Source organism: Oncorhynchus mykiss, chromosome 12, assembly GCF_057628025.1.
Source record: "Oncorhynchus mykiss isolate SJ-2025 chromosome 12, ASM5762802v1, whole genome shotgun sequence".
Taxonomy (NCBI): Eukaryota; Metazoa; Chordata; class Actinopteri; order Salmoniformes; family Salmonidae; genus Oncorhynchus; species Oncorhynchus mykiss.
Window position 1 is genome coordinate 26,843,162 of NC_143033.1, and position 144,179 is coordinate 26,987,340.

Sequence of the window (144,179 nt, forward strand, 5' to 3'; positions counted from 1 at the left end):
CATGATTATTTGTCTCTCTGAAATGAAACCATCAAGTGATAGATTTTAAACAAATACATGTCTGTCATCGAACAACCCCATGCCATGATTAGATGGTGAAAACACAACAATCTCTTTCATAAGTTATCTAAACAATAAAAACTAATTTACCAACATTTCTGAAAATGTATATATAGTGTTTTGGAATGAAACTCTTCATCTATTGTTCCTTCCGTAACTGTTTTGAAACCTTTTCAAAACAACTGGACCAGATTCTGCTTTTGTCACCAATTTTCCAGAAGGTTGACTGCATGGTGATCGACCAAACCGTGTAATAATAACAGTACATGCACAGTGCAGAACAGTTTCATAAACATCCAGAAACTGCATGTTGACAGATACTCCGTGCCCTTAAATTATTCCTTAAAGACTAATGTGTTCACTCACATATAAACATGAACATGAGAAGGAGTTATATGCTGAAAAATATTTTGACTGTGTGTGATATTTACAAAAGCTTCAAGCTGCCTATGTATATGGAAAGACAGATTTCTTCTGAGAAAAACTGAAACACAAATGGCCTTCCAGACACAGGACATGACTGGTTCAGCTCAAAGGGAATGACAAGTGAATTAGTTATTTCAAACAAACCCAAGCAGAACTAAATAAAGAAAAGAAATATAACCCCATCCAGAAAAGTATTGTGATCATGACCGGTCAACATAGTAAAATGATGAATAGCATTTCAGGTCATGCTATTAGTAATTTTGAAAAATAAAACATATAATCTACAGTATTATTCCAAGTGATTCCATATTTGACAAACAACTTAATTTCAAATAAAAAAGAAACATTCATACTGACCTTATTATTCAAGAGAGAGAGAGGGGGGGGGGGGGGGGAGAGAGAGCGGGGGGGAGAGAGAGGGAAAGAGAGAGAGGGAGAGAGAGAGAGGGGGGAGAGAGAGGGAGAGAGAGAGGGGGGAGAGAGAGGGGGAGAGACAAGGAGGGAGAGAGAGAGTGAGTGGGAGAGAGGGAAAGATGGAGAGAGGGACGGGAAAGAGGGAGAGAGGGGGAGAGGGAGAGAGAGGGAGAGAGAGGGGGAGAGGGAGATAGACGGAGAGAGTGAGGGAGAGGGTGAGAGAGAGAGAAATATAGAGAGAAGGAGGGATAGAGAGGGAGAGAGAGAGAGAGAAGGAGGGAGAGAGAGAGGGGGAGAGAGAGGGAGAGGGAGAGGGAGGGAGAGAGAGAGAGAGAGAGATAGAGTGAGGGAGAGGGTGAGAGAGAGAGAGAAAGATAGAGAGAAGGAGGGATAGAGAGGGAGAGAGAGAGAGAGAGGGTGAGAGAGAGAGAAATATAGAGAGAAGGAGGGATAGAGAGGGAGAGAGAGAGAGAGAGAGAGATAGAGGGAGACAGAGAGAGAGAGAGAGAGGGAGGGAGAGAGAGAGAGAGAGAGAGAAGGAGGGAGAGGGAGAGAGAGAGAGAGAGAGAGATAGAGGGAGACAGAGAGGGAGAGGGATTTGCCTATAGATCAATCATTTGCTTTAACCAGTGCACATTCTAACAGAGAAATGTTTTTGTTTCAGCTATAAATGTTAATTTCATCAGACAACTGCCACACATTGTATTTCTATATTGTTTTCAAAAAACGTTTACAGTATGTACCTATGTTGTCTAACTAACAGACAGTTCTTTCAGTGGAGACATGACTGACTCCTGTCAACCTTGGTTTCTCAAGCATGTCATGACCAGGGAAACCAAGTTATTATCTATAAATGCACAATTCTAAAAGTAAAGTCTAATGTATTTATTTCTTCAAACAACTCCTCCCTTTCTTAATGCTAAGACACGTTGGGTGCATATTTGTCCATCATCACCTCCGAAGGTCATAGTCATCATTGCTCTGTGGAAGGAATCTTCCATTAAGAGATAACAGGCAGCGGTTAATATCATTACACCAGGTCATCCCACTATTATAAGGGAGGGTGGGGCTTATCAGCTCAGTAGTAGCCTGAAGGGGCGGGCCTGGCCCAGGCTGAGGGCAGATACTTTAGTACTGTACATGATGTCATCTCTGGAGTAGGTGGGCATCCTCATCTCCTATTGGTTGATATGTGATAGGTGGTGGTGATGGTTGCAGAGGAAGAGTAGAGTGGGAGGAGCCTCCCCCAGGCCATAAGTGGATATGCTGGTAGAGGGGTGGGTCGTGGCTTGACAAACAGGTTGGTAGGCCTGCCACTTCAGGAGTGGCTGGCCGGGGGGGCATCCCCGAGGCGGATGCTCCCCAAGAAGGTGGTGTGGTTGGTCATGCTGATGGAGGTGTCCTCGTACACCATCTTGATGGAGATCTTCTGCCGGGCACGCAACAGACACACCCCAGCCGTGTAGCAGGTGTTGAACTTGCGCTGTCCCGTCTCAATGCTCCGCGTACAGCGCAGGAACGGCGTCTTGTCCACCATCACCTCATAGCTAGCAATGTCAGTGAAGTTGAGGTAGTAAACCTGGTAGGCAAAGTTATGTGTGGACAAACATGCCATAAATATTTTTTGAAATTCTGAGGAAATAACACAAATATTAGAATACAGATAATTAACTACTAGACTACTTATTTAACTGAATTTATTTCCAATCATGAGATATAGCAGGCAAATGGGGCAAAAATTAGCACAACATATGATTCACTTTGTACAATGTGGCTCAGTTTGAAGGGCATGCAATACATTCACTTCACTCATCCAGACATTTCCCTCTGCAGCCAAAAGCACAGTTAAAATCAACCATGTGTGTTCTGAGAAATGTAGCCTATAGTAATCCAGATAATTGCTATTTAATACAAGTAATTTCATGGGGAAATCTAATTTGGATTTCTGTCAATAATAAAGCTTAGACTCAATGCTCAAGGATTCATTATAAATTATGCCTAGTATAGTCAGCCTTACCATAGCCAATTTAGATTTTTTGACCTTACTAACCTTTGAGATATCATAATTCACTGGGACTGCAGAAAGAAAGGATGAGTGACATGCAGGCAACAGGAAGAGTTAGGCCCAAGACCGTACTCACTTCTACCTGACTATAGATGAAGTAGGTGCCATCTACCAACACCTCCAGCTCCCCAGATCTCGAGTGCATCTTGAACACCTTGTGATGCATGGATATCATTTTCCAGTTTCTCAGTACGCCTTCTGAAAGATCTCAGCGTGAGAAAAGGGCAGTCACTCAACATCCGTCATTGCCATACAATTATAGACAGGCAAAAAATAAACTGCAGTAAATACAATGTGTATGTGTATGTCTCCTGCAGCGAATTAATGTCTTAACTTATTCCGATCTATTCTTAGAAAAACTAATAACAAATAATAGACTTCTTGAAAAGTATTTCTGACTGTAAATGTGCGTTTAATGCGTTTAATTCAGTGATGTGAGGACGAGAGGATCTAAAATTTAACTCTTACCTTCCTTGACCTGTATTGTTGTTTCCTGGCCTTGGAGATGTACCACAGCCGGCTGTAACAAAACAAGAAAGAATACATTTGTGGAAAAGTGGACATACATAAAAAAAAAACATAAAAAAATGAAAAGAGTAACACACCTGGCTATCTCTGACTCTGCCCCCTGTAGATTAGAAAACAATTACTGTGTCAGTTTTTTGAATGAAAGATTGAACAACACAAATAAATCAGGATTTGGGCCAAATGGAATGAAAGTGAGGGGGTACCTGAGGGTCCTTGAAGACCAGGGGGTCCCTGTGGCCCTGGGGGTCCAGCAGGGCCTGGAGGTCCGGGTGGTCCTGAGGGGCCCATGGCGTTGTTCCCAGGGATGCCTGGAATGCCAGGAATACCAGGTGGCCCCTGTGGCCCTGGAGGGCCTAGGGGGCCAGGTGCACCCGGAGGGCCCTTCTTACCTAAAAAGTAAAATCTGAATTAGTGGGTACTATGACATGAAAGAAAATACAAATAACCTCATCAGCACTGCACCATCACCTGTAGCAATGGAAGCGTTCACTTAAAGGAAAAATCCACCCAAAACCACTCATTCCTTTAATTTACAGGGTTAAATAACACTAATAAACTCAGCAAAAAAAGAAATGTCCTCTCACTGTCAACTGCGTTTATTTTCATCAAACTTAACATGTGTAAATATTTGTATGAACATAACAAGATTCAATAACTGAGACATAAACTGAACAAGTTCCACAGACGTGACTAACAGAAATGGAATAATGTGTCCCTGGACAAAGGGGGGTCAAAATTAAAAGTAACAGTCAGTATCTGGTGTGTTTGGACCATGATAGTTTGTTGGTGATGTAGACACCAAGGAAATTGAAGCTCTCAACCTGCTCCACTACAGCCCCGTCGATGAGAATGGGGGTGGGCTCGGTCCTCCTTTTTCTGTAGTCCACAGTCATCTCCTTTGTCTTGATCACGTTGAAGGAGAGATTGTTATCCTGGCACCACACTGCCAGGTCTCTGACCTCCTCCCTGTATGCTGTCTCATTATTGTTGGTGATCAGTCCTACCACTGTTGTGTCGTCGGCAAACTTAATTATGATGTTGGAGTCGTGCTTGACCATGCAGTGATGGGTGAACAAGAAGTACAGGAAGGGTCTGAGCACGCACCCCTGAAGGGCCCCCATGTTGAGGATCAGCGTGGCAGATGTGTTGTTACCTACACTTACCACACTGGCTGCCCGTCAGGAAGTCCAGAATCCAGTTGTAAAGTGAGGTGTTAAGTCCCAGGGTCCTTAGCTTAGTGATGAGCTTTAGTGTTGTAATCTGTAATCAATGAATAACATTCTCCCATAGGTGTTCCTTTTGTCCATGTGGGAAAGGGCAGTGTGGAGTGCAATAGAGATTGCATCATCTGTGGATCTGTTGGGGTGGTATGAAAATTGGAGTGTGTCTAGGGTTTCTGGGATAATGGTGTTGATGTGAGCCATGGCCAGCCTTTCAAAGCACTTCATGGCTACAGATGTGAGTACTACGGGTCGGTAGTCATTTAGGCAGTTTAGCTTGGTGTTCTTGGGCACAGGAAGTATTGTGGTCTGCTTGAAACATGTTGGTATTACAGACTCGGTCAGGGAGAGGTTGAAAATGACAGTGAAGACACTTGCCAGTTGGTCAGCGCATGCTGGGAGTACAGGTCCTGGTAATCCTTCTGACCCTGCAGCCTTGTGAATGTTGGCCTGTTTAAACATCTTACTCACATCAGCTACGGAGAGCGTGATCACACAATCGTCCGGAACAGCTGATGCTTGCATGCATGCTTCAGTGTTGCTTGCCTCAAAGCGAAAATAGAAGTAATTTAGCTCATCTCGTAGGCTCGTTTCACTGGGCAGCTCGCGTCACTGGGCAGCTCGCGGCTGTGCTTCCCTTTGTAGTCCGTAATAGTTTGCAAGCCCTGCCACATCCGATGAGTGTTGGAGCCTGTGTAGTACGATTCAATCTTAGTCCTGTACTGACGCTTTGCCTGTTTGATGGTTTGTCGGAGGGATTTCTTAAAAGCATCCCGCTCATTGAAAGCGGCAGCTCTCCCCTTTAGCTCATAGCGGATGTTGCCTGTAATCCATGGCTGGTTGGGGTATGTACGTACGGTCACTGTGGGGACGATGTCCTCGATGCACTTATTGATGAAGCCAGTGACTCAATGCCATCGGAAGAATCCCGGAACATATTCCAGTCTGTGCTAGCAAAACAATCCTATAGCTTAGCATCTGCGTCATCTGACCACTTCCTTATTGAGCGAGTCACTGGTACTTCCTGCTTTAGTCATAGCTTGTAAGCAGGAATCAGGAGGATAGATTTATGGTCAGATTTGCGAAATGGAGGGCGAGGGACAGCTTTGTACGTGTCTCTGTGTGTGGTATAAAGGTGGTGTAAAGTTTTTTTCCCCTCTGGTTGCACATTTGACATGCTGGTAGAAATGAGGTAAAACGGATTTAAGTTTGCCTGCATTAAAGTCCCCGCCCACTAGGAGCGCCGCCTCTGGATGAGCATTTTCTTGTTTGCTTATGGCCTTTTACAGCTCGTTGAGTGTGGTCTTAGTGCCAGAGTCAGTTTGTGGTGGTAAATAGAAGGCTACGAAAAATATAGATGAAAACTCTGTTTATAAATAGTGTGGTCTACAGCTCATTATGAGATACTCTACCTCAGGCGAGCAAAACCTCAAGACTTCCTTAATATTAGATTTCGTACACCAGCTGTTATTTACAAATAGACATTGACCACCACCCCTTGTCTGTTCTATCTTGCAGATGGACCGAAAACCCAGACAGCTGTATGTTATCCATGTCGTCGTTCAGCCACGACTCAGTGAAACATAAGATATTACAGTTTTAATGTCCCTTTGGTAGGATAGTCTTGATCAGTGCTCATCCATTTTGTTGTCCAATGATTGCACGTTGGCTAATAGGACTGATGGTAGAGGGGGATTACTCACTCGCCGTTCAGATCCTTACAAGGCACCTCAACCCATGTCCCCGATATCTCCGTCTCTTCTTCATGCGAATGACGGGGATTTGGGCCTTATTGGGTGTCTGAAGTAAATCTTTCACGTCAGACTAGTTAAAGAAAAAAATATTTGTCCAGTACGAGGTAAGCAATCGCTGTCCTGATATCCAGAAGCTCTTTTTGGTCATAAGAGACGGTGTCGGAAACATTATGTACAAAATAAGTTACAAATAACTCTTCCGAGATGTGAGATAATTAACTTGCTCTCTGTAATATCGTACAGTTTTGGATTCGTTACATTATGTACTTTAGAGGACAATAGTCACATTTCTCGACATATACACTAACTTTGAGAAGAGATTGCATGACGATTAGCTTAGCAATCGCATGACGCAGCATGACAGCACAATTTTAAAGATACAATTCTCGTTAATCCAGACACAGTGTCTGATTTGAAAAAGGCTTTACAGCGAAAGCTCCACAAACGATTATGTTAGGTCACCACCAAGTCATAGAAAAACACAGCAATTTTCCAGCCAAAGAGAGTTAGATTTTTCCAGCCAAAGAGAGTTAGCAGAAATATAGATACAATTAATCACTAACCTTTGATGATCTTCATCAGATGATACTCATAGGACTTCATGTTACACAATACATGTATGTTTTGTTCGATAAAGTTAATATTTATATCCAAAAATCTCATTTTACATTGGCGTGTTATGTTCAGTAGTTCCAAAACATGTAGTGATTTTGCAGAGAGCCACATCAATTCACAGAAATACGCATAATAACCATTGATAATAGATACAACTATTATATATGGAACTTTAGATAAACTTCTCCTTAATGCAACCGCTGTGTCAGATTTAAAAAAAACTTTTACGGAAAAAGCATAATCTGAGTACGGAGCTCAAGCCAAACAGATATCCACCATGTTGGAGTCAACATTAGTCAGAAATAGCATTATAAATATTAACTTACCTTTGATGATCTTCATCAGAATACACTCCCAGGAATCCCAGTTCCACAATGAATGTTTGATTTGTTCGATAAAGTTCATAATTTATGTCCAAACACCTCCTTTTGTTCGCGCGTTTAGTAAACAAATTGAAACTCACGAGGAGCGGGCAATTCCAGAGGAAATGTTGGACGAAAATTCAAAAAAGTTATATTACTGGTCGTAGAAACATATCAAACGATGTATAGAATCAATCTTTAGGATGTTTTTTATCATAAATGTTCAATAATGTCCCAACCGGAGAATTCCATTGTCTGTAGAAAAGCAATGGAACGAGAGGTAACTTTCTCATGACCGCGCGTCACGAGGCCGTGGCTCTCTGCCAGACCTCTGACTCATTCCCCTCTCATTCAGCCCCCCTTCATAGTAGAAGCATCAAACAACGTTCTAAAGACTGTTGACATCTAGTGGAAGCCTTAGGAAGTGCAAGATTACCAATATCCCACTGTATCTTCAATAGGGGATGAGTTGAAAAACCACAAGCCTCAGATTTCCCACTTCCTGTTTGGATTTTTTCTCAGGTTTTTGCCTGCCATATGAGTTCTGTTATACTCACATACATCATTCAAACAGTTTTAGAAATGTCAGTGCTTTCTATCCAATACTACTAATAATATGCATATATTAGCATCTGGGACTGAGTAGGAGGCAGTTTACTCTGGGCACGCTTTTCATCCAAAAGTGAAAATGTTGCCCCCTAGCCCAAACAGGTTTTAACTTCCAGTGTATTGAGAGCGACTATATCACAGTGCTACATCATACTGGCCGGATTTCTGCCTGCTTGAAAGCCAATAACTTAGATACACATGAAAACATGAAATGACACAGTGAATGGATAGAACATCACTCAGAGATACACAAAAAGCAATATAACATTCAAAATGGGTGAACCTTTCCTTTAAGGATAGATGTAGGAATGTATTTATTTTACTGTACCTTTTTTCCTTTCTTTTCGTTTGTTTCCATGTGATTCTGATGTGATTCCATCCATGTGAAAGAGAGAGAACATACAGATAAAGAGAGTCAAACAAGAATAGGGGGATGCAGATGCAGGACATTACAGCTTAAAACACTCCACCCCTGGCACAAGATGTATGCCACTTCTGATCAGTTCTCAAAGCTATGTATTTACGGTTTTCCATCTCGTCTTTCCCCTAGTCTGGATTGCAGAATTACAGATAACCCATGAGTCATATAATAGTGCAGAAGCATGTGGAGTAAATGATTGGAGTTAGTTTGAGGATGTTTGTGGCTAACACAAGCTGAACCCAAATGCTATGAAAAGAATCAGCATGCTATTGACCTGAATTCAATAAACTCAACAAATATGATTTTAAAATAGTCAGTTCATGAAATTAGAGGGCTTAGTTTTGAGAGGACACACAGTATGTCTAACCCTTGTAGATGTATCAAGATAATGTCTCGGGACATATACAGATTTTCTCATTTTGGACATTTTGTGAATGCACAAACGTTTGTAATTCCCACTTTAAAATGTTTCTCTTTAATAAGTGATATAAAATCTGGAACACATTAAGAGTGAAACATCTGAAATGCCAAACCCTTTGTGAAAAGTCTAGAGCAGGAGGTGGTCTGGGAGTAATTATCATTTAAAGACTCAGGAATTTTACTGATTTGAGGAAAATGTCTCTGAAGGTCGTTTTCATTGTTTATACTGCTGTATGTTGCAGTAGCTTTGGCTATGTCAAACAACACAAACAGAGAGTTTGAGTTGACCATTGCTTGAGAAGCTTCTCTCCCAAATGTTGACATGGAATGAAAAGAAGCTAAGAGCATTGTGTGTTGCATGAGTCATAAGAACAACTTTTAAGAAAGCAAAACTGGGGAAATCTCACATTCCAAAAGTTACATAAATATTTATTTCAGAGATGTTAAAAAATCCCAATCACTGTGTCCATGAAAGCCATGAGGGCCCTGAGCTGAAACACTTGTTATCAGTGAGAGATGGTGTGGCGCTGTGCCCACTGCTGTGCTCTGTGCTCTATTTGGACCCATTTCTTTGTATAAAGTGTGTTAGGGTTTCCTGAAAACAACTTCCTTAACCACAGCTTTCTGCCAGGTACTGCAAGCATGAGACTTGCTGAGCACAATGTAATTAATGTCAGGACTCCAAAAACAACAAGACTTGGATATTACTGGACCCGAGTCAGAGTCTGGGATGGACATTGAAAGTAAAATTCCCTGTAATGAGTGCACAGCACATGTCATTTATTTGAGTTGAATTGCATGAATGGACCCATCCAAAGCGCTACAATTATACAATTGGAAAATAATATCCTAACATCCTTGTTCCACTCAATAAACAACATCTGTACAGCAAAAAAAGTGAAAATACGTAAGAAGACTGTCAATCACACTGTAAGACCTGTGATATGCACTTTTGTATGTCTGTTTGAATTGGCTTAGAAGTTGTTTTCTCAATAAATGTCATCATTTTGCTGTTTTAATTACCATTGTTTCTTAATGTTTTCTGGTTGTCTTCTCACGCAACATATATATTTTTCTCAAAACATAAGAGATCAAAAGTAAGAAGAACAATTTGCTTAAGACGCTAGATTAAATGTTGTATTTATTCCAGATGACTTTCATTTCAAATGAGTTAAATAGTTTCTTTGATGTGCAAAGTAAACATGTATTGCATGGCTAACTATGGATCTGAATGGTGAACAACTTTACATTGAAGATGGAAAGATGAGTCTGAGAGCACATGAAACAGACTCCAAAACATTCCAATTCACTGGATCTTCCTTCGTTTTGTCAATGTGCATACAGGACCAACTGTGCTAAAATGTGAAAGACTTTACATGCAGGAACTATATTGTATAAACAAGATAGAAGTGCTCCTCAAATTAAAGGAAACTGTCCACCTACAACAACACCCACTCACTAATCAATCTGTCTAGCAGAGAATCTTGGAATCTGTCATAGCCAGAAAACAGCCAAAGGGAGCATTACTCATTAAACAACTTACTAATCGGTTGGATAAGTGATAACAACACTTTTCACTTTGTTTTCATTGGCAGACGTCTAGGAACAGACTGTTTTACCGGAAAGAAGAATTGAAAGCTAGATGTAGGATCTTAAATTTGATCACTCTTTCATTGCGGAAGGCTTCTTAAGTTTGTAATTTCCACTTTAAAATGTCATACTTGATTTGCCCTAACGCAAAATGTATCAACCCCTAAGAAAAATGTCAATTCATTATAATACACATAATATTTCACATTTCCTGTTGCTGCAGGATTATTTTTCTGCTGTAGCAATCTGGCTCAAATTAAGATCTCTCATCTGTAATAGATCAAAATGCCTTCAGCAAACTCTCTGCATACAAATAGTTTGGAAAACAAACCCCATGTCGCTTAATCATCAATCAGATATAAGATTCAAAAGATTAGAAAAGAATAAGACTTATTTGTACTTTGTATTTTTATATAATTACCAAAGCATCCATGTCCATATGTTAAAAATAACAAAATTATTGATCTTTTCACTGAGGAGTTCTGTGTATTTACACATTGTAATGTGTGTATAATTTATGAGTTAACACTCCTTTGCTCTGTTTGGATGAAACATGCAATGGTTGGAGAGTGAGACAGAATCATTGAAGTCTCCATTTCTGACTTAACCGAATAAACACTTGTCTGAGATAGTTATGATGACATTGCGCCTTGAACAAATCCAGTTTGACAAGAGATTTGTACAGATATAACAAACATTTAAACACACTCTCCCCTCCATCCCAAGTGTGTCTGCTTACTCTCATGGCCGTACTGTATCAGTCAACATGGACAGCTTTGTTACCAGTAGATAGATAGTTACGGTAATGCATAAGCCCTTCTACTCTGCAGCCATAAGTATGTTTTATGTTCAGGTTGTCAGTCACAAAATGTTGGCACCAAAGGTCAGCATGTCCACAGCCTTGGACACACCCTGCCTGCCTTGACAATAGACGAGAGGTACATGTTGATGGGGAAACCGTGGTCATTTCTCCATCATACATTTTCCCCAGCAACAAGCATATTCTTGTTGAGTGAAAATAAGAACATGATGACAAAAAAAAAAATATATATATATATATATATATATACAGTGCCGTGCGAAAGTATTCGGCCCCCTTGAACTTTGCGACCTTTTGCCACATTTCAGGCTTCAAACATAAAGATATAAAACTGTATTTTTTTGTGAAGAATCAACAACAAGTGGGACACAATCATGAAGTGGAACGACATTTATTGGATATTTCAAACTCTTTTAACAAATCAAAATCTGAAAAATTGGGCGTGCAAAATTATTCAGCCCCCTTAAGTTAATACTTTGTAGCGCCACCTTTTGCTGCGATTACAGTTGTAAGTCGCTTGGGGTATGTCTCTATCAGTTTTGCACATCGAGAGACTGACATTTTTTCCCATTCCTCCTTGCAAAACAGCTCGAGCTCAGTGAGGTTGGATGGAGAGCATTTGTGAACAGCAGTTTTCAGTTCTTTCCACAGATTCTCGATTGGATTCAGGTCTGGACTTTGACTTGGCCATTCTAACACCTGGATATGTTTATTTTTGAACCATTCCATTGTAGATTTTGCTTTATGTTTTGGATCATTGTCTTGTTGGAAGACAAATCTCTGTCCCAGTCTCAGGTCTTTTGCAGACTCCATCAGGTTTTCTTCCAGAATGGTCCTGTATTTGGCTCCATCCATCTTCCCATCAATTTTAACCATCTTCCCTGTCCCTGCTGAAGAAAAGCAGGCCCAAACCATGATGCTGCCACCACCATGTTTGACAGTGGGGATGGTGTGTTCAGCTGTGTTGCTTTTACGCCAAACATAACGTTTTGCATTGTTGCCAAAAAGTTACATTTTGGTTTCATCTGACCAGAGCACCTTCTTCCACATGTTTGGTGTGTCTCCCAGGTGGCTTGTGGCAAACTTTAAACGACACTTTTTATGGATATCTTTAAGAAATGGCTTTCTTCTTGCCACTCTTCCATAAAGGCCAGATTTGTGCAATATACAACTGATTGTTGTCCTATGGACAGAGTCTCCCACCTCAGCTGTAGATCTCTGCAGTTCATCCAGAGTGATCATGGGCCTCTTGGCTGCATCTCTGATCAGTCTTCTCCTTGTATGAGCTGAAAGTTTAGAGGGACGGCCAGGTCTTGGTAGATTTGCAGTGGTCTGATACTCCTTCCATTTCAATATTATCGCTTGCACAGTGCTCCTTGGGATGTTTAAAGCTTGGGAAATATTTTTGTATCCAAATCCGGCTTTAAACTTCTTCACAACAGTATCTCGGACCTGCCTGGTGTGTTCCTTGTTCTTCATGATGCTCTCTGCGCCTTTGACGGACCTCTGAGACTATCACAGTGCAGGTGCATTTATACGGAGACTTGATTACACACAAGTGGATTGTATTTATCATCATTAGTCATTTAGGTCAACATTGGATCATTCAGAGATCCTCACTGAACTTCTGGAGAGAGTTTGCTGCACTGAAAGTAAAGGGGCTGAATAATTTTGCACGCCCAATTTTTCAGTTTTTGATTTGTTAAAAAAGTTTGAAATATCCAATAAATGTCGTTCCACTTCATGATTGTGTCCCACTTGTTGTTGATTCTTCACAAAAAAATACAGTTTTATATCTTTATGTTTGAAGCCTGAAATGTGGCAAAAGGTCGCAAAGTTCAAGGGGGCCGAATACTTTCGCAAGGCACTGTATATATATATATATACAGTGGGGCAAAACAGTATTTAGTCAGCCACCAATTGTGCAAATATATATATATTATTGTCACATACACCAGACATATTTTTACAGGGTCAGCCATAGTAGCACTGCACCCCTTAAGCAAATTAGGGTTAAATGCCTTGCTCAAGGGTACATCAACAGAGTTTTCACCTTGTCGGCTCCTGTATTCAAACCAGTGACCTTTCGGTTACTGGCCCAATGCTCTAACCACTCATTCCAACTAGCAAGGTCAGTCCTCCTCCAACCCAGGTCCTGGCCCAGATGAGCTCCATTACACACACACGCACGTACACACACACACACACACACACACACACACACACACACACACACACACACACACACACACACACACACACACACACACACACACACACACACACACACACACACACACACACACACACACACACACACAATGCTCATTACTCAGCTGTTTTTACAAGAGGTGTCCCCACTTAGGCACATGGCTCAGCACAGCCTCCAGAGGTGCACCAGGAATTTAATGGTTGGGGATATGGTTAATAAATACTGGTAAATGTTTTATGGAGAGGCAGGGGAACAGAACAACAACAAGAGAGAACAAGGCTGTCCCCAGTGTGACACAGCTCTAACAGCCGTACACTCATGATAATTGATTTCTGAAAATAATCCCCCATATTCCATCTATAAACAGATTGTGACAAATAAAGTGGTACAATGCTTTAATGAATGGAACAAATTAGCATCAAAGAGGACCAACATTGAAAACACATTTTCACAACACGTACTACAAAAACACATCTGCTGTGAAATGGCTTGCAAAGGCAAACTGCATATTTATGAAGGCAAAGTGCATCTGACATGAAAGAGAAATTATTATTTTGGCAAATGCTTCAGTACCAGCTCCTTTGGCTTGATAGTGCAGAGGGCTCTTTTAAGTCCTCTCCCAGGGCCAGCTGATATACTTCCATCATTAACACATCCAGTCATGGCTCAACAGCTGAGGACTCTGTTGTATCCCACACTTTAGTGTTAACTGTTAACAGTCAAAAGATTACAGATGGTCCCTCGGTCGGTCTACCATTTGGAATCAATACAAAACATTTGCACTGGGGTAACCTCTGTTATTTTGGATACATGTGACAAACACTGTTCTACATAGCACTGTGCACAGTCTGGCATATGTCAGACATCAAGTCATACTGCCGAAAGCATACTTAGCTATGATGTTTGTTAGCATGTGTTAAACAAACAAATTGCAATACATTAAATTATAGATACATACCAGTCTCTCTGTCATTCAATCACTTTGTCATTAGTGAATTGAAATCTAGCAGTGAGGGAACAGAATCCAGATATTATGGCGATCAAACGGAGAACATAAAGGGAGTCAATGTGTGAAAACACTCAGTGTGTCAAACACTTTGGGTTGGGAGTGTTCATTCCTGCTCAAAGCCACTTCTGCAAAATAGCCTGATTTAAAAACAAGGATACTTAATCTCTTGCATTGGATAGAACTTTGAGAAAACATTTCTGCTTTGTTTCTTCTGTACTAACTGAAAGTACATACATGTACTACCACATGGCAACATGCCTATTACCCCAAAAAATCGAATAAAAAAGGCACAACGCAAACCTAAAATATCTGACTGTCAAGAAGCCCTCACCAGTTGTCCAAATGGAATAGGATCTGCTTTGTGTAACCTCATACTGCATCGGTCCTGCACAGTGCAGCTCTAACCCCTGAGCGCAGACTGTGATTCATGGCAGGGGATTATAATACATGGTCTTTTTTTATTTTAATCAAAATAAAAGGACAGACCTGCCAAGAAGCAGGTGGGGGAAATTGTTAACATGCATTCCTTAGGCCTGAGAATGTCGCTATTTGCTTTAAAGCTCAGCCTTAATTGAATAAGCTTGTAATGTCGAGCTAAACTCACATATCCAGTTTCTAATTCAACCATACTCAGCTTGTTCGATAACATCATTTGTCTTTTTAGCTAATTTGGAAAGACCTTTAGACCAGGGCTGCTTGGTCTTTAAAAGTAATGGACAAGAAATGTTTAAATCAAAATGAATTATAAAAACAAACAGCTGTTATTCTAGAGCCAATGGTCACATCTGAAAATTTGCTCTCCTCTCTCCTGCTCTACTTGAAGGGGAAAAACATCATTATATAATCCAATGAGCTGGTGCTCCCAGTCCTGCCAAAGGCCTTGTCATGTTATGCTGTCTGAGAAGAGGAGTGGCCCAGGGGAACCTAACACAAGCAGAGAGAGGATGGGTGGGGGTAACAAGAAGATGAGCCAATTGGCCAATCTGTCGTCTCTCTGGCTAATTTGATTTAAAAAGAGTGAAGTTAGCCAGCAGCTTCATTGTTGCAATTTGAACAAGTCTCACAGTAGGAGGCCGGATCAGTTGCGACCCATTAACAAGCAGTATTGAAATGACACTGCCTTAGTTCCTTGAATACTTTTAAAGATATGTCTTTGTAATTGACCTTTGCGGATTTGTGAGGCACGATATGTACTCCGCACATGATATATTGTATGTGCAGCAGTCTTATGGCTCGGGAGTAGAAGCTGTTAAGGAGCCTTTTGGATCTAGACTTAGTGCTCCGGTACTGCTTGACGTGTGGTAACAGAGACAACAGTCTATGACTTTTGGGCCTATATCTGACACTGACTAGTATACTCCAGGCTGCATCACATCCGGCCATGATTGGAAGTCTCATAGGGCTGCGCACAATAGGCCCAGCGTCGCCCGGGGTAGGCCGTCATTGTAAATAAGAATTTGTTCTTAACTGGCTTGCCTAGTTAAATGAAGGTTCAATCAAATAAATAAAATATAGGTCTTGGATGGCAGGAAGCTTGACCCCAGTGATGTACAGGTCAGGATGCTATGAGGATTATGAGGATCTGGGCCAAATCTTTTCAGTCTCCTGAGGGGGAAAAGGCTCTTCACGACTTTGTTGGTGTTTTTGGACCATGATAGTTTGTTGGTGATGTGGACACCAAGGAACTTAAAACTCTCAACCCGCTCCACTACAGCCCAGTCGATGGTAATGGGGGTGTGTTCGGCCTTCATTTTCATGTAATCCACGATCATCTCCTTTGTCTTGCTCAGGTTGAGGGAGAGGTTGTTGTCAGTCTCTGACCTCCCTATATGCTGTCTCATCATTGTCGGTGATCAGGCCTACCACCGTTGTGTCGTCAGCAAAGTTAATGCTGATGTTGGAGTTGTGCTTGATTACACATTCGTGGGTGAAAAGGGAGAAAGGAGGGGACTAAGCACGCACCCCTGAAGGGCCCCCGTGTTGAGGATCAGTGTGGCAGATGTGTTGTTGCCTACACTTACCACCTGGGGGCAGCCCGTCAGGAAGACCAGAATCCAGTTGCAGAGGGAGGTGTTTAGTCCCAGGGTCCTTAGCTTAATGTTGAGCTTTGTGGGCACTATGGTGTTGAATGCTGAGCTGTGGTCAATGAACAGCATTCTCACATAGGTGCTCCTTTTGTCCAGGTGGGAAAGGCCAGTGTGGAGTGCAATTGAGACTGCATCATCTGTGGATCTGTTGGGGCAGTATGCGAATTGGAGTGGGTCTAGGGTTTCCGCGAAGATGGTGTTGATTTGAGCCATGACCAACCTTTCAAAGCACTTCATGGCTACCAATGTGAGGGCTATGGGGCGATAGTCATTTAGACAGGTTACATTCACTTTCTTGGCCACAGGGACTGTGGTGGTCTGCTTGAAACATGTAGGTATTACAGACTCGGTCAGGGAGAGGTTGAAAATGTCAGACACTTGCCAGTTGGTCCACCCATGCTCCGAGTACACGTCCTGGTAATCCGTCTGGCCCCGCAGCCTTGTGAATGTTGACCTCTTTAAAGGTCTTGCTCACATCAGCCACGGAGAGTGTGATCACACAGTCTTCCAGAACGGCTGGTGCTCTTGTGCATGATTCAGTGTTGCTTGCCTCAAAGCGAGCATAAAGGCATTTAACCCGTCTGGTAGGCCTGCGTCACTGGGCAGCTCGCAGCTGGGTTTGCAAGCCCTGCCACATCCGATGAGCGTCAAAGCCGGTGTAGTAGGATTCAATCTTAGTCCTGAACAGACGCTTTGCCTGTTTGATGGTTTGTCTGAGGGCATAGAGGGATTTCTTATAAGCGGCCGGAGTAGTGTCTAGCCTTTAGAGCGATGCGGATGTTGCCTGTAATCCATGGCTTCTGTTTGGGATATGTACATATGGTCACTGTGGGGACAAAGTTGTCGACGCACTTATTGACAAAGCCGGTGACTGAGGTGGTATGCTCCTCAATGCCATTGGATGAATCCCGGAACATATTCTCATCTGTGCTAGCAAAACAGTCCTGTAGCGTTTCATCCGCGTCATCTGAACACTTCCGTATTGAGAGAGTCACTGATACTTCCTGCTTTAGTTTTTACTTGTAAGGAGGAATCAGGAGGATAGAATTATGGTCAATTTTATTTAAATAGAGGGCGAGAGAGAGCTTTGGACGTGTCTTTATGTGTGGATTAAAGGTGGTCTAGATTTTTTTTGCCTTTGGTTGCACATGTGACATGCTGGTAGAAATTAGGTAAAACAGATTTAAGTTTGCCTGCATTGAAGTCCGCGGCCACTATGAGTGCCACTTCTGGATGAACATTTTGTTGTTTGCTTATGGCCTTATACAGCTCGTTGAGTGCTGTCTTAGTGCCAGATTCAGTTTGTTGTGGTAAATAGAAGGCTATGAAAAATATAGATGAAAACTCTTTTGGGAGATAGTGTGGTCTACAGCTTATCATGAGGTACTCTACCTCAGGTGAGCAATACCTCGAGACTACCTTAATAGGGCCCATGAGTGGTTCAGCAGTCTAAGGCACTGCATCTCAATGATAGAGGCGTCACTACAGATCCTGGTTCGATTCCAGGCTGTATCACAACCGGCCGTGAATAGGTGTCCCATAGGGCGGCGCACAATGTATGTATTTGTATTTGTATTTGATGTATTTGATTCGTGTTTACTTTGTTTCATTAAACATGGATCGCAATAGCCACGCCGCATTTTGGTCTGACTCTCTTTCAACCGAAAAAAAACGTTACACTAATAGAATGGATACTAGAGGCGGGTTACACACTCACTGACAAATTCTCACAAGGCACCCTGATCTCCGCCCCCTGTATTTCATTATTTTCTTCATTAAAATGATTTGGGTCTTGTCTGAGAGCAACATTGTATCCTTTGTGTCCATCTCATTAAATAAAAAATATTTGTCCAGTTCGAGGTGAGTAATCTCTGTTCTGATAACCAGAAGCTCTTTTCGGTCATAAGAGACGGTAGCGTCAACATTTATGTACAAAATAAATGAGAAACAATGTGAAAAAACACACAAAATAGCACAATTGGTTAAAGAGCCCGTAAAACGGCAGCCATCCCCTCCGGTACCATTCTTCCATATAACAGTAGAACTATGACTGCACCAAAACAGACAAAGAATTATTTGACATAATAAGCCTCTGATTTAGTAAGGCTGCAGTCTTTCCCCTTAGATCCATGAAACTCTGTACCTGTCCGTGTTTAAAGATATCCCCTATAAAACTGACAAATCCATTTTGCGGTGAGACAGAGAAGAGGCATATCCAGGGTACGAAGCATATGCAGGGCTAACAAACTCTGAGGACTCACATATGTATGTATACATATGTCATTCTGATAGTCCCCATGCTGAGTGTTCCAGTTTACACTATGGCACACAGAGCATACAAGGACAAGGCTTTCATGACTCACTCTCACAATCCATTTCCAATGCAACCACAAACTCTACACTCCAGAAAGAATGAATAAATACCTTGGAATAAAGATTCTGTTCAACTGGATTAGATTCGAGTGTGAAGCAAAGACAGATGGGTTTTGCGGTGTGAACACATCTCTGTGAATAAATTCAGTGACACATGTAGGTCATAAGAAGGAGGAACTTCATGACAGGTGAACATAAAGCTCTTCCTTTCAACAGCAGCAGTCGTCTGTGTCAGGGCATGTCTCACAGCGATCCCACTTCTACCGGTTACAACACTGACCCCGTACTCTTTGACAGATGAAAAATCACAATCATTTTGTGCTTGTAAAGATTAACGCCACCCTCAATACATTGTTAAATCTCCCCAGGGAGGAAGTACAGAAGGAGTAGGTTCCCTCCCTTCCTCCTACATTGTCTCCTAAACCCAAGGTGGTAGAGATCAAAACAGATAAGGTGTCACAGAAGGTTTGTTCACCGCACAAGCGTATCGTCTGGTTCTAAGGCTAGCGGAAGTGCCCTAAGCCTGAGCAGTGTGATCATACACGAACCGTCTAGTGTATTTTCAGTCCAGTGAAAATATACATTTGCAGTTGCTGTTGCCCTCCATATTGCCTATTCTTGTCACATTCTTTTGGGGGCTCTTTTGGAGAGGCCTTTCCTTCCATATAGTACCTGTTCCCTTTCCAATACTTTTTCTTTGGATGTTTGTAGGGGAGTCACTCTTCAATGCTGATCTTGGGAATGCGTGTAGTTCAAAACCAGGCAGGCATTTCTGAGGCAGCCAAAGACCCGGTAATTTCTGGGCTCTGCCAACACCTCTCTTGCAATACTCTGTGCTCTGGCACACTTCACATGGCATGCAGCACCTTTGTGCTTGTGTGGATCTTTATCACCAGTGGAAACCTTTCCTGGCACCAATCTAACATACTACTTTCTAACTCCTAATATCCTATTCCCTAATTGTTCTTGGTGACTGACACCTCATCAGTGACCATCAGGGGAGATCCTCAGCATTAAAGGAAAGAGTCACCCATTTTTATGTTATATATACACTGAACAAAAATATAATCGCAACATGCAAGAATGTCAAAGATATATGATCCCACAGGTGAAGAAGCCGGATGTGGAGGGCCTAGGCTGGTGTGGTTACACGTGGTCTGCAGTTGTGAGGCCAGTTGGACGTACTGCCAAATTCTCTAAAACAACATTGGAGGCAGCTTATGGTAAGAAATTAACATTAAATTATCTGGAAACAGCTCTGGTGGACATTCCTGCAGTCAGCATGCCAATTGCACGCTCCCTCAAAACTTGAGACATCCGTGGCATTGTGTTGTGTGACAAAACTGCACATTTTAAAGTGGTGCACTTGTGTAATGATCATGCTGTTTAATCAGCTTCTTGATATGTAACATCTGTCAGGTGGATGGATTATCTTGGCAAAGGATAAATATTCACTATCAGTAATGTAAACAAATTTGTGCACACAATTTGATAGAAATAAGCTTTTGGTGCCTATGGAACATATGTGGGATTTTTTATTTCAGCTCATGAAACATGGGACCTTTACATGTTGCATTTATATTTTCGTTCAGTGTAGTTTTTGTGCATCTCTTACATGCATATTTTATCTCAGAGATAAGACAAAAATACAGTAACATTCAAAATGGGTGAATCCTTCCTTTAAGCCAAAAGAGCAGCTCTCCAGCTGGGATCACAGCACCACTTCTTCCCTACAGTACCTCTCCAATGAAAACACTGGACCTGCACCATATTTACATGTAAATACATCCTCAGAGCAGAAAGCAGCAGCGTCCAAAACACATGTCAATCATCTCCTCAGCCTCCTGGAGGTAATCCGAGGAAAGGAACAATGCCTCACCAGATCCTGATTCTGGCAGGATCATACCAACCTTATTGTGTGAAGCTGAAATATGTAGACTCACTTCAACTGATATCTAAGCAGCAGCAGTAGCCCACAATGGAAAGAGAGAGCGAGGGAGAGAGAGAGACTTAAACCCTCTAATGACAGAGCGCCCAAACAAATTACTGCATTGTAAATGTTCCAATGCAATGCATGTCAGGCTTTGAACTGAATACCACATCAAAAATCCAGTGCTCGCTCCTTTCAAACCAAGAAATCAGGAGAACAGCCGCAAAAATGTAATTACTTATATTCTGGTTTTATACCAACAACATAGAAGTGGGGAACAGCGTCTCCCTCCCAAAGTGCATAGATCCAGCCTCTGTAAATGCAACTAAACGGCCCGCCCAGTGAAGGAAAGGGGCCCTGTGTAATTTTTTAAACAGGAGAAAGAGTGACATGTACTCTGAATGACCTAAAATGATAAACCCAATTGTGATGATCGTCCAAATAATCTCTTTCACAACCTAAAGACATGCCATATATAAGTAACCAGACATTTGAAACACTTTAAGGGTTTATGAGAATGCACATTAATTTATTGAATGTAATATGTGTTTAGCCATGTCCTTCAGTACTGCCGATGTTTGCCTGTAATGAGAGAGAAATGCATGTTAGAGTTCACGCCAACATTAATTTGGTTTTGGAACGCCAGCCATTTGTTTGTAGTGCTGTGTTACTCAGTCTTAGTATGCTTCAAGTGCACATGTTTTGGTGATGAAATCGCTAGGTTAAAAGTAAAAAATTGTTTGCAAACATACCGGTAATCCTCGTTGAATGAAGAGGTGAATCCTTTGTTCCTGCTGCATCAGGAGGTGTCTCAAACACAGCTGTGTTCAGGAGCGCTACTTATCCTGTGTTACTGAGATCTGTAATGTGGTTGAATTCGAAGGGAGGACAAATGTTACCCTGCCTGCTTTATGCAGGGTCCTACACCATTGACTGATGTGTGAATATATTTAGTAATATATTGATTATTGTCAGAATATGTTTATTGTTAATTCATGCCTGTATTTGAACATGCTTTCGACATGCTTTCGGGGCCAAGGCTTTCGACCCTGTCAATCACATTATCCTTATCGACAGACTCAGCAGCCTTGGTTTCTCAAATGACTGCCTCGCCTGGTTCACCAACTACTTCGCAAACAGAGTTCAGTGTGTCAAATCGGAGAGCCTGTTGTCCGGATCTCTGGCAGTCTCTATGGGGGTACCACAGGGTTCAATTCTCGGGCCAACTCTTTTCTCTGCATATATCAACGATGTTGCTTATGCTACGAGTGATTCCCTGATCCACCTCTACGCAGACGACACCATTCTGTATACATCATCTGGCTTTTCTTTGGACACTGTGCTAACTATCCTCCAAACAAGCTTCAACGCCATACTACACTCCTTCCGTGGCCTCCAACTGCTCTTAAACGCTAGTAAAACCAAATGCATGCTTTTCAACCTTTTCGCTGCCCGCACCCGCCCGCCCGACTAGCATGACTACTCTGGACGGTTCTGACTTAGAATATGTGGACAACTACAAATACCTAGGTGGTTGGCTAGACTGTAAACTCTCCTTCCAGACTCATATTAAACATCTCCAATCAAAAATGTAATCTAGAATCGGCTTCCTATTTCGCAACAAAGTCTCCTTCACTCACGCCGCCAAACATACCTTCGTAAAACTGACTATCCTACCGATCCTCAACTTCGGCGATGTCATTTACAAAATAGCTTCCAATACTCTACTCAGCAATCTGGATGCAGTCTATCACAGTGCCATCCGTTTTGTCACCAAAGCCCCTTATACCACCCACCACTGCGACCTGTATGCTCAAGTCGGCTGGCCCTCGCTACATATTCGTCGCCAGACCCACTGGCTCCAGGTCATCTATAAGTCTATGCTAGGTAAAGCTTACTGGTCACGATAACAACACGCGTTCCAGCAGGTATATCTCACTGGTCGTCCCCAAAGCCAACACCTCCTTTGGCCGCCTTTCCTTCCAGTTCTCTGCTGCCAATGACTGGAATGAATTGCAAAAATCACTGAAGCTGGAGACTTATATTTCCCTCACTAACATTAAACATCAGCTATCTGAGCAGCTAACCGATCGCTGCAGCTGTACATAGCCCATCTGTAAATAGCCCACCCAATCTACCTACCTCATCCCCATAATGTTTTTATTTACTTTTCTGCTCTTTTGCACACCAGTATTTCTACTTGCACATCATCATCTGCTCATCTATCACTCCAGTGTTAATTTGCTAAACTGTAATTACCTAGATACTATGGCCTATTTATTGCCTTACCTCCTCAAGCCATTTGCATACACTGTATAAAGACTTTATTTTTTTCTATTGTGTTATTGACTGTACGCTTGTTTATTCCATGTGTACCTCTGTGTTGTTGTTTGTGTCGCACTGCTTTGCTTTATCTTGGCCAAGTCGCAGTTGTAAATGGGAACTTGTTCTCAACTAGCTTACCTGGTTAAATAAAGGTGAAATAAAAAAATAAAAATGCTAATTGATGATTGGTTAATAATGGTTTGGTCCATATTGAAACTGATACTTGATGATTGGTTAATAATGGTACGGTCCATAGTGAAGGTTCCAGGTAGGCTATTTTAGCCTTGTAATTTCTGTCTAGGCCAGGCAAGGGACTGGTTGTGGACGGGTATTATTAAGGTCGGAGTTGTTTGAGTGCAACTGTTTTGGGAGTTATCCCCAGTTTATGTTCCTGTTTCAACTTCCATCTTTGTTACTTTCTTTTGTAAATAATTGTAAAGTTTTTGGTGGCTTATTTTCCTGTTTGCTAGTAAAAGCCTCACCCGGGAAAGAAAAGTAAAGAACTGCTGTTGCCTCCTCACTGTAAAATCCTACCGCATGGTCTCTCACTCATCTTGGTATAGTAGGTCTACTATTGAAATACATAAATTAAGCTGTCAACTGTGTCAGAAATTCATAGGTTTCAGATTTCTTCCAAATGTTTTCAGGTTTTCGCTCTCACCATTTTTAAAAAATAGAAAAGCAACAAAATTGGATATTCTAAGTCCAAATCAGGAAATTTAGATTTTTGAGTGTAGTTACCCTTTAATTCAAGTGCACAGGCACTAGCACTGTTGTTGGTTAGTGGTGTTTCTGTATTGCACATGAGATGGAGTTTGCAAAACCAATGTCCACTGGATTGATGCAAATAATCAGGATATCTTTCTGCCAGGTAGGCATAGGCTACTTTATAGCTAGTTAACATTTAATTGAGAAGGATTTTGGGAAAGCCTTTCCATCTAGGCTACCAGAAGACGATAGGCCGATCATTAGCATCACTATATTTTTCCTGTTCCTTAATTGTTTGAAACCTGGATGTTTTACTTCATATTATGAGGCATGTCTTACCTTTGTTCAAAATAGCCACACCAAAAACTGAACATTGAAATAAATATTTTATAAACAGTTCCTCATATGCAGTCTCCTGTTCTCTTGGCTTTCAAATCAACTTTCTTTCAATGTCTAGGAGGTCAAAGGCATTATGCTAGTCATATGTGGCTTGTTCTATCATAATCAGTCACATTGACCCCTAAACACATTTGAAGTTATATACACTGTTGGAAAGAGGAGATTTTAAGCTTCAAAACAATGTATAATTTGAGTATTAACTGTTCCAATAGAGCGCAGCATAGCTAGTTACAACGGAGGTCTCCCTGATGAACTATTTAAAGAAAACCACCCTCAAAGTTTGTAGAAGACTTATATTGTTATTTAACATCACTTGAAACTGGCTGGCTACTAATTTAACAGTTTGACAAGAAAATATGCTAGCTAGCTGGTTAATATTATTAAAATGAGTTTGTGGGTATGCTAGCCAGATAAACAGCTAGTTAGTTAGCTTGTCAGTAGACTAGACTGTTAGCTAGCCATTGACTCGTTTTGATAGATGGTTGTTCTTATCATGTTACATTTAAACGTGTACTTAATCTATGATTTAGGAAATTTAAATTAATTAGGTTGGCTAGAAAACATGTTCTAGTGAATTCTCTTTTAGGCCTACCACTGTGTGCACATTCCTTGCTGCTCTTAAAATGTGAAGAAATAATAGTTTATCAACATTTTAAGCTAAACATTATGATATATTTCATCAGCCTTATTAATTGATACGGCTTAAAACTCCACTACACTACTTTGATACGCATCAGTGGGGATTAAGAAGTGAATATACGCAATGTACACTGAAAAGAAACAGGGTTACGGTGTATACCTGCGTATAGTTTCCACTATACCACTGCCCACCATGAACCATACAGCATACTGGGTTCAGGCCTGCTCTATCCCTGCTGTCTTGAGTCTTTTACCTGGAGGTAAAACTTTGACGTATACCCATCCGTCCAGTCATTTAACAAATTAGAACATGAAAGTTTAAGGCATTCTTTGAATGTAATGAAATTGTTGTTCCAAGAAAGAATCCATACCTGAATCAAGTCGTTTATTCTGCTGGCTCCTTTTGGTGCGATGGACAGCATTGTCTCTGTCTTCTTTGAGGTGAGAGCTTTCGTCACTGTTCCCCAGAGGCAACCTATTCTGTTGGTCAGTGAAGGATACAAGGAAAAGTGTTATAAAATTGAAATAGAACTGTTGTTTGCATTGGGAGTCTTTATCATTTCAACTAGCAAGTCATGAGAACTTGCATAAAATATACGAAATGTGTTCATATTATCTCATAACATTCATGGAAATCACAGGCAATGTGTGCAAAAGAAGTAAAAGTTTATGTTCTTTCAAATTCTATTTCAAATCAGGACGGATTAGATTTGTCTGTTTTTTTGGTGTTTGTTGACACAGGATTGAATTACTTGGCTTTGTTCACTTTGAGTATTTATGAGACCTGCACTTATGGAACATAAATTAGACCAAACTGCAACGCGATAAGCAGAGTTCCTCTCCACAGATACTAAGAAGAGGGGATAGGAAGAATGGGAGAGGGAGAAAGTGTGCAAGAGATGAACATTTCAGATGCATGCCCAACTCCAGGGGAAACCATGTGAAAACATGATTCCATTGACGGAAGGCATTAGGCTTGGGTACAAGATGCAGAAAACCAAACCCAGGCAGTCTCTGTCTGTTGGATAGTAGACAATCCTATGTTGAGCTCATAACGCTGCCCTTGGCAGAGCAGGCCGCTCGTTGCCGAGGATCCTACTTGAGATGTGGTATTGATTACTCATTGAAAATAGCACATTTTATGACAATAGAAAGCAGCAGCCATCAATTCCAAAAGTCCACCAATAACCTTAGGGCAGGAAAATAAATGTTACTCTTGACTGGGTTTAAACATGGGTTGTCTGCATTCCACAAGATTGTGTTAGCCTGCTTATATAAAGCCTGGCTGAACAGTTATAGTGAGTTTTGCCCCAATACATTATAGGACACTAATAGCTCATTTTCACTAGTTCCGTATTCCATAAACGTGTCTTCAAACTACTGTTTCAAAAGCCCTACATAAATGAGTGACGCTGATTAAGGCAATAACGTACATGTGCAAGAGAGACTAGGGCTTGCCAAACGTGAACAATGAGCATTACCCATCCGTCACATGACTCCCAGCCAAAAGTTTAATTTTATGGCCCCTCTGCATTCCTTTGGGGTGATAGTCCCCTTCCACCAACTATCATTCAAATCTTCAGAGTTGAGTCTCATATGCTGGTGTACGCGTGTCAGCGTTTATAGAGTAGTCTCAGTTCTATATGGATATTGCACTGATATTAGGGTACTTACTACCTACATGACATACTTTACTCTAAAACATTGGAGTTCAGGACAGGAATGTTACACGAGAACTGTAACCAAAGGACTACATTCCTTGTACCTCAAATACAATGTAACAACAATGGATTTATTCAGCAGTACTGAGGATGTACGGTCATACTGTAGCTGAGTGATACCAACAACAGGCATGCTTCTGTGGATGCTTTGCTCGCTGCATGCCGGCTTAAAAATGCTAGAGTTTGTGCTTAACTCTGCACCTGGCCAACATTAAAACCGGGCAGGACAATAAAGGGTGAAAGCAGTGCTGGGAGTTTATTTTGTTTATCAGCGGGGCCTTTGATATCCCAGCCAGCCCGTAAAGGGAGAGGACAGCCAAAAAGTTACCCTGACAGGCACTCATTATAGTCTGTAGAGCCTGAGACAAGACCTATGAACCGCAGCTTTGTGTCAACTTGACTCTCACCAAGTACTTTTCCATTGAGGTATTATAACAACCAAATAGATGTAGTTTATACAGTATGCTGTTGCTTACCTTTATGATACAAATGCTATCTAATTACAAAAAGTTATAAATATGAAGAGTAAATGTGTACCTTACAATCTAACAAGAGGCTTCCATCCAATTATTACAGAGGAGATCCTCAGTCCCAAAAAAATGACAAGTATGGGATGACAAACACTATGATGTAATCTCATTTGATTCACCCCAACAGAAGATCACTACATCCTGACAATTACTGAGCATGTCAATCAAATATATGCTGAATGAAACAAGATATCTGCAAACACAGCCTATAGCGAAAAAGAACACAATGTTGTTGGACAAAATAATAACAATTATTTTATTTTATTTTATTTTTCAATTATTGAACAACCAAACAATACAACACAGCAAGAGTAAGTACTACAAAAAAAGCTTATTCAGCCTTCCCCACCCCTCCCCCAATTTTTTTATTTTTATTAAAACAATTACAAATTACAAAAAAATAATATAAATAATAATACTAATAATGACTAAATAAGGCAAAAGACAAGAGAGACCAACACATTCACAAAGCAATATAAACAGTACATTACGGAGAGACAATATTAACATCTACAAGCACATATAACCAACCCCAATGGAAGTATTTCCATATAGTCCAGGAAGGGTTGCCATACAAAGTAGTAGTTTAATTTATTTCTTAAAGCATAGGTCATCTTCTTAATAGGAATACACTTATTCATTTCAGAGAGCCATCTTGGAATTTGGAGAGGGGAATTTGATTTCCATGTCAATGCAACACATTTTCTTGCGATTTCTGTAAATTTGATATTGAAGTTATTCCTCAAACTCACATTTAAAGTTACCCAGAAAAGTTAAAGTTACCCAGAAGGCATATTTCAGGGTCAAGTGGGAAAGGGACCTCCATAATTATATAGTACACTGCCAAGTAGAATGCAAAAAATGCCTTCTGTTGTTCCACATCTGAAACACATTTCTGATATTTCAGGGTTATATCTATGTAGCCTCTGAGGTGTCAGATAGAGTTGGTGGAGGAAAGTGTAATGTATAAGTCTGTATCTAGAGTTGATTGTCACTGACACACTATCTTGGCATAGGTCCGACCATAGCCCCTCATCAATTGTAATATTCAAATCAGATTCCCATTGCTCTCTTGACTTATGTACATCTGGTTTTGGTCATTGTTGCATTAGCAATGAGTACACTCTGGATATAAATCTATATGAGTCACAGTTATTATGGAGTAGTTGTTCAATACTTGATAGATGTATAAAAGTAATGTCTTCAAGACTGCTTCCGAGAAAGTTTCATAACTGTAAATAACGAAATAAACTAATATTAGATAACTGGTATATATACTTTCAGGTCAAATGACATAAGCACCACATCTACAGTGTGTGTGGGGGGGGGGGGGGGGGGAGTATTTAGTCAGCCACCAACTGTGCAAGTTCTTCCACTTAAAAAGATGAGAGAGGCCTGTAATTTTCATCATAGGTACACTTCAACTATGACAGACAAAATGAGAAAAAAAAATCCAGAAAATCACATTGTAGGATTTTTAATGAATTTATTTGCAAATTATGGTGGAAAATAAGTATTTGGTCACCTACAAACAAGCAAGATTTCTGGCTCTCACAGACCTGTAACTTCTTCTTTAAGAGGCTCCTCTGTCGTCCACTCGTTACCTGTATTAATGGCACCTGTTTGAACTTCTTATCAGTATAAAATACACCTGTCCACAATCTCAAACAGTCACACTCCAAACTCCACTATGGCCAAGACCAAAGAGCTGTCAAAGGACACCAGAAACAAAATTGTAGACCTGCACCAGGCTGGGAAGACTGAATCTGCAATAGGTAAGCAGCTTGGTTTGAAGAAATCAACTGTGGGAGCAATTATTAGGAAATGGAAGACATACAAGACCACTGATAATCTCCCTCGATCTGGGGCTCCACGCAAGATCTCACCCCGTGGGGTCAAAATGATCACAAGAACGGTGAGCAAAAATCCCAGAACCACACGGGGGGACCTAGTGAATGACCTGCAGAGAGCTGGGACCAAAGTAACAAAGCCTACCATCAGTAACACACTACACCGCCAGGGACTCAAATCCTGCAGTGCCAGACGTGTCCCGCTGCTTAAGCCAGTACATATCCAGGCCTGTCTGAAGTTTGCTAGAGAGCATTTGGATGATCCAGAAGTAGATTGGGAGAATGTCATATGGTCAGATGAAACCAAAATATAACTTTTTGGTAAAAACTCAACTCGTCGTGTTTGGAGGAGAAAGAATGCTGAGTTGCATCCAAAGAACACCATACCTACTGTGAAGCATGGGGGTGGAAACATCATGCTTTGGGGCTGTTTTTCTGCAAAGGGACCAGGATGACTGATGGGGCCATGTATCGTGAGATTTTGAGTGAAAACCTCCTTCCATCAGCAAGGGCATTGAAAATGAAACGTGGCTGGGTCTTTCAGCATGACAATGATCCCAAACACACCGCCCGGGCAACGAAGGAGTGGCTTCGTAAGAAGCATTTCAAGGTCCTGGAGTGGCCTAGCCAGTCTCCAGATCTCAACCCCATAGAAAATCTTTGGAGAGAGTTGAAAGTCCGTGTTGCCCAGCAACAGCCCCAAAACATCACTGCTCTAGAGGAGATCTGCATGGAGGAATGGGCCAAAATACCAGCAACAGTGAGTGAAAACCTTGTGAAGACTTACAGAGAACGTTTGACCTCTGTCATTGCCAACTAAGGGTATATAACAAAGTATTGAGATAAACTTTTGTTATTGACCAAATACGTATTTTCCACTTCCCTCTCCTTCTCAGTGGCTGACGTGAGAAAAACTTTTAAACATGTTAACCCTTGCAAGGCTGCTGGCCCAGACGGCATCCCTAGCCACGTCCTCAGAGCATGCGCAGACCAGCTGGCTGGTGTGTTTACGGACATATTTAATCGCCCCCTATCCCAGTCTGTTGTCCCCAGATGCTTCAAGATGGCTAACATTGTTTCTGTACCCAAGAAGGCAAAGATAACTGAACTAAATTACTACTGCCCGTAAGCACTCACTTATGTCATCATGAAGTGCTTTGAGATAATAGTCAAGGATCATAGCACCTCAACCTTACCGGCCACCCTAGACCCACTTCAGTTTGCATTCCGCCCCAACAGGTCCACAGATGACGCAATCACCATTGCACTGCACCTATCCCATCTGGACAAAAATATTACCTATTGAAGAATGCTGTTCATTGACTACAGCTCAGCATTCAACACCATAGTACCCTCCAAGCTCATCATCACGCTGGAGGCCCTGGGTCTCAACCCCTCCCTGTGCAACTGGGTCCTGAACTTTTTGACAGGCCGCCCCCAGGTGGTGAAGGTAGAAAACAACATCTCCACTTCACTGACCCTCAACACTGGGGCCACATAAGGGTGTGTGCTCAGCCCTCTCCTGTACCCCGTGTTCACCCACGACTGTGTGGCCATGCACACCTCCAACTCAATCATCAAGTTTGCAGATGACATAAGAGTAGTGGGCTTGATCACCAATAACGACGAGACAGCCTACAGGGAGGAGGTAAGGGCACTCGGAGTGTGGTGTCAGGAAAATAACCTCTCACTCAACTTCAATAAAACAAAGGAGATGATCGTGGACTTCAGGAAACAGCAGAGGGAGCACCCCCCTATCCACACCCCCTAGCCACATCGAAAGGTCAGCAGTGGAGAAGGTGGAAAGTTTTAAGTTCCTCGGCGTACACATCACGGACAAACTGAAATGGTGAAGAAGGCCCAACAGCGCTTCTTCAACCTCAAGAGGCCGAAGAAATTTGGCTTGTCACCCAAAACCCTGAGAAAATTGTACAGATGCACAATTGAGAGCATCCTGTTGGGCTGTATCACAGCCTTGTACGGCAACTGCACCACCCTCAACCGCAAGGCTCTCCAGAGGGTGGTGCGGTCTTCACAACGCATCACCGGGGGCAAACTACCTGCCCTCCATGACACCTACAGCACCCGATGTCACAGGAACTACAAAACGATCATCAAGGACAACAACCCCCCCAAGCCACTGCCTGTTCACACCGCTATCATCCAGAAGGCAAGGTCAGTACAGGTGCATCAAAGCTGGGACCGAGAGATTGACAAACAACTTCTATTTCAAGGCCATCAGACTGCTAAACTGCAATCACTAACTCAGAGAGGCTGCTGCCCACATTGAGACACGATCACTGGACACTTTAATAAATGGATCACGAGTCACTTTAAACAATGCCACGTTAAATAATTCCACTTTAATAAGGTTTACATATCTTACATTACTCATGTCACATGTATATACTGTATTTTATACCATCTACTGCACCTTGCCTATGCCGCTCGGCCATCGCTCATCCATATATTTATATGTACATATTCTCATTCACCCTTGAGATTTGTGAGTATTAGGTAGTTGTTGGGGAATTGTTAGATTACTTGTGAGATTTATGTGTATTAGGTAGTTGTTGGGAATTGTTAGATTATTTGTTAGATATTACTGCACTGTTGGAACTAGAAGCACAAGCATTTCCCTACACTTGCTTTAACATCTGCAAACCATGTGTATGTGACCAAAAACATTTGATTTGATTTGATTTGAATTTGCACTGCCCAGTAATACATGTTGTTAGACAAGATTATTAATGAAAAGTAATTTGAAGTCTTAAAAATGATCACACAAGCATTGTATACATTGAAATTAGAGTAAAACTTCAACCTAAATAAATGGACTTAACTTGACTAATAGGTTGTTACATCAATCTAATTTCAACATAATCATCAGAACTATGTACTGTATACATTGAAATTGTGTTGAAAATTCCACATATTATTATAATTATTTTGATCATCCTATACTCATTGGTGTTAATTAGGTACACCCATGCACCGGGTCAGACACCACTTTGCCTCCAGAACAGCCTGAGTTCTTTGGGGCATGGATTCTACAAGGTGTGGTGTTCAAACATTGCTAAATTGGTGTCAAGGGACCTAACGTGTGCCAGGAAAACATTCCCCACACAATTACACAACCGCCACCAGCCTGTACTGTTGACACCAGGCAGGATGGGGCCATGGACTCATGCTGCTTACGCCAAATCCTGACTCTGCCATCAGCATGACGCAACAGGAACTGGGATTCATTGGACCAAGAAATGTTTTTCCACTCCTCAATTGTCCAGTGTTGGTTGGTGATCGCATGCCCACGGGAGCCGCTTCTTCTTGTTTTTAGCTGATAGGAGTGGAACCCGGTGTGGTCGTCTGCTGCAATAGCCCATCCGCAAGAAGGACCGATGAGTTGTGCATTCTGAGATGCCATTCTGCACACAACTGTTGTAGTGTACCATTATTTGCCTGTTTGTGGTCCACCCAGGGTGAGAATTACAGGGGAGTCAGGTGGGGCACAGCTCCCCTGAATGAGACGTTAGCTCCCCAGTAGCAGCGGGTAAAATCAATGGGGAAAATAACAACCTCTGTCCAGTGAAGTCCACAAAGCATATTGCATGTACAGTAACAGACAGTTTCATGACCTATAGCAGGGTCAAGCAAGTTAATGTTTCCAATATTTTCGGACGACAAAATAACTATTCATTTAGAACCACAGAGAGTTACCGCGAGTCACAAAGAAAACAGGTGCTGCCTCTACTATTCCAGCACCATTTCAACTTTGACATATCAACATCATCAAATCACCTCTGCTTAGTCTAATACACTGACAACTAAAAGATACCAAAAACGATTTAGTCCAATCAATGTAAGCTAAATATGTTGTGGCTGTCCATGGTTCTGATTTCTGTGTGTGTGTGTGTGCGTGCATGTTTGTGCAAGCAGAAAACATATGCTGACTCACCCTACTTGTATAGAAACGCCAATACCATCCTTCTCTCTTTCATGTTGACGAAACTGTCCACCACTCTGTCATACAGTAAACGCTTTTATTTTTTGTTGTCCTAGGCTACTTGGCTAAAAGCCTAACTTCCATTCATGGGAAACGTTAGCTAGGTAACATTAGCCTTATACATCTAGCTACATATTGAACTTCCATCCTTTAATGCCAGGGGCACAACAATGTATGAATTAATGCTTGGATCAGAATCGTCGTTGGCCAATACGGAGAATTAAGTAAAACCCCAAGTCCAAATCCCTATCTCCATCCATGGCTAATTTAGTAAAGGGACAATTTTTGCCAGCTGGCTAGCTAGCCCGCAGAGGACAACAACAAAACCAGATGCAACAATTCAAGTTTTTCTGTCGATGACGTATGCTTACAATGGGATTTGATAGGAGTGAAGCCAAATCCAAGCTGGGTTCCCTTTACACTTTTTTTTGGAGCGCCAGGACCATTCACAGTTGAGCTTGCTCAGTTTAGCTTAATGCTGATTGGCTAATTTTGTACACTTTTTTTTATCAAGGGAGGCCAAATGCTCGCTGGATTCCCTTGCCTTCAATGCTACTGGCGGCGACAATGTCATACTCGTTTGGACCAGACAGCATCAGATAGATGGCCTACACGTAAAGAGACAGAGGGGCGCTGTTTCACTTGCTCAAATTCTTTCTCGTGTGAGATACATTCAGCCACTTGCGAATTTAAGGAAAATTATGAAACACAGAGAGACGAAAGATAAATAATTGTATGTTTTTTTGTTGGTCAATTGTTTTGAGAAGCCTGATTTTCCTTGGCATCCATGAATACACACCACTGTAGCACCCCTAAATGCAACAAAAGTCCAACATTGGGTGGGGGTGGAGGGGGTGTCTAAATAATGCTAATTTAACCATTCTCCTATTTGTTTAAAATGTATTGGAAAATATGTTTTACTGTGGTAAATATGAAAATAAAAGCTTCCATATGAAATTAACACACCCACCTCTCTGTCATGGCTTAAAACATTCATTTATATGTTTCAGTGCTGTCCACTCCAGGCAGGTCACTCGTGATACAAGTCAGTTTTCGACGTCCATCCATGTCTAAGGACGTCAGGAGACGGCATGAAAACCGGCCAGTAGGGACAACAATGAGCACTGTTACCTTCAAGTAGGTTTTGGTTTTCTAGGGCGTTGTGAATGTGGATGGTGGATGGGTGTAAGCATCTGCCTCTGATTCCAGAGGAAAAAGTTGCATGTTCAAATCCAGCAATAGAAATATGTTTTTGTAATGGTTAGCTTTATTGCCTAACCTTAATAATTCTGAGTTAATGCCTAAACTTAACCTTAAACACTTAGAAATTTGACGTTTGGAACTACTTTGATAATTTTTTGAAACATGGATGGGCGTCTAATTCTGAGAGAGACTGTGAGAGCTGGTTGGTCCACTCAGTAGTGCTGAATTTCAGCCTTTTATGTTGCACAATCTGTGAAGATTCCAAGCATTAACTCCTGAATTATGGACAACTCATGAACTAGGGTGTAAAACATGTTTTGATTCAATTAATGTATTATATTGAATGTTGGCTACCTGTAGGCTACCTGTTCTCTGTGTATTCTGCAAAATTGTCTCGGCTGAGAGGGTAAGCTACCGGCAGAGGTGGCCTAGTGTAGGGTAAACGCAAGTAAACACCGTATATCCACCTTTTTATGAAAAAATCCATTGAAAGTATAGGGAGTGTAATTTGTTTTTGCCGCATCAGGCAATCAGAGTTTACCCACCGATTTTCTTACCACCACATCACTGGCTGCCTATTTGAAGTTCATGGTAATACACAATCGCAGCTTAGTCTAGTAAATTCACCATGTGTTAGGGTGACCATCCCGTTTTCAACGGAATAGTTTCAGCCCCTTTTCATGTGTCCCAACTTTTCAGGCTACAAAAAAGATACATTTGTCAGCAAGACATATCAATTAATGTAGGCCTAATCAATGGCAATTGCTGATTGTCATTAAGAACACTTTTTGGTGTTTTGTAACAGATGTCTATTTCCATTCATCAAATGGCACGAGTATACATGCAGTTTGGATGCTGAAATTATTTTGGACTGGACGAACATGCACCGGTAGCCTACTTTTTGAAGTGATTTGTATGACAATCATGACAGGTTGTGTTTATGCCACATTAAAAGGTAAGTAATACATTTTTACCTTTTAAATTACGTCTTTATTATTAGGCTAATAAAAATTGCACACGCTAACCCCCCCAAATGTCACTATGCTTGCCATTCTCCCTCGACCTCTCTCATCAACAAGCTGTTTTCGTCCACAGGACTGCAGCTAACTGGATGTTTTTTGTTTGTCGCACATTTCTCTGTAAACCTTAGACACTGTCATGTGTAAAAAGCCCAAGAAGCCGACCATTTCTGAGATACTGGAACCGGCGCTCCTAGCACCGACTGTCACGCCCTGACCGTAGATTGCTTTGTATGTTTCTATTTTTAGTTTGGTCAGGGTGTGACGTGGGTGGGTATTCTATGTTGTATGTCTAGGTGTTGTGTTTCTATGTTTAGGCCTGGTATGGTTCCCAATCAGAGGCAGCTGGTTATCGTTGTCTCTGATTGAGAACCATACTTAGGCAGCCTGTTTTCCCACTATGGGTGTGGGTAGTTGTTTTCTGTCTCTGTCCCAGACAGGACTATTTTGTTTGTTCTGTTTTGTTATTTTTGTTCTAGTGTTCAGTGTAATTAAAAGATCATGAACACGTACCACGTTGCACCTTGGTCCTCTCCTTCTTTCACCAACGACAGCCGTTACACCGACGATCATACCACGCTCAAAGTCGCTTAGGTCACTCGTTTTGCCCATTCTAATGTTCAATCGAACAATAACTGAATGCCTCGATGCCTGTCTGCCTGCTTTATTTTTTTGTGAAAAAAATGGTTCTCAAACTGGCCACTGAGTGTATATTGGGTTGAATTGTAGGTTTAATTAGACATGTTATTTGACCTTGTTTCAATGTTGATAGTAAAATGTTTGTTTGAATCAACATCATTGTTTCAGTGTCATGCTAACAACCTAAATAAAGAGGTAGATTGAGATAAAATGTGAAGCCACAGCCCAACGACTCTTATTGGTATATGAGGGGTAATGCACTTCAGTGAGAACAAGTCTACTATCCAGATGCCTACCTCTATGTGTGCTGCTTAGCTTTGGAAACAAGTTATTTTTAATTTCAGCTGAGCTATCATGTCAAAAATATTCAGACATTGATCAGCTTCTATACTCATTTGAGTAGACTACCTAAATAACATTGAATAGTTGAAAGTAACTCTAACTTTTCTTAAACAAGCTGTGTGTGAAAGTAAATTCGGAGTGAGGTTGGCTTTATGTAGGCTCTATTAACATCTGATTTGCCCAAAGCACACCATTTCAACGAAGCTAGCTACATACAATATACCCTAATTCGTCTATGGTTGACTGGATCTTTTGAAGTTTAAAAGTAGTTACCTTAAACTCTATAAATAGGATGCCAAATGCATGGTATTAATAACACACTTTTATCTTTGGATATTGTCTTGTATATGATTCAACAGAATTTCATCCACCCAATACATTGAATATAGGATGAGGAATTTTCAACGCAATTTCAACGTATACAGAGTTCTGATGATTATGTTGAAATTAGATTGTCTTAACCTGACAAACAGGTTGTTATGTCAATGTATTTAAATATACGTTTTACCCTAATTTCAATGCTTACAACTCTGGTTGAAATTGGTGAAAACAGTACTGGTTAATTACTTTTTTAAAATCCAATGTATTTTCCCTGTTGATTCCACGTCACAATACATTGACAAATTACACTGAAACAACGTTGATTCCACCAGTGTGTCCAGTGGGAGTGTTCCTTAAAGCATTTTTTAAAGGTATTGCGTTTCATACTTACAGGATTAACAATTAAAGTCTCAACAATTGTCAGGAGAACATGCTCTCCGAGCAGATATTGTCTTTTAGTGGGATGGGTAAAACTAACAATCTGCTAGGTAAACTGTGTTCACAGTACTCTACAGCAGTTGCCATATTTATGGTGCACAAAGACATGTGAAATCTATATGTGATGGCCCATGGCATGACAATTACAAATATGTACTTAGAGTTCTATCATGAAACCCTCCCAGAAGAAATCCACTAGAAAGAATATGCAAAACATGATAATACTGTACTCATAGCAGTGGAGGCTCATCAGAGGAGCAAGGGAAGGACCACCCTCCTCGGTGAATTTCATAAAAATCTAAATAGTGAAAATGTAAAAAAGTGATCCTATTAGATAAAACGATTCTAAATATATTCACATCACCAAATAATTGATTAAAACACAGTTTTGCAATGAAGGTCTACATTAGCCTCAGCAGCACTCTGTAGTGTAGCCCCGTGGTGTAGCCGGAAGACAGCTAGCCTCCTAGCTCCTACCTCTGGGAACATTGACTTCAATACAAAACATAGGAGTCTCATGGTTCTCACCCCTTCCATAGACTTTCACAGTAATTATGACAACTTCCGGAGGATGTCCTCCAACCTATCAGAGCTTGTGCAGTATGTTGTCCACCCAATCAAAGGATTAGATAATTAATTTAGTACTGAAAGCATAAGCTACAGCTAGCTAGCACTGCATAAAATGTGGTGAGTAGTTGCATCAAAGAGGGTGAAAGGCGATGAACAGTTTAAAAAAAAAAATCTTTCAAAATTAAGGAGAAGAGCGAGCTAGCTATATTTGGTTGTATTTTTTTTTAAAACTTTCACTTTCACTTAGCTAGAAAATGCAGCTAGCTAGTTTAGCCTACTCAAACACCCTGCTCAAACAGAGAGGGATGCTAGCTGGCTATGGCTATCCAACACTGGAACTCATCCAAGTCAACGTAAGCTTTTGGTTTTATTAATTTATTGCCACTGGGACACACTGGTGTAACTGCTAAACTGATTTCTGACTGTACAATGTACTGCATGATTGTAGCGGGTTTACTAACGTGTTAGTTCTAGTAGTTCTAGTTGACAACGATGTAGGCTGTGTGTAGCGGTTGGCTGTCATGATATGAAGGTTTGGCCTGGAAAGTTTTTTTTGCCTGGTCACAGACAGCACTCAAGTCCACAAGCGAAGGGTAAAGGTGAGAGGAGGAGAGCGTGTAGATAGTTGGAAGAAGGAATTATATATACATTGAGCAAAGTGATCATGCTGTTTGAATGTGGCTGCTATGAAAGTGAACTGTTTTGCGTGTGATCAGGGGTGAATTGAATATGAATGACAGTCATCCAATATGCTGTAATATAAATAAGGCCATACTCCTAAAAAAAATAATCCTCCCTCATCTTAAACGGCACCGACTGCCACTGACACACAGTGAAACACAAATCTATTGTCTCGTTTTAAATCCCTTTACATTACAATCTATTGTACAGTACTGTACATGTTCCAATATAAGCCTCTACTTTGATTCTACCTTGTAGTATGTCAAATGTGCACACAGGTTGGAAAAGGATCAAATTAGGTAACATCTGCAGCTTGGAGATAACAGTGATTCATTAGACAGGTCAAACAGCATGAGATGTGGGGAGAAGAGAGACTGTGTTTATTTTTTATTTACCCTTTATTTAACTAAGCAAGTCAGTTAAGAACAAATTCTTATTTACAATGACAGCTCTAAGAACAGTGTGTTAATTGCCTTGTTCAGGAGCAGAAGACAGATTTTTACCTTGTCAGCTCAGGGATTTGATTTTGTAACCTTTCGGTTACTGGCCCAACGCTCTAACCACTAGGCTACCTGCCACCCCAGGCGGTGTGTAAAGCAACAAGAGAACAGATACTAAGTAAATCAGACAGGAGACAAGATAGAAGGTAGCAGAGAGAGAGAGAATGAGAGAGAGGTTCCCTGGGGAGCAAGGGGAACACATCCAATATTAGAGGAACCCAGTGGGGGCTGGGGCGGATGGTGGAGTATCACCACTACCGGAACAGATGCTGACCTGCCAAATGCTAACCTAATGCGCCGGGGCTCTGAAAGGCTGGAGAGACGCGCTGTCTAGACTATGCAACATGAGTCTGCCGTGAGACATGGAGCATTTCTATACAGGTGGCGTTTCCAGGTGCGTTTTAAATTGCACCTTTTATACTGATGGCGGACATTGCCATCTCATTCATCACACTGTAATAGGGGAGATCAGAGTACAGACCTTTCACCCTGTTTCTAGTAGTGCAGCTGGGACTGGGACCGGGATGATGTACTCAACTGAACTCCACACAGTCAAGAGACCAGGAAGGTCTATAATGCATGGGCCCTCCCACCAGGCCATTATTGTACACAAAATAACCACTTCCAAAAAAGGTTTGTCACAAATTGTTTATCACAAATCAGACTAATTCAAATCAGGGACACATATGTTGATTAGAATAACATACTTTGTTTAGCACTTGTTTGCATATCATGCCTGATACTGGGACAAGCTCTGTAGGCATGTTTCCAATGTGCTATAACCTCAGTTTTGTGTCTGGCAACATGTAACCTATCAAACAAATGTAGGCCCGCTAAGCATACTTGGGCAAGGAAGACTGCATACATCGTTTCAGTAGAACAATGGTTATAACAACTTTAATTGGTGTGATATTCTTGCCCGCACGAACTGGATTGAAAGACATTGAATTATGCCTCGATCATAAGGTTACAACAAGTCCACATCTGGAGCCTGAGGTCACATCAACATGCACTTGGGTCTGAGGCTTGATTTAAAGGCTCCTATGTCAGATATGTGTTCTGCTTAGGGGCCAAGCCCAAGAGGGAGCCCATAGCCAGTCAAACACACACGCTAACCCCTGAGGGGGCGGGAGAGACAGTGGGTAGAAAAACACAAGAGATTTGACTTATTCCTCATCACTGCTGCAAACAGACCACCCAGTGTCTTGCCCTTGACGAAAGGCCAATGCTGTTCTATTCTGTGTGGAGTTGAGTTTGAAAAATGTCTTTCCTCTCTCTGTCTAAACAGCATGTACTGTTGCTGAGGGGTCAGTCTGAATGATTATGCGACATTGGAGTGGAAGAGTATGTACTGTACATATGCAGTGTTTTCCCTAGGATTTTTTTCAGCAGTGATGGCAAAGGGTAGTGGGGGGAGGGGGTGCATTGCAACTAGTGTTAGTGCAATGCCATACTAGCTGTTCATGTAGACTTCCAGTCATTGAGGAAACAACTATCCATTTAGAACTATATACACTATCGTTCAAAAGTTTTGGGTCACTTAGAAATGTCCTTGTTTTTGAAACAAAAGCAATTGTTTTGTCCATTAAAATAACATCAAATTGATCAGAAATACAGTGTAGACATTTTTAATGTTGTAAATGACTATTGTAGCTGGAAACGGTTGATTTTTTATGGAATATCTACATAGACGTACAGAGGCCCATTATCAACAACCATCACTCCTGTGTTCCAATGGCATGTTGTGTTAACTAATCCAAGTTTATAATTTTAAAGGCTAATTGATCATTAGAAAACCCTTTTGCAATTACGTTAGCACAGCTGAAAACTGTTGTCTGATTAAAGAAGCAATAAAACTGTCATTTAGACTAGCTGAGTATCTGTAGCATCAGCATTTGTGGGTTCGATTACAGGCTCAAAATGGCTAGAAACAAATAACTTTCTTCTGAAACTCGTCAGTCTATTCTTGTTCTGAGAATTGAAGGCTATTCCATGCGAGAAATTGCCAAGAAACTGAAGATCTCGTACAACGCCGTGTACTACTCCCCTCACAGAACAGCTCAAACTGGCTCTAACCAGAATAGAAAGAGGAGTGGGAGGCCCCAGTGCACAATTGAGCAAGAGGACAAGTACATTAGAGTGTCTAGTTTGAGAAAAAGACGGCTCACAAGTCCTCAACTGGCAGCTTCATCATCACCTGCAAAACACCAGTCTCAATGTCAACAGTGAAGAAGTGACTCCGGAATGCTGATCTTTAAGGCAGAGTCCCTCTGTCCAGTGTCTGTGTTATTTTGTCCATTTTAATCTTTTATTTTTATTGGCCAGTCTGAGATATGGCTTTTTCTTTGCAACTCTGCCTAGAAGGCCAGCATCCCGGAGTCGCATCTTAAACTTTTGAATGGTAGTATGTGTGTGTGTATATATATATATATATATATATATATATATATATATATATATATATATGTGTGTGTGTGTGTGTGTGTGTGTGTGTGTGTGTGTGCCAGATCACACACAACACTGCATCAGACTGCGTTAGATTTTTAGCAACGGTGACAACAATTTCGCTGCGATGGGCCCCCGCAGCTAATGAATATAGGGGAAACACTAATATAGGAAAAAACTAAACTCATTCCAAAATCGTCCTAAATTCGGTCCTGCAGTGACATGTCAAGCATTTTTGGCACAGCGGGTAGTGCTATCACTTTTGGGAACGCTTTTGGGAAAGAGGAGCCATGGGTGGAACAGTAGAGCCTGAGGCTACTGCTTTATTGATTCATATTCAGTCTGTGTGCGTGCCATGCTGGTCCACAGATTTTTTGTTATCAGATACATGTTGGATACTAGCTCTACTCATCCATAATACATGGAAATTGAAGACAACTATATTTTGCCAAAGTTACAGTATATGTATGAAAGGTGGTTTGATATTGCTGGAAAAGGATCAAGAAGGATCTCGTTTTCGGCAATGCTGGTGTTTAATCAAATGTTTGGACACCTCAAGATGATTCTGATGAGAGGTATTTGGATAGGTAGAAGGCCTAGCATGTGGTTGGTAGTTTGAGTTAAATTAAAATATGTTTCTGTGGGCACTGTGGCCAATGTGTTTAGGAGTTCTGGATCACTGGGACTGAGAGGGAGAGTGATTACCCTGGATGTGTGGGCATGTTTCACAGTAGCTTCCTCTGCCTTCATATTTATTTGTACTTGTCGTACAAACCCAAGCATGCCTTCATGATGAGTAGTGTTTTTACTTCATGAAAAATGTAGTTAGTCATTATGCTGTGAACAGCCCATAAAAACACCCGCAATGAATGTGTGGAACATTTCATGACCTTCCACAAGAATTATTTAAAGAATAAACACAACTGCTATTGTTTATACTGCACAGAATGTATTGTATATAGAGAGAATATAGGCATAAATTACTGTTGTAAAGAAGGGGAATAAAACATGTCTTGAAGAGCACTGCCTTACATGAACCAGTCAGCAGACACCATTCTCAGAGGCCCATGTTTGAACTGGGCACTGGGTCCATGTTAGACCAAATGTGTGAGTGTTAACAGTATTCAACCTTGTCCAAGTGCTCTCAATCATAGGAACTCATTGCTGGAACACTATTGCTCATGTCATTTCAAACATGTCAAATTAATGGGGGTGAACATAAATCACTTGACATGTTTAGTAGCTACTTGTTAATAGCTAACCGTTAAACTACAACCAATATGTGCAGCAGCCCTATTGGCAAACTACAATTAAAGATCAGAATTGATTCATACATAGTTTTAGCCCATACCTTTGGAGTGTGTGCAGACGTCTGAACACCATGAGGGATGTGTAGGGTGGAGGAGGGGGGAGTGACTCATGAAGGGAGACACATCAGGGGTTTCACTGAGATATATTTGTATTCAGAGACTCACTCATCGTAACCATGACGTTAGTAGCTACAGTACACTGTAGAGGTCAACTGATTATGATTTTTCAATGCCAATACCGATTATTGGAGGACCAAAAAAGCCGATACCTATTAATCGGCCAATTTTTTTATTTATTTATTTGTAATAAGGACAATTACAACAATACTGAATGAACACTTATTTTAACTTATTATAATACATCAATAAAATCAATTTAGCCTCAAGTAAATAATGAAACATGTTCAATTTGGTTTAAATAATGCAAAAACAAAGTGTTGGAGAAGAAAGTAAAAGTGCAATATGTGCCTTGTAAGAAAGCTAACGTTTCAGTTCCTTGCTCAGAAAATGAGAAAATATGAAAGCTGGTGGTTCCTTTTAACATGAGTCTTCAATATTCCCAGGTAAGACGTTTTAGGTTATAGTTATTATAGGACTATTTCCCTCTATACCATTTTGTATTTCATTAACCTTTGACTATTAGATGTTCTTATAGGCACTTTAGTATTGCCAGTGTAACAGTATAGCTTCCGTCCCTCTCCTCGCTCCACCCTGGGCTCGAACCAGACACCATCGAAGCAGCGTTACCCATGCAGAGCAAGGGGAACAACTACTAGAAGGCTCAGAGCGAGTGACGTTTGAAACGCTATTAGCGCACGCTAACTAGCTAGCCATTTCACTTCGGTTACACCAGCCTCATCTCGGGAGTTGATAGGCTTGAAGTCATAAACAGCGCAATGCTTGACGCACAAGGAAGAGCTACTGGCAAAACGCACGAAAGTGCTGTTTGAATGAATGTTTACACGCCTGCTTCTGCCTACCACCGCTCAGTCAGATACTTAGATACTTGTATGCTCAGTCAGATTATATGCAACGCAGGACACGCTAGATAATATCTAGTAATATCATCAACCATGTGTAGTTAACTAGTGGTTATGATTGATTGTTTTTTATAAGATAAGGTTAATGCTAGCTAGCAACTTACCTTGGCTTACTGCCTTCGCGTAACAGGCAGTCTCCTTGTGGAGTGCAACGAGAGAGAGGCAGGTCGTTATTGCGTTGGACTAGTTAACTGTAAGGTTGCAAGATTGGATCCCCCGAGCTGACAAGGTGAAAATCTGCCGTTCTGCCCCTGAACGAGGCAGTTAACCCACCGTTCCTAGGCCGTCATTGAAAATAAGAATGTGTTCTTAACTGACTTGCCTAGTGAAATAAAAACATTTTTTAATAAAAAAAAAAAAGAAATCTGCAAATCGGCGACCAAAAATACCGATTTCCGATTGTTATGAAAACTTGAAATTGGCCCTAATTAATCGGCCATGCCGATTAATCGGTCGACCTCTAGTACACTGCCTCAAAAAGGATTCCCTGGTGTGGAGGGTGCTCATGATGTTTGTAAAGAACACTTCCATGGAGAATGGGGGAGTAAGCCCATCAGTGACTGAGTGAATAAGTGACTGTGGTTGAGGAGATTGCCTCTTTATATATTAATTCCAGGACACAAACCAGTGCAACATATTCTGCTTTTGTGTGTCATTATGTCATTTCAGATCTACAGGCAACCAACCAGATCCACTGATGTGTCAGAAACTGCCATGGTACAGCCCAGACAAGCCTTACTGATTGTCTCTGGCACCAATAAATCAGAATTAAACTCATGTTTACAAGCCTTTTGGAAATTGAACAGTGTAAGCAAAATGAAAAAGTCACACATGCAGAACATTACAGCCTTTGTACGTAGGAGTCAACAGACTTCAGTATTCATTACCTCTTTAGCTATAATATAGGAATGCTGACATCAGAATATAATGAACAATTGTGCTGACTGGAAGCTCAAGTGGGGTCTACCATCTACATTAGTAAAGAGCACTGTTCGCCTCATTTACAGTTTTGCACAAACTGAATACAACAACGTGTTGGGGATTGGGAGCTATACATTGTATAGTACTTTTCACTAGATTGAAGAACGCACAAAGTCAATTGATCCACATTGTATCTTCAAAACAATTCAGACCATCCATAAGGCATCAGTGACAAAGCAATTGAAAAAGTTTGAATTGACAATCAGAGGAGATCTGGCCTTCTCTTTCTTAAAGGGAATTCCCCAGACTACTTTAATCATAAATACTGTCAGAATCTTGCATCACATCAGTGTTATTGTGATACAGGCAGAAGGTAGCCTAGTGGTTAAGAACATTGGGCCAGTACCTGAAAGGTTGCTGGTTTGAATCACAGAGCTAGCTGGGTGAAAATTATGTTGATGTGGCTTTGAGCAAGGTGCTTAACCTTAATTTCAACTGTAAGTCGCTCTGGATAAAAGTGTCTTCTAAATATGTCAAATGTAATGATTCCTTAAATCTGGTCAGATTTACACAGAGATATTGAAAGAAGAGGTTTGGACATTGTCCTCCTCTCATCCAGATCATGCACTGATTTCAGCTATTTTAATAGTATGCAGATTCCTGTTCGCCAAGTTGGGAAAATGCAGCAATAATGATGAGTCCAGGGGACAATGGAGATATATGTGAACAATTATGTGATCATGATGCCACACTTGACATGGTCTAAGAAGATCCTGGCTTCCTTTTTTAACATTATATTCATAATCCACCCTTTAACCTTGAGTGTATGAGAGTTCTTATCCAGCAAATCATATCCATTTCCCAGGGACTAAGAGAAGAGAATCTGGTGGTGGTGTGTGCTCAGAGATGTCATGCTCACAGGGTGCACAGGGCCACGTGCCCCCTCTGGTTAACTAACAAAGTAAAACAAAAAAAAACGGTTAAATTAAAAAATATATAAAACAAATAATTACTAAACTTCATTTTTTGCCCATGTTTTATCATAATTATTTATAAAACATATCTGTCAGCTGTATTTTGAGGAGGGGGCACACTGACTAGACAAGGCAAAGAGTACCTCTGCTATTCTCCCTAGTAAGTGGTTCCTTCTGAGATGCATGGATCCCGTCAGTAGAGGAGATTGTAGAGCAGAGATGGAAGAGGATCCCTATTTTTTTCTGTTTCAATGGAATTCAATGAGCTAAGTAGACCAGACCCAGCTGGTATCGCATTGGTGTCTAACCCCCTTAAGTAGACCGGAGCGGACCATTTTTTTCAATGGTAAACGGCCTGAATCGACTATATTCACTGAGTACCCACCATCTTCAGTTTAGAGGGACACACACGGCGTAGCTGCCGGTTTTGGACAGGACTCACAGGAGGTATGTTTGAAAATGAATTTGATCACCAAGAAGCACTATCAGGCTATCAAGTTTGAGTAGCTAGCTTGTCTATCCTGGCTGGCATCACTGACGTTGCAGAAACCCACGCAGCCCACGCAAGGTGGGGGGGGCCCCACGAGCTCTGCGGGCCAATGCCCTGTCATGTCACACCTACAGTATGTCTAAATTTGATAAATTTTTTAAAGAAATACATTTGACAGGAACTCTCCTTTTTAATTTACACATGTAGCAAGTGAACTATTTGTGTTGTCCAGTCTGCATGGTAGTAGGTGAGAGAGACAGACAATATAGTTGTCATGCATCTAATTACCTATTTCTAAGCGGTGCCAGTGGTAGCAGCCTCAGCCTCCGCACCTAATTGGCTATCAAGTTCAGAAATGTGTGCGTTGTTCAAGATGGATAAACAAAAGGCAAGACAAAGGTGCACAAAAACAACTGATCAAGTGCGTGTCAAATCTCGACCGACGAAACACCTAACAGGTGGAAGCTAGGAGGCCTACTTTTGCAGCAGCTAGCACTAGCAGCCTCCCATTCCTGACAGAGCCCACACTGCTCGGGCCCGGCAATGATAGTGGCCTTGCTCCTCCTCATCTTCCTACCCTTAAGAATAGTGACAGTTCCTCTAGTGAGAGTGCAGGACCTCGTTCTTCTCCTCTCCCAGAAAACCAGCAGTGCTCATGAGAGCGACCCCCCTTCTGTGAACACTGGTAAGCTTACGAGTGATGAGACGGATAGCCCCAACAGCGTGGAGTACGAGTTCCAATGTGTAATATATATTTTACCAGTCAAAAGTTTGGACACACCTACTACTTCTTTATTTGTCCTATTTTCTACATTGTAGAATAATAGTGAAGACATTAACTATGGAATAACACCTATGAACTCATATAGCAACCAAAAAAGTGTTAAACAAATTCAAATATATTTGAGATTCTTCAAATAGCCACCTTTTACTTTCATGACAGCTTTGCACACTCTTGGCATTCTCTCAACCAGCTTCATGAGGTAGTCACCTGGAATGCATTTCAATTAACAGGTGTGCCTTGCTAAAAGTTCATTTGTGGAATTTCTTTCCTTCTTAATGTGTTTGAGCCAATCAGTTGTGTTGTGACAAGGTAGGGGGGGTATACAGAAGATAGCCCTATTTGGTCATAGGACAAGTCCATATTATGGCAAGAACAAGTGCAGTCGCACTTACCATCAAACGCTTTGATGAAACTCGCTCCCATGAGGACCGCCACAGGATAGGAAGACCCAGAGTTACCTCTGCTGCAGAGCATAAGTTCATTAGAGTTAACTGCACCTCAGATTGCAGCCCAAATAAATGCTTCACAGAGTTCAAGTAACAGACACATCAACTGTTCAGAGGAGACTGCGTGAACCAGGCCTTCATGGTCTGCAAAGAAACCTCTACTATAGGACACCAATAATAAGAAGAGACTTGCTTGGGCCAAGAAACATGAGAAATGGACATTAGACTGGCGGAAATCTGTCCTTTGGTCTGATGGGTCCCTATTTGATATTTTTGGTTCCAAAATCTGTGTCTTTGTGAGACGCAGAGTAGGTGAACGGATGATCTCCACATGTGAGGTTCCCACTGTGAAGCATGGAGGAGGAGGTGTGATGGTGTGGGTGTGCTTTGCTGGTGACACTGTCAGTGAGTTATTTAGAACTCAAGCCACACTTAACCAGTATGGCTACCATGGCATTCTGCAGCGATACGCCATCCCATCTGGTTTGCGCTTAGTGGGACTATCAGTGACCCAATACACCTCCAGGGTGTGTAAGGGCTATTTGACCAAGAAGGAGAGTGATGGAGTGTTGCATCAGATGACCTGGCCTCCACAATCACCCGACCTCAACCAAATTGAGATGGTTTGGGATGAGTTCGAACGCAGAGTTAAGGAAAAGCAGCCAACAAGTGCTTAGCATATGTGGGAACTCCTTCAAGACTGTAGGAAAAGTATTCCAGGTGAAGCTTGTTGAGAGAATGCCCAGAGTGTGCAAAGCTGTCATCAAGGCAGAGTGGCTATTTTTAGAATATAAAATACAAAATATTTATTTATTTATTTCATAGTTTTTATGTCTTCACTATTATTCTACAATTTGGAAAATAGTGAAAATAAACCAAAACCCTTGAATGAGTAGGTGTGTCCAAACTTTTGATTGGTACTATATATATATATATTTTGCCGGTAAAAAAAAAATATATATAACCAGCTAAATACTGTATATAGCTAGAAAACTCTAGTAAGCTAATCCCTAGTAAGCTATTGTTTTGACGGAGGACTTATTGTATTATTTGGCATTAATAGACTGGTTTTACACAGCACAAACTTTCCATCCAAGCTGCGAGAGAGCTCGATGACGGCAAAGGTAGGCTATAGGCCTAAAGGACAGTTGTATATTTTGAAAAAATCTATTGGTTACTGTATATTACTTTTACAATCAGCAACATTTTTTAAATTTATTTTTTTATTTAACTAGGCAAGTCAGTTAAGAACAAATTCTTATTTTCAATGACGGCCTAGGAACAGTGGGTTAACTGCCTTGTTCAGGGGCAGAACGGCAGATTTTTACACTGTCAGCTCAGGGATTCAATCTTGCAACCATTCGGTTACTAGTCCAACGCTCTAACCACTAAGCTACCTGCCGTTTGAATTTCCCACTTTAATTACTGAACAAGTAAACACATTATTGACACCATCCAGCATTCTAAATAGCAGGATTGTGACACCGTTGGGTTACAGCTTCGTGAAAAACAACGTTAGGCTTAACATGAGAAAATGTTGACCAAATAAAAAATAATCCATTAAAGCAAAGCTATAGGCTATAGCTATACTACAAGCACTATCACCACATAATCTGATAGGCAGCCGTGTAGACGTCACAATTTCAGAACCATGGACAGCGATCGGTTGTCTATACATTGTGAGTGGCTGACACATTCAAAACATTTTATTTTTTTTGGGAGGGGGGGACAAATCCACCTTAGCAGAGGTCCAGAGAAACTGAGCTTCGCCAGAGGCACGCATGTCTGCTGGCAAGGCTGGTAGACTTTACAAAAGCAAGCAATTACTAAATAACACTCATTGCTTTCAATCTTTTACCCAGATTTTAGCAGAGATGCAAGGAAGCGTATTTAGTTTATTTAAAAAAATAACCATCAGTGAGGAGGATATCGACAGCTCAAGAAGTATGCTTAGATATGCAGAAAAATAGCCACCATTTCACATAGAATTAAGCGTGATGATTATGTCTCTAGCAGGTTCATAGCCCCCCCCCCCCCCGCCAGCCATCATCACCTACTTTATGCCCCTCAGATTTTTGGGGTGCATGACGCCTCAATGTGTTCTGAGTGGCATGATGACGGTGACCCACGCTGGATGAGATGTTACAGCTAGAGCACTTGTCTCGTACCAGACGTGAACATGTTCTCACCTCATAAGCCCAGTGTTAGCCCAGATAAAGTCCAGTGGAGGAAAGAGAGACTTGTCTGTCCACAGAGCTCCAGATGTTGCACCAGTCTGCAGCCCTGGCCAGATGGGACACAGCTGTACTATATTGAAGCAACGCTAGCCTACATCACAGCACTGACACTAGACCTGAACCTGACATAGCAAACCAACCTCACCCATTACATGCAATCTACAGACCTCATACAGACTAACCCACTCCGAACTGCGCTCCTTCTCCTCAACCATTTTCAGAATAACAACAAAGTATTGCCAGCTTTGCCTCTATAAAATACTAATATACAGTAGGAGTAGGAATAGGGTATAAAATACCAATGTCAGAGAACAGTATTCGACAATCCAGAATTGTATGGGACATTACCCATGATGATGATTTATTTTAAAACATCACTCATCATGACAGAGTTGAATGATAGTCAGCCCTGGAGTTCAACGGGGAGGGCAATCCATCTGAACCCATAATCAGGATTGTTTAATACTGCCATCTGTGCAAATAAGTGTGTGTAGTAAAACATTTACAGCTGTACAAGTGTTTTCACCCCAACTACTGCCATCTGGTCGTACACATCAATTTTTGACAGTGTTTTCACTGAAAGATCACAGAACATGAAACATGAAGAATGGTGCGCAACGAGATAAGAAAATGACAACAGAATTAGATATTTATTAATATCTTATTGATATGAAGTAATAGCTGATCAGGCCATCTGTGACACAACAATTCTTAACAAAACGAAGGCCGGTTATATCATCCATCTCTAGTCTATTGAGCAGGTTGACGTTTATTGTCATGAGTTTTGCCCTGGAGACAGAACTGAGTAGTTTACGCTAGATGGGCCAGCTGCAAAGTAAAAATTGGCTATGTTGCAAACATTAATGAGAAAAAACAACAACATTTTTTACATTTAAAGTTGGGGTTAGGCATTAGGGCTAGCAGTGTGGTTACGGTTAAGGTTAGGGTTAGGTTTTATGACTTTGTGGCTGTGCCAGCTAGTGACCACTCTGCAGAGCGGCCTCCAGTACATGAGTCATCTCAACAAACGCCAAATGCGTCAACAGCATGATAGGAGTCTTTTAGGCAATGAACAATGATTGCCCAATAGTCACTCGGTCGGAAACAACAAGAATCAATGAATACATCTTTGTCCTTCACAAACCAAAAAGCTTTGGTAAAAACATGAATTTACTTCAAAAGAGATTCAAAAGTCAAACAATACACTTTGAGTAGTAAACTATCCTACACAAAGAGAATCATGGAGAGCCAAAACGCTCTATGAGTAAACATTTTGGCATTCCTACCCAAAATAACAGCTATTCATCACCAAGGTCTGTGCAACACAGGGTTGGTGGATGGGGTTCAGTACCCTACATTGTATCTTTAGCAGTGTGATAATTCAAAGACTACACTGTCTGCACCGCCGGCCGATGTGGAGGAACTGCACACTCACTTGTCGTCGCAGTAGCAAAAGCCACAGCTTTGAAAAACTCATCTGTATGTGTTTGTGACTCTCTTGCGGATTTGCCCTCTTTACAAGAAACAGGATTTGGTTACACTTAGTAAACACACTTCATGTTGTGCCACGACAAGTTTTGAAAGCGGTCTGTTTTTTTTTCATAGGAAATTAATCTTTGATTAAAAGCATGTGGGGCATTAGCCTGCACTGGGTTGAGACCCAGCTGTGCTTTCTTCAAACCAATATAATTAGCCTTATATGAAATGTAAAAGCTGCAACTAACCATGAGAAAAGCTCAAAAGGGGAGTAAATAGTCTCAACAATTGCATACAAAATTCACTGGATCAAACCTCTGATGAAAATGTTAAAAAACATGAACCAGCTGTTACATATTAGTTTGAGGTCTTCACAGTAACTGAACTACACACTGTAAATATTTTGGATATGGTACATTGTGATTCAGAGTAACAAACAAAATTCACAATGATTCTCAATCTTTTCCGTTCAGTTCGTTATGGCCAGTTTCAAATAGTTTTCATTGGGAAGTCTTAAATTGTGACTTCATGAAAGTTGTGACTAGCCTGGTTATCACTATCCAATCTGTGGCCATCAGATGGAAACCAAAGAACTTGTCAATATAAAATATTTTCACAGTTTTTTTTATTGTTATAATGTAATCTGGTGGAAAGAGAACATCCAGTGCAGCTTTGGGAATCAGTGTTACTATGGAGACAACTCTGGTCATGTCAACACACTCCAAGAAGACTTCAAACAAAGACTGGGCCCTTTCAGCAAGACTTATGAGAAGAAACATCTTTAAGTGCTGGCTTTTCCTCTTTCTGAACACAACAAACAGTATATAGCCTCTTTAAACAATAGCCAAGATGCCTGTCATATGACTCATTGGTTTCTCTCTTTAAACTATAAAAATTAATATTGAAAAAATAGTATTCTTACTACTCCCAAGCTCAAATTGTTCCCACAAAAGGTCAGAAACCAGAAATCCCTTTTTGACTAAGCAATGGAATGAATCTCAAATAACTGAGAGATTGGGAATCAGCTGCACTGTTCTAGAGATGGTTTGATAAGATATTTTAAATGTGTGCTGTAGGACCCATACATATGGGGGAAGTTCATAAAAAACACTCCATAAAGTGGATAAGTAATAAATCGAATCAAATAGACATGCAATACTCTAGGCTGTAGCCAGCCAATTCATGTATTACATGCAAAATCAAATATGAATTAGTACATAAGGCCAGAAATAATAAACTAAGATAGTGTCACTGACTTAAAGAATACATGAAAATACCAGGGGGAAAAGCATGTTCTCTTTCAGCTTTTACCTTGAGGCTCCAAACATACAGTTCAACACCCCCACATTCTTGACCTCTCAGGAGAAAAGCTAATGTAAGTCTGAGGCCCTCAGATTTCTCATTTTCTTCACTAATCGCAAGTCATTTAGTCCTCCTCATGCAGACTCTTAATATGTATTGGCCGTGTGATGGCCGTGGATGTCCACAATGGTATAAGTTCATAGTTACCACTCTTGTCATGGTGAAATAGCATGAAGGGAGAAACATCTGAAGCTGCAGCATTATAGCAACAGGTTGGCAAACTGAATCAATGGTAAAACACGGTCACCGGCTGTAACTTTTTAATAAATCCCAAAATACTGTATAAGAAAAACTCATTTCAGCTGCTATATTACAATCCAACATGCAAGGCACACCTTCATCAGCTACCTGCAAACAGGGAACTGATTTACCATACAATTCTAGAACAATTGTTAGAATGGCATTCGTGTTGAAGGGTAGCCTACATTGGCGATGCATGGTGAGTCAGTTTGAGAAAGATAAAACAGAAAGTAGCATATATTTTTTTATATCTTGTGCCTTTGCTTTTCTTGAAATAAAAACGCTACTTTAACGGAACATCTGTATGTAATATAGAAAATAATCAAATTATTATTGTAGTTAATTCTACATCAATTAGGAAATTCAAGAAATGAAACAGATCATAATTCATATCAAGTCAGATAATTTATCCCAGCACCTCATAAAGCCAGCATCAAACATAGCAAAGTCACAACATTGTGTAATGACGAGGCCACCTTGTTTCAGGGAATACAGAATGTGTGGTCTACAACAATTACAGGACTTGCACGTATGTACAACTACATGCAATTAAATCCAAACAAATCTAGGAACCTTCAAATGATTTACACATACTGCACATGTGTCCATTAATTTGAATGTAGCCACAGGTGCAAATGTAGATTTGATCAAAACTCCCAACAATATCAAAAGTAAATGATTGACAACTGAGAAATGCAGTTCAAAAGATGGCCACTGAATATGCCCTCCACTATGCGAATGCTGTATATGTCTCTCGTACTTTCTTTATCTCTGTCTTTTTCAGCAAAGCCCTTGTACTTCATCCTTCAGAGAATATTACAAATCAAAAAGGGAACCCCCTCATCCCTGTAAGTGAGTTTTATAGCTCTCTAAAATTGGACTAAATCACAAAGAAAGACAAACTGGGATGTGTTCGCTAAAGCATAAGTCATACAAGGCTTTCCAACATTACACATTTTTTTTCCATAAGCCAAGCTGCACTGAAACTGACATCAAACACTTTGCATATCAACAAAGGGCCTGGGACGTTTCACACACGCCTTATCTCATCTAGTCCCAGTAATGTCTCACAGCTGCTTTCAGTAAGGCAGTCACGAAGGCCTTTGGATGTTGCTCTGCGAGAAACTAAGATACTGGAACTTCACAAATGATACAGTCATAATCAGCTGTCTCTATGACATCAAAAGACAAAAGAGGGAAAGAGAGATAAAATTAGTGGAAAACAAACTTTTCTCAAAAGAAGAGATTCATTTATGGATGTTTACTTTTGGGATGTAGAACGTCATGAGACGATTTAACACAGACACTATGCACGTGATGTTGTTGAGTCCTTCATCAACTTTAGTTATTGAAAGAGCAGACAGCTCAGTTATCTGTGCCATTTGGCTTTCCCAAATCACTCTCAACAGATAACCTCGCAGAACACGATTCTGGATATGACACACTCTTCTGAAATATTTTAGGAGACAGTCTAACAGTATATGATAATCTGGTTGTTTCAAAGAAAAGACTGGAATGTTTTAACATCTTTAACACATGATCATGCTTTTTGTTGCCCCAACGTTCTTAGTTAGAGATTTTACAGGGTCCATAAAAAGTAACCCTCCCCCTCCAAAATACACATTCTTTTGAAGGCTTTTAAGGATTAAAAATAGATGTATGAGAGCCTGAAGGACATGGGCTTTCATTTATAAAACAATCATGCTCAAATCTGAGCTTTAAGTGAGCATAGGCCATCATCACACAAGGTTCCAGATTGCTACATTTGAACATGAACTCATGATCAAATCTAAATTCAAAACTCTGCTTGTGCATGATGATCTCCTGTGGTGAACAAGTGGCATTGCTTGACATGATCTCATACCCTATGTACACTATACTACCTTGACAACACAAACTAGGTCCAGGAGAGACACTGTAGAGACGGATACAAATCTCTCTTTAAGAGATGTCTCCCACACTACCTCTGGGGGGAGACATCTACACCATGAGTGGTACAGTGTAAAGACAACAGCTCTCTCACGCCCTGCAAGAATTACCTTAATTACCTTAATACCAGCAGACAACATTTTTGCTCTGTTACCCAAATAAAAAATGTAAGGCTTTTAAAATACAGTACTCAGACCCCTTGACTTTTCCCACATTTTGTTAAGTTACAGCATTTTCTAAACATGTATTTAAAACATGTTTTACTCATCAATCCACACACAATACCCCATAATGACAAAGCGAAAACAGCTTTTAATAGTTTTTTGCAAATGTATTAAAAACCAAAAGTAGGAATACCTTATTTATTCAGACCTTTTGTTATGAGACTTGAAATTGAGCTCAGGTGCATCATGTTTCCATCATCATCACTGTCTTGATTGGAGTCCGCCTGTGGTAAATTCAATTGTTTGGACACGATTTGGAAAAGGCACACACCTTTCTATATAGCTGGCCACCCTGCCAAACTGAGCAATCGGTGGAGAAGGGCCTTGGTCAGGGAGGTGAACAACAACCTGATGGCCACTCTGACAGAGTTCCTCTGTGGAGATGGGAGAACCTTCCAGAAGGACAACCATTTCTGCAGCACTCCACCAATCAGGCCTTTATGTTATAGTGGCCAGACGGAAGCCAATCCACAGTAAAAGACAGACACATGGCTGCCCACTTGGAGTTTGCCAAAAGGCACCTAAAGACTCTCAGACCATGAGAAACAAGATTCTCTGGTGTGATAAAACCAAGATTGTACACTTTGAGTGATCCTTGATTTAAACCTGCTCCAGGACCTCAGACTGGGGTGAAGGTTCACCCTCCAACAGGACAACAACCCTAAGCACATAGCTAAGACAACGCAGGAGTAGCTTTGGGACAAGTCTCTGAATGTCCTTGAGTGGCCCAACCAGAGCCCGGACTTGAATTCGATCGAACATCTCTGGAGAGACCGTCAAATAGCTGTGCAGCACCGCTCCCCATCCAACCTGGCAGAGCATGAGAGGATCTGCAGAGAAGAATGGGAGAAATTCCTCAAATACAGGTGTGCCAAGCTTGTAGCGTCATACCCAAGAAGACTTTGAGGCGGTAATCGCTGACAAAGGTGGTGTAAAGCTCGCCGCCATTGGGCTCTGGAGCAGTGGAAAGGCATTCTCTGGAGTGATGAATCCGTTTCACAATCTGGGAGTCCGACGGACGAATCTGGGTTTGGCGGATGCCAAGAGAACGCTACCTGCCAGAGGGATTAGTGAAACTGTAAAGTTTGGTAGAGGAATAATGGTCTGGGGCTGTTTTTCATGTTTTGGGCTAGGCCCCTTAGTTCCAGTGAAGGAAAATCTTAACGCTACAGCATATAATGACATTCTAGGCAATTGGTTTGTTGAGATCGATGTGGGAGAACTTGACTGGCCTGCAGAGCCCTGACCTCAACCCCATTGATCACCATTGGGATGAATTGGAAGGTCAACTGCAAGCCAGGCCTAATCACGCCCTAATCAGTGCCCAATCTCACTAATGCTCTTGTGGCTGAATGGAAGCATGTTCCATCATCTAGTGGAACGCCTTCCCAGAAGAATGGAGGCTGTTTTAGCAACAAAGGGGGAACCAACTCCATATTAATGCCCATGATTTTGGAATGAGATGTTCGATGAGCTGGTGTCTACATACTTTTTGTCATGTAGTGTATCTACCCATTTGTGTATCATTGCATTAATCTAATGTGGTCTCGAAGCATTTTGTATTATTTTGTATGTAAATCTGAGACACTCCATTTAGTGTGATATGTTACAGTTCATATGGTATGTATTCATTTGTGGATGTTCATCACCCATTTTGCATGATATGTTACGAATTGCAATTCTTTCAACATGTTACAAATTCGCAAAATGTATGATATGTTACGAATTCCAATTTGTTGTGGCTAACATACGGAGCTTCCAGACCGCATTGCCAGATCAAGCATAAATGGTATTTTAGGGAAAGGGTTAGCTAACATGCTACTTGCAAAGTAGCTGAAAAGTAGTAAGTAGAGGCAAAGTTGCTAATTAGATAAAATGCTAAATTTGTCCATGATGAGATTCAAACACGCAACTTTTGGGTTGCTAGACATTTACGTTATACGCAAACCCATCTACCCCGACCAACCAACCACCCTCCTTTCATTTTTGCCTTAAGTAACCTTCCGTCTTATGTAACCATACCAAACGTAACATACTCATTTGCATGTCCTGGATTTACGTTTACTATGTTCGTTATTGTCTATGAGATCAGTCTGATTAATCAAGTCTGCAACACTATATGCAATATGGTTTAGATGAGAAGCTCCTGTATAGTTTGATTTGCTAATAGTTGCACTCACACAAGTTAGGAATGAGGTTTTGGCCACATCACATCCAAGGCCGGTGTAAACAGAAAAGTTGGTAATCTGATGTTAAAGAGAGATAGCTCTTACTAGACCTATTTTACTCATGTAAATCCACCCTAAAGTCTCTATCAGTCAGCTGAGCTAACACAATCATGCTCAGATCAGTACCTATCGTAAATCCCCACAATATGTCCAGCTAGATGCACTGTAGGCCTACATCTCTCTGTACCAAAGTATGCACAGAAACCAATAAATTGACATTGCGTCTAAAAAAACTGTAGCTCTGAACACACAGATTCTTGCAAGGCACGTGAGTGGGTTTAAATAAATCTCAACAAAGAAAATCCCAACAAATATGCCAACAACTTGGTGCTAGACAGTTGTGGAAAAAGTAGTAAATTGTCATACTTGAGTAAAAGTAAAGACACCTTATTAGAAAATGACTCAAGTAAAAGTGAAAGTCATCCAGTAACATACTACTTGAGTAAAAGTAGTCTAAAAGTATTTCATTTTAAAAATACTTAAGTATCATAAGTAAATGGAATTGCTAAAAATGATTTGAAATTCCTTATAATAAGCAAACCAGGCTGCACAATTAGTATTTTTTTAATTGACAGATAGCCAGGGGCACACTCCAACACTCAGACATAATTTACAAACAAAGCATTTGTGTTTAGTGAGTCCGCCAGGTCAGAGGCAGTAGGGATGACCAGGGATGTTCTCTTGATAAGTGTATGAATTGGACAATTTCCCTGTCAAAATGTAACAAGTACTTTTTGGGTGTCAGGGAAAATGTATGGAGTAAAAAGTACATTATGTTCTTTAGGAATGTTGTGAAGTAAAAGGAAAAGTTGCCAAAAATATAAATAGTAAATTACAGATACCCCAAAAAACAACTTAAGTAGTACTTTAAAGTATTTTTACTTAAGTACTTTACACTACTGGTGCTAGGTAGCTAAAATTGCCACATCTTGCTTTGAGTGGCTCTTAGCCAAATTTGGAAAGCTTGTTCAATTCCCCATGCTGGGTTTTCTATTTGAACCTTCTAACCAAGGCTTTGGAGCACCTGTCAGCAATTTGGCAAATATGTTTTTCCACCTGCTACCTCGTTTCCCTCCCTTTGTTCCTCCAAGTGCTCACCCTACCCTTCCTCCTGGCACAGTTTCTGTGTGTTGTGGCTTTAAAACAATTCCAATTTGGGACAGCCAGAAAACCACATGAAACATGTTTCGTAAATGTGGGCCCACATCTGCTCTGCAGCAAGGTTGACAACTTGCTTTCACTTCTCCTCTATTTTTCATAGTCTCTTTCAAAACTCAAACCAATATAGAATGGGAATATGATGACTGGGCTGATACATAGGCCTATATTATTTATTTGATTGATATAATAGCAGTGTTCATGATTACAATTTCTACTTCAGTACATTGTTATTACATGTATGCAAATTATTAATTGAAGATAAACTATTGCAGTATTTGTTGGGCCATTTGATGTTTCCCATTAAATTAACATCAATGGGTAATGCAATTAATACATCAACAGACATTACAGTGTAATTAAGGTTAATATTACATGCTATACAGTGCTGAAGGCTGGCTGTACTGTAGGTCCAGCGATGGGCACAGGAAGTTGCTATGATCACTATCTGAGTGAGGTTTAGGGAGTGTAGAAGGGAAGAAATGCAGGAAGATGTAGGATTCTGAAATTAATTATTTGTGATGGATGAGAACAAATTTGTTTTGATCAATCTCCTCGATATGCTTCTTAGTAATGTTAAGAATTTGGGATGCTCATATACATGAACGTCCAGAAAAATAAGTCCTTGAAGATATATATATTTTTTTACAAGAACAATATTATGCACAATCACTTTCTAAACTCTTTCTGCTCAGACTTTTGTTCAAATTGAATTAGGCACAGACCTCAAGTCAATATGAGGCCATAATTTTATGGGTATTCATTTCTAATGCGCTGTCCTGAGATTATTTTGAAGGATGTGTTCTAGTTAGTAAACAAATTGGTTCACCCACAAAAAAATACAAAATCCAGAATGGCATGTTATGGCTCTTCTAAACTCAAGCAAATGTAATCCTGCCTTTTGTAAAAACTCTCTCATAAAGTGGCTGTGCCGTGGTCTTCCGTCACAGGACAGAGAGACAAAAGTTTCACAAGAATTCCTCTCAAGTAATTGCACAAACTACTTCACCAAAGATGTCTGGGCTTACCCACACAAATTGAACTTCACAGAGAAGAGCAATAATAAAACATCCACGGTTGGTCTGAAAATACAAGTTGAAAAATAAAGGACTAATTGTGGTTAGCCAAAAACCACAAAAATGACTATACTGTTCAACTGTTGATAATATGACAAATTGACAATACATGATTGATAGTTGAATGAGTTACTGTCTTGTTTAGTACTCTTGCTTCCTAAAATGAAATGTAACTCCCTCTTGGCTGGTCTCCCGGCAGGCGCCAAAGCTCATGTAGAATGCGGATACACCTTGGTCTCCAACTGTTCTGAGTCATGGTGGTCCATAGCCCTCCATAGCCTTCCAGGACTACTAGGAAATTAAAGTAAAAAGGCAGAACTGCCTAATACTATCTGAGCTACTATCATGATGAAATTATGAAGCCTGATCTTATGTAACAACTGGGATACTGAGTGAAAAGATCACTGGTGCGTGCAGGCCTCTTTGATAATCTACAATATGGCTCAATTGACATTTAGTATGTTCAATATACACAACTCAAGCTACATGACCTCTACGTTTATATGACAAACGTGTGGAGTCACAGATGATATAACCGGGAATTGAGGCTACTTTGAAGACACATATTTTTGTGAACCTCAAACCAATGCTGTTTTGAGTTTCAGAGTGGAGGCGTAAGAAAAAATTGTGTGATTACTGATCTCTCAGAGTTCTCTTTGAAATAAACCACTCTAAAGTAAGTGAGCACCATATTTCTGCAAAAGCTGACTAAAGACTATATAATAGGTAACATCATATGGACATACAGTACTGTGTGTCAAAGTAACTTCAAAGCAGTGATTAACCTTACAGATTAGTGGTGAAAACAACAATTTTGGCACATAAGTAAATGCATATTGTTAAACTGTTAGTTCACCGCTATACGATTGCTCAATATTTGTCTCCCTCAAAAATAGTTGCATGTGATTTGGAACACACAGTTGGTGAACACGTACAGTACCAGTCAAAAGTTTGGAAAAACGTACTCATTCAAGGGTTTTTCTTTATTTTTACTATTTTCTACATTAAAGAATATTAGTGAAGACATCAACACTATGAAATAACACATATGGAATCATGTAGTAAAAAAAGTGTTAAACAAATCAAAGTATATTGTATATTTGAGATTCTTCAAAGTACCCACCCTTTGCCTTGATGACAGCATTGCACACTCTTGGCGTTCTCTTAACCAGCTTCATGAGGAATACTTTTCCAACAGTCTTGAAGGAGTTCCCACATATGCTGAGCACTTGATGGCTGCCCTTTCCTTCACTCTGCGGTCCAACTCATCCCAAACCATCTCAATTGGGTTGAGGTCGGGTGATTGTGGAGGCCAGTTCATCTGATGCAGCACTCCATCACTCTCCTTGGTCAAATAGCCCTTACACACCCTGGAAGTGTGTTTTGGGTCATTGTCCTATTGAAAAACAAATGATAGTCCCACGAAGCGCAACCAGATGGGATGGAGTATCGCTGCAGAATACTGTGGTAGCCATGCTGTTTAAGTGTACCTTGAACTCTAAATAAATCACTGACAGTGTCACCAACAAAGCACCCCCACACCATCACAGCACCTCCTCCATGCTTCACGGTGGGAACCACACATGCGGAGATCATCCGTTCACCTATTCCGCATCTCACAAAGACACGGCTGTTGGAACAAAAAATCTCAAATTTGGACTCATCAGACCAAAGGACAGATTTCCACCAGTCTAATGTCCGTTACTCGTGTTTCTTGGCCCAAGCAAGTCTCTTCTTCTTATTGGTGTCCTTTAGTAGTGGTTTCTTTGCAGCAATTCGACCATGAAGGCCTGATTCACGCAGTCTTCTCTGAACAGTTGATGTTGAGATGTGTCTGTTACTTGAACTGTGTGAAGCATTTATTTGGGCTGCAATCTGAGGTGCAGTTAACTCTAATGAATGTATGCTCTGCAGCAGAGGTAACTATGGGTCTTCCTTTCCTGTGGTGGTACTAATGAGAGACAGTTTCATCATAGCGCTTGATGGTTTTTGCGACTGCACTTGAAGAAACTTTTAAAGTTCTTGACATTTTCCGGATTGACTGACCTTCACGTCTTAAAGTAATGATGGACTGTCATTTCTCTTTGCTTATTTGAGCTGTTCTTGCCATAATATGGACTTGGTATTTTACCAAATAGGGCTATCTTCTGTATATCACCCCTACCTTGTCACAACACAACTGATTGGCTCAAATGCATTAAGAAGGAAAGAAATTCCACAAATGGACTTTTAACAAGGCACACCTGTTAATTAAAATGCATTACAGCTGTCATCAAGGCAAAGGGTGGATACTTAGAAGAATCTCAAATATATTTGTTTAACACTTTTGTGGTTACTACATGATTCCATGTGTGTTATTTCATAGTTTTCATAGTCTTCACTATTTTTCCACAATGTAGAACATAGTAAAAATAAATAAAAACCCTGGAATTTGTAGGTATGTCCAAACCTTTGACTGGTACTGTACCCTGAGTGTACAAAATGAGAGGAACATTGATATCGATATATCAGAACAGCCTCAATTCGTCGGGGCATGGACTCTAGAAGGTGTCGAAAGCGTTCCACAGGGATGCTGGTTGACTCCGATGTTTCCCACAGTTGTGTTATGTTGGCTGGATGTCCTTTGAGCGGTGGACCATTCTTGAAACTGTTGAGCGTGAAAAACCCAGCAGCGTTGCAGTTCTTGACACACTCAATCCGGTGCGCCTGGCATCTACTACCATACCCCGTTCAAAGGTACTTCAATCTTTTGTCTTGCCCATTCACCCTCTGAATGGCACACATACACAATCCATCTCAATTGTCTGAAGGCTTAAAAATCTTTCTTTAACCCGTCTCCTCCTCTTCATCTACACTGATTTCATTGGATTTTACAGGTGACATCAATAAGGGAGCGATCATAGCTTTCACCTGGATTAACCTGGTCAGTCTATGTCATGAAAAGAGCTTGCGTTAGCTCCCAAAGCTAATGCCATTGCCTAGACAGGTTCTGTTGGCTAACACAATCTTGAGTCGTGACTCAGGTTAGAAACTAATTGGTCACACTAATTAGCTGCTCCAAACAATGAACATGTGTTATTTTGTCCAGTCTCATGCAAGAGGTAAATCCCTTTATGATGTGAAAAGCTTTCACCTTCAAAATAATACTCAACAGGAAACCCTTTTAGGCTTTTTGACGTTGTACTCTTTAGTTAGCAGTAACTGTCCCTCCTCTGTTTTCTAAACATACCGAAAGACATAACATGTTTTGTTTGTATGAATAGCTTCCCATAAGAAAGAGAATAACATCTGTGTAGCCACTAGCTAAACCCTCAAGATAATCTAAAGTGAAGCAGGTGCATATCATGGCAAACATCATCCACAATTAGGGACATTCAAACATTCTTTCCTAACTCCCTTGCAAACATAACAAAATTAGCAACAGTCTTGACACCTGTCCCCAGTAACAAATATGGCCCGAGGCCCACTTGTTCCTTTGAAAGCATTCCAAATAAATCAATTAAAACCTACAGCTAAAGTAAACACATTTTTCTTGACCACACATCTACAGTTCATCATCAGGGGATGATCTAATTGAGGGGAGGGAGGTGGTGTGTCATGTGGTGGTATGTGTGTGTGTGTTAAATGTATGTGTGTTTAAATGTGTGTTTACTTATGTTTTATTAGCTTGAGTGGTGGGTATTACAATAGATTATGTAAAATTACACAGGGCCCATCCCTAACTCTAACCTCTATAACGACAGCCCTCAGATTGAACCCTGACCACATACCCTCTGGATGGTTCTTTGGTTCAGGTTTTTGCTTAAATCTATGGTAATAAGGACTCAATGCAATTGACAATGCAGACAAATACAAACGCAAACAATAAACACATCCATAAACGTAATTCCAAATATGTTGCCTAAATCAACTCTAAAAGGTCTCTCACTTCTTATATATGTCTGCATCTAAATTAACATCTACTGCCATATGTACATTCTCCCACAATGCTCCATTTTAATGGAGTTGAGTAATTGAGTGGATGTAATTACTTGCGTTGCACAACGTTGCTTTTAAGGTAATATCCTGTAAGAAATCTCATACTGCAACAGAGCACAAAGTCTGATTTAATAGTGATGTTGAGGGTTGGAACCGGATATTTGTGTGGAGCTAACTGTGCTAGTTAGAGATTTCACACTGAGCTCTGGAGGCAAGCCACAATGCCTGGGGAAGTTGAAATGACGAAGCAAGGGGCCGTATACCAGCTATAGTTCATTCACAATCTCATTTGGGCTTTTTTAGGTATTTTTCTCAATATAAACCCCTATGAACAAATCATCCATAGGCCTACAACAAACGTAGTGACTGAACTTAAAAGCTAAGGATTTGTTTGATAAGTCTACTAGGGGATTCAAATAGAAAGAAAATTGCACACTATAGCCTCAGACAAGTGGGAGCTCTGTGCCATTATGTCAATTCACAGGCTAAAAGAATAGCTGACAAGAGAACTGTAGCGCCTTTTATGATTTGATTCCAGTAACATCGTCAATGGCCCCAGGTGTTTTCTGCCCTCATGACGAAATTGTAGGCGATTATAATATGCCAACAATGCAGTAAAATGTGTGAGTGGCTTGTTAATACATGGAGGGGATGGGTGTAATCTTACTGTGCCACATGCTGATGGCATGCAGTATTCTCGTAGGTGTCTGCTCGTCTCAACATGCACCACCAGGTCACTCAAACCATACACTCACTTTTCAAATCCTCGCCAAACCACTTTGGAAAAAGTACTTTCACCAAAAGTATTATTAAGCATTATCAATCTCAAGTAACAATAGAGAATTGGGCACCACGACTGTGAAATTATGATTTGTATTACTATAAGCATACTGCCAACCTGCAACGAGACTGTATCATAATCAAAGAAAGCCTAAGTAGTTCTCATTTGAGAACCATGGACCAATATACTATTCTGTCTGATCAAGGACTAATGAAAGGTTCTAACTGACGACAGTCAATAGCCTAATCATCATACACATTCACGATAGACATTGGCAGTTGTTTCAACATCCCACAAGTGAAAAATATGTTAACCATGTGATCATTCCAGGCACTTTATACAAAGCACACCCTGGTAGGAAAATATCTCTGCATGAGGTCCCCCACGTTCTAGACATCATACCGTATATCAACAGTAGGCTAACCATGTATGCGCACCCTGGGGCCAGTTGTTCATCTGGTCAGTTAGGTTAAATATTGAGAATAAGCAACTGAAATGCCTGAAAGGTCTTACAAAGATGTTTAAAGACCAAAAGTGATGTCCATATTGAACTTACAAATACAGTTATTTGTAATAATAAATTATCCATAATCTGTATAAAATAATTTGGTGTATAAGGCTGCACTTTGGTCCCTGATGTGTATTTCAATGCATTCTTACAAAATGTAAATATGTGTTTAGTGTTAAACTATTACAGGGGCGATAATTATCCTACCTGCAGATCAGCTGGGTAGCTGATATCCAACAGCTGGAATACTGGAGAATATCGGTCATTCATATCAGTTGCGGCCGGTGACAGTGTCTCCTCTCTGTTCTTCTGGAGAATCTCGCGTTTCACTTCGGATCTCAGGTCCAAATAACAGAAAAGCGTAACTAGATGCAATGAAAGGGATAAGACGAAGAATCCCAGAAAGATTTTACAGTTCTTACACTGTTTCCTGCAAATGCAGGTAGACTCTTTTAAGTCACTGTCCTCTAAATTTGCTAACTTTTCAGACAGCGATTTGGGTGCCATGTCTAAATACTCTTTCAGTCGTTGCTATTTCAGCATACTCGGCTTTTGTCTATGATGCTATGTCCCTAACCTGAGCTGACTGATATTCAAACGATAGCACAGTGACAGTTATCTCCATCTACATCTAGTCAGGGGGACGGTACGGTAACCCACACACTGATACTGTAAAATAAAGTGATCCCGTTTGTTAGATCCGCCCCTCCGTCTCTCATTGGCTATTACACGCCACTCCGTTGGAAAAAAGGTAATTGCTATGCGTGGTCCTTGAGACGTCCCTACCCCATTGAAGTTGAATTGTAAAATGGTTAAGCCAAGGGTTTAGGATAGGGTTATGGTAAAGATAGGGGTTAAGGTTAGGGTTTAGGGTAGGGACGTCCCAAGGATCCCGGATTGTACTAACTCATTGAAAAACTGGAAGATCAAATTTAAATGATGAATGGTGACCTTGTGCTGTAGCTAGATCAGCCAAAACAGAAGAACATACATCTTTCTACATGCTTCGGAGACAGACATACACACACATGATAAGACAAGCAATCTACACACGTGCACATGGATGTTGTATTGTAAATATGTGGTGGTGGGGGAGTGGTGGCCTGAAGGAACATTCTGAATGTGTTGAGTAAGGTGTTATGAAATGTAATGTTATGTAGTATTTTAAACTATATGTAACTGTCTTATGTTGCTGGACCCTAGGAAGAGTAGCTGCTGCCTTGGCAGCAGTTAATGGGGATCCATAATAAATACAAATATTGAATATAATGTAACCTGTCTTGAATATAATGCAACCTGTTAGAGGTCAATATTCTGGCTTATCTGAGACCACACATAACCTAAGTGTATTTCAGAGACACACATTCATTACAAGTGTCACTATGTACAGTAACCGGGATCTTCTGGACAAAAGCTTTCACCTAAAAATGAGTAAGGGATGCTTTTATACATTTCACATGTCTGCCACTAATTAGGGTCACCTGAGAAACATTAACCAAAATGATGGTTCTTATGCTGGAACACTATTTGGGGGTATCAATAACCTTGGAGTCATGCTATGTAAATTATTTTGGTGACATTTATTTTCTGGGCGCATGCCCACAGCTCCATTGCTTACTCACTGGTCATGCCCCCCAACATTATTACAATATCAATAGCTGAAGACACATGAGGCCTTCTGAAAGCACATAGAGCTGACATCTTTAAAGTGTTAATATAAAAGTCATTATGGCGTTATGGTAACATGTGTAGAGCAATATATTTTCATTCCCTCAAGCCTGTCAGTTAAAAGGACAGGAATTGTGAAATTCACATGTCAAAGAACTTTGAATAAACATACACGCATGATCAAGTTCTGTTTTCTGCTAACAAATTCAGCCATTTTTCCACTATGACTGATGGCCAGTGCCCATTGTCGCATGAAGCACATCCTGTCATCAGCCATGAGAATCTATGACCTAATCCATCTACTAAGACCACCCTATTGGATGGGGATATACATTTTGGTTCTGTGACAGTGTACTGTTTATGTCTCATAATGAGATCATGTGGGATACAGTTGGATATAGTGACGATGATGCATCATGTGAAAATGGCAATGGAAAACCATGATGGCTCCCTATTAATTTCCTCTTCTAAACACGGTCATTTGTGTAAAATACACATTCATATTTTCCTTAGTTACACATTTAAACCCACTATAAACAGATGCGGTGCAGTGTGAGTTTCTTCATGATTTACCAAATCCGCCCATTCAAGTCAACTCAGACATTTTGTTCACAGCTGTTTGGTTATAATTATATGCTGTTTAAACCATGTCTAATGAATCCCTCTCTCTCTCTCACACTCTCTGCCTGTCACACTGTCAGGTCCACAGGAGTATCTCAGTGGGCCTGTGGAGGTGGGGGGGGATTGAACCGGGACTGGTATTCCACTTTCCAGCGCTGAAACCCCTTCCATGTCAGAGCTATCCGTAATCCTCAAAGTGTTAGACTCCCTTTGAAACAGCAGGATCTGTCAGCTCTTGGCATGGGGAGAGAGAGCGGTGCTGCCCAGCTCACTCCTGTCTAGGCATCTGTCACAGAACACTTGGCTGCAAGACTTCAAATATTATGGACGGTGTTTGGCTATAAATTGGAAAAATATGATTAAAACAGGAGAGTGTAATAATTTCCTCATGCCCACTAAAAAGATCAACGTAGTATATTATGGGGCCTCCCTTAAGCCCCACCCCCTCATCCATCTGATGATTTCACAGTGAAAAGCATTAAAGCAAATACAATGGCACAATGACAAGGGCCTCAAGCATACAGTACTGTAGTACCTGGATCCCTTTTTAGTTGTTGTTTGTTTGAAGGATTTGATGAATAGCTGCATACACTACCAGTAACATTTGCCTGTTGATGTCGGACTAGTCACTTCTTATTTGAGTGCCTGAGAGTGCCAGCATTAGAATGACACATTTCCTGAACAAATTCAGTGATATCTGCTAACCAGACATGTCGACCTCTCATTAAGCGATGGTCTTGTATTGCTAAAGAATTCAGATGGCACTCAATGGAAAGGACAGTGTTCAAAATGACAGTCAACCACAAGCTCTTCACATGCACAGTAATGGTCTAAAACATTGGCTGTGACCTACAGTGGGGCAAAAAAGTATTTAGTCAGCCACCAATTGTGCAAGTTCTCCCACTTAAAAAGATGAGAGAGGTCTGTAATTTTCATCATAGGTACACTTCAACTATGACAGACAAAATGAGAAAAAAAATCCAGAAAATCACATTGTAGGATTTTTTATGAATTTATTTGCAAATTATGGTGGAAAATAAGTATTTGGTCAATAACAAAAGTTTATCTCAATACTTTGTTATATACCCTTTGTTGGCAATGACAGAGGTCAAACGTTTTCTGTAAGTCTTCACAAGGTTTTCACACACTGTTGCTGGTATTTTGGCCCATTCCTCCATGCAGATCTCCTCTAGAGCAGTGATGTTTTGGGGCTGTTGCTGGGCAACACGGACTTTCAACTCCCTCCAAAGATTTTCTATGGGGTTGAGATCTGGAGACTGGCTAGGCCACTCCAGGACCTTGAAATGCTTCTTACGAAGCCACTCCTTCGTTGCCCGGGCGGTGTGTTTTGGATCATTGTCATGCTGAAAGACCCAGCCACGTTTCATCTTCAATGCCCTTGCTGATGGAAGGAGGTTTTCACTCAAAATCTCACGATACATGGCCCCATTCATTCTTTCCTTTACACGATCAGTCGTCCTGGTCCCTTTGCAGAAAAACAGCCCCAAAGCATGATGTTTCCACCCCCATGCTTCACAGTAGGTATGGTGTTCTTTGAATGCAACTCAGCATTCTTTGTCCTCCAAACACGACGAGTTGAGTTTTAACCAAAAAGTTATATTTTGGTTTCATCTGACCATATGACATTCTCCCAATCTTCTTCTGGATCATCCAAATGCTCTCTAGCAAACTTCAGACGGGCCTGGACATGTACTGGCTTAAGCAGGGGGACACGTCTGGCACTGCAGGATTTGAGTCCCTGGCGGCGTGGTGTGTTACTGATGGTAGGCTTTGTTACTTTGGTCCCAGCTCTCTGCAGGTCATTCACTAGGTCCCCCCGTGTGGTTCTGGGATTTTTGCTCACCGTTCTTGTGATCATTTTGACCCCACGGGGTGAGATCTTGCGTGGAGCCCCAGATCGAGGGAGATTATCAGTGGTCTTGTATGTCTTCCATTTCCTAATAATTGCTCCCACAGTTGATTTCTTCAAACCAAGCTGCTTACCTATTGCAGATTCAGTCTTCCCAGCCTGGTGCAGGTCTACAATTTTGTTTCTGGTGTCCTTTGACAGCTCTTTGGTCTTGGCCATAGTGGAGTTTGGAGTGTGACTGTTTGAGGTTGTGGACAGGTGTCTTTTATACTGATAACAAGTTCAAACAGGTGCCATTAATACAGGTAACGAGTGGAGGACAGAGGAGCCTCTTAAAGAAGAAGTTACAGGTCTGTGAGAGCCAGAAATCTTGCTTGTTTGTAGGTGACCAAATACTTATTTTCCACCATAATTTTCAAATAAATTCATTAAAAATCCTACAATGTGATTTTCTGATTTTTTTTCTAATTTTGTCTGTCATAGTTGAAGTGTACCTATGATGAAAATTACAGGCCTCTCTCATCTTTTTAAGTGGGAGAACTTGCACAATTGGTGGCTGACTAAATACTTTCCCCCACCCACTGTATATCCTTCCTCGTTGATGTAATCTCTCAGGTCATAAGGTAACATTATGTGTTGACCTTCTGAGTTTATTTGACCAACACATGAACACTGGCCATAGATATATTGTTGGTAAGCCTGGAAAGCTACAGGAAAGCTTTAGGATCTCCTGGTTTCTGTTTTGTCAATGTTTCAGCACAATAGGCAGTAAGTGACTCCATCTGGTTTTCCAAGTCTAGGTCTGTTGTGGATTGGTAGGCAACCCCAGGAGCCTGCAGACACCAAGGCCCCCAAAGGTAAGGAATGCCCATCACTGTCATAAAAGAGTAAAGCAGTGATTCCAGCACTGTTGTTTTTATGCATAGCAGAACAGACATGAACATACATAGAATCCCAGACAACCCCTGTCTATCACCCACTAACATTCAGTGATGATATGTAAATACAGGCAAAACAATCACTGACCCATATTCATTCTTTTCAAGTATGCCCAAGAAAATCTCCAGCATGAACTAGATGATGTTCATGTTTCTACATAGGGATACATGTCTACAGACATGGCAGTGGTGGGTGGGAAGGTCATAGGTAATACATTGACAAAATAAAACAGTTTGTGGGGAACATACCTTAAATCATGGATCCTTTGTCTCCATCCCAGAACCAAGTGGGGCTGTCCCTATATCTTTCATGGGCCATGTCTGTTCCTTAAAGTATTCACTTTAGAAAGGACTCTCTGTAGAAGCACCATTCCAAGAGCAATAAAACAAGCTTCATATAAATATGTATTTTATCACTTTCCAGCATTGGGAATAGATCATGCTTTTAGATGAGCTTTATGAGATCCAATGTTCAGAATGAGATTTGAACATCAATACAACAGAGAACTGGGAAACTGCCCTTTTCTGATGTGAAGATTTGCTGTGATCCATTATTTTTTCTCAACATCTGACAGGCGTCAACAGAACAGCAGATGTATTAGAGAGACCAGGCCCTCATACTGCACTGTATGAAGAGAAATATAACAACATTATTGCAGAAATCAATCAGACACAAGTACTGTCAGAGTGGATATACTGTACACTGTAGTACCACCAAATAATGTTGGAGTCTACCTCAGCAGATAATATGCATAATTCACAAGGACATGAATAGGCCACTCACAAGGTAATCATTTCAAATCATTTCAAAAGGTGTACCATTTATGAAACACTTGACCATGCTAATGTGGTTTCTCACTCCAGTGTTCAAAGAGAAACTAAAATAAGAACATACTTACACACAGAGTAGACTTTTTTTGTTTTCTAAGGCAATTTGCATATCAAGGCATACTGTCACACATCACATTTGAAATGTGATTGTGATAATCCAATGTGCAGTAGTTGGTGTCTATTTGTTGATGTTCCAGGAATTTGACTGATCATATAACAGCAGGAAGTTAAATCATATTGTTTAATAGTAATCAGTATAAAACCTTCTCACTGACATTGATGCAGAAATAGTATGGTGCTGCAGACAGTTCTCACAAATATACAGCATACTGATTTTCTCACACTTCTCACTTAACAATGGCTCTCTCTACTGGTAAAACAGAGTAACACGGACATGACATGATTTAAGTGACCCTTCAACTGATATATTTCTCTGCATGATTATGAAAGTGATGCTCACTTTTAATCTAAAGTTCAGGTTGTATAACAACGCACAGCTCACAAAAAGAGAGGCTGTTGATGAACAATTGTATTACTTTATTGGGCTTTAACAGTGAACAGGCACTGATCTGCCCAAAATACAAATGAAACAGAAAACCGATTTCATATATACAGGTTAGCTAGAAACACAGATATGGGATAATATTTGTTTTTAGAACGGAATTAATTAGCACAGTTTCAAAACAATCTCAGAGAAAAATAAATGTTATTAGAACTAGTGCAAAACGTTCTAAACAATGAAGCACAGTGTATAAAATGGCATAAGAAGTATTTCCCTAACAGAATACAGGCTTAGGACACCATGTATATCCCCTTTTCCCTTCTCTGATAGAGGTACGATTCCTTCATATTCTAGCAGGATGAGCAACAGCCATGACTGATATGAATGAAGGGTACAAGTGGCCTTTTTGGAAATAGGGAGACCAGACAATGTTTCACACGTTAGTCATACAAGGCAGGCAGGATTTTCAATCCCAAGGTATAGTTATCAACATGGTTGTCTCTTTTACAGTGTTTGGTATCTTCAACCAGTTTATAAATCAGCATGTCAACAATGTCTGTTAGATATTCAGTTACACACCACAGTCAGTCGTAAGAAAAATAACTATCTTTTAGCAATATAAACTAAAGAAACTAGCAGTTCGTTAGACACTGACATAAAATTAGCACCTACTAATTCATTGTAGGCATTAAAAGGCTACAGTGATATTATATATTTTATTTAGGATAAATGAAGAATCTCATAAATGTCATACTTTTTTATATCATATTTTCAAATCCAAGTTCAATTCATATACATATACTCTGTAAAAACCTCTACTATGATATAGTTTTTCAATAGTAAAATAGTTACAATAGCTTTGTTAGGACATAAACAGTATGCCTGTGTTGTGGTAGACCAAGGTCACATACAGTATGTGTTTGGGAGGTGAACCCAGGATTACTCTAAAACAATAGTTTTGGCTTAGAATGACTTTGTAAGATACAAATAATGTGTCAAATATATTTGTATTTGTGAATCAATTTGTCACATTGGAAGACATCTTATTTCAGCTTCCCAAAGACAAGCCCAAATGTAAAAAACGTTTTATTTTTAATAATACACAGATTATGCCAGGAAGAGAGAGGTCAGAATAATTTTATGTGATTAATCAGAAACACATGAGAACCATTTATATAGTTATACTCTAGCTCTTCTTTACAAATAACAATACCGTGCCAACAGATGACCTTTATGAAAAAAATCAAGGTGGATCTTTTTCATATCTCTGATATTTAGAATTTAGAAGTAATATATATATATATATATATATATAAACGTTTTGGTTCTTTCCAAATAATCACTCTATTTCACATTGAGGGCATAGACACACCCTAAATCTCTACTGTGACAGAAATTGTTTTTGATGATGCGACGCATTCGCATCTTGAAAATATTTTCTTAAACATTTAGCCGTGATTAAGGGCCTCCTGCTCCAATTAGCCATTCTGGGTCTTTGTTATATGTTATATGTGGTAAATTGTCTGTTTTATGAGTAAGAAATGATTGGTGTAGTTATAATCCAGACAGTCTTCCATGGCACAATCATCTACCTTCTGTAAGCGATTAGACACCCAGGGGGAGTTTCCACTGGTTTCAATCAGCTTTGCATAGACACATGTTCCTCCACAGCATTAATAGTATACCTCTGACATCTATCAAAAACAACATGGTTTACCTTCGGTTAGGATCTGTAATCTAATATTTGCATGAAATTATTCTGCTTGGTATATGACAATGAGGGTAGTGTTACTGAGAATAGTAATAACTATATTTACTGTAAGCCAAACAAAGTATTTCTCGCGAGTATACTATTGGCTTGAAAGATGTAATGATCACCTGATTTCATGTGTTGGGTCATATAAATTAAATTGCTGACTTGTTCACTGCATTCACACACACACACACACACACACACACACACACACACACACACACACACACACACACAAAACTTGTAAAAAGTAGCATACAAGCCTGCAACTCACGCTTTCCCAATTGTGCAATTCACAAACTCAACATCGTACGTAACTCCCCAAAACCATCACTCAAACGTATTAAATAGAGTGGTGATAAGCGAAAAAGGCCATTTGTACCCAAACCCTTCTTAGAAACAGCATTCAGTACCTCTTTCAGCATGATGGGAGACCCGCCTCTTTCACCATGCCCTCTCATGTCCTCCTTACACGTGAGATATGGCTGGCTCTCAGTTCCGAAGCCTTATCTACCTCCATATCCCTCTGTGTTGCGGGAGGGGAGGGCCCGTGCTTCGCCACTCCTCTAGTGTGGTAGAGGGCGAAGAGGTATACCGACCTGTAGCCTTCCCTGGAGTGGTGTATAACCTCCTCATTCCTGATGTCCTGTGGAGGGGACTGGATGGAGAGAGAGGGTTATAAACGCCTCACTCCTCAGGTAGTGGGAAGGAAGGGAGTCTCTGTAGACTGGAAGCCGGGGGGGAACAGTAGAAACTCTTGTTCATCATCAGTCACTCCTCTCGGGCAGAGCTCTCCTCCAGGGGCAGGGGTACCATGGCCTCCAGGCCCACTGCGCCACTGCTCTGGACAGTGGAAAAGGAGACGACAGTGTGCAGCAGGATGAGGACCAGAACACACAGTCTGAGTCTGCTGCTGCACAGTCGCGACGCAGCCGACACAGGTGGGGAGCTGCGCCGCTGCCATGATGATGACCCCGGAAGCTGGGTCAGGGCACACGCCGCCCCCACAGAGGGGTCGCAGCCACTCCATCTGACGTCACAACACTCTGGGTCTGCATTGGTTAAATGGTTTTCTAGTAGCCCTGCATCACACACAGAGAAGAAACAGATTTAAGATCCAGATGATCTTATCAGATGACAAACAAGTTACAGTCCCTGTGAAATTATGGGAGGTGAGCGAAAAATAGCAACACAAACAACAGAATGTCACTCAAGGCCCCAATCATACTGTACCTGCACAGATGAAACTGGATTGTCCTCCATAGACCAAGTCGTCATTGTCTGGTAACACAAAGGGGCACATGGTCTGGACCTCCAGACAATATTGCTTGCAGGGAATCCTGTGTTGACACTGGCTCTGGGTGGCGTTGAAGTATTCTGAGCATAACCAGGCTTTGTAGACTGACTGCAAGAAAAGAGCACAGCGCCTGGCGGCTTTCACACACAGCAGGTTTTTGTCATAGCAGTGCCTGAGGTGATAATGGGTGTAATTGAGGCTAATGGATGGACATTAAAACCATTTCTACAGTATTAGCAGCTATTACAAACATCTACTATCTTCTGCTGAGGTGGCCATAAGTGGACAGATGATACTAATTGGGCTGACTACAGTGCAAGAAAACCTTGTCAAAACAAAGTCAACCCGGTATACACTTCATCAACAGTTTACTCTCAAGGCTATAACCACAGAACCATATAGTGAAACTAACTGAGTCAGCATATGTGATAATGCACACTGAAAATCACTGTAACAAGCACTGTATGGGGCCAGCAAACTGGAGTACAGTACTATGTATCTAAAGGAGATCCAGGGCATATCTTCAACCTACTCAGAAAGCTCTTTACCGGGTCCTGTGTATGATAAAGTAAGAGAGACAAATATAGCTGTTAATATGAGCAAGTTGGCAGCAGCTCGCCATAGACAGATGCACAGGAAGCAGGGCAGCAGTGACGTAGACAGAGGACCACAGCAGTTTCTTCACCTCCGCTCTGCTGTGGAGCCAAGGGCTACTGCTGTCAAGGCAGCAGGATGAGCCAGAGCCTCTTTCACAGTCATTATATTTATCATGTGGTCAACCTCCCATCGGTATAGTACACACAACACTACTACAACCCTCTTTTGCTCTATTCACAAGAGGATTAGATGATGCTTATCCAGTGACACATCAACCCAAGGAGATGGGGGTTAATCTAAAGGACTAAAGTCACCTGCTCCACCTAGAATAAACATGGTAGATCGCTGAAGGAGGAGGATACTCAACATATACTCAATTATTTTCTCGCACAATTAAAACACACTACATTGCACACTATTACACCGTAGCCCAATGTTCAGTATGTCTTCCTCTGCGTGCTTCCTCGGTTAACATTTCAATTACCAACTCCTGACAGACACAGATATGAGAGAGGAATTCCCTGACTACATTTCCATACACGTTAACCTGCAGTATATTGCTGACAGATGGTACGCTGGAATTGTGTTTTGAGAATGACAAAGACCATCTAGGGACTCAGCAACATCCTCAAGAACAAGAACTCAGAACTGAACTCATCTGAATAAATAAGTTCAAACCACAGAAGTTGACTCTGTAACATAAGATGTTATCAAACATTTTTGTACTGTATGGACAACCTATTGCAAAACAATACTAATCCTGTAATAAGAAATAAAATACTTGAGAGATGAGGGGATAAGAACAATAAATGGTATATCTCATCCATTCTTACCATTTTGTTTTTACTGTAGGCCTACATTCTCCCTCTTTGGACAGGTAGAAATCATCAATAATATTCCAACTTTAGTTTCTGACATGTTTAGCATTAAAAGCTACTGAAAAGCACATGATAATAAACCCTAGTGCATGGTGACTGACAGTAGCTGGCAGAGAAAGGAACCAATGACAGGAGGGATAAATAGATTTGAGGTGTAATCAATGAGCCTCCAGCGAGCACTGATTCATTCAATCTCAATCTGGGATTAAGTTCAAAAGCCCTTCATCCTCTTCTTGCGATGCCATGTCTGCAATCTGTACAAAGACTCAATTTTATACGGTTGAACTGGGGACAATTTATCTTCACTGCACACAGCAATCAAAGATGGCGACTATCACATTTGTGCCAAATTCAAACCCTGTTCACGCTTGTGTGTGCCCCACTAAATTATGAAGTTCCCCAATTTTGCTACTGATTTTAAACACGTGACTATGAAATATCAGTTCTGTGTAATTCAAGTGGAGTTCTCTCCTCCAACTGGTGCATTTATTTGGAGTGCATTGTGTTTGTCATGTATTGACACTGCTTTTCCCTATATAGAGTCATGGAACACTGGTCACTTTAATCATTTGTACATACTGTTTTAGCCACGTTATATGTATCCTGAACAAAAATACAAATACCACCATTTGCCTCATGCAGCGCGACACATCTCCTTCGCATAGAGTTGATCAGGATATTGATTGTGGCCTGTGGAATGTTGTCCCACTTCTCTTCAATGGCTGTGCGAAGTTGATGGACATTGGCGGGAACTGGTACACGATGTCATAAACAACGATCCAGAGCGTCCCAAACATGCACAATGGGTGAAATGTCTGGCGTGTATGAATAACTGACATTTTCATCTTCCAGGAATTGTGTACAGATCCTTGCGACATGGGACCGTGCATTATCATGGCAGCGGATGAATGGCACGGCAATGGGCCTCAGGAACTTATCCTGGTATCTCTGTGCATTCAAATTGTAATTGATAACATGAAAATTGTGCTTGTTGTCCGTAGCTTATGCCTGCCCATACCATAACCCCACCGCCACCATGGTTCACAACGTTGACATCAGCAAACCACTCACCCACATGACACCGGTACAGTTGAAACCGGGATTAATTTGAGAAAGGCCTGTGAATATTTTGTTATGATGATAGTCTGCTGTAGCTATTGTAGGCTATAATGTTTGTCTCTGTGTTGGGTAAAAGAAGCTACAAGTTAATTGGTCAAGAGCACCCCTGCTCATTGTGGTTTAGCTCATGACGTGGCACTAGGTATTTCTACCTATTGTAGCTCTACCAGTCTTCTGTAGTGTTATTTGAGAGTGTTGATGTGGTAGGCCACTTTTTTTGCTATGCTCGTAGCGTGATTCTAGGCCAGATCTAGTGTAGATTATTTTAGCTTTGATTTTGATGTCAGAACCTGTCCAAAAAATGTCATTGTTCGTGTATTTTTGTAAGTACTTTCGCTTATTTTGTGGACATTATTATTTATTCTGACCACCGCTACCATCACTACAATTGACTTGTGAATGAAATCAGATGTTTTTCCTTTTCTTATCCTTAGCCTGCCTCCCCAACCGCAACACACGTTTACCTTTTCAAAGTCTGAAAACAGCTGGAGCATTATAGCACTTGGAGATTTTGGATAATGCCTCTGGAAAACTTATATCTAGTAACATTAAGTTGACTTCTCTCTGTAACAATATCAGAATGATGAACGGACACAAAGTAAATGCCACCCCTGAGTTCACTACCAACACTGTCGAGGCCAGCTTGATTGATGCTGACATACAGTTGAAGTCGGAAGTTTACATACACCTTAGCCAAATACATTTAAACTCAGTTCTTCACAATTCCTGACATTTAATCCTAGTAAAACATCCCTGTCTTAGGTCATTTAGGATCACCACTTTATTTTAAGAATGTGAAATGTCAGAATAATAAGTAGAGAGAATGATTAATTTCAGCTTTGATTTCTTTCATCACATTCCCAGTGGGTCAGAAGTTTACATACACTCTATTAGTATTTGGTAGCATTGCCTTTAAATTGTTTCACTTGGGTCAAATGTTTTGGGTAGCCTTCCACAAGCTTCCCACAATAAGTTGGGTGAATGTTGGCCCATTCCTCCTGACACAGCTGCTGTAACTGAGTCAGGTTTGTAGGCCTCCTTGCTCACACACGTTTTTTTCAGTTCTGCCCACACTTTTTCTATGGGATTGAGGTCAGGGCTTTATGATGGCCACTCCAATACCTTGACTTTGTTGTCCTTAAGCCATTTTGTCCCATCTTTGGAAGTATGCTTGGGGTCATTGTCCATTTGGAAGACTCATTTGCGACCAAGATTTAACTTCCTGATTGAGATGTTGCTTCAATATATCAACATAATTTTCACCCCTCATGAAGCCATCTATTTTGTGAAGTGCACCAGTCCCTCCTGCAGCAAAGCACCCCCACAACATGATGCTGCCACCCCCGTGCTTCATGGTTGGGATGGTGTTCTTTGGCTTGCAAGCCTCCCCCTTTTTCCTCCAAACATAACGATGGTCATTATGGCCAAACAATTCTATTTTTGTTTCATCAGACCAGAGGACATTTCTTCAAAAAGTACAATCTTTGCCTTTCAGGTTATGTCGATATAGGACTTGTTTTACTATAGATATAAATATTTTTGTACCTGTTTCCTCCAGTATCTTCACAAGGTCCTTTGCTGTTGTTCTGGGATTGATTTGCACTTTTCGCACCAATGTACATTCATCTCTAGGAGACAGAACGCGTTTCCTTCCTGAGCGGTATGATGTCTGCGTGGTCCCATGGTGTTTATACTTGCATTCTATTGTTTGTACAGATGAACGTGGCACCTTCAAGCGTTTGGAAATTGCTCCCAAGGATGAACCAGACTTGTGGAGGTCTACAATTTATTTTCTGAGGTCTTGGCTGATTTCTTTTGATTTTCCCATGATGTCAAGCAAAGAGGCACTGAGTTTGAAGGTAGGCCTTGAAATACATCCACAGGTACACCTCCTATTGACTCAAATGATGTAAATTAGCCTATGAGAAGCTTCTAAAGCCATGACATTTTCTGGAATTTTCCAAGCTGTTTAAAAGGCACAGTCAATTTAGTGTATGTAAACTTCTGACCCAGTGGAGTTGTGATACAGTGAAATAATCTGTCTGTAAACAATTGTTGGAAAAATTACTTGTGTCATGCACAAAGTAGATGTCCTAACCGACTTGCCAAAACTATAATTTGTTAACAAGAAATGTGTGAAGTGGTTGAAAAACTAGTTTTATTGACTCCAACCTAAGTGTATGTAAACTTCCGACTTTAACTGTAGATCTACAGCACCGACCAACGATACTGTAGGGAAAAAAATGTGGACTCCTCTGGCCAAAGCAAACTGCACAAGTTACAAAAACATAACAGAATCAATGGTTTAAGTTACATTTAGGCCTAAAGTTAACTTTATATGCTGCACACAGTTGGATGAAGTCTACTCTTCAAGCTAATTGGGGGCTGTTTAATGTCTGCTTTTTAACAACCTTTCCATGGATTTTCTCATGACATCAGGGCTTTGTCTGCCTTTTTTATTAGGCCTATTAAAAAAAGTCTGCCCTCGGGTGTATTCATTAGTCGGTTTCTGTTGAAAACATTTAGTCTGTTGCAAAACATTTAGCAACAGAAACCGTTTACCGTTTAATTTATGAACCAAACGGGGAGGGACCTACATTCATTTGTCTAATAGTAACGGTTGTTTTCTTAGTCAACCGTTTACTCCAAACGGAAAACGTTTTACAATGAAAACAACAGTTTCTATTAGTTTCTAGTATAAATTAAAACGGTAAACGGTTTCTGTTGCTAAACATTTTGCAACAGACTGAATGTTTTCAACAGATCCAACTAATGAATACACCCCTGGGCATCCCCAGTCAGTCGACAACACCCTTTTAAAACGAGGCCCGTTTCCACACAGCAATCCTTTGCACAGTTAGAGACCACACAGCATGACATGGGTAGTCAAGACCTATAAAATGTCTGTTTTTATTGTACTTCTTTGGGCATGGCTTTGCACATACTGCTGTATAGTCTACTACAGTCTTTCAGTCAATGCAAAAGTTGCCTGCAGTATTATTTTCACCAGCAGATGTCCTCACTGCTACACTGAAATCCTGTTTGTGTCACTGGGAATCATACAGCATGGTTAACACCCAATGATTCAAAATAATTTCCTATAAAATGTGAAGAATCACAAACCCATAACTTATTTTCCAATCATAATAAAACTACCTTAATTAAACAACCTTTAGTGAGTTTGATGTGAACAGTTTTAACAGTCAGAAAGCAATCAGTAATTTTATAGAGCAGTGTAATTGATTGAGATGGCTTTCAGAGCGACAGCATTTCATTAATGCATTGAATTCCTGTTCAAATAAACTTTGAGTACATTATGAGCCCAAACCCAAATCATGAAATTATGTTCTACATAAAGGTGATAGTCTGCCTGCTAGAAGGGCTAAAAGCTAGCTTGACTTTGATTGTGGTCTTTCACAGACTCAAGGAAAGCAGTGTGCTAACCTGACAACCTGGCTTTGTGTGGGTCTCAGACTGAGGAGTGTTAGCCGCTTGTCTGGCTCTGAATGAGGGCCTGTTAACCTGGCTATCCTTATACAGCCCAATGAGCTGGCTCTATTCCCGGCCCGGCAGACAGATGTACAGCACAGGGCTGCTCTAACAGGCTGGAGACAGTCAACTGCATGAGACCAATGATGTTTCAAGTGCTCAATAGAAAAAGGTAAGAGACACAGTGAAAAGAAGCCTTCTACCACTCCTACAGTGTTTCACATGCTGCTGTAACGCATTTCCATTCCTGTACAGAGTGTAGCTGAAGTGCAGATAAGTGATGTATTTAATGTAAGCTCTTTTAAAATGTGTGACAGACGTCTTGCGAATGCAGCAAGCGTCTAGTATGTAAAGGTGAGGTAGAACGTAATGAGTCATATTCACTGTCTGCTGCAGGTCCTATATTTGGCCAGGACTGAAAGTGATGAGGAAAGCATCCAGAGCAGATTCAATTAAAGCAAAGTACGTCTGCACTGTTTTAATCACCTCGTTAAGCAGGTATCTAATCATGAACCTTCTGGAGTCACTTCTATGGTGGAGCAGATGTGATTTGAACTCTATTTTTCTCCAAGATAAGACCATAACTACCTCAATGTTGGGATGAACAGGCCACAGCGAAACAAGCCCTTTCACATCCAGGTGGCAGAGTGGTCCTCTGTAGCTCAGTAAAGCATGCGTTTGTTACTTTCAAAGCCAGGATAGTGGGTTTGATTCCTGGGACCATGATTACATACAGTCATGCGTGCATAAGTCACTTTGGATAAAAAGCGTCTGTTTAATGGCATATTATATTTATTCAGGACCTCTTAATTTGTTCCATTTATCAATTAGTCAAATCATGAGTTTTTCATCAAACATATGCAGTAGTTATGCTTATTCATTTCACAGAGCAAGAACCAGTGTGAGTGCCTCTCCTCTCCACTCCTGCCACTACACAGGCAAACCTGTCATTATGCACAGCTCAGGAAAAGAGCAGAGAGCAAGTTAAGAGCCTCAAAGGTTCGCTTGGAGTTGCCAAAACAAGTCTAGAAATTCCTAGCATTAGAGTGTGTTGTATTCAATTTACCTACAGCTTATTACAGTATTGCCTACTCAATCTTCTACTATTTTAATTTTCCCTTCTATTCTTTTAGCTAGGATACATTTTTTAATAATTTATACAGTTAAGCCAGTTAAGAACAAATTCATATTTACAATGGCGACCTGTCAAACACATTAAAATGCTCCATGCCCGTGGAGCACCTGGCTTGCTGTTAAATCAATAGGTAGCTTGTTGCTAAGGGGAGGAACCATACAACTACAAATTAATTGTTCCAAGAGAATCCTTTGTGGAGTCTGTATCAGTTCTAACGAATGTGACCTCAGATCGCACTCAGTTAGTACAAAATACAGACCAGTTTTAGTCCAACACATTTGAGACATTGACAAGCGATTCCGTCAGGTATCTTATGTTGCAGTACTAACCAGTGGTATCTTTAGTAGATCGGTTGTCAAGTATTTATGACCTATAGGGAATCTAGAATCCAAATATACTTAGTTACCCCATTTGGCTTCCTTTGGGACAAAAGATAAACTGTATGTTATAGTAATATATTATTGAAGACGATCTTAAGAGCTCTCACTCTCCAAAATAAATTCTCATCGCTAAAGGGGATAGAAAGTCCTGCCTTAAGAGCTCTCTTTCTTTCTGTATCTCTCTCCCAAATCTATTCTCATAGCTAAAGGGGTCAGGTGACAGTGGGCCTACACTGCAGCTCTATGGCAGCTGGGTTCCTTTTCAGTAACAGTGATGTGAAGCAATTATACATGTATAAATTGGGTGGAAATGGCCCAGCATACAGCTGTCATAAACATGTATCCTCTGAATAATCAGAAAGATCAAGTCTCACTGAAGACCTGGATCAAGGAACACCTTATTGTTGGAAAGAGAATACTGGCATGGGTCAGAAAAATGTATCAGGAACATCTGACTTAAATGATCACAAGATCATGTTGTACATTAGAACATTAGTTGATCACTTTTCCCCCTGCATGACTATTCTACTGGAGTTGTATTACAGGATAATGCAGTGCTAAGCACAATGGCACATTAAAACATGATACACAGGAATGTGACACACATGTATCTTAATACTACAGTTCCTGATGGAGGTTTCCAGTCAGCGGCCAGAGTGGAGTTACAGATACGATCAAGAGCAACAGATGCCCTAGTTTTGGCCTGTGTCTTCCATGTTGGTTGCCAATAGATGAGTCACTCTGCTTTCTCTGATGTCTACTTGCAATAGTGCTACTCCCTTTTACAGTGCCTCTAGGAAAATAATATATTCTTCCACGTGTATTGCTTGTAATAAACTGGTAATAGATGTGCTTTAGATATATCTCTCCCAAATATTCCAAAATATCCATTCAGACATTTCCATACACTACATGTACAGTAGCTAGATAGGGAGACCGGTAGGTTTCAGGAAGAGCCCTGATGTTCATAACATGGTGCATCAAGTCCACTAAACATCTGTTGTAGGAAGTTCTTGTTAATCAACGTTCACCGCAATAGCTGGTGTATTAAGACCGGTATAGTACCTCTGCTATGTACTATAAGTAGCATTAAAAGCACAGACAGACCTTTGGAGGTTTTGATCTGTTGGTTGATTGGCGTCTACAGGAGCAGGTGTTTGTGGCATACTAATCTCAGATACCTATGAAGACTAATTTTAGGATTAACTGTGAAGTTTCTGTCAGAAAAAGCTAATTGCTGGAAGAAGAATCTTTATTTGACTGCTCCTGAATATTGTATAATATGTTGGCTACAGATGATATTGCTTCAAACAGTTGTGTTGGCTCAATCCTTTGGATGTCCCTCTGTTTTCTTATCTTAACTGTGAGATGTTTAATATTATTGACTCTACTTTATCTCTGAAGAGTAAAATAAAATGTGTTACACTTCATGGTAGAACTTCAAATGCAATGCACCCTATATTTTCCAGGAATAATTTCAGCTTGAGTGGTGCCCATCTAATCAATGTGACAGTTTATGACAACTCTGGAATTTCTGATAATAACTTGAACAATCCTATCACCATTCACTACTTATCTCATCTGCACATGGCCAAAGTATCTAAATACCTGAGAAGTGACATTACCGGTAAACCCTTCAGAGGCTAGTTTAAATTGAAACATATCCTTTCTAATTGTGATTATTCTCTAAGCCATACAGAGGAAGGTTGCTAGGCACAGACTGTGGTATCTATGGTAACTGTCCCGAGGGAAGGCTAGGAGCTTGTGAACTGCCAACCCTTCATTTGGACACACTCAGCTGCCTGGACAGCTAAATAAAGACAGAGGAAACAGATCATGCAAACAGGGAGTTTCCTCCCACACATCACAGAATATAACACTGACTGACTGCAGCCATTTCATGAACAGAACATACCCAGGACCATACACATGGAGGAGAGCAGCTTAGCACATGCCACACATAGCCTACAGTGATGTGAGAGGTGGGGTGGCAGCACATTATGACCAATAGTAATGGGAGCAACATGTTCATGTCAATTAACACAGCTACAATGTTATATAACCATTGTCAAGATCTTTGGAATATCCTTGTGGAAAAGAAACGACACACACACACACACACACAACCTCAGCGGGGGAACTAGTGGTCTGAATAACAGACAGTTGCTGTTCTGGAGCAAAATATCACAGAATTTCAGATCTGAAGATGCAGTCTAATGTAACTGATGCCCTCTGCCATATGAAGACATTAATGGGTGACAGTTCTACCTGTAATGCTGGAGTGTCCATAGATCTCAAACATCCCCGAATGGATTCATTAAAAATCATTAGAAATCTGGCATTCTGACAAAGGTTATGGTTAATAGATAGTAAATGATGGCAGTCAGTCCATTCCGCTAGATGCCACACAGAATAGTTTCAGCACAGATGTAATAGTATACCGCTTCATGTTACAAATAGTGGCTTCATAAGAATGCAGTGTTACAAGGGATTTTAAGTTGTAGACAAACTGATTGGCTTTGGCAAGAAAATTATGAGGAAACAAAATGATCTGGACAGATGATGGAGCGCTATGTCCCTTAAAGCAAAGGGTGGCTGCATGGGAGACGAGTTGGAGAGTACAGGTCTCCCAGGTGGGCACCAAGACCTTGTGAGGGTTACACCAGCTGTGGACAGAGAAGGCCATTACTATACTACACGTTGTTATCCCAGGTGGCCTAAAACAGAGCAGTACCTCTTACTAAAGGCCTCAACATTTTTTTGATAGTCTCACAATGTCAGCAGTGGTAGAGACCATTGGAGGAAGGGCTATGGTGTGTGAATGGGCAGTTGAAATTATGAAACCTGTGTAATGAACCCCTATTGAAAAATGCTCAGACAAAATAATCAGCAGAGGGATCTCTGGTATACACTGGACAAAGGGAAATTAAGAGCATCCCTGTGTTAACAGAGCTCATAATGGACATGCCAATTCTGGAGTGAGGATGATGATTCATTGAGTCATGGTCCTGGACATCTTGTGCAGGCACAGTTATGGGAAGAGGAACAGAGAAAAAGTGAGGTATCTTAATTTAGTGTGTCTCTGATCCTTCTAGAGAGTCACATCCCCTTCCCCTGATAGGCACCCTGAGATGGAGAGCCGATTAAATACGCAATCCTCTTAGTCTAAACCTCCTCTCAGAACATAAAGTCTGTGGACATGGCTAAATAATGGCTAAGTAAATTAGTTATATCTCACTTTGCTTTGTCTTACTTGACTACCACTTTACTACCAGTACACCAATCTCTCACCATTATTTTTGAAACTGCCCTTAGACTTGGATAATGTGTCATAATTTCATTTGATAAAGTATCTTCACCCCTTTGATAAAGTTATTTGTGGCAAATCTTAAAATAAATGCAGATGGATACAATTGTATTCAATAAAATGCCCTTATGCAACAAATTCAAAAAGTACATTAGTCATCAAGTGTCCTCTGGAGTTTTGAAACTTGGCATCAGAATTTAAAAACTCTTTTAGTGCCTTCAGAAAGAATTCATACCCCTTGACTTATTCCACATTTTGTTGCGTTCTTGCCCTAATTACAAATCTACAAACAATAACCCATAACGACAAAGTGCAAAAAATATGTTGTTTTTCAAAATTGAGTGAAAATGAAATGCAGATATCTAATTTACATAGAGTACCAGTCAAAAGGTTGGACACACCTACTCATTCAAGGTTTTTTCTTTATTTTTTACATTGTAGAATAATAGTGAAGACATCAAAACTACAAAAGAACACATATGGAATCATGTAGTCAGCAAAAATAAAATCTATATATTTATATTTGAGATTCTTCAGTGGCCACCCTTTGCCTTGATGACAGCTTTGCATACTCTCAACCAACTTCATGAGGTAGTCACCTGGAATGCATTACAATTAACAGGTGTGCCTTAATAAAAGTAATTTTGTGGAATTTCTTTGTGACAAGGTAGGGGTGGTATACAAAAGATGGTCTTTTACCAAAAAGGCTAAGTCCATTTTATGGCAAGAACAGCTCAAATAAGCAAGACACGAAGGTCAGTCAATGCAGAACATTTTCAAGTTTCTTCAAGTGCAGTCAGAAAAACCATCAAGCATTATGATGAAACTGGTCTCTCATGAGGACCGCCACAGGAAAGGAAGACTCACGAGTTACCTCTGCTGCAGAGGATAAGTTCATTGGAGTTCACAGCCTCAGAAATTGCAGCCCAAATAAATGCTTCACAGACACATCAATTGTTCAGAGGAGACTGTGTGAATCAGGCCTTCGTGGTCGAATTGCTTCAAAGAAATCACTACTAAAAGGACACCAATAATAAGAAGAGACTTGCTTGGGCCAAGAAACACGAGCAATGGACATTAGACCTGTGGAAATCTGTCCTTTGGTCTGACAAGTTCACATTTGAGACTTTTGGTTCCAACCGCCGTGTCTTCGTGAGATGCAGAGTAGGTGAACGGATGATCTCCGCATGTGTGGTTCCCAGCGTGAAGCATGGAGGAGGTGGTGTGATGGTGTAGGGGTGCTTTGCTGGTGACACTGTCAATGATTTATTTAGAACTCAAGGCACACTTAATCAGCATGGCTACCACAGCATTCTACAGCAATACGCCATTCCATCTGGTTTGCACTTAATGGGACTATCAATTATTTTCCAACAGGACACTTACCCAACACACCTCCAGGCTGTGTAAGGGTTATTTGACCAAGAAGGAGAGTGATGGCGTACTGCATCAGATGACGTGGCCTCCACAATCACCCGACCTCAATGCTATTGAGAAGGTTAGGGATGAGTTGACTGCAGAGTGAAAGAAAAGCAGCCAACAAGTACTCAGCATATGTGGGATCTCCTTCAAGTACTGTTGTAAAAGCATTCCAGGTGAAGCCGTTTGAGAGAATGCTAAGTGTGCAAAGCTGTCAAGGCAAAAGGTGGCTACTTTGAAGAATCTATAATACATTTTGATTTGTTTAACACTTTTTTGGTTACTACATGATTCCATTACATGATATGATTCTACATGATTATTTCATAGTTTTGAAGTCTTCACTGTTATTCTACAATAAAGAAAACTTTTGACAGGTACTGTAAGTATTCACACCCCTTTGCTATTCCACTCGAAATTGAGCTCAGGTGCATCCAATTTCCTTTTATCGTCTTTGAGATGTCACTAACTTCACTGGAGTCCACCTGAAACCAATTACATTTTTTTGGACATGATTTAGAAAGAAACACTCCCGTCTATATAATGGTCCCAGTGCACGGCCGAGCAGAAACTATACCATGAAGTTCAAGGAACTGTCCGTAGATCGACAAGGTAGAATTGTGATGAGGTACAGTGCATTCAGAAAGTTTAAAGACCCCTTCCCTTCTTACACATTGTTACTTTGAATCCATTTTAGAAAAAGGCTTTAATTGAAATGTTTTCCTCATCTATCTACACAAAATACCCCATTATGACAGATTGTGACCCCATTATGACAGGTACTTAGACATTTTTTGAAATCAGAAATACCTTATAAGTATTCAGACCCTTTCCTATGAGACTCTAAATTGAGCTCAGTTGCATACTGTTTCCATTGATCATCCTTGAGATGATTGTACAACTTGATCAGAGTCCACCTGTGGTAAATTCAAAGATGTAATTGATTGGACATGATTTGTATAGACAGGTGTGCCTTTCCAAGGTTCCACAGTTGACAGTGCATGTCAGATCAAAAACCAAACCATGAGGTCAAATTAATTGTCTGTTGAGATCTGAGACGGGATTGTGTCGAGGCACAGATCTGGGGAAGGGTACCACACAATGTCTGCAGCATTGAAGGCCCCCCAAGAACACAGTGGCCTCCATTATTCAATGGATGAAGTTTAGAACCACAATGACTCTTCCTAGAGCTGGCCGCCCGGCCACTATGACAGGAACTCTAGAGCTCTGTGGAGAACCATCCAGAAAGACAATCATCTTTGCAGCACTCAACCAACCAGGCCTTTATGGTAGAGTGGCCAGACGGAAGCCACTCAGTTGAAAGCACATGCCAGCCGCTTGGAGTTTGCCAAAAGGCACCTAACATACTCAGACTATGAGAAACAAGACTCTCTGGTCTGATGAAACCAAGATTGAACTCTTTGGCCTGAATGCCAAGTGTTACGTCTGGAGGAAACCTGGCACCATGCCTACGGTGAAGCATGGAGGTGGCAGCATCATACTGTGGGGATGTTTTTCAGCGGCAAGGACTGGGGTACTAGTCAGGATCAAAGGAAACATGAACGTAGCAAAGTACAGAGATATCCTTGATGAAAACCTGCTCCAATGTGCTCAGGACCTTAGATTGGAGCAAAGGATCCCCTTCCAACAGGACAACGACTCTAAGCACATAGCCAAGACAACACAGGAGTGGCTTTGGGACAAGTCTCTGAATGTCCTTGAGTGGCCCAGGCAGAGCCCGGACTTGAACCCGATCGAACAGCTCTGGAGAGATCTGAAAATAGCTGTGCAGCGGCGCTCCCCTTCCAACCTGACAGAGCTTGAGAGGATCTCCAGAGAAGAATGGGAGAAACTCCCCAAATACAGGTGTGCCAAGCTTGTAGCTTCATACCCAAGAAGACTTGAGGCTGTAAAAGGTGCTTCAACAAAGTACTGAGTAAAGGGTCTGAATACTTAGGTAAATGTGATAGCAAATGTATTAAAAATTAAAACTGAACTAAAACCTGTTTCTGCTTTGTTATTATGGGTTATTGTGTGTAGATTGAAGGAAAAAAAAATAAAAAATTAGAATAAGGCTGTAACGTAACAAAACGTGAAAAAAGTCAAGGGGTCTGAATACTTTCCGAATGCACTGTGTTTATTCCAAAAAGTACATTGGTCTCAATCATTGGGAAATTGAAGAAAATATGGAACAGATTCTGCCTAGAGCTGGCATCCGACCAAACTGAGTAACTGGGCAAGAAAAACTTTGGTCAGGGAGGCGACTAAAAACCCAATGACCACTGACAGAACTACAAAGTTCCTTAGCTGAGATGGGAGAACCTGCCAGAAGGACAACAGTCTCTACAGCACTTCACCAATCCAGGCTTTTTTGGGAGTGTGACCAGACGGAAGACACTCCTGAGAAAAATGCATACGACAGACCAAAATTTTACTCTTTGGCCTGAATGTATAGCGCCATGTCTGGAGAAAACCAGGCACAGCTCATCACCCATCTAACATCTTCCCTACCGTGAAGCACAGTGGTGGCAGAGTCATGCTATGGGGATGCTTTTCAGCTGCAGGGACTGGGAGACTGGTAAGGATAGAATGAATAATGAGTGGAGCAACCAAGGCAAATCCTTGATGAGAACCAGCTTCAGAGTGAAAATGACAGACTGGGGCGACACTGGACTGGCTTCAGAACAGAAATGTGAAAGTCCTTGAGAGGCCCAGCCAAAGCCTAGACTTGAATCACATTGAAAATCTGTGGAAAGCCTCAAAGATTGCTGTTCACCGCCACTCCCCATCTAACTTAACAGCGCTTGAGAAAATCTGCAGGGAAGAAAATCTCTAAATCCAGATGTGCAAAGCTGAAAACATACTCAAGACAACTCAAAGCTGTAAAATCGGTGACCGGAGGGGCTTCTACATACTATAGTATTGACTCAGGGGTGTGAATACTTATGCAATTTAAATACAGTACTTCATTTTCAATAAATTTGCAAACATTTCTAAAACATGTTTTCACTTTGTCATTATGGGGTATTGTGTGTAGATGGGTGAGGGAAAACAAAAATATTTAATCCATTCTGTATTCAGGCTGTAACATGTGGAATAAGTCAAGTTGTATGAATACTTTCTGAAGGCACTGTAAGACATCATCCTATCTAATTATTGAAACTGGTTCATGGAGAGATTGTTTCTGAAAATAAAACTGCCCCAATTCTGCAGTCTTTTAAAAAGGGCCTTTATATGAAGCCCAAGTGTAATAAAAGTAATACAACTTTCATAACTAGCTATATTTACAAATATATTTTCAGGTGGACACCTCAGACTACACTATTAAATAGATGACATATTATGAGGACACAATATGTTGTTGAAAATTGTCACCTTAAATGAGGAAAAATCTTAAACTATTATTCATACATTATTATTTAACCAAATGAAATGGAATAAACTAAATAAATTAAACCAATTGTAATGAATTCTATAAATGCAAAGCCAAAATCATAAAAATACAAACAAACAAGATCAGCTTTTACTTGAAAACCTCCAATGTTAAGCATGGAATTGATTAACTGCATAAAGCAAATATCCATTTGTTTAGGTTTTGTTTACAGTAGAAAACAGTCATTCTCCCTGTGGTGCCACTTTCATCTGTGAGCACATTTATAATATTGCCAACCAGGACAACAGAGGGAGGCCACATTACACAGCTGATGGAGCCCATTCACCAGGGTGATAAGCAGGCAGACAGCATGGCCTTCCGTCAAGGCAAGCACATCAGCAGTAGGACCCTGGAGGGAGTCTTCACTGCTTTCAGGAAGAAGGAATAAAAGATCAGGGCAACGACCTTATCAGCATGTAATTCACAACGTTAAGATTACTATTATTATGACTTCCATTTAGGATAAATGGAATGATTTCCCAAATGCAAGATGTCACTCCTTATACTGCAAGTATTCACAGCACAGATGTGATGCAGTATGCTTGTTCCTCAATGCATGGGGTGAATATGGATGACCACATGCTTATGAAAGAGATGGTCCAGGCTAACACCCTTTTATTGGTCAGATGATGCCAATCAGCAGCCAATGGACTGGACTAATACTGGCGGTGTGGGTATGTGACAACCCTTTCGTAAATCCTTTAGGAAGCTCCAGCTTGCCTCATTGATATTCTAGAATGCTGAGAGTCAGCTGCTTTATACTCTGAGCCAGCTGTGTTACTTCAAAACCCAGCACTCTCTGTTCCAAACTACCATCCTTTACACACTCCTAGGTTAACAGCTGCATATGGGGTCAGATGTGACATCCAACATCATATACACCTGTTTACATAGAAGCAAAATACTCCTAGGTTATGGATGTATATTTGATGATGCAATTAGTAAATACACATTCGCACGAATAACAGAAAGCAATATATTGCTGAAAACGTGTATGAAAATTTGTGTGAAAAGAGATTGATATGGGTAAAGAATGTGAGTGTCAGGGGTAAATATTAATATACAGTACTCATTAAGATTATAACATTTTCTTTACTTCCTGCAATAGGAAATAGATTTCAACGCAGCTTAGTGTGTTGGCTGTACTATCATACCTAAAAGCAGAGTGCACAGCTGCTGCTCCTGTTATTCCGTCGAGAAAGCTAATGTCACATAAGATTAACAGTGATTAAACATTGATTCTGATTTGACACACTGCTAGGGTGTGTTTACTGGCTGCCTTTGTGCAGCAGCAGCAGAAGGGGGATCATAAATAATTGACCATATCATATTTTAAAAATAGTGAGAGCTGGTCCAATACATTAGCAAATATGTAGAATCAAAGCTAACAAATATCCTACACTACTCAGATAATGATATGGTAACAGGAAAGTACTGTGACTGAATATTAGGATAGGCCAACCGGTTAAACCGAACTGGAGAAATGTGCACAATATGTACGGACAGAGCAGTTTTACAGAACACAAAGCAGTAGTAATGTTTTAAGAGTAAATGTGTATGACTCAAGGCAAGAAACAGGTAGGCACAGGGACAATCCCACTCTAATCCACTGCACCTATGAAATGTGTCCATTCATTTATGTAAAGTATTAGCCAGTATACATAACAGCTTAGACTTGACACTCCCATGTTAAAACATAACTGAAAGTTATCTGTAAATGCCCCCACCAAGATGTTGACATCATCCATAACATTTATGCCTGAAGGATTTCAGTGTTCCATCCCCAAAGAAGACTGATCTGTAAGGTCACACTGAGAAAAATAAGAAATTTGTCCTTGGAAAGAGCAATAATTCTGTCAAACGGGAATGCTTTCGGGAATATTGGACAAGGGCCTGGAGAGACAATCTGAAATAACAGCAACTCTAGCCTACATAAGAGGAAAGATAAGGAATTAGACTGTGTGGGCTGTCACCTCCTATCCATCTCTATTTTATTTTACTACTGCAACCAACATAAGTCCAGTGTAGGATCACACAAACAAGAACATCCACAGCAAAGGAGATCAGAGAACTAAACGGAATCTGACAGCAACATCTTCTGACCTAAAATATTTCAGTTCATGGCCCTACTCACATAGACCTTTCTGGTTGTTTACTAATGAAACGCAGAAGCCGTGTGGCTTTCTAGTAAATAAATAGGCTCACTGTACATGTACTGACCAAAAAAACACAACATGCAAACATTAAGATTCTACAGTTCATAAGGAAATCAGTCAATTGAAATAAATTCCTTAGGCCCTAATCTATGGATTTCACATGACTGGGAAGACAGACATGCATCCGTTGGTCAAAAATACATTTTAAAAAAGGTAGGGGCGTGGATCAGAAAATCTGGCAGTATCTAGTGTGACCAACATTTGCCTCATGCAGCAAGACACATGGCCTGTGGAATGTTGGCCCACTCCTCTTCAATGGCTGTGCGAAGTTGCTGGATATTGGCGGGAACTGGAACACTGTCATACACTATAGACCCAGAGCATCCCAAACATGCTCAATGGGTGACATGTCTGGTGGTGTATATAGGCCATGGAAATTTCAAGCTTCTAGGAAATGTGTACAGATTCTTGCGACATGACACGGTACAGCTAAAACCGAGATTCATCTGTGAAGAGCACACTTGTCCAGTGTGCCAGTGACCATTGAAGGTGAGCATTTGCCCAATGAAGTCAGTTACGATGCCGACCTGCAGTCAAATCAAGTCCCTGGGGAGGAAGACGAGCATGCAGATGAGCTTCCTGAGACAGTTTGTGCAGAAATTCTTTGGTTGTGCAAACCTACAGCTTCATCAGCTGTCTGGGTGGCTGGTCTCAGACAATACCGCAGGTAAAGAAGCTGAATATGGAAGTCCTGGGCTAGCGTTGTTACACGTGGTCTGCAGTTGCGAGTCCGGTTGGACGCATTTCCAAATTCTCTAAAATGACATTGGAGTCATTTTATTTGTATTATTTTACCTTTAACTAGGCAAGGCCGTTAAGAACAAATTCTTATTTTCAATGACGGCCTAAGAACAGTGGGTTAACTGCCTTGTTCAGGGGCAGAGTGACAGATTTTTACTTTGTCAGCTCGGGGATTCGATCTTGCAACCGTTCGGTTGCTAGTCCAACGCTCTAACCACTAGGTAGCCGCCCCGGTAGGTAGCCTAGTGGTAGATAAATTATCATTACATTCTCTGGCAACGGCACTGGTGGACATTCCTGCAGTCAGCATGCCAGGTGGAATCACAACTGGCAGTGATTGGGAGTCCCATAGGGCCGCGCACAATTGGCTCAACATCGTCCGGATTTGGCCGTCATTGTAAGTAGGAATTTGTTTTTAACTGACTTGCCTAGTTAAATAAAGGTTCAATTTATATATTTTTTTAACTACACACTCCCTGAACTTGAGACATCTATGTCATAATTAAGAGTGGCCTTTTATTGTCCCCAGCACAAGGTGCACCCGTGTAATAAGCATGTTGTTTAATCTGCTTCTTGATATGTCACACCTAACAGGGATTTACACAAATTTATGCACAACATTTGAGAAATACATTTTTGTGTGTGTATGGAACATTTTAGGGGGGCTTTTATTTCAGCTCATGAAACCAACCCTTTCCGTGTTGTGATTATATATCTGTTCAGTGTACATTCCCTCAAAGCCTAAAGTATTTCCTTTGGTCTTATTAAATTAATTGTTACTAACCAGGCTATTTTAATACAGGAATACACCAAATTATTTTCTATTTCACATTGTTTTTCTGCATTTTGGACAAATGTGATTTGAAAACATAGAATGGAAGGCCTGCTGAGTGAAAGTTGCTGTCCCCTCTAGCTTCTAGCTTCTGCACTGCAGAGACTACTGTTGGGACAGATTGATTTGGTATAATACAATACATTAGGTGCGCTAGAGGCCACATCCATGCTAAAACCACTCAAACCAATCAGCCACCCTGTCAGAAAGCATGAACTCTGTAGTCCCATGGTGCCTCCACTTGTCTGGGATAGCAAATCTGCCATAACACAGGGTGTCAGTAGGGACAACAGGGAGGGGACATGTGTCACCGTGGTACAGTCTAGTGAAAGAGAGGGGGATCTGTTTGGATAGGCTTCCTTAGCTGACAGGCGTTTCTACTAGACGCTCATTAAAAATACAATGTGAGAGTGTGCCACACTTGGAGGGCAACCGATGTGCTCTGCTCTACAAAAGGTGATCTCGATACAAACTTTTAAGACCGTCTTGTTTAAGAGGAAGACACGGTGCCTTGCTTGTTTTTGATATTTATGCCACACAGCTCTTACAACAAAAAAACATGATTAAAATTTGCAGTTTCACATGTGAAATCACATTGTCATATGTGAAATAGATGTTTCCACATGCTGAGCTTAAATTTCACGTGAAACCATATTTTCACATGCACTAATTTTAGAGTTCACATGTTGATAAAATAAGAAACCCGCACACTGCTCTTGCTAATATCACTGCTCTTTATTAAGCTTACCAATCTGCCTCAAGGCATTCATAAGAGCTCTGTGTGCAGGTTTCTTATTTTTTCTCATCTTATTCAGTTGTTACCATGCACCTGCAACAAACGTAGCTCAGATGCACGAGTGCCTTTTGAATAAGGGTTCACATGTTAACACCACCTTTACACATGTGAGAAGAATAACATGTTTGTTTTCACAACTTACATATGAATTGCAGTTGCATATGTGAAGTTTGCAAGTTTCAAATCTTAAACACATTCTCATGTGTAAATCTCACGTTCATATCAGGTATGAAGGTAAGACCCAGATGCAGACAACGTCGAATTAACAATGGTTTAATAATCCAACAGGGTCAGGCAATAGACGGGTAAAGGCAGGCAGGGGTCAGTAGACCAGAGGTGGGGCAAAGGTACAGGTCAGCTGGCAGGCTCAGGGTCAGGCAGAGTGGTCAGGCAGGCAGAGTCAGCACAGGCAAGGGTCAAAACCAGGAGAACGAGAAAAAGAGACTGGGAAAAGCAGGAGCTGATAACAAAAACACTGGTTGACTTGACAAACAAGACGAACAGAGAACACCAGTATAAATACACAGGGGAAAATGGGGAAGATGGGAAACACCTAGAAGGGGGTGGACACAATCACAAAGACAAGTGAAACAGATCAGGGTGTGACAGTAACCCCCCCAGGGCGCCGCCTGGCGTCCTACATGGGCGCATACCTGGTTGACCGGGGTGCCTGCGGTGGAAGTCAGCGATGAGGGCTGGGTCCAGGATGTCTCTAGCGGGGACCCAGCACCTCTCCTCCGGACCATAACCCTCCCAGTCAACCAGGTACTGGAAACCCCTGCCCCGTGGTCGAACACTCAGGAAGCGTCTCGCAGTGTATGCCAGATGGCCATCGAAGACACGGAGGGGTGGGCCTGGAAACAGAAGACAAAGGGCTGTGAGACACAGGCTTAATCCTAGACACATGGAAAGTAGGGTGAATACGGAGGGTACGGGGTAACAAATGACGAACAGCAGTGGGGCTAATGACTCTAGAGATGGGGAACGGGCCGATGAAACGGGGGGAAAGTTTCCGGAACTCCACCCAGAAGGGCAGGTCCCGGGCAGAGAGCCATACCCTCTGCCCGAGCCAATAGCATGGAGCAGGGGTCCGGTGGCAATCTGCTTGTCACCTATACCTGGAAGTGGTCTTCAACAGAGTGGCCAGGGCTCTCTTCCAGATACGGCAACAGCGGCGGATGAACTTCTGGGCAGAGGGATGACCGACTTCCTCATCTTGTTCGTGGAAGAGCGGAGGGTGATATCCCAAGGAACACTCCGCACAAGGGCGAAAGACCCGTAGCAGAGCAAGAAAGGGTGTTGTGGACGTACTCAACCCATACCAGTTGCTGACTCCAGGTGGTACGGTTGGCGGAGACTAGGCAGTCGAAGAGTCGTCTCTAAGTCCTGGTTAGCACGCTCCGACTGGCCATTGGACTGGGGGTGGAATTCGGAGGACAAGCTGGCCGACGACCAAATGAGTGTGCAGAATGCCTTCCAGAACTGGGACGAGAGCTGCGGACCTCAGTCGGAGACCATGTACACCAGGAGTCCGTGGATCCGGAAGACGTGCTGCACCATAAGCTGGGGCATCTCCTTGGCCGAGGGTAGTTTGGGGAGAGGGATGAAGTGGGCGGCTTTGGAAAACCGATCGACAAGTGGCAGCGTTGCCCTCAGAAGGGGGAGACCCGTGGTGAAATCCAGGGATATATGGGACCAGGGACGGTGAGGGACAGGCAGTGGTTGGAGAAGATCAGCCGGAGCTTGCCTAGGAGTTTTGTTCTGTGCGCAGACAGTGCAGGTGGCGACTAATGTGGCAACATACAGAACCATAGTAGGTCACCAAAAGCGTTGTTGCACAAAGGCCAGGGTCCGATGAGAGCCCAGGTGACAGGCAAGCCTGGAGCAATGGGCCCACACCAGGACCACGGAGCGGACAGCATCTGGCACAAACAGACTTATTTTGCCCCCCGGACCCGTTTCCCTATACCCCCAGCTGAGTGCCGCCGCTAGGCACGAGGTGGGAAGGATATTCTCGGTCTCCAGGGTAATAACCGTGGGGTTATACCTAACCGTGCTTCTTCACCTGCATTGCTTGCTGTTTGGGGTTTTAGGCTGGGTTTCTGTACAGCACTTTGAGATATCAGCTGATGTACGAAGGGCTATATAAAATAAATTTGATTGAAATTTGATTATAGCGGCGAGACAGGGCATCCGGCCTGACGTTCTTGGACCCCGGCCGGTAGGAGGGAAAAGTTGAACCGGGTAAACAGCAGGGCCCACCTCACTTGCGTGGAGTTGAGGCGCTTGGCGGAGTGGAGATACTCCAGGTTTGTGTGGTCGGTCCACACAATGAACGGATGTTCCACCCCTTCTAGCCAGCGCCTCCATTCCTCCAACGCCATCTTCACAGCGAGAAGCTCCCGATTGCCCACATTGTAGTTCCTCTCTGTGGCATTGAGGCGGTGGGAGAAGGCGGCGCAGGGATGCAGCTTAAGGTCCAGGGCAGAACATTGGGACAAGACAGCCTTGATATCCGAAGCATCGGCCTCCACCACAAACTGACAGGAAGTGTCAGGATGAACCAGGATAGGAGCAGTGGTGAAGCGGTGTTTAAGAGCCCGGAAACACCCTGTCAGCAGCAGAGGACCTCGTGAACAGAACCTTGGTAGAGGTGAGTGCAGACAGGGGGGAGGCCAGGGTGCTATAAGCCCGGATAAAGTGGCAATAAAAGTTGGAGAGATCATTCAATACCTGTGTCAGAGATCATTCACCAGAGCCTGGAACACGGCAGAGGCGTTGGTGAGGCCAATGGGCATGACCAGATATTCGTAGTGTCCGCTGGCCGTGTTGAAGGCGGTGTTCCACTCGTCCCCCTCTCGTATCCACACCAGGTGTTACACATTTTGTAGATCCAGCTTGGAGAAAACAGTGGCCCCCTGGAGCGGCTCGAAGGCAGAGGAAATGAGTGGTAGTGGATAATGGTTCTTCACAGTAATGTCATTGAGTCCCCGGTAGTCAATGCATGGGAACAGGGTCTTGTTCTTTTTCTCAGCGAATAAGAACCCTGCGCCAGCAGGAGAGGGATGGATAAATCCTGTAGCTAGGGAGTCCCCAATGTCGATCTCCATAGCCTTGGTCTCTGGTCCCAACAGAGAACAGACGTCTCAGGGAAGCGTGGTGCAAGGGAGAAGGTCAATCCCGCAGTCATAGGGGAGGTGCAGTGGAAGGGAAGTGGTCCGGGACTTTCTGAACACCTCCCAGAGGTCCTGGTACTCCATGTGAATGGCAAAGAGGTCCGGAGCAACTTCCGAGCCCACAGGAAGACATCCCACGCCAACTTCAGACAATGGGCGTGGCAGAACTGACTCCAGCCCATGATAGCACCTGTAGACCGGTTGAGAGGATTTTGTCGCTGGAGCCAGGGGAATCCCAAAACTACGGGAATCTGGGGGAACTTGATGAGCAGGAATTGAATGGTCTTGCTGTGATTCCCTGACACACGTAGTTTGATGGGAGTGGTGTTATGGGTGGCCCGACCTATAGAGCGCCCGTCCAGTGCTCTAACATCCATGGGAATGGATAGGGGCTGTTCAGCTCAGAAGCCAGTGTGGCATCCATAAGGCTCTCATCAGCCCCAGAGTCAATGAGGACCCAGAGATATTTGGACTGGTTTCCCCACAGAAGAATGACATGAAAAGGGGTGTGAGTAAGGGAAGCAGAAAAGTTCTCCATATGGCCCACCAGAGTCCTCGCTCCTACCGATGAGCCTGGTCTTTTACCGTGTAAGAAGACACAAAAAGTCCCACAATACAGACAGCTCCTTGTGTTGATCCAGTGTTGCCGTTCCGCTGGCGACACCCCAGCTCTGCCTAGTTGCATAGGCTCGGGAAACAGCGCCTTGGCCATCTTCGGTGACTCCCGAAGAAGGTCGGGGAACCTCGGGTGCTCTCGGCAATTGCACCGTCGGGGACTTCCGGCATGACTCGGAGGCGAGGTGGAATCCTTGGACGTGCGAGCTAAATCAAATTCCCACTCCATCCGTCTTTCCCGCAGTCGCCCATCAATGATGATGGTCAAAGCGCGGAGGGACTCTAGAGCCGTGGGTAACTCCGGAGCAGCAAGCTCGTCCTTAACCTCCTCTGAGATGCCTTGCTGGAACATGTTCGAACAGTGCTTCCTGGTTCCACGTACTGTCTGCTGACAACGTGCGGAAATCCACCGTTTAGTCGGCCACCCTTCGGGCATACTGCCGGAGCTGAATTAGCTTGCGGGCAGCTTCTCTCCCAGAGAACGGGGCCTCACTCACGTACATTGCCGGCTGTTGTTCCCAAACGGCGGTAGCCCAGGTGAGATCCCTCCCAGACATCGTGATGAGATAATCTATTTTGGAGTGATCCAAGGGGAAAAACCACAGCTGGAGCACGAAAATGAGGGCACATTGAGCTAAAAACACCCGACAGGTGCTCAGCTCTCCATTAAAGCATTCCGGGGGAGGTAAACGGGGATAACCGCCGAGTTACTGAGGGGCGGTGGGTTTACCACCGTGGCAGGCTGTCCAACAGCAGCATGTCCAACACCCGGTCATGGCGCTCAGGCAACATTTGGACACCCTCTATAAAGACCACGAAGCAATTCCTCGTGCTTACCAATGGAGGAGATGGAGATGCGCAGCTGGCCCGGGTCTGCTGGGTCAGTCATGGCCAGTTCGTACAAACATCTATAAAGGCAAGTCCCAGATACAGTCGAATTAACAATGGTTTAATAATCCAACAGGAGCAGGCAAAATACAGTTAAAGGTAGGCAGGGGTCAGTAAACCAGAGGTGTGGCAACAGTACCTGGCGGCAGGCAGACTCAGGGTTGGCAGAGGTCAATAATCCAGAGGTGGGGCAAAGGCACAGGTCAGCAGACAGAGGACAGGCAAGGGTCAAAACCGGGAGGGCGAGAAAAAGAGACTGGGAAAAGTAGGAGCTGATAACAAATTGGTTGACTTGACAAACAAGACGAACTGGCAACCGACGAACAGAGAACACCGGTATAAATACACAAGCGAAAATGGGGAAGATGGGCGACAACTGGAGGGGGGGTGGAGACAATCACAAAAACAAGTGAAACAGATCAGGGTGTGACAGTTCACATGTAGAATTGCACGTTCATGTGATATTAAAATAGTGTATTCTCCTCACGTGAAAAGGTGGTGTTAACATCGCACATTAAAACATAGTATAAATATAGAATTCACTGTAGTGTTTTTGTTGACTTAACTGTAATCTTAATTTTATTTGTCACATGCGCCGAATACAACCTTACCGTGAAATGCTCACTTACAAGCCCTTAACCAACAATGCAGTCAAAGAAAAATAAAATATTTACTAAATAAACTTAAGTAAAAAAAATAAATCAGAACGTAACAAGAAAATTACATAACGAGGCTATATACAGGAGGTACCGGTACAGAGTCAATGTGCGTGGGTACCTGTTAGTCAAGGTAATTTGTACATGTGGGTAGGGGTAAAGTGCCTATGCATAGATAATAAGCAGTGAGTAGCAGCAGTGTAAAAACAATGGGGGGGGGGGGGGGGGCTTCTTCTGACACCGCATAGTGTGTGTGATATATATATATATATATATATATATCCTGGATGTCAAGAAGCTTGGCACCAGTGATGTACTGGGCCGTACTCAGTACCCTCTGTAGCGCCTTAAGGTCAAATGCAGAGCAGTTGCCATACCAGTCGGTGATGCAACTGGTCAGGGTGCTCTCGATGGACGCTCTCTGTAGTGTTTTTGCGGACTAAAGTGGATACTGTAGTATACTGTAGAATGTACAGTTAACCTTTTTGGGATAGGGGGCAGCATTTTCACTTTTGGATGAATAGCGTGCCCAGAGTGAACTGCCTCCTACTCTGTCCCAGATACTAATGTATGCATAGAATTATTAATAGTATTGGAGAGAAAACACTGAAGTTTCTAAAAATGTTTGAATGATGTCTGTGAGTATAACAGAACTCATATGGCAGGCGAAAACCTGAGAAAAATTCAACCCGGAAGTGGAAAATCTGAGGTATGTAGTTTTTCAAAGCTTGGCCTACCAAATATTTAGTAAAGTTGCACTTCCTACGGCTTCCACTAGATGTCAACTGTCTTTAGAAACTTGAATGAGGATTCTACTATAAAGGAGGGGCTCATGAGACCTGTTTGAGTCAGTGGTCTGGCAAAGTGTCTCAGGCTCGTGACGCGCGCTCCCGACAGAGTTACCTCTCGTTCCAGTGCTTTTCTTCAGACATAGGAACTCTCCGGTTGGAACATTATTGATGTTTTATGTTAAAAACATCCTAACGATTGATTCCATACATTGTTTGACTTGTTTCTACGACCTGTAACAGAACCTTTTGAATTTTTGTCTGGACGAAGTGCTCGCGCCTCATGAAGATGAATTAGTGGGCTGAACACGCTAACAAAAAGTGGCTATTTGGACATAAATGATGGAATTTATGGAACAAAATCAGTCATTTATTGTCGAACTGGGATTCCTGGGAGTGCTTTCTGATGAAGATCAAAGGTAAGTGAATATTTATGGTGTTATTTCTAACTTCTGTTGACTCCAAAATGGCAGATATTTCTCTGGCTGGATTGGGCTCTGAGCGCCGTTCTCAGATTACGGAAAAAACATAAAGTTTTTTTTGAAATCTGACACAGCGGTTGCATTAAGGAGAAGTCTCTAATTCTGTGAATAACAGTTGTATCTTTTATCAATGTATTTCTGCAAAATCCTCGGATGTTTTGTAATCAAAACATTACTGCACGTAAGGTGCCAACGTAAACAGATTTTTGGATATAAATATACATATTATCGAACAAAACATATATGTATTGTGTAACATGATGTCCTATGAGTGTCATCTGATGAAGATCAAAGGTAATTCATTTTTCTGCTTTTTGTGACTCCTATCTTTGGCTGGAAAATGGCTGTGTGTTCTTTTGACTTGGCTATGACCTAACATAATATGTTGTGCTTTTGCTGTAAGGCATTTATTTTTTTTATTTTTTTAAATCGGACACGATGGGTAGATTAACAAGATGTTTATTGTATATGTTTATATATGTTTATTGTATTGGACTTGTTAATGTGTGAAAGTTACATATTTCAAAAAAATATTTTAGAATTTCGCGCGGAATGTTGTCGAGGGGTTCCGCGAGCGGAACGCCTGCGCTAGAAAGGTTAACTAGGGTATAAATATTGTAGTAAAATAACTGTAGTACATACACACACTATAGTAATTCATGTTTTTGTGGACTGTAGTATTTACTATAGTGTTTTTCTTTTAATATATATTTGACATAGATTTGCAGGCTTTCTCCTGGAGGAAACCTAAATGGAGACATACTAAAAGAGCACATTTTCCAATAACCTGTTGGTAGGTAGGACTGGGGTCTGAACAGATAGATCTGCTCTTTTCTGTAAACTGTAGGGAACCCAATATATGGTCTATACTTGCTTGTTGGTTTCTCACTTATGGGTGGCACAAATTGGGATATGGGCAGGGTACATGCAAATTAAATACTGTAGTATTTACTCACAGCTGGCTAGCTGCTATCCGTGTGACTATCGGCTTTCGTCGATTCCGGAGCAAACATCAATTATTCCGGAGCTTGCCAGCTCCGTCAATCACTCCTGAGTTCCATCAATCACTCCTGGGCTGCAGTCACCTATCCGGACCCGTTTTGTTGCCTACGCGGAGCCCCACCGGACCTTCACAACTGGACTGCCGACGTTATCTACCCGAAGGAGTTATCCGGCTGGCTCCTCCGTCGCGACGTTACCTGAACGCCCATCTGCGGCCTGCTAACCGTTAGCTGTCTTATTGGCTGCTATCTGAATAGACAATCGGACAATTTATTTATTTGTATTATTAATTATTATTATTATTGTTATTATTATTATTATTATTATTATTATTATTATTGTTTTCTTCTTGGGCCTCTATAACTATATCTATTGTCTTTATTTTTGTTGTTGCTGTGTGATTTGGATTAATCCCCTCTACCACACGGAACCTCACTAATCTACTGACGGAACGCAAGAGGTGGCTAATAACAGACCTCCATCCTATGCTAGCTTGCTACCGATGGCCTGGCTAGCTGTCTAAATCGCCGTGACCCCCAACCAACCTCTCCACTCACCGGACCCTTTTGATCACTCGACTAAGCATGCCTCTCCTTAATATCAATATGCCTTGTCCATTGCTGTTCTGGTTAGTGTTTATTGGCTTATTTCACTGTAGAGCCTCTAGTCCTGCTCACTATACCTTATCCAACCTATTAGTTCCACCACCCACACATGCAATGACATCTCCTGGTTTCACTGATGTTTCTAGAGACAATATCTCTCTCTTCATCACTCAATACCTAGGTTTACCTCCACTGTATTCACATCCTACCATACCTTTGTCTGTACATTATGCCTTGATGCTATTTTATCGCCCCCAGAAACCTCCTTTTACTCTCCGTTCCAGACGTTCTAGACAACCAATTCTTATTGCTTTTAGCCGCACCCTTATTCTACTCCTCCTATGTTCCTCTGGCGATGTAGAGGTGAATCCAGGCCCTGCAGTGCCTAGCTCCACTCCTATTCCCCAGGCGCTCTCTTTTGATGACTTCTGTAACCGTAATAGCCTTGGTTTCATGCATGTTAACATTAGAAGCCTCCTCCCTAAGTTTGTTCTATTCACTGCTTTAGCACACTCTGCCAACCCGGATGTTCTAGCTGTGTCTGAATCCTGGCTTAGGAAGACCACCAAAAATTCTGACATTTTAATTCCAAACTACAACATTTTCAGACAAGATAGAACTGCCAAAGGGGGCGATGTTGCAATCTACTACAAAGATAGCCTGTAGAGTTCTGTCCTACTATCCAGGTCTGTACCCAAACAATTTGAACTTCTACTTTTAAAAATACACCTCTCTAAAAACAAGTCTCTCACCGTTGCCGCCTGCTATAGACCACCCTCTGTGCTGTGCTCTCGACACCATATGTGAACTGATTGCCCCCCATCTATCTTCAGAGCTCGTGCTGCTAGGCGACCTAAACTGGAACATGCTTAACACCCATCCTACAATCTAAACTTGATGCCCTCAATCTCACACAAATTATCAATGAACCTACCAGGTACCTCCCCAAAGCCTTAAACACACCCTCATAGATATCATCCTAACCAACTTGCCCTCTAAACACACCTCTGCTGTCTTCAACCAAGATCTCAGCGATCACTGCCTCATTGCCTGCATCCGTAATGGGTCAGCGGTCAAACAACCTCCACTCATCACTGTAAAACGCTCCCTGAAACACTTCAGTGAGCAGGCCTTTCTAATTGACCTGGCCGGGGTATCCTGGAAGGATATTGATCTCATCCCGTCAGTAGAGGATGCCTGGATATTTTTTTTAAATGACATCCTAACCATCTTAAATAAACATGCCCGATTCAAGAAATTTAGAACCAGGAACAGATATAGCCCTTGGTTCTCCCCAGACCTGACTGCCCTTAACCAACACAAAAACATCCTATGGCGTTCTGCATTAGCATCGAACAGCCCCCGTGATATGCAGCTCTTCAGGGAAGCTAGAAACCATTATACACAGGCAGTTAGAAAAGCCAAGGCTAGCTTTTTCAAGCAGAAATTTGCTTCCTGCAACACTAACTCAAAAAAGTTCTGGGACACTGTAAAGTCCATGGAGAATAAGAACACCTCCTCCCAGCTGCCAACTGCACTGAAGATAGGAAACACTGTCACCACTGATAAATCCACCATAATTGAGAATTTCAATAAGCATTTTTCTACGGCTGGCCATGCTTTCCACCTGGCTACTCCTACCCCGGTCAACAGCACTGCACCCCCAACAGCAACTCGCCCAAGCCTTCCCCATTTCTCCTTCTCCCAAATCCGTTCAGCTGATGTTGTGAAAGAGCTGCAAAATCTGGACCCCTACAAATAAGCCGGGCTAGACAATCTGGACCCTTTCTAAAATTATCTGCCGAAATTGTTGCCACCCCTATTACTAGCCTGTTCAACCTCTCTTTCGTGTCATCTGAGATTCCCAAAGATTGAAGAGGGGGATGACCGCAGCTGCTTTCCAAAGGGGGGGACACTCTTGACCCAAACTGCTACAGACCTATATCTATCCTACCATGCCTTTCTAAGGTCTTCGAAAGCCAAGTCAACAAACAGATTACCGACCATTTCGAATCTCACCATACCTTCTCTGCTATGCAATCTGGTTTCAGAGCTGGTCATGGGTGCGCCTCAGCCACGCTCAAGGTCCTAAACGATATCTTAACCGCCATCGATAAGAAACATTTGTGCAGCCATATTCATTGATCTGGCCAAGGCTTTCGACTCTGTCAATCACCACATCGGCAGACTCGACAGCCTTGGTTTCTCAAATGATTGCCTCGCCTGGTTCACCAACTACTTCTCTGATAGAGTTCAGTGTGTCAAATCGGAGGGTCTGCTGTCCGGACCTCTGGCAGTCTCTATGGGGGTGCCACAGGGTTCAATTCTTGGACCGACTCTCTTCTCTGTATACATCAAGGAGATCGCTCTTGCTGCTGGTGAGTCTCTGATCCACCTCTACGCAGACGACACCATTCTGTATACTTCTGGCCCTTCTTTGGACACTGTGTTAACAACCCTCCAGGCAAGCTTCAATGCCATACAACTCTCCTTCTGTGGCCTCCAATTGCTCTTAAATACAAGTAAAACTAAATGCATGCTCTTCAACCGATCGCTACCTGCACCTACCCGCCTGTCCAACATCACTACTCTGGACGGCTCTGACTTAGAATACGTGGACAACTACAAATACCTAGGTGTCTGGTTAGACTGTAAACTCTCCTTCCAGAACCAATATCAAACATCTCCAATCCAAAGTTAAATCTAGAATTGGCTTCCTATTTCTCAACAAAGCATCCTTCACTCATGCTGCCAAACATACCCTTGTAAAACTGACCAATACCAATCCTCGACTTTGGCGATGTCATTTACAAAATAGCCTCCAATACCCTACTCAACAAATTGGATGCAGTCTATCACAATGCAATCCGTTTTGTCACCAAAGCCCCATATACTACCCACCATTGCGACCTGTATGCTCTCGTTGGCTGGCCCTCGCTTCACACTCGTCGCCAAACCCACTGGCTCCATGTCATCTACAAGACCCTGCTAGGTAAAGTCCCCCCTTATCTCAGCTCGCTGGTCACCATAGCATCTCCCACCTGTAGCACACGCTCCAGCAGGTATATCTCTCTAGTCACCCCCAAAACCAATTCTTTCTTTGGCCGCCTCTCCTTCCAGTTCTCTGCTGCCAATGACTGGAACGAACTACAAAAATCTCTGAAACTGGAAACACTTATCTCCCTCACTAGCTTTAAGCACCAACTGTCAGAGCAGCTCACAGATTACTGCACCTGTACATAGCCCACCTATAATTTAGCCCAAACAACTACCTCTTTCCCTACTGTATTTAATTTATTTATTTAGCTCCTTTGCACCCCATTATTTGTATTTCTACTTTGCACATTCTTCCATTGCAAAACTACCATTCCAGTGTTTTACTTGCTAGATTGTATTTACTTTGCCACCATGGCCTTTTTTGCCATTACCTCCCTTCTCACCTCATTTGCTCACATCGTATATAGACTTGTTTATACTGTATTATTGACTGTATGTTTGTTTTACTCCATGTGTAACTCTGTGTTGTTGTATGTGTCGAACTGCTTTGCTTTATCTTGGCCAGGTCGCAATTGTAAATGAGAACTTGTTCTCAACTTGCCTACCTGGTTAAATAAAGGTGAAATAAATAAAAATAGTTCAAGTGTAGTATTTTTTTGGACTGTACTTTTTTGCAGATACTACTGTAGTCTTTACTATAGTATTCTACATAATTCTATAGTAAGTGCTATGATCAAGGGATACTACACAGTGTGTAGTATAGTATTCTACAGAATTAGTACTGTAGTATTTTTCTGTGAGATGTTGCAATACTAATGTTTCCCCATATGGAATTGCAAATTCTGTAACGCTATTCTTAAAAAAAAAAAGACTACCTGAGTATAACAATTCAAGTGCGATAAAAGTGATGATTACTTATTTCCTAGCCTTCCATTCAGTGTTACTGCTGCAGTCGCACACCTCTCTTCTTCATACATTGTTCATTGACCGTTGGAAGAAGCCCAGTGAAAAGAACAGAGAAGCTAGAGCTCCTTATTTAACCTGCTTAACATGTTAAAATTGCACTGTCAGAGTGAAATCAGATAACTTGAGTTAAATTAACGTTCACAACATGTTTTGTTGCATTGCATTCAAAATACACTGAAAATATCCGAAATACAAAATATATACTGCTATAAAACAATGCCATGTCAACAAGTTTACTCTGAGGTTAAAGAAAGTGTGTTCATCAATTTAAAAACATTTTTGTCTTACTGTTACTTTGGACAAAATCAATACTTCAATAGTCTTGTAATGCTTTTTGTATTAAAAAAAATAATCTTAAATTACAGCTCAATTTGAACAAATTATGAATTTGCGATTAATCTTGATTAAATCACAGCAAATCCTGCGATTAACTTAAATTGTTTTGTTTGACAGCCCTAGTTTAACTTAAAAATGTGAAAAAGCAGACGCGAGTCGGTCATGGTTACGCACGGTCACGTAATGAGGTAGTTGACATCAACATTTGCGTTGGCCCTCTTGGTTGAATAGTCAAGACTATTCAAGTGGTGTGGGGGCTGTGCTTTGGCAAAGTGGGTGGGGTTATATCCTTCCTGTTTGGCCCTGTCCGGGGGTGTCCTCGGAGTGGGCCACAGTGTCTCCTGACCCCTCCTGTCTCAGCCTCCAGTATTTATGCTGCAGTAGTTTATGTGTCGGGGGGCTAGGGTCAGTTTGTTATATCTGGAGTACTTCTCCTGTCCTATTCGGTGTCCTGTGTGAATCTAAGTGTGCGTTCTCTAATTCTCTCCTTCTCTCTTTCTCTCTCTCGGAGGACCTGAGCCCTAGGACCATGCCCCAGGACTACCTGACATGATGACTCCTTGCTGTCCCCAGTCCACCTGGCTGTGCTGCTGCTCCAGTTTCATCTGTTCTGCCTTATTATTATTCGACCATGCTGATCATTTATGAACATTTGAACATCTTGGCCATGTTCTGTTATAATCTCCACCCGGCACAGCCAGAAGAGGACTGGCCATCCCACATATGCTCTCTCTAATTCTCTCTTTCTTTCTCTCTCTCTCGGAGGACCTGAGCCCTAGGACCATGCCCCAGGAATACCTGACATGATGACTCCTTGCTGTCCCCTTGCTGTCCCCAGTCCACCTGACTGTGCTGCTGCTCCAGTTTCAACTATTCTGCCTTATTATTATTCGACCATGCTGGTCATTTATGAACATTTGAACATCTTGACCATGTTTTGTTATAATCTCCACCCGGCACAGCCAGAAGAGGACTGGCCACCCCACATAGCCTGGTTCCTCTCTAGGTTTCTTCCTAGGTTTTGGCCTTTCTAGGGAGTTTTTCCTAGCCACCGTGCTTCTTCACCTGCATTGCTTGCCGTTTGGGGTTTTAGGCTGGGTTTCTGTACAGCACTTTGAGATATCAGCTGATGTACGAAGGGCTATATAAAATAAATTTGATTGATTGAAGACATTGGCTTCTGCTGTGGTAACCCCGGATTCTAATCCTGCCAGTTACATGTGAAACCATGTGTCTGAGTCATGTGAAAAATGAACAAGTGAAAAATCCATGTGTACTTCACACGTGTCTGAACATCACGTCCTGTTTTTGTTTGGAATTGGTACTGTATGGCTGCAGTCTTGCAATGTGCCGACCCAACTTCGCTATTTTGTGATTTTTGGTGCACAAAATGTATCCGCTATCATTTCCTTTGATCAGCAAAAACTTTTGAATATCAGATCGACAGTTACTAACCTCAATTCCGGCTTCAACTTCGGATCACTGTTTTCCATCCGGGTTGATGTTGCCCATGCTAGCTTCAAGTGATAGTTATCAAGTGTGTCCGACAGCGTGCAATTTATATTTATTGAAAGCGTATTACGCTAGTGAAGTCAAACGTTATAACATGTTCTAAAACTGCTCTGGTGACAAACATACTTTTTTCCCTTGTCTCCAAGTCTCCAATCATCCACACGGCTGTGCTTTTCTACCACCGAAAACAGTGAAGATTGCCCATTCTTTGTCCTTACAAAAATAAAAAAAAGAAGCAATACATGTTTACATTTTTTTTTTTTTTTAAACATTTATTATTATTAGCTAGCTAGCTATTTGGCAACAGTAGGCCACTTTGTAGGCTAACTTAACACACCGTTTATCTAAGTGAGTTAAATGTTATGTCATGCTAGCTAACTTCCTATTTGCAAGCTATTAAAAACAGCCTCGGAAGAGAGTGAAAGTGTAGCTCCAGCGGTCTGTAAAGGGAGAGTGTAGGATTGGACAGGTAACTTTGTGGGAGGACATGAAAATATTTTTCAGTTCCCCTAGAGGGTGATATTTTATGGACAGAGAGATAATAGCAACATAATATTCAGTGCCGTCTAATTTGAGTATAACAAAGCCTGTTCCTTCATGATGTTTTCTGTCCTCAGATATGAAAAGCTGTGAAAGCCTATTTACAGATGGAGAGCTCCCAAATGAATGTCCGTAGAGACTAAGGGTATACAGTGCATTCGGAAACTATTCAGACCCTTTGAATTTTTCCACATTATGTTACGATACAGCCTTATTCTAAAATGGATCCAAAAGGCGGCCAGCTCTAGTAAGAGTCGGTGGTGGTTCCAAACTTCTTCCATTTAAGAATGAGGCCACTGTGTTCTTGGGGACCTTCAATGCTGCAGAAATTGTTTGGTACCCTTCTCCAGATCTGTGCCTCGACACAATCCAGTCTCGGAGCTCTACGGACAATTTCTTCTTTCTCATGACTTGGTTTTTGCTCAGACATGCACTGTCAACTGTGGGACCTTATATAGACAGGTAAACTTATTTAACTCTCGTCATGTAGAATATGAAATGTCAGTAAATGCTAAATATATTAAACTTCCTATATTTTTAGACATGCATACCCTTTTCACAACAATAATCTGTAGAAATACAGTAATAAAGAAATAACTACATTTACCATTGTTTTATGGATATTTACTTTAGGTTTTACATTCTAAATGCAGAATTATAGTAAAAAATATATTTATAAAACTATGAAAGAGAATTTTAAAAGAATGCTGTCGTCTGACATTGATCACTACATTAAACAAGAACTGTAAAATGATGAGTATTTACAATACCTCAATGAAAGTGAATGCATATCATTTAACAGATAGACTGTTCACAAAAAAAGAGCTGTGACTATGTACAGTAGTCTCAGTTCCATCCTGCTTTTGCCTTGATCCAGCTAGCTGGTTTGTATTCCTACTGACATTTACAATGGAGGTAGATTATGTCCTCATAACTGCTTTGAATAGCTAGCTAGGATTTGTGGGACACTTGAGGGGTGCATCTACCTAGGTAGGCTACTGGTAAAACCACTAGTTAGCAAGGTAGACTAACAAGCAAACTAATGACAATATACTTACATTCATATAGCCAAGACTTTTGCTAAACTCAACTGCTTTAGTTAGCTAACTAGGTTGTGTGGGCACAGTAGACTGGAAAATCATAATCAAAGTTTTGATTTAGCCTATGGTAACCTGGTTCTGACCAGTTTCAACACTACCCTTCCCATTTGCCATTCTGTGGCCCCTTTAACCAGTAGCTGCTAGCTAGAATGTCAACTGCTTACTAGCTACCTAGCCAGTAGGCAGACAGTTGTATTGCATTTATGCTTCTGATCAAGACAGTCATGACAGTACTGATCAGGTTTCAGGAGACCACAACCCTACAGATTATCTCTCAACCCCAACAGGGGAGGAGAGATCTAGGGGTCTGAAGATGTGGGGGTTTTATGACCCCTCCCGCCCCTGGTAAATCTTAGGCCGGAGACAAATTCCTTTTGTGCTGTTAATATGGAGAACCAGCCTCAGAGCATTAAATATGAAATAAAGGGACTTTGGAATAATGGTTTCCGTCAGCCACAATGGTGGTCATGACGATAGATGGAATATGAAAATGTATGTCATTTTTGTTATTAAAAAGGTTAATAGATGACGTTATTACGAAAACATTGCAACGTCAACAATTAACCTAGTATGTGTTTGATGTTTATACATTGTACATTGTATGGAAAATGTCAAAATCAAAGAGAATGTTTTGGTAAAGATGAAATGTGAAGTTAGTGTTCTAAAATTGGGTTTGAGTAAAATCTAGACTTTGCCCATAACTTGGTACGCCCAGAGAATTGCCCTAAAGGCGGTTACACCCACTTCTGACACGAGGGTATAAAACCTGTGAGTAAAGAATTTACAGATAAGACTACGTGACCCAAGCTGCAGTCGAGGTCGAAAAAGTAAACAAACCCAACGCAACACAAGTTTGAAGACAAAAATCTTTTTCTACCCAAGCTACGGATGAGTAGCTGTGTCTAAGCGGGTGAATTCCAGTCAAACCACCTAGCCTCTGTCTCCCATCGAATCGTGGTATCTACACTGTTTCATTCCTACACTGTGAGCTCTGAGCTACAGAGCTGTCTGTCCTCAGAAGAGCCCTTCCAGAACAAGGGTGAGGGAACAGACTCCTAAGCCAAAAGGACACTGACATCGTGAGGACGACCAGAGAGGTGCGCCGGAGAAGTGCGTCATTGAGCAGCCTGGACGGTCCACGCGGATAATCCACAGAGACCTTACCCACGTAATTACATCATTATATTCTGACCCATAAGAGCGGCAGTTGGGGCAAGGCTAGGGTTAGAATAATCATAGCTGACAAATTCCCACAAATGTATATTTCTCTAGTGTACTTTCTCTTTTAAATCTCCATTTTGGGTAACACGCGCCAGTGTGTTGGCCCGTTATACTAAGTTCTAATCAATAGCCTAGAATGTGTATCTTTTATCATCAGCTTTCTAGTAAATAAATACTCAACTAAGATTGGTGTGGTACGAACTCGTTGGTGAGACCCGGGTCCGTGCAGATTCCCGGATTATACAACGTTCAGAACGAGATTGTGGAGGTAACTGATTAATTAGCGGCTGTTGTAAAATCGATATTATATTTTTTGAGTTAATTTGGGAAATAGAAACTCAAAAACATATTTTCCCATGGTGCCCCATGTTAATAATTGCTTGATTCAGTTAATCAAGCAATTAGAAACTTTTAATCATTCGATGAGCAACAGTCGTCACATTACCTAATACAATGTCACGACAGTACGAATCTACCCAGCTAGCTAAATAGAATATTTAAAACTATTTACGTTAAGTATTTAAGGTTTATTGCAATCAAAGTGACCATACAGAGTTGCCTACTTTAACCAGTGTGCGATTGTGCTTACATGTTATGTAATGTAGGTAGACTGCATTCTACCTTGATTCTCAGGTAGAAGACCATGCGATATTGTAATTTACTTATATTAATATCATGCAATTCCATCCTCATCTGAGTATGATTCATTATGATCATTCACTATGATCCAACATTCTCTTCCATATCAGACACTTCCTCCTCTATTTCAAAGTCACCATCCTCTACATCACTCTTCGGAACTATTAAGAAGGTTTGTGTAATTAAAGACTAGTCAATATTTCACGTCGCATTTTTCCATTTGAAACCATTTGACAAATGAATCAGAAACACGGAGGCGTCATTCAAAACACCTGCACACACAACTGGCGTCTATTGAATACAGCAGCTTGGCACATGCATTGCTAGGAGAGCGGATATATATCATCCCAAGTCAAGCTACCACCAAACGTTTGCTTAATTGTTTAACAAAGTTTAAAAAGTTGATGAAATTTCTAGATGTGCAGTTCATTAACTTTGTGTTGTATTTGCTAGCTAATATCGTGGCGTGTGTAGTTGGCTGCTCACACGTTAGCTAGCTAATACTACCCGAGGCGCTAGCTACCAACCAGACCTTGGCTAGCTAGCAGCAAGCCAGCTAAAATAAAAAACTTTGTAACATGTTGATCGTTAACATTTTAATTATGAATATTGATGCATTGACATTCAGCTATTTCACTAGATTGCTAGCTGCATTTCATAACCTAGCTAGCGCGTGCTAATCTTGCTAGCTAGGTAGTTTGCTGTAAGCCAATTCCACCTGATAACATATGTTTCTCTCTCTCTCCTTCAAAAGTTACTTGAATTGGAATTGAGGAAATTCCCTGTAATCCTCAAACTGAAGTAATATTCATAGCTAGTTTAACAAACTGAGTAGCTCAGCAAGGAAGTACAAAGAAATAATCACTGTTGTCCCCTTTTGAAGTCCATTGTCATTGTAATCAAGCAAATCATAAATATACACGTCAGTAGTTAACTGGAACCTAGATTAAGATCTACAAGCTACTTTTAATTCTTTGTTAAATTAAATATAGAGAAATTGGGAACATGTCAGGTCTTCCCAAATTGGCACGTCGTTCCTGTGGCTTCAGTTAAAACGTTACGAGCTTGTGGTTCATCAGTCATTACACCGACATAAAGAAAATTGTTAATATGTATGCTCCATGGTTAGCTGCAAATGTCAGTTTACAAAATATAATCCTTTTAAAAGTCATATGCGTCATCATCATAGTCTGCTGTATCACAATGTGACAAGACGCAAGGGCCGTTTACATGTGAAACTCGTCATTGTCAGAAACAATGCCTTGAGCTGCAGGATCTTCTTGCTCATCTAAGGTCACATTTCAAAAAGATAAAAGGTCAAATGCCCATTCAGACACTGTAGCAAATCCTTTACATTAAAATCCTTTTAACCACCCATATTTCAAGACTGCATAGGTATGCTGCAGCTGCGCATGTGTCCAATTATTCAGTTAATTCAGTGAGTTCTCATGATGATGCTGAAAGTCTGTTCGGTGTAGATCTTATTGATGTGTGACATCAGTCAGTGCTGGATTCTCTTAATACATTGGGTGTGGAAGAGCTGGAAGACATGATGTATCTTCTCTACGTCTTGAGGCCAGTAGACGCAAGGAAGCAGATAGCCCAAGTGAACGCTACATTTAAGTGTCAGTTTGTTACTTAGAAAACTCATGATAACGGTCATTAAAACATGGTATTGTCACTATGTATAATGTGTTAAGCATGATGAGAAAATTAGAACATGGTACACGGCCTGATTCCCAACCTCTTATTCTTATCCAAGGTGAAAAGGATAGTACTGAAAGGAATGACCAAAAACCCAGATGTGTGTCTGGTAGCCCCCAAACACCCCGCAGCAAGGATTGTTCCATTGCTATACATAAGTACATACAAAAATGCTAAACAGGTTATACATTTACTTTTAAATATACACCCAAAACTTACAAATGGGCTCTATGTATGATGATATGATTGACAATAAAGTATTTAAGGTGGGTGTCAAGTCAGGTAATGTCTAAGTCAAATAGTTCAAATCATAACTTTTGGAAAGCTTTGAGCTATACTACCAATGATTTCAATCTACACAGACAGAAAGGTCTAGGCTCAGTTTCTCAGACTCTGTTTAAACCTAGTGTAGCCCTCCTATTCATGGTGTCAAATGTAGTTTTATTGCTTTTATAAAAAGTAGTCATAATCATAATTTAAAAAGCAGACAATTTATAACAAAATGTATATGTTACAATGGGAGTTAAGTTTTGATTAGAAACTCCGTGATAATGTATGTGGCGTCAGGGAGAAAAATGTGGAGTTAAGAGAACCCCAAATGTGTTTCTTGTGCACCTTCACAGTGTAGATACACCACTGAAAGCACAAGCTCACCACTGGCTAGTTCAACCGCATGCTCCAGCCCGAGTAGACGGACAGCAGTGGATAATAACTGGCTCTTCAGTTTTGTAATCCCTTGGAATCGAATGCCATCTGAGGTTACAAGAAAGCTGGAGAACAAGGAGGGTCCAACTGGAAGGGAGAGACAAAGTTATTCACCTGACTAGATGAAATCCTTACAGTTTGTCGAATGCCAGGAAAGAAGCATTGAGTGAAGTAGCCAGAAAGATGGTGCTGACGTATCCAAGATGTTATTGAAGGTGAAATTGTTGTTAAAGGACACAACTCCCTTACTAAGCAGCTGCAGAGCCAAGTTGATAACTTGAAGCGAGGGAACACCCCCCTTTCCCAAAGAAGACAGTCAAGTGAGTCTGAGGATCCACCATCCAAGAGGATATGCCTGGATTCTTACAGCTTTATCAACTGGCGACATCTACCAGCCAATGAAACACACACTAAAGAAGATGTACAAAAACAGAAGCAAAGATAAGTATTGAAAAGAAAATGCCAGCAACCTTCTACTCCCAGAGGAAAGACATCATTTGTGGTATGGAGACCTCTGACATTGCCAAAGAATGGCCATATCTACACAAGACCCCCGGCATCAAGACTCATTTTAGAGAACTTACTGGTGTTGAACTCAATGAAGAGCATGAGAAAGCCATGGCGAGCAAATGTGGGAGAATTGTGTCCTACTTCAAATCTCTCCCTCGTGAGTGGAGGAGCAAGATTGACAGTTTCTATACCTGACAGTGTCTTGGCAAAGAGAAATCAGAAGCCAACCTACCTGGGTCTTTTTTGCTGCTACTTAACTTATTCAATGAAGAAGAGAACAAGATGTTCCTCAACGTTGATGAAACTTGCCTTCCATCGGAAATTGACTGTGCAAAGCTGCCAAGCACACCATGCATTGTTGTTTGTGGAAAGACATGTTTTAACTTTACATACCCAAGTGTATTATTTTGGAACCACAAGTTTTACTTTAGTGCACTGAATAGTATTAAAAGTAATCATATAAACCCATTTATTTTAGTATACTTATAATACAGGATTGGAAATATAATTTTAATACACTTAAAATATATTGCTAGTTTAAACTAATAGCTTATTAAGTGTACCAAAATGGTATTTGTAATCTTGTATTAAAAGTATTGTGACCGGTCCTGCATAACAATAAAGTAGGACAAGCGGGAAAGGAACGAGACAAAAAGAACCAAGGGCAATTTAAAGTGTTTTATATTAAATGAACAAGTCAACTTCTCTGACCATTCAGGGAAATAAAACAAACAGTAAACCAATATGCACTCTAAGGAACAAAAAAGAGACTTAACAGAAGCTATATTTATGAATAGGAGGAGAGGAGTCCGACTCCTGTCAGGGTGTTGTGAGGTCCGAAGCGTCGAACGTCATTAGACACATGGTGTAACTTTGACAACAAGCTGCTGGCTTACTGCATTTAATTGGTAGCTCTTTGAAAACTGAACTGGACATCAGAGCTTGTTTAAAAAATGTTAAAAAAATAAAACTCTTCCCATCTCTACTTACTACGATTTGAATAATATATAGTGTTCTAACATACAACTTAAGTGGTTCCAAAAGAATACAAGTATACAGCTTTTTTTGCTTGGGTAACAATGTGTCAGTCCTGTGTGGGTATGTGTGAGGGAGATAGAACGGGAGTTTGAGGGAGAAGGATGGAGCAGGAGCAAAACAAAAAAAGGAGATGAAGTATGTGAGGTTGCAGGAGGTAAAGAGAGAGATGGGTAAAGAGAGGAAGAGTTTGAATGGAAGATAAGGGGAGAAATGTTTTACCATAGGGAGTTCTCCTCTGACTGCTGGAAACTTAATGGTTTCTGTGGAACAGATCGTCCTGAATGGCATTCTTACTTTCAACGATGCCCTGGTAATGAGGTTTGCGGCATATTATCACCAACATAAATTACCCCTCTGATCTGGCAGAAACATTGGAGTTCCTGCAGAGGTATGAATTCATCCCTTATTACCCACTACAATTTCATTTGAAGTGACTGACTGTATAGTTCTGCCAGGATTTCTTTGTAGCACTTTTGAAAGTGGCGTGTAACATTATATTGCGCACCTATTGCAATAAACATTACTTTCTTTGCAGAAGTTATAACTAACTCTAGTGTTGTCATCTAGGATGCCTTACTGGTAACTACAACTTTCAATTTCAAAATAGAACCACACAAGTCCCTTGTTGGCCAACAGAAATTTAGCATTTCAGGATACACTTCCTATGCACCCAATATACACTGCTCAAAAAAATAAAGGGAACACTAAAATAACACATCCTAGATCTGAATGAATGAAATATTCTTATTAAATACTTTTTTCTTTACATAGTTGAATGTGCTGACAACAAAATCACACAAAAATTATCAATGGAAATCAAATTTATCAACCCATGGAGGTCTGGATTTGGAGTCACACTCAAAATTAAAGTGGAAAACCACACTACAGGCTGATCCAACTGATGTAATGTCCTTAAAACAAGTCAAAATGAGGCTCAGTAGTGTGTGTGGCCTCCACGTGCCTGTATGACTTCCCTACAATGCCTGGGCATGCTCCTGATGAGGTGGCGGATGGTCTCCTGAGGGATCTCCTCCCAGACCTGGACTAAAGCATCTGCCAACTCCTGGACAGTCTGTGGTGCAACGTGGCGTTGGTGGATGGAGCGAGACATGATGTCCCAGATGTGCTCAATTGGATTCAGGTCTGGGGAACGGGCGGGCCAGTCCATAGCATCAATGCCTTCCTCTTGCAGGAACTGCTGACACACTCCAGCCACATGAGGTCTAGCCTTGTCTTGCATTAGGAGGTACCCAGGGGCCAACTGCACCAGCATATGGTCTCACAAGGGGTCTGAGGATCTCATCTTGGTACCTAATGGCAGTCAGGTTACCTCTGGCGAGCACATGGAGGGCTGTGGCCCCCCAAAGAAATGCCACCCCACACCATGACTGACCCACCACCAAACCGATCATGCTGGAGGATGTTGCAGGCAGCAGAACGTTCTCCACGGCGTCTCCAGACTGTCATGTCTGTCACATGTGCTCAGTGTGAACCTGCTTTCATCTGTGAGGACAATAGGGCGCCAGTGGCGAATTTGCCAATCTTGGTGTTCTCTGGCAAATGCCAAACGTCCTGCACGGTGTTGGGCTGTAAGCACAACCCCCACCTGTGGACGTCGGGCCCTCATACCACCCTCATGGAGTCTGTTTCTGACCGTTTGAGCAGACACATGCACATTTGTGGCCTGCTGGAGGTCATTTTGCAGGGCTCTGGCAGTGCTCCTCCTTGCACAAAGGCGGAGGTAGCGGTCCTGCTGCTGGGTTGTTGCCCTCCTACGGCCTCCTCCATGTCTCCTGATGTACTGGCCTGTCTCCTGATAGCGCCTCCATGCTCTGGACACTACGCTGACAGACACAGCAAACTTTCTTGCCACATCTCGCATTGATGTGCCATCCTGGATGAGCTGCACTACCTGAGCCACTTGTGTGGGTTGTAGACTCAGTCTCATGCTACCACTAGAGTGAAAGCACCGCCAGCATTCAAAAGAGACCAAAACATCAGCAAAGAAGCATAGGAATTGAGAAGTGGTCTGTGGTCCCCACCTGCAGAACCACTCCTTTATTGGGGGTGTCTTGGTAAATGCCTATAATTTCCACCTGTTGTCTATTCCATTTGCACAACAGCATGTGAAATGTATTGTCAATCAGTGTTGCTTCCTAAGTGGACAGTTTGATTTCACAGAAGTGTGATTGACCTGGAGTTACATTGTGTTGTTTAAGTGTTCCCTTTATTTTTTTGAGCAGTACTTTCTGGTGAATAAAACATTGTGAAACATCGTTCCACTGTTACCTTAACTGTATCAGACATTTTCTAATATTACATTGCAAACATCCTGCATGTAGCCCCTTTAAATTAGATACAAATGTACCTGCAAAAATCCATGTTAGTCAACAAATCTAATTATTGTATCTGAAGGGGTAGAGGACCACTCCTAGTGATTTAAGAATGACGGACACACTGGTATAGAATGGCATTTGTTATTTCATCCAACGCAGGTGCCTATTCAACCCAGATAAGGGGTCCAAAGTGGAGAAGAACTCAGTGGCATGCAATCAATCCAGAAGTTATTTCTCTGATCTCAAACATTGCAGACTATGGAGGGAGTAGCCTTACACGCACACATATATACATACAGGCACTTAAATCCAGACTGCAGCATACAGTCAAGAAAGAGGCAGATGATTAAAAACAACACTTGACCAAAATGTTAGAACTGAATGTTTTTACATTAGCATGTTGTAAGTTGCTTTTAAGTGAATGTTTGACACAATATATGTAAAGTTTGAGTTCAAGAAATGTTTTTGCACTTGGATTGACATACCTTGTCCTACACACACACACATCTCCCCATATAGTTATGGGTTAGGATGACAGAATAATAAACGTGACCTATATTTTATAACCAAAAAAACTGATATTAAAAAAACAATAATTGAATTTCCTATGTTTGACACCGTAACTCAAGTGTATAGTTCTAGAAATGTTTGTACACTGAGATTACCTGATACCGCTCTTAACACACCCTTCCCTTGCTACCCCTTTACCATGCCACTGCACACACACAGGTTAAGGTTTGAACATGTATTGAATAACTTAATAAATATATAAGGAAATCCCTGTGTAATGTCTTATTGTTTTTTTGCTGGAGAATTCTTTATTTTCACAACCAAAAATAGTTACATTGAGAGTAAGGTTTTTGTAATCAATTAAGGAGTTGTCTGTTTTTTAGCTGACCAATACTCCATTTTCACAACTGATGCCAGTTATATTGAGAGTAGGTTTAAGTAACATGACAATTCTGTGTTTTAGCTATATTTTGGCATAAATTCAGGAGTCATTTCTGGGTTTAAGTTAAATTGAGATAATTTTTTTGTAATTTTATGATTATAATCTGTATATTTTGTCATCAATTAAGGAGTTCTTTATGCTTTTTAACTGGCCCATTCTTTATTTTCACAACCAATGCCAGCAAAAAAATTATTACAGGTAAAAATAGAAGTTAATGTCATGAAATTACAGTAATATACTTCATTTGATGGAAAGTAATCACCGTTTTTATACATGTTATTTATGTACATTGTCTGTAGTTTTACAGTCCATTTCTGGCACCTGTGCTGCCAGACTTACCGTAAATTAATAGGATTTTTGATTATTTAAAAATATATATAATAACAGTGTAGGCTATCATGGCCCTATCAATACCAACCAGGTCAAAGAGTCTAACTGTGGTCCATAATGACTCATAAATAGCCCTCACCACAGATAGCCCTGTGCTGCAAGGTAGTGGAACATCAAAGGCTCTGCCAGACCACTCAGGCAACCCGGAGAGGGCACAGAGGGGTGACATCAGAGCTCAACACAGGTGGCAAGACGCCAGAGCTGAGTAGTGGCATGAAAAACAAAACAGTATTAACATGTTTTTTGTTATAGAAGCACAAGGAAACATCTGCTATAGGTAGATCTTTGTGGGAGTCTTATGCAACCATGAACCACTTATTCTGAACACATACTAGCCTATTCATCAACTCAGTGTGAGTCACATTATTCATGCAGCACATTCATTGTTTCAAAATGGCAAACATTCATAAGAAGAAGTATTGTGTAGGCATAGAGTACATTATCTGTGTAATAATTTAGTCACCTTAAATATGTGTGTGTAAATGTGTTGTCAAAACATGCCAATGGAGACTTAGGAGTTTTTACCATCCATACACTCTTAGAGAATAAAAAGAGGTGCTATCTAGAATCTAAAACGGTTCTTCGGCTGTCCCCATAGGAGAACCCTTTGAAGAATTGAAGAACCCTTTTGGGTTCCATGTAGAACCCTTTACACAAAGGGTTCTACATGGAATCCAAGAGTTCTACCTGGAACCAAAAAGGGTTGTCCTATGGGGACAGCCAAATGACCCATTTTTCTAAGAGTGTAACCTACTGGTCCCCTGCTGAAAACTGCCATTATGAGGGAACATGCACACCTGGAGAACAGGTGTAGCCTTGAACAGGAAGCACAAATTGATCTTACCTTACAGTCCTCTGTGTGGGATCGGACAGAATAATCCTCTGATAAATACTTGAGAAAGAAGAAGTCAAACTCCTCATATTTTTCCTGAGCGTGTTGGTCCAGCCTCATGTACGCCTGGATACAGATGCTGCAGACATCCTCATCATCCCCACCGCTGCTAAACAAATCCAAAACCATGTTCTGAAGACTGCAATTTAAACTGTCTGGGCTTGACATCCCCAACAGTAAGTCGGAAATGGTGTAAGAATCACAAAAAGAGAGGCTAAAATTCCTAAAATAATCAAGTAACATCTGTGACGAGAACGTTGATGGAGTTGAGGACCTAAAGTCAGTTTTTTGCCGATACAATATGGTGCAGGCTGACTCCAGGTGTGTGTGGTGGCTTTGAGCATCAGTGCAATGAGGACCTGGAGCAGCGGATTTGGTCAAATTGCTTAGAAAAATACCACATTTCCCCTCATTTAGAGCCGGGTGGACCCCGTCAGTCGCGTTGATCCAGATTTTGCGGTTGCTCCTATCCTTGGACCTCAGTTTAACTCCAGCACACAGCCAGAGGTGATTAGAGAGAAGGACAGTGAAAAATAATAGGGATGCCAAAGACATTCGCCATTTCTGTACCCTCTCGGAATCGGCACAGGGTTTGTCGTTTTGTTTGGGTGCACAACATATTTTTAACACGGCGTCATCTTCCCTTCGAAACATCCAAGCACCCCTGATCATATTTTAGGGGGTAGACAAAAGCGATCTCAGATGGCTTTTTCACCTTTGCAATATATCCCCTACCTCATTTGCAACATGGTGATGGGAAGCATTTTTTCCAAGTTGTTGTGTCAAGAAATCAATCCAGCTCCAAACCCCGGCGTCTAATCCATTGCAAATAGATAACGTCCGGCATAATATTCCCTATACACCCAAAATTGTAACATGTTGTGAAATCCTACCGACACCCACAGCACCGGTGCAGCATCACACAAGAAACGCATAGCACGTACAAAAACGAAATCTTTACTCTATATCTGCCATTCTCAAACATGACAAGTCTTACTTTTTCTTCCGTTTTTAGTGCAAAAAGCGACATTTGCCTCTCATCTTCCCCTTCCTTTTGACAGTCTAGTTTAGTCTGTCGCCATCTTCGGTTTAGCACAGAAAACCTTCAGATTATTTAATTGAAGAGGGTGGAGCGCCTGCGCTATTGGTCGCCCCTGTGGTTCCACATCTCCTCTCACATTCCCATTAAAGGTCCAATGCAGCCGTTTTTATCTCAATATAAAATACTTTCTGGGTAACAATATAGTGCCTTACTGTGATTGTTTTTAAAATGGTAAAACATAAACAAAAATTGCTTCTTAGCAAAGAGCAATTTCTCAAATAAGTATTTTGCTATGACAGTCTGTGAGTGTCCTGAGTGGGGAGGGGAAAACTGAAAACTAGCTGTTATTGGCAGAGGTTTGGAACTCTTTCTTATTGGTCTATTAACTAATTTACCACCTGGTAATGTCACCAGGCAGGCCAAAACTCTATCCCACCAAAACAGGCTGGAATTATAGGCTGTCTTTTCAAACAGATCTTACAGTAAAAGTGGATTATCAGAATTTTCACAATTTCACAGAATTATTCCAACCTCATGGTGTGGAAATATATATAAAACATAAGAAGATCACGTTTTTGGCTGCCCTGGGCCTTTAACGTAAACCCATTCATTCCCCAATTTTCATTCAACCCTTTCATTGGGAATCCTTTCATTGGGCATGCTTACCCGAGGAGGAATTTAAGGAGAGAGATTAAACAACACATTATCCATCTGGTTTGCAAGGTTTTCAAGAAAATATGAAATGTTATGTTACAAAATAATATTCCATGGTGAACAGATTTAGATTATGTTTCGAGTGTGGTAATACTACAGGTTTTGAGTGTGGTAATACTGTACACCAAGAAAATGTGAGGTCACAGGATAAAAAAAATATATTTGTTAATTTTACACTATTTGATGATGTTCTCCAACATATTTTAAAGAAGAAGTGGTATGAATTGTCATCAAGTACTACTGTAGGCCTACTACTAATGCCTGACTAGGCAAATTATTACTACTACATTTTATAACCATAATGACCATAATAACAATACTAATTATCATGATTAGCATCATCATCAATAATCACAATAATCCTAATCTCTATATATGGTTCTGCAATCTGCACATAAGAACAATAGTGGGGTCAAAAATGTTTGACACCCTTGATAAAGATGAGCAAAACTGTCTCTATAAAAGAAATAATTCAAATACTGAGCTAGATGGTATGCTAAAAAAAAGGGGAAATTATATTATTTTATAGTCATACAATTGCTCCGAGAAAGAGATTTTGTTTAACGAGTAATACAATTTTTACAACCTGTTTTCAATACCTTTCAATACATTACCTTGCGAGGATGTTTTATGAGTTTGATAACACATTGGGTGAAATCTTAGACCATTCCTTCATATAGTATCCTTCCAGATCTTTGATAGCCTTCGTCTGCTCTTATGGACTGCCCTCTTCAATTCAAACCACAGGTTTTTAATAGGTTTCAAGTCCAGAGACTGAGATGGCCATTACACAATGTTGATTTTGAAGCCAATTACCAATTTCTTTGTAGATTTTGATATGTGCATGTGGTTATTGTCTTGATGGGGAAGATCCACTTGCGGCTAAGTTTCAGTCTCCTGGCAGAGGCAACCAGGTTTTTGGCTAAAATATCCTGTTACTGAGTAAGTTCATGATGCCGTTGACCTTAAAAAAGGACCCCAGGACCAGTGGAAGCAAAATAGCCTCCTCACATCAAACATCCACTACCATATTTTATAGTAGGTATGGGATTATTTTCTGCTCATGCGATCTCATTTAGAAGCCAAACCCACCACTGGTGTGTGTTGACAATTAATAGCTCTATTTTCATGTCATCTGACCAAAGCTCCAGTTCCAATCCAAGTGCCAATGTTGTTTAGCAAACTCGCAAGCGTTTACATGTGTGACATGAAAATATAACTAATTGGCCACGCACAACAGTGGTGAGTTGGGAGTCCAACCTTTTTGAGAAAAAGCATGTATTACTCCTTGTAAAATGGCGACGACGGAGAATGGCGTCATCTTCCGAGTTCCAACCCAACTTAGCTTTTTTCGTGATTATGTTGACTTTTATTGTACAGAAAGTTCTTACTATTGTCACACATTCTGAATGTGAGCTCGTGAGATCAGGATGGTTCATATGAGGCTAAAATTTACCAAGATGTTCGGGTGATACGTGCAAAATATCTAATTGCGATTTTTCAACCAAATATCGTGATTTGACTTACAATATACTGTATACTGAACAAAAATATACACGCAACATGTAAAGTGTTGGTCCCATCAGCTGAAATAAAAGATCCCAGAAATGTTCCATATGCACAAAAAGCTTATTTCTCTCAAATTTTGTGCACAAATTTGTTTACATCCCTGTTAGTGAGAATTTTTCCTTTGCCAAGATAATCCACCTGACAGATGTGGGATATTAAGAAGCTAATTAAACAGCATGATCATTACACAGGTGCACTTTGTGCTGGGGACAATAAAAGGCAGTGTGCACTACATGTGCAGTTTTGTCACACAACACAATGCCACAGATTTCTTAAGTTTTGAGGGAGCATTCCACTGGCATGCTGACTGCAGGAATATCCACCAAAGCTATTGCCAAAGAATGTAATGTTAATTTCTCTAGCATAAGCTGCCTCCAATGTCTTTTTAGAGAACTTGGCATTACGTCCAACCGGCCTCACAAACGCAGAGCACGTGTAACCACGCCACCATAGGACCTCAACATCCGGCTTCTTCACCTGCAGGATCGTCTGAGACCAACCACATGGGCAGCTGATCAAACTGAGGAGTATTTCTGTCTGTAATAAAGCCCTTTTGTGGAGAAAAACTAATTCTGATTGGTTTGGCCTGGCTCCTCAGTGGGTGGGCCTGGCTCCAAAGTGGATGGGCATATGCCATCCAATGGCTGCGCCCCTGCCCAGTCATGTGAAATCCAAAGATTAAGACCTAATTTATTTATTTCAATTGACTGATTCGTTATATGAACTGTAACTCAGTAAAATCGTTGAAATTGTTGCATGTTGCGTTTATATTTTTTGTTCAGTATACACTGTTTAAAAAACAATATGAACACCTGCTCTTTCCATGACCTAGACTGACCAGGTGAATCCAGGTGAAAGTTATGTTATTGATGTAATTTGTTAAATCCACTTCAATCCGTGTAGGCGAAGGAGATTGTGTATGTGTGCCATTAAAAGGGTGAATGGGCAAGACAAAAAAGTTTGAAGTGCCTTTGAATGGGGTATGTTAGTAGTTGCCAAGCACACCTGTTCGTGTCAAGCAGTGCAATGCTGCTGTTTTTCACTTTCAACAGTTTCCCATGTGTATTTAGAATGGTCCACCACCCAAAGGACATCCAGACAACTTGACACAACTTTGGGAAGCATTGAAGTCAACATGAGCCAGCATCCCTGTGAAACACTTTCAACGCCTTGTAGAATCCATGACCAGACGAATAGCAACCTGTATTAGAGCTAGCATTTGCGTGGCCCTAGCTAGTGGCTCCCGAGTGGCGCAGCGGTCTAATGCACTGCATCTCAGTGCTAGAGCGGTCAATACAGACCCTGGCTCGATTACAGGCTGTATCACAACCAGCTGTGATTGGGAGTCCAATAGGGCGACGCGCAATTGACCCAACGCTCTCTGGGTTAGGGTTTGGCCGGTGTAGGCCGTCATTGTAAATAAGAATTTGTTCTTAGCTGACTTGCCTAGTTCACTGACTTGTTAACTGACTAGTTAACTGACTTGCCTAGTTAAATAAAGGTTCAATCAAATAAATACAAAAATAGTGCATTTAGCTAAAGGGTATTTACCTAGCCAGCTAGCAATTAGCTTTTTAGGCTTGAACAAATGTTGTGTTGTAATTCTGACGTACAATACTACCTTTCAGAGTTTTTGGCAGTTTCATCTCACACACACCAAAAAATGTACACCAAACGGCCTGTGAGAAGTGCTACGAGAACATAACCGGAAAGAGGTATCCTGCATGTTTTCATGTTAAAAGTCTCCATTTTCTGTTACTCAGTTGAGTTTACTTCACATGTAGGTAGCTAATATAATGGATTTGTTTGCCAGCGCAAGTCTAGATAGCACTAGCTGTATTATGCCTACAACAGTGAAGTTTCAGTCTGCTAGGTGTACAGTATATACACAGCACGGGCATCCCCATGCATGCACCTTATGACTAAATCAATATTGCACCATCCCATTCTCTGGGCTCTGTCTGCAATCATAACCAGTAGTATCAACCAGGAATAATGAAACATAGAATAATGATAGATGTTTGTTGAATCTATGAATTATGTATGACCACTGGAGACTTTGCCACTCAAAATATATTTTTATAGAATATTTTGATATCACTCAAAATCTTGCCAAAGCATATTCTGTAGGGAGAGGTTAAATGTAGTCTAAGTCTGGCATACGTTTATTCCCACACTTTACAATAACTCTGTTGCTATGGTTTTGGGTAGTCTCCATATAGGTTATTCCCTCCATCACGACACTGCTGCCCAGTTGAAGAGCTTGTGATATCCATGCAGCACCACAGCACCATCAGAAAGCAACCCTCAGCCTCAGAAGATGCCCTTCTGGAGACCGTATTATCACCCAAGATAATTCGCTGTATATCACCCCTCAAGCCGATACCATGACAGCCCTCAAGGAATTTCAGCATATCGACTGTAGTACTTACGCTGCTAAAACACTCGACCACTGTTACTCCAAATCGATTTTAGCAAAAATGTGGGATGCATACCAGCTAAGCCACTACACAACACTAAACAATACATGAATTGCACAATAACAGTGACAAACGGTGCCCACAAACTGTGAGGGCCTACATACAGCAGAGAACCAACAGCAGTCCCAACACCTTAACACTGCTACACCTGGCTATCAACGGAGCCATATCTGGCAGCGAAACAGTTAATTCAGTCTCATTTACTGCCTTTTAAAACACAGCTGATATGGCTGACTTGCTTAACAAATGTGGTTTCTTCTGACAGTTTAGATGTACAAACTATGGCTGAAGGGAACGATGAGCGGATAAGAGGCAATCCGTAATTTCGCTTAAGACATTAATGAGCAAGCGACGATGGACGTAGTCAATATAACTATTTGTTCTGCACTTTTGAAATGCACAGCGACAGAACTCAGAACATGGGCCGTTCTTACAGTGTACTCTCTGTACACCATGTCAGAACCGTAGGATAAATAAAGGGGGCATATAAGCAGACATTGAAAGCTCTTACAATATTCAATGGTTACATTTCTCTTAAACAGGTTATAGGCTACATGTGCACCACCAAGTCAGAACAGTAGGCAAAATTCAGAGGGGAAAATAGACCAAATGTTTAGGGTGAGGCACATTGAACGCTGTTTGGGTCTTTCCGTGTCAAAAAAGATACACATCAAATAACACTATTTGACGTGTTAAATAAGCTTTATAATTTGATAAGTCAAATAACACAATTCTATTATAGAATGTTGTTTGTGTTGAATTTGCAAGTGCAAGCTAAGTGCCACCACTACTATCAGTGGCACTGTCAAAGCTGTACAAAAAGTCTGCAAACATGCACACATTGGCCACGAACGATGTGTCAAAAGAGATACACAAAAGATATACTGTACATATACCGTGATTTGAAGTTATTTTTATCTGTGGCCAATGACCTTGAGCCTTCTTGGAAAGGGCTTAAATGTTCGATGTCTACCTTTACTAAGGACTTAGACTTGACGTCTTGCTTCCGGACAAGCTAACCATGTTCTTTGAGAACAACACAGTGCCACCTATGCGGCCCGCTATCAAGGACTGTGGGCTCTCCTTCTCCGTGGCCGACGTAAATAAGACATTTAAATGTGTTAACCCTCACAAGGCTGCCGGCCCAGATAGTATCCCTAGCCTCATCCTCAGAGCATGCGCAGAGCAGCTGGCTGGTGTGTTTATGGACATATTCAATCTTTCCCTATCCCAATCTGCTGTCCCCACATGTTTCAAGATGGCCACCATTGTTACTTTACCCAAGAATGCAAAGACAACTGAACTAAATGACTATCGCCCAGTAGCACTCACTTCTGTCATCAAGAAGTGCCTTGAGATCATATCACCTCAACCTTACCTGTCACCCTAGACCCACTTCAATTTGCTTACCGCCTCAATAGGTCCACAGACGATGCAATCGCCATCACACTGCACAATGCCCTATCCCATCGGACAAGAGGAATATCTATGTAAGAATGCTATTCATTGACTATAGCTCAGAATTCAACACCATAGTACCCTCCAAGCACATCATTAAGCTTTAGGCCCTGGGTCTGAACCCTCCCCTGCGCAATTGTGTCCTGGACTCCCTGACGGCCGCCCCCAGATGATGAGGGTAGGAAACAACACCTTCACTTCGCTGATCATCAACACGGGGGCCCCACAAGGGTGTGTGCTCAGCACCCTACTGTACTCCCTGTTCACCCATGACTGCTTGGCCAAGCACGTCTCCAACTCAATCATCAAGTTTGCAGACAAGTTTGCCAGGAAAATAACCTCTCACTCAATGTCAACAAAACAAAGGAGATGATCGTGGACTTCAGGAAACAGTAAAGGGAGAACATCCCTATCCACATCGACGGGACAGCAGTGGAGAAGGTGGAAAGTCTTAAGATCCTCTGTGTACATATCACCGACAAACTGAAATGGTCCACCCACACAGATAGTGTGGTGAAGAAGGCGCAACAGCACCTCTTCAACCTCAGGAGGCTGAAAAAATGTGGCTTGTCATCAAAAACCCTCACTGAAATTTACAGGTCCACAATTGAGGGCATCCTGCCAGGCTGTATCACCGCCTGGTATGGCAACTGCACCTCTCACATCCGCAGGGCTCTCCAGAGGGTGGTGCGGTCTGCACAACGCATCACCAGGGGCAAACTACTTGCCCTCCAGGACACCTACAACACCCGATGTCACAGGAAGGCAAAAAAGATAATCAAGGACAATAGTCACCCGAGCCACTAACTTTTCCAGAAGGCAAGGTCAGTACAGCTGCATCAAAGCTGGGACAGAGAGATAGAAGCTGTTTTTCAATCTCGAGGCCATCAGATTATTAAACCGCCACCACTAGCACAGAGAGGTGGCTGCCTACCAACAGACTTGATATCATTGGCCACTTTAATAAATTTAACACTAGTCACTTTAATAATGCCACTTTAATAATGTTTACATATCTCGCATACTCACCTCATATGTACAGTTGAAGTCAGAAGTTTACATACACTTCTTTTTTACATACATTTCTTGTCAACAAACTATAGTTTTGGCAAGTCGATTAGAACATCTACTTTGTGCATGACACAAGTAATTGTTCCAACAATTGCTTGCAGACAGATTATTTCACTTATAAATCACTGTATCACAATTCCAGTGGGTCAGAAGTTTACATACACTAAGTTGACTGGGCCTTTTCAACATGTCCCTGACTGAGTCTGTAATACCAACATGTTTCAAGCAGACCACCATAGTCCCTGTGCCCAAGAACACAACGGCAACCTGCCTAAATGACTACAGACCCGTAGCACTCACGTCCGTAGTCATGAAGTGCTTTGAAAGGTTGGTAATGGCTCGCATCAACACCATTATACCAGAAACCCTAGACCCACTCCAATTTGCATACCGCCCCAACAGATGATGCAATCTCTATCGCACTCCACACTGCCCTTTCCCACCTGGACAAAAGGAACACCTATGTAAGAATGCTATTTATTGACTACAGCTCAGCGTTCAACACCATAGTGCCCTCAAAGATCATCACTAAGCTAAGGACCCTGAGACTAAACCCCTCCCTCTGCAACTGGATCCTGGACTTTCTGACGGGCCACCCCCAGGTGTAGAGGGTAGGGAACAACACATCTGCCACGCTGATCCTCAACACGGGGGCTTCTCAGGGGTGCATGCTCAGTCCCCTCCTGTACTCACTGTTCACTCATGACTGTATGGCCAGGCATGAGTCCAACCCCATCATCAAGTTTGCCGATGACAACGATGAGACATCCCATAGGGAGGAGGTCAGAGACCTGGTCGCGTGGTGCCAGGACAACAACCTCTCCCTCAACGTGATCAAGACAAAGGAGATGATTGTTGACTACAGGAAAAGGAGGACCGAGCACGCCCCCATCCTCATCGACGGAGCTGTAGTGGAACAGGTTGAGAGCTTAAAATTCCTTGGTGTCCACATCAACAACATACTATCATGGTCCAAACACACCAAGACAGTTGTGAAGAGGGCACGACAAAGCCTATTCCTCCTCAGAAGATTGAAAAGATATAGCATGGTTCCTCAGATCCTCAAAAGGTTCTACAGCTGCACCATGGTTGCATCACTGCCTGGTATGGCAACTGCTCAGCCTCCGAAGGCCTTAAAAATGGACAAAGACTCCAGCCACCTTTGTCATAGAATGTTTTCTTTGCTACAGCACGGCAAGCGGTACCGGTGATCTCTATACATCCGTTGCAAGACCCACTGGTTGATGCTTATTTATAAAACCCTCTTAGGCCTCACTCCCACCTACAGTTGAAGTCGGAAATGTACATACTCCTTAGCCAAATACATTTAAACTCAGTTTTTCACAATTCCTGACATTTAATCCTAGTAACAATTCCCTGGCTTAGGTCAGTTAGGATCGTGACTTTATTGTAAGAATGTGAAATGTCAGAATAATAGTTGAGAGAATGATTTATTTCAGCTTTTATTTATTTAATCACATTCCCAGTGGGTCAGATGTTTACATACACTCAATTAGTATTTGGTAGCATAGCCTTTAAATTGTTTAACTTGGTTGAAACGTTTCGGGTAGCCTTCCACAAGCTTCCCACAATAAATTGGGTGAATTTTGGCCCATTCCTCCTGACAGAGCTGGTGTAACTGAATCAGGTTTGTAGGCCTCCTTGCTCGCACACGCTTTTTCAGTTCTGCCCACAGTTTTCAGGGCTTTGTGATGGCCACTCCAATACCGTGACTTTGTTGTCCTTAAGCCATTTTGCCCCAACTTTGGAACTATGCTTGGGGTCATTGCCCATTTGGAAGACCCATTTGTGACCAAGCTTTAACTTTCTGACTGATGTCTTGAGATGTTGCTTCAATATATCCACATAATTTTCACCCCTCATGATGCCATCTATTTTGTGAAGTGCACCAGTCCCTCCTGCAGCAAAGCACCCCAACCACATGATACTGCCACCCCCGTGCTTCATTGTTGGGATGGTGTTCTTCGGCTTGCAAGCCTCCCCATTTTTCCTCCAAACATAACGATGGTCATTACGGCCAAACAGTTCTATTTTTTCTCCATCAGACCAGAGGACATTTTTCCAAAAATACATTTTTCCTTGCTGAGCCACCTTTCATTTTATGTTGTTATAGGATTCGTTTTACTGTGGATATAGATACTTTTGTACTTGTTTCCTCCACCATCTTCACAAGGGCCTTTGCTGTTGTTCTGGGATTGATTTGCACTTTTCGCACAAAAGTACGTTCATCTCTAGGAGACAGAACGCGTCTCCTTCCTGAGCGTTATGATGTCTGCGTGTTCCCATGGTCTATATACTTGCGTACTATTGTTTGTACAGATGAACGTTGTACCTTCAGGCGTTTGGAAATTGCTCCCAGGGATGAACCAGGCTTGTGGAGGTCTACAATTTTTTTTCTGAGGTCTTGGCTAATTTATTTTGATTTGCCCATGATGTCAAGCAAAGAGGCACTGAGTTTAAAGGTAGGCTTTGAAATACATCCACAAGTGCACCTCCAATTGACTGAAATGATGTCAATTAGCCAATCAGAAGCTTCTAAAGCCATGACATCATTTTCTGGAATTTTCCAAGCTGTTTAAAGGCACAGTCAACTTATTGTATGTAAACTTTATAAGTGAAATAATCTGTCTGTAAACAATTCTTGGAAAATGTACTTGTGTCATGCACAAAGTAGATGTCCTCACCAACTTTCCAAAACTATAGTTTGTTAACAAGAAATTTGTGGAAAAATTTGTTTTAATGACTCCAACCTAAGTGTATGTAAACTTCCGACTTCAACTGTATCTGAGATACCTACTGCAGCCCTCATCCTCCACATACAACACTCGTTCTGCCAGTCACATTCTGTTAAAGGTCCCCAAAGCACACATATCTCTGGGTCGCTCCTCTTTACAGATCGCTGCAACTAGCGACTGGAACGAGCTGCAAAAAACACTCAAACTGGACAATCTCTTCATTCAAAGACTCAATCATGGACACCCTTACTGACAGTTGTGGCTGCTTTCATGATATAGTTGTCTCTACCTTCTTGCCATTTGTGCTGTTGTCTGTGCTAAATTTTTTTGTACCATGTTTTGTGCTGCTACCATGTTGTGCTTCTGCCATGTTGTGTTGCTTCCATGCTGTGTTGTCATGTGTGGCTGCCATTTTATGTTGTTGTCTTGGGTCTCTCTTCATGTAGTGTTGTGGTGTCTCTCTTGTCGTGATGTGTGTTTTTTCCTATATTTGTAATTTAATTAAAACATTTTAATCCCAGCCCCCGTCCCCGCACAAGGCCTTTTGGTAGGCGGTGACTGTAAATAAGAATTTGTTCTTAACTGACTTGCCTATTTAAACAAAGGTTAAATAAAACATTATTAAAATATTCTAGGGAGCACTACTTTATTTAGTCTTCTAGGGCAACAAGTTATGACAGAAGAGATGCTGCATGTAGGCTAATCTAACTGTAGCTGACAATCAAATGTCAGAAATTAGTATAATATGGCCTTCCAAATGTCGTAAATTATAAGCATAAACTTCTAAATTAGCGGTGAATAAGTAGCCAGTGTGGAGTATCAGCAAAATAAAATGTTATGCGTGATTGAACTGCGCATGTGATTTGTTTGACAACCCGATGAAAACATCGTCACACAACATCCATGATAACTGAGCCTGCTCAGATGGCGAAGAAAACAGTAACCGGATAAAATGTTTACATGCCACAGTAGGTTATCCCCTCGAAGATCAGCATATCCCAGGCATCATATCCGCGTTTCTCATAACCGGGATATAAGCTTTTTCGGGTTATTGTAAAAACAGAATACTTGAGTATCCTGAATAATAACGGGGATATTGGTGAGCATGTTAACGTGGTCACTGAGAACTTAACATGGTCCACACACTCGCACAATCGTGAAGAGGGCGCGACAGCGCCTCCTGCACATCAGGGGGCTGTTGTTGTTTGGACGAATCTGTTGAGTGCATGCTGAGAGAAACAGCCACAGCATGGAGGAACTGTCTGTGTGCCTTGGAGGAACTGTCACTACAGCCCCAATATAGCTCAGTATTTGATTTATTTATTTTATACAGTCATTTTTGCTCACCTTTATTAAGGGTGTCAATAATTTCGGACCCCACAGTACTGTACATCAAACCTTATACTGTATTGTAAATTAATTAGTAAAGTCATCCTTAAGTCCACAAGAAAGTAAGCCCAGACCTTGACGGACAAATTAGATTGTTTTCGAATTGCAAGAAAAATGAATCCCCTTCTAGCTACATCAATGAATAAAATAAGAAAACTTTCAACCATCCTCTATAATTTGATCTGTTTAAAGTCCAAAATGTATTGAGTACCTGTTTTTACTCATTGTTAGACTGATCCTGGGTTGCTGTACCATGTCACATGCACTAACAGAAGACATCTGCTTAAAATTCATATAATTTTCCTATAATATATAAAGTAGATTTAACTCTGATTCACACTATAGGGTAAATCGAGCCAATCCATGCTGAGCTGAAGTGGGCTGGTCGAGACTGGCCTGGTTACGCATACACCTTAGCTGCTGGAACTATGCTGGAAAGGACTCTTTAGGATCTGCCCCTTTTTTTCAATTTTCGCCTAAAATTACATACCCAAATCTAAAAGTAAGCCCTATATTGTGAATCAGGTATAACTGTCAACCATTGACCAAACTCATTTATTTTTGATATACAGGGACACCTGTTGGAAAAAGAATGACGGACTCCCTTTTAATAACTTATGTACAGAACTAACTAATAAACTACAAATTAACTTAGCATTAGAAAAGTGCTTTTAATAACAATATGTCTTATTAACTGGCATATTTTATATAACTTGGTGTGTTTTAATGTTATTAATATGAATAAAATACATTACCAGCTAGTAAACAAGCAGACATTTTGACAGGTACAGTATCTCACACAGGTGCAGATCTAGGTATGAGGTATGTTCTCCCCTCTTTCTAGTAGTCACATGCTAAATGCTTTACTCAGTTTTGTCAGTAAAATGTATTTTTTTCATCAATGTTTTGTATCTGGCATTTATTTAGTTTCCTCCCTCCAAAAACAGTTAATAGAAAGTCATGATCATATCTTTCTCTACCTTAAAGGAAGTAATTCTGATTTGAGAGACAAACATGCATTGTTCAAGCTCTGCGTAAATCAGAACATTTGTACAAAGAAAGTTTAAAACACATTTCTGAAGTCAGAAAATGGCCTATTGTAATGTACGTTAGCCATGGGAGATCAGACTATATAGGGTAGCTAACCCTGTAATGCACATGAACATGTGGCTTACCTCTCCTCTGTCAGACAGGCCTTAAAGACGAGGCCTTGTCACTAGCAGATGGGGAGAATGAGCTTTCTTTATGACAGACCTTGGCACCAAGATCAAAGGTTCAATTAGAACCATCTGCCCTGATAACCTGCCAGCTACAGGCCCTAGTCATTTTAACATGGCGAGCAGCTGCAAACATTGCCCATGCTTTATTACATTTCTTTAGGGTGTTAACCTGGATTTCATCAAACATCGTTATTTTCCCCCCTCTGCCTCCCAAGTGAAAGAGTCATCAATCATCTCAAATCCAGGAATAGTTTTTTGGTGCACAGATTGGGTATTTGAAGCCATGCCATACCAGCACATATCTATAGTGAAAGGAGTATCTTCAGAGAGGACACCTCTCCTTCACTTGTGGTTTCTTTAAAAATAAATGGTCAACCACAGATGACTGGTGTGTCAGACCTGCAGGTGCTTTCGCTGTAAATGCATCTGGCTGTTGAATGTGCTCTAACATTGTCACTGTGCCGGTAAGGCATACACTTGTAGAATACACTTTTAAAGCAGTGTGTTGCTCACAGATTGCACTGTACCCAAATGTTCTGTAAAACCCGAACGAACACCAAGAGTAAATTCCACAATCAGTACTCTCTCAGAAAAGTTCTGTCTATTATTACAAGGGGAGGCTTGGCAGAAGATGAAAGTTCAGTATTTTGTGCTTAAAAATATAATAGGAGTAGAAATCAATTTCTCTCCCTTGAAATGTGGTACTTTCTAAGGCTACATCAGTGGTAAATTACCCAAGTGGAATTAGAAACTTCCTCTCACATGATGTCAGGACTTGAGATGGATGCGGAATATGATGCATATGCATCATGTGAAATCTAAAACTGTAGGGGAATTATTACCATGTCTCTACCACACACACACACGCGCGCGTGCACGCACACACACGCGCGCGTGCACGCACACACACACACACACACACACACACACACACACACACACACACACACACACACACACACACACACACACACACACACACACACACACACACACACACACACACACACAGTGTTTCCATGGCTTTGCATTGAGCAGGTTTCTCTGTAACTTCTATGGCCAAGACATGCCTGATACAAGCATAGCACAGCACCGACTTCAACCCCTATTAGTGGTAAGACAGTGGAACTGCACGGCAAAATCTATATGCTTCTGTTGCCCAAACTTTTGCACACATCTGTAATTGACATCAATGCAATGATTTAAGGGAAATGTAATGTGTGTGCTTCTCAAATAATGATTCCACCTATAGTGAAAACCTACATGCTACCTTCCACTAACAAGCCACTTTCAATACCACATGATTTCAATCAACCATAGGAAAGGAACCATTGACAATATGGTATCAGGATACATGCCAGTACTATAAATTGTTTTGCAGGTCCCCCTGCTGGTAAGAGAATTCTGGAACAACATCGTACATATTTATCGCCAATAGAGGGCGATGGAGACCAGATTAATGATTAAAAAGTGTGTTCTAAATGTATGCCTGTTATCAACTATTTATCTTTACACTAAACTATTCTTTTCAACAAAGATTATATTTTCTATATGCTAAAACAATGCTTTTTTATTGACACATTCATTAAATAAAGATTAAATAAAAATAAATAAATAAATAAATAAAAATAAATAATAAATAAAAAATATTCAACAGTGGGTGATGCTGTCAGTTTCTAATAATTCTGTTTGGCCACGATGACAGTTAGAGTACTGTAGGCATATGCATTTTAATGCATATATTTTTAAAACACTATTAAACATTCCCCGAAACGTCAAGTCTGGCCTTTTAGAACCTAATGGGGGGTTAGGAAAGTTGTCTGAAAGCCTCTTTTGTTAGTTAGTTGTATGTTTTTCAAGTCTGTCATTGATGTATTTCTTAGTACAATATCCTCCTGACCCGAGCCCTCATGATGACATCGAAAACTCTCTCTCCTCTGTAAAGGCCGCATTTTATGACACTCAAACCCACTCTCATGCAATGAGGGCTAAAGAAAGTCAGAGGTTGTTGTTGGTGTGTGTGGTGTGTGTGTGCGCATGCGTGTGTATGTGACAGGGTGGGAGGTGTGTTGTGAAGGAAGTCCTCTTTGATATGAGTACAGTGTGCTGGGCAGCTCCTCACTCCCCTCCCCGCTCCAGCTCAAATACCGCAGTCTGTTTGAAGTGGAAACACAAAACAAATGCATGTGTTTTACTCTGCTCCTTTGTCTCTACGTCTCTGGGCTCCATAGTATATCACAGCGGTATCAGCTGTCTGGACGGCCAGATCCCAGAGAGATGTTTACATATTTACCTCTGATAGCTGCATGACCAGCTGGGCCATCGTGTGGGGCCATGTGTCCAGACCAAAGGGGGTCTGTTTGGGCTTGTTTCAGCGTCGTAAATCAGAGACAGCCAGGTCAGGAATCAGGTTCTGCAGAAGGAAGGAATTCAAAGAGGGATGTGCTTTAGTTTAGACAGACTCCCCATCACATCACCAGAAGGCCACAAAACAGGCACATTATATCATTAGACATCTAATCAGTCACAATCACTGAGCCTTGTGTCTTGGAATGGGCACATGGGGAATAATGAGCTGGTAATTATCTGCTCCACACTGCTTCAATTGCTGAGTAAAATCTTAACAAAGATGAAACTCAACCTGACCGTAGCTGGACTTTTTGAGTGGATTAGATTTAGAGGTGCTTCCTCTATAAAGAAGTTGCTAAGGTAGTTTTTATTTCTTTATATAAGATTGCCTTATCAAACAATGACAGTGACACAGTGTTTTTACACAACCAAATATTTTCAGATGTGGTGTTGCATTGCATATTTTATTGTTGGAGAGTAAAAAGTAAATGGTCTGCTAAGTCATTGCCATTAGGTATATCGTCTAACCCACATTATAAAAATACTTGAGAATACTTGCGTGTAAACACACTTCTATATGACTCCAGATGAAAGACAACCTATTTTTTGATTCGCCATATCACCATTGATCGTTGCTTAGGGCTTTGTGGCGACATGGCTGTTTTGTTGCAGCGTCCTGCCGTCAGTGTGGCTGTCGACTCCCTCTCTCAGGAAGTTGCTCTTAAAGACTCAAGGGTCTCACCCATAACAAACCCCAAGCCCTCACCCACCCACACACATGGCCAAAATCGTCAAGTATTTCCTATGGGTATTATTATTGACAGATGACTGTAGAGCAGAGTCCTGATTCCATAATGCAGCAGTTCTAAATTAATACATGAATCTATACAGGCCAAATTAGTGGACAAACAAATCAATATTTATTGGGTTGATAACAGACAGAAACCCAATGACCAAAATAGAAAATGCCAATAGCAGTGAATCAGATCAGTGGACAATAACTTCCTCATATCCCTGCATTGAGGACATCTAGTCCAATAGATATATCAAGAACATCCAGTTCTCTAATGTTTGTCAATAGGCTTTGAGTTACAGCAGAGCATTGATGGAGAGATCACGGGGGACATCATTGGTTATTTGCCCCCTGTGCTTCAGAAGGACACGGATTGAGTGTAATGGAGTGGTTGACTGCCTGAGTTATAAGAGCAGGACCAAGTAATCCATCCCTCAAGAATAAGACTCATGACTTTCCTGTGCGTGCAGATCAACAGTATTATACTTCTCAATTAGAATAATACCACAGTCTCTCCTAAGAGCTCCAATGATCAGTCTCAAACCCCAAGGTCAAGGGTTAGCCACCACTGCCAGGCAAAATGATAGTATCAGTCTTTGCCCAGCTCCTGATATCTGTCTAAACTGCCACGGAGTGTTGTGTTTCCAGAGGTCACTCAGAAGCTGATCCTGATTCAGTCTTTAAAGACTACTGAAGGCTAAAGGAGTGGTGAGGGTATTGAAAGTGGAGGAGTCCAAACCTGCTCAACTGTGAGATAAGATAACACTTCCTTTGGCAGGCCTGAATGGCCCTGGTATGTTTGGAGAGCTGGCGTAACGTGATAGGCCAAAGTGCTGAGAGGCAACCATGGAGTGAATCTCCTTAGGCCCCTACCCTCTCTGAGAGGGCCAGAGCCTGTCTGCCTGTTTGACTTGTGAGGGCTCCAAGTCTCAGGTGATAACAACACACCTGTGAAATCGCTGGTGTGATCGACTTAAGCCAATACACAAATGATCTGATACATGGTACTCAGAAATGTACTGTATCTGTGGTGTCTTTTTATCACCGTTAGATGTCTATTTATTAAGATGTAGGACAAATAGATACAATCACAATGTTGTACTGTATACCCACATATTTTACCATACCGTGTGGATCAGCCCCATAAAAAATAGCAAGTTAATCGTTTGCCAGGCTGCTTCTCCACAGGCCAACAGCCATAGTGCCTGGAGCCAACATATAGTCCCCACTGGGAAAAAACAGGTTGAATCAACATTGTTTCCACGTCATTTCAATCCTAGAAATCAAGGTGATGACGTTGAATCAATGTGAAAAACTAATCGGATTTGCAACCCAAATTTAGCCTAAATCCATTGACATGGTGAAATGTTATGTTGTTTTCACCTAGAATTCAAACCAAATGTAAATCAAAACTAGACACTGAACGTCTGTGCCCAGTGGGTCATTACATTAATGAGAGTTATGGGAATTGTTAGAGGGATGCCAGTGCAAGGAAGATTCATATAACTGTATGTATGATTGCAGACAAGCTCTAATCAAAACTCAAAATGGATGGTTTTACATTTTGTAATAATGCAGATTCTAGAAAATAGACAATCTAATGCATTGTCTTTTATGTCAAGTATCAGCCATCATGACTGGTAACATGATAGATGCCATCTCGATCAAATAATTGAGCCCATTTCATAAAAAACAAATCCAACGACAAGCCTTAAAGGCCAACAATAACCATCTTGTGGTTTCTCTTGTTCTGTGCCTCTAAGTCTTTATTAATGATAGCTGTCATCATGCTCCCCTATGTTGGTCGATGGCAGGCAGTTGTCACATAAATTGTTTGATAATGACAGTGTTCCGCCTGCCAACCACAACATGGGCAGCCATTGTTTAGTATATTTTGCAATGCTGCACCCCACCCAGTGCCATTCTATAAGTGGGAAATGATGTAGAATAACAGAGCTACCTTTTCCTTGCTGTGGTGAAGCAAGGAAAAACTAAGTCAACATTTACATTCAATCGCTCAAACGGAATAGTATAATCACATAATTTACAGCTCAGTACAGTCAAGTTTGAACACATTTGATTAGATACAGTAACGTATGTTATAAAATGCCTATGCTTATGAAAAAAATTGAGTAACATATTGAAACATGAATTAATTGGTGTACGCCTACACAGTATTCATGTTCGAGGAAAAAGAAAAATCCCTTTAGAACTATTCCAGTGTGTTCTGAGTTTCATTTTACTGTTCCCGGATCATCCTTGACACACCTCTAAACACACACTCAAAAGGTTTAACAGAACTAGCCTGGTCTTTGGCTCCCTGCAACACAGCACATTCTCTATGACAGGACCTGGGATAACAGAGTTGAAGGGTCAGGGGTCAAGATGAGTAATGGCTGTCAGGTAGGGGGGACTTAGAGTGAATTACATCATACGAGGAGCCACTCCTCTGCTCTGAACTGTAATTCATTGCCCCTCCTAGAATTTGATCAGTTCTTCCCTCTGTCTGGAGTAGGCTAGTTACCTGGGTCACACGACACAACCCTGTGCATAAGCAGCCAATAAGCATTACGGCGCTGCTCACTGAGATAACCTGCCCTAAATAATCTGTCCTCCTACTGCTTCTTGCTAAACAGCACTGCAGGGTACAAATTCCAAGAGCTGCCCTTTGATAAAGACCATGTTTAAGTCATAAGAGAAGTGAAAGAGTAGACACTTAAGAAAAAAGTAAGGTCTGAGCTTTTAAGCAGTAGGAGGATGGGTTATTTAGGGCAGGTTATCTCAATGTGCAGAGACGTAAGAATGGGGATGTGTCGTTTTTCTTCTCTCAAAAATATGAGATTTCTAACAACTCTCAATTACTGTAAGGTCATTTTAACTTATTGTTTTATATTTACAAAAGTTAGTGAAGCAATTCTGAATTTAAAAGGCCATCTTAATGACTCCTGAGACACCATGATGTACAGTATATATATAAAAAAAAGCATTTGCGGAAACCAAAAGGCTAAATGTGAAACTGGAGGCACCCAAACATTGAAACCAAAATCTTCTGAAAGAAATGAGAGCGCATTGAAGCCATTACTGTCAAGAAAATCTGTTTGTGATAAATTGAACCATTAGATGGCAGTAACAGTCTTTCCTGGTTGAACTAGTCTGTCGTCTTATTCATTGACAAGGCAGGTTCTGGACTTCTGTATGTGCTGCTCCACCACGTCATATTGGTTTGTGGGTTTTTGAACAGAATGTCAGCATAAATCCATTTCTTTTTTTGGGCCCTTTCTTCATTGGATGTGAAAAAGCAAGTACATTTGACACGTCAACAGAATATGAGCAACTGCATTTCCTGTCTCATATGACTAATGTACCAGCACCAAAATGCACAGTCTCACCACCACCCAGCCAACACAGAGTAATGACACAGTCCTTCTCTGGAAAAATGGAAAACAGAGGCTGAGCCGTTTACCATTTTGAGTGCAATGGGTGGAGGACGACAACCTCAAAATAAAGACAAGAAAAGCACATTTCCTTTCGATTCACTGAAAAGAATGCCCTTCTGGCTCTAACTATGTCCTAAAAGACTTGTGAAAATCACATAACATACAGTATTACAGTAAATTTACTTAAGAGAGAGTCTATGGCAAGCAGGGCAGTTTTTGCAGTGGTTATTATTGAAATAGAAAAGTCTGGAACAAAGTACTAGCCCACTAGGTTGAATCAACGTTGTTTCCAAGTCATTGCAATGCAATGTGATGATGTTGAATCAGTGTGTAAGACTGATTGAATTTGAAAGAAAGTCATTAACGTAAGGGAATTTAGTCTAAAATAAATAAATAATATTGTCACATTGAATTCATGTTAGTCGACAACTCAACCAAGTGTAAATCAAAACTAGACGTTGAACTCACGTCTGAGCCCAGTGGGAGAGCACTAAGTCTGTACCATTAGCTCAGTCAGAGCAGCCTCCATTACACCGCTCTGATACACAATGAGAACATAGCACAGGGTTTCACATGAAACACTGCCCCCTTTGAGCTCTTTAAAAAGTAACTGTGTCATGGTGGGCTCAACACAGCTTTCTCATCAGTTACATATGCTGGGAAACCTCTCCAAGCTGATGGCCAGGAAGTATATGGGAAATGCTAATGAGCCGCGTACACAAGGCTGGCCTGGCTAGGGAGACGACATACACACACACAAACACACACACACACACACACTCAGGCGTGTGCAATGCGAGAGGCTCTCTCTGGCATGGCTTCCTTCAATTGTGTTTGAGGAGGCTCACTCAGAGGCACACATTCATTTTTACTGCTTTATTCCGCATATGGAGCTGATTAGTGATGAAGGATTAGATGACATCCCTGTGGCAAACTTGATTCAGTCACTTAAGGACATGTGGTCAAATGTGAGCATGTAAAAGGGCATGTGAGCATCGTGGAATATTATGAAAATGTTTTCCTTGATAAGAGTGTGGATCATTCAAAACTTGACAATTATTGAGAAAAAAAGCCAGATTCCTCTATTGAACTTGCACAAAGCAAAACCAATATAAATATTTTAAAAAGTTAAATCAGCATCTTTCAGTAAAACTATCAGTTAACTATCTTTAGTTCTCTTCTTGCTTCGGGGCTGAGCTGCTCATTAGCAGGCAGGGATCCATGGGTATAGAGATGCCCGTAAGACCCTTGTATTATTCTTTATGCTTTCCCGGGTGTTACTCCACATGCTTGTATTGAACTGTTTAAGTAAGATTAAAGGCTAAATGATAAAACCAACCCTCACCTTTATTACAAATTGGCAGTATTATTGGTTCTGCTATCCTACATGTGCACTGGCATGTAAGGTAATTGAGATTTACAACCATGGGCTCAGGTGCAAACAAAAAAAGAAAACTAGCACAGATGGTTAACTGCTGTGTTATAAAATACAACGAACCCAGAAAACTACTGCCTGCAACTCTATCTACAGAATTCCCCCAGCTCATTTTCCAAAGAGGTGATTTTTCTGTATGATATTATCACTGATCTGCTGGAGTCAGTCTACAGGACGAGCTCTGTGGTGACTCCACTGATCAAAGGCCTGTGCGTTTTGAGGCGTAGGACCTTACAAATGAGAGGGTCAGTGGGCTTGTCTCCTTGGGATTTAGAGCCAGTAGGCAGAACTGGAGGTCTGTCTTTGTGATTACAGCAACCAAACATACATAGTTTCCTTTATGTGTCTACATTATAAAGTCATTAGTCCTCATTATACTGAGTGCTTACATTTCATTATGGCCTCATAATTGCTTACATCCACATTGGACACTACTGCATCTTCTTGGTGTTTACTTAAATTATATACTGTAACTAAGAAAAGGCAAACTTTTTACACAGGTGGCTGGCAGATGGAGAATACCTTTATTCATATATCAAAGCAAATAAAAATAATATCAACACTAAGCAAAAGGACATTTTGCAATGACATTTACACTCAGTGGCAAAAAAAACATTGCAACCAAATATTAACATTTAAAGGAGATGAACAAGTAACTGTCAAAGTAAAGGAAACACTTTGAGGGATACAGAATATATTGAAAGTAGGTGCTTCCACACAAGTGTGGTTCCTGTGGTTCCTCATTTTTGCACTATGGCTATTCCCCCAAAGGATGACAATGCCTCCATCCACAGGGAACGAGTGGTCAGTGAATGGTTTGATGAGCATAAAAATGATGTAAACCATATGCCATGGCTGTGTCAGTCACCAGATATTAACCCAACTGAACACTTCTGGGAGATTCAGGAGCGGTGAGCACCTGAGAGAGCGTTTTTCACCAAATTATGGAATTTATTGTGGAATAATGGTGTTGTATCCCTCTAACAGAGTTCCAGACACTTGTAGAATCTATGCCAAGGCGCATTCAGGCTGTTCTGGCTTGTGGTGGCCCAATGCCCTATTAACACACTTTATGTTAGTCTTTCCTTTATTTTGGCAGTTACCTGCATCTACTGCTTGGATAGTTCCATCTGTGCCACTGACTTAGTCTGGCTTTAATTTCAGTTTGTCTACAAATGAATAATCGATATCTCAACCCAAAAACCAAGTTAAATAATAGGACTAAATGCACTTTAAATAAAGTTTGATTTGATTTAGTCCAATTAAATTAACATTCATTTTTGGTATCATATATACTACCATTAAAGCCAGTGGCACAGATGGAACTATCCAAGCAGAAGATACAGTGCCTTGGATTTCTTTACATTTTCTTCAAATAAAATCACTCACATGCGCCAAATAAATCAAGTGTAGACTTAACTGTGAAATGTATTGTGTTACAAAGTGGGATTAAAATGAATTTAATTGTCATTTTTTGTCAACAATCTACTCAAAATGCTCTTTAATGTCAAAATGGAAGGATTTTTTTACATTTTTTAAACATAAATAACAAATGTATACCTAAAGTATAGTAGTTGAATAAGTATTCAGACCCTTTATTTAGGCAAGCCTAAATTAGTTCAGGAGTACATTTTGGCTTAATAAATCACATGATAAGTAACATGGACTCTGTGTGAAATAATAGGGGTTGACATGATTTTTGAATGACCAACTCCTACCTCTGTCCCCCATACATACAACATCTGTAAGGTCCCTTAGTCAAGTATTGCATTTCAATATCAGATTAAACTATAAACACCAGGGAGCTTTTTGAAAGCCTCATAAGGAAGGGCAGTGATTGGTAGATGAATAACAATAACAAATCAGACATTACATATCGCTTTAAGCATGGTCAAGTTAATAATTATGCTATGGATTATGTATTAAACCCACCAGACACATCAAAGATACAATCGTCCTTTTGAACTGAGCTGCAGGACAGGAATGACATTTCTCAGGGATTTTACCATGAGGCCATTGGTGATTGTAAAACAGCTGCAGAGTTCAATGGCTGTGATGAGAAAAAACTATGGACGGATCAACAACATTGTATTGACTCCACAATAATGACCTAAATGACAGTGGTAAAAGATTTATAAAAAATATACAGAATTAAAAGATTCCAAAACATTAATCTTCTACTGT

At 41.2% G+C, this 144,179-nt stretch overlaps 2 protein-coding genes across 6 annotated transcripts; both read right to left on the bottom strand.

The window, feature by feature from the left end:
• Window positions 1-1,723: 1,723 nt before the first annotated feature.
• Window positions 1,724-65,081, bottom strand: LOC110537277 (uncharacterized). 4 transcript variants are annotated; one of them, XM_021623200.3, is made up of 8 exons: window positions 64,618-65,070; window positions 25,358-25,466; window positions 8,382-8,417; window positions 3,697-3,882; window positions 3,571-3,593; window positions 3,434-3,485; window positions 3,042-3,163; window positions 1,724-2,479 (listed from the first exon to the last, which is right to left on the bottom strand). In XM_021623200.3, the coding sequence occupies exons 1-8, from the start codon at window positions 64,915-64,917 to the stop codon at window positions 2,219-2,221; spliced, it is 1,089 nt and encodes a 362-aa protein (XP_021478875.1). In that variant the 5' UTR covers window positions 64,918-65,070; the 3' UTR covers window positions 1,724-2,218. The 4 variants fall into 4 exon arrangements, with proteins under 4 accessions (XP_021478875.1, XP_021478872.1, XP_021478874.1 ...); XM_021623197.3 differs by having other exon boundaries at window positions 2,063-2,479; window positions 3,042-3,172; window positions 64,618-65,081; XM_021623199.3 differs by having other exon boundaries at window positions 2,082-2,479; window positions 3,048-3,172; window positions 64,618-65,081.
• A 5,773-nt stretch (window positions 65,082-70,854) lies between these two features.
• On the bottom strand, window positions 70,855-121,389 carry nalf2 (NALCN channel auxiliary factor 2). Of its 2 annotated transcripts, none has more exons than XM_021623202.3 (3): window positions 120,235-121,389; window positions 73,827-73,998; window positions 70,855-73,675 (listed from the first exon to the last, which is right to left on the bottom strand). In XM_021623202.3, exons 1-3 carry the CDS (start codon window positions 120,952-120,954, stop codon window positions 73,365-73,367), a joined length of 1,203 nt encoding a protein of 400 aa, XP_021478877.1. In that variant the 5' UTR covers window positions 120,955-121,389; the 3' UTR covers window positions 70,855-73,364. The 2 variants fall into 2 exon arrangements, with proteins under 2 accessions (XP_021478877.1, XP_090048237.1); XM_090192111.1 differs by lacking the exon at window positions 120,235-121,389 and adding an exon at window positions 94,886-98,524 and having other exon boundaries at window positions 71,546-73,675.
• Window positions 121,390-144,179: the final 22,790 nt, after the last annotated feature.

Excerpts from the sequence above, each read along its gene's own strand:
- LOC110537277 (XM_021623197.3), bottom strand. The coding sequence starts at position 64,917 with ATGGCACCCAAATCGCTGTCTGAAAAGTTAGCAAATTTAGAGGACAGT. Across the intron at positions 3,594-3,696 it reads TGGTCTTCAAGGACCCTCAG|GGGGCAGAGTCAGAGATAGC; the intron begins GTACCCCCTCAC and ends TCTAATCTACAG. Across the intron at positions 2,480-3,041 it reads TCATCTATAGTCAGGTAGAA|GTTTACTACCTCAACTTCAC; the intron begins GTGAGTACGGTC and ends TTTGCCTACCAG.
- nalf2 (XM_021623202.3), bottom strand. The coding sequence starts at position 120,954 with ATGATCAGGGGTGCTTGGATGTTTCGAAGGGAAGATGACGCCGTGTTA. Across the intron at positions 73,999-120,234 it reads CCCACACAGAGGACTGTAAG|TCAGTCTACAAAGCCTGGTT; the intron begins GTAAGATCAATT and ends CTTTTCTTGCAG. Across the intron at positions 73,676-73,826 it reads ATCCAGTTTCATCTGTGCAG|GGCTACTAGAAAACCATTTA; the intron begins GTACAGTATGAT and ends TGTGTGATGCAG.